Genomic DNA, 143,587 nt, shown 5'->3' with positions numbered 1-143,587 from the left:
TATGTAGTTCACATTATATTTCTATTGGACTGCACTGTTCTAGAGGCCATGTTTTCCCATGTGCCTCATTGGTTTAATTTTCCTTTGCTCCTTACCTCTTAACAGGGCAATGCAAGGTTTTGAAGACATCACATGATTCAAGACAGGCCCTGAGCAGGGAAAGTGAGTACTTCAGTTTACCTGCTCAGAGGCACAGCCATGAGTCGATAGCATAAAACCAGCATGCAATTCATTTCAGCCCCTTTCCAGCCAGTTTAGAAGTGATTCTTTTCACAATGCCTTTTTTTTTTTTTTTTTTTTTTAGACAGAGTCTCCCTCTGTCACCCAGGCTGGAGTGCAGTGGCGCCATCTTGGCTCACTGCAGCCTCCACCTCCCGGATTCAAGTAATTCTCCTGCCTCAGCCTCCCCAGTAGCTGGGATTATGGGTGTCCACCACCACATCCAGCTAGTTTTTGTATTTTTAGTAGAGACAGGTTTTCACCATGTTGCCTAGGCTGGTCTCGAACTCCTGAAGTCAGGTAATCCACCCGCCCCAGCCTCCCAAAGTGCTGGGATTACAGGCGTGAGCCACCATGCCTGGCCTCTTTTTTTAAATTTAGGAGAATTTGCATTATTTCAAATTTTGCACACAAAATGAATGCTTAATTAATATGGTTTATATCACTCTATTTATAGTTTACAAAATTCAGACTTATGTAAAATGTGTCCTTGGTGTGGAGGGAGAGCTGTGCCTTGCTTTGCTCTGCATCTCAACGTTCTATCCAGTGGACAACATAGACTGTCATCTTTTCTTTGCTGCAGCAAAAACAATTTTGCATAATGATTAAAGGTTTGCACCACACATGTAAATACAGTCCAGTGGTTGAGAAATGCTGAATTAGTCAGGAGAGGGGACAAGGCAGAGATCATTTTTCTGCCCTAACCTCACACTTAACAGCACCAGTGCTCTAAGCATGTATTAGGCTGTTCTTTCATTGCTGTAAAGGAATACCTGAGACTGGGTAATTTCTAGAGAAAAGAGGTTTATTTTTTTATTTTTTATTTTTTTTTTTGAGACAGAGTCTCGCTTTGTCACCCAGGCTGGAGTACAGTGGCGCAATCTCAGCTCACTGCAACCTCCAAAAAGAGGTTTCAGTGGCTCATGGTTCTGCAGGCTGTATATGAAGCATAGTGCCGCTGTCTGCTTCTGGTGAGGGCCTCAGGAAGCTTCCAATCACGGCAGAAGACAAGGGAGAGCAAGCATGTCACATAGTGACAGTGGGAGAAAGAGAGCAAGGTGGGGGAGGCCCCGGATTTTATTAATAAACAACCAGATCTCCTGTCTACTAACTGAGTGAGAACTCACTTATTACTAGGGGGATGGAGCTAAACCATTTATGAGGGATCTGCCTCCATGATCCAATCACCTCCCACCAGGCCTCACCTCCAACATTGGGAATCACATTTCATTGTGAGATTCAGAGAGGACAAACATCCAACTCATATTAAAGAGTGAACTGCACTTTGGGAGGCCAAGGCGGGTGGATTGCTTGAGGTCAAGAGTTCAAGACCTGCCTGGCCAATATGGTGAAACCCCATCTCTACTAAAAATACAAAAAGTAAGTCAGATGTGGTGGTGGGCACCTGTAATCCCAGCTACTCAGGAGGCTGATGCAGGAGAATCACTTGAACCTGGGAGGTGGAGGTTGCAATGAGCCAAGATTGCGCCACTGTACTTCAGCCTGGGCGACAGAGTGAGACTCCATCTTAAAAAAAATAAAATAAAATAAAATAAGAGTGAACCTAGTACCCCTATTATTCAAAGACCTTTAGATCTGGACTGAACCTCAGAAGTTGTCATGCCCAGCTTCTACCTTGTGTAGGGGTCTCCTTTGCATAATTCTTTTTTTTTTTTTTTTTTGAGACAGAGTCTTGCTCTGTTGCCCAGGCTGAAGTGCAATGGCACAATCTCAGCTCACTGCAAGCTCTGCCTCTCAGGTTCAAGCGATTTTCCTGCCTCAGCCTCCAGAGTAGCTGGGATTACAGGCGCCCACCACCATGCCCGGCTAATTTTTGTATTTTTAGTAGAGACGGGGTTTCACCATGTTGGCCAGGCTGGTCTCAAACTCCTGACCTCAGGTGATCCTCCCACCTTGGCCTCCCAAAGTGCTGGGATTACAGGCGTAAGCCACCGTACCCGGCCTCCTTTGCATAATTCTGGTTAGCAGCCATCTGACCTCTGCTAGGACTCTCTTATGACAGAAACCACTCCCTTGAGAAACCCAGGTGTTTTTTTTTTTCTTCAATAATGCTGACTGTATAAAGTTCATGCTCATATTGAACAAAGTGGTTAGATGTTCCTTCTGCCATGACCTAAATAAGATCCAGAATTCAAAACAACCTCCCTCCTCCAAAAAGGATGAGTTTGAATGCAGGCTCAGCTATTTAGTTTTTTTTCTAAGCCTCAAAACATCAGTTGCTTCACCTGAAAAAAAAAAAATGTAGGGGAAGGGTGTGAAAACACCGAGCTTACTGAGTTGTTGTAAAGAGATGAGAGAGAAGAAAAGGCTCTGAAACTGTTAAGTGCTGCCTGCACGCTGGTCTATTAGTCTCCATTCGAAGTGCCTATTTCTTTAAAACAGGCAGGGGCTGCATTCCAAGTGCCCAGCAAGCTCTTGCTTTCACAAAGATGCATTGGCAATTACTGAGAGTCCTGTTCTCTTCTAGGCATTTACAAATTGATTTGTTCCCATGTCATCAGGTATAGAAGGTAAGCAGCTGAGTAATAATGTATGGGTGAGGACAGGGAGTCCAGAATGGGCTTTATTTCTGGAGGAAGAGGTGTGGAGTGAGGAGGAGGTAGCCAGACCCCCTTGGGAGAGCAGAGGCTGTGTGCATGGTGTTCAAAGTATTCAAATAATTACAGCAAGATCTTGGTGCATGTGACAGAAAGAACACTGGATTTGGGGTAAAAGAGACATGGCTATAAATTTCAGCTCTGTCACTTAATAGTGACACTGGAGAGGTCACATCATCCCTTGGATTCTCACTCTTACATCTATAAAATGGGAATGATAATATGTACCTTGCATAAATAAAGTAGTGCTTGAGTGTTCAGCATGTGGAGGCAGACTGCTATTTATTAGATATATGACCTTGGAGAACTTGTTTTGTTTGTCTGTTTTTGAAACTTTTTTTTTCAGGGTCTCACTCTGTCACCCAGGCTGAAGGGTAGTGGCACAATCCTAGCTCACTACAGCCTCAAACTCCTGGGCTCAAGCGATCTTCCTACCTCAGCCTCCAAATAGCTATAGATATGCACCACTACGCTGAGCTAATTTCTTTAAAAAAATTCTGTAGACACCAGGACTCATTATGTTGCCCAGGCTGGTCTTGAACCCCTGGGGTCAAGCAATCCTTATTTGTTTAGAGATGGCGTCTCACTCTGTCGCCCAGTCTGGAGCGCAATGGTGCAATCTCATCTCTGCCTCCTGGGTTCCAGCGATTCTCCTGCCTCAGCCTCCCAGGTAGCTGGGATTACAGGCACATGTCACCATGCCCAGCTAATTTTTGTATTTTTAGTAGAGGCAGGGTTTCACCATGTTGGCCAGGCTGGTCTCGAACTCCTGACCTCAGGTGATCCACCTGCCTCGGCCTCCCAAAGTGTTAGGATTACAGATGTGAGCCACTGCGCCCAGCATCTGGGGCCTTTTTTATAAGGACACTGATCCTATTTGTGAGGGTAGAGCCCTCATGATCTAGTCACATCCCAAAGGCCTCACCTCTTCATATCACTCATTGGTGAATCAGTTTTCAACATAGGAATTTTGTGGGGAGACTCAACATTCAGACCATAGCAATATGGTCAGCGTCTTATTTCATATTGTGCGCTAAAACACAATACCTGAGACTGGGTAATTTATTAAGAACAGAGCTTTACTTTCTCACAGTTCTGGAAGCTGAGGAGTCCAAGATCAAGATGCCAGCAGGTTCTCTTGTCAGGTGAGGGCTATCTCCTCTGGAGGGGTGGAACGCTGTGTCCTCATGTGGCAGAAAGCAGAAGGGCAAGTGAGCTGAACACTACAGGAAGCCTGTTTGATAAGAGTCATAATCCCACCCACAAGGGAGGAGCTCATGGCCTAATCACCTCTCAATGGCCCCACCTCCTAATACTACCACGTTGGCCATTAGGTTTTCACACATGAGTTTTGGAGAGGACACATTCAAACCATAGCAATCAGTATTTTTAATTTTAGACATCGTAGTAGGGGCGTAGTGTAGTGGCAGCTCATTTTAGTTTTAATTTGCATTTCCTTAAAGGCTGATGAGGTTGAGTAGATTTTCATGTTCACATTTGCTATCTGTATTTCTTCTTTAGTGAAGCAGTTGTTCAAATCCTTCATTCATTTTAAACATTTGAGTTTTAATTTTCTTTTTGAGAGTTCTTTATATATTCTGACTATAGGTCCTTTATCAGATAGGTGATCCACAAATATTTTCTCCCAGTCTGTGGCGTATCTTTTTATGCTTTAAGAATGTCTTTCAACAAGCAGAAATTCTAACTTTTCATGAATAGCAATTTATCATTTTTTAAAAGAATCGTGCATTTGGTGTTACAGTTAAGAAATCTTTTCCTAGCCCAAGGTAAGTGCATTAATTTCTTAGGGTTCTCTGTAACAAAGAACCATAAATCAGATGGCTTAAAACAATAGAAATTAATTCTCTCATGGTTCTGGAGGCTCTAAGGCAGAAACTGCTCCATAACTCTCCCGTAGCTGCTGGTGGTTATCTGCAGTCCTTGGCATTTCTTGGCTTATACACCCGTTACTCCAATCTCTGCCTCTATATTCACATGGCAGAGAATGTCCTCCCTGTATGTCTTGTGTCTCGTCTTATAAGGCCATCAGCTGTATTGGATTAAGCACCCACTATACTCCAGTATGATTTCATCTTAATTTAACTAATTACATCTGCAATGGCCCTGTATCAAATAAAGTCACATTCTGAAGTTCTGAGAAGAACATGATTTTGGGGAGTACACTACTCAATCCAATACAATAAGAAACAAAAATTTTATCCTATGTTTTCTTCCAGAAATTATATAGTTTTCGGTTTTATATTTAGGTCTACAGTTCACTTTGAGTTAATTTTGGTATACTGTATGAGGTATGGATTGAAGTTCATCACTTTTCATATATATATATATATATATATATTTGTTCCAGGAACATTTGCTGAAAAGATGACCCTTTCTCTACCAAATTGCCTCTGCACTTTTGTCAAAAATCAATTAACCGTATATAGGTGCCAGTTTCTGGGCTTTCTGTTTCATTGATTTGTCTGTCTTTATATCAGTGTCACTCTGTTTTGATTACTATAGCTTTGTAAATGTTGAAGTCAGGTAGTGTAAGTTCTCTAACTTTGTTCTTCATTTAAAAAGTTGTTTTACTATTCTAGGTACTTTGTATTTCCATATGAATGTTAGAGTAAGCCTGTCAATTTGTAAATAAAAAAATATGAGATTTTTGACTGGGGTTGAATTGAACCTGCAGATCAATTTTGGGGAAAATTGGCATGTTAATATGGAGTCTTCTGATCCATGAACATAGTACAGCTTTCTTTTTTATCAGTCTGTAGTTTCTCTTGGCAATGCTTACATTGTATGAATCTTACACATTTTTTTTGTCAGATTTGTCTTTATTTCATATTTTATGATATTGTAACAGTAATTTTAAAAATTCAATTTCTTGAGCTGGGTGCAGTGGTTCACACGTACAATCTCAGCACTTTGAGAGGCCAAGGTGGACAAGTCACTTGAGTCTAGGAGATCAAGACCAGCCTGGGTAACATGGAGAAACCCTGTCTCTACAAAAAAAAAAAAAATCAGTTTCTCACAGTTGTTTGCTAATATGTAGAAATACCATTGACTTTTGTATATTGATCTTGTATTCTGTAACCTTGATAAACTCGTTAGTTCTATAGCTTTTTGGTAGAAAAAAACTTTTTTAGTTAAAAATCTATGGAATTTTATACTTAAACAATCATGATGTTTGTCAATAAAGCCAGTTTTAATTCTTCCTTTCCAATCTGACCCCCTATTATTTTTAGCCTTATTGCACTGGCTAGAACAATGTTGGGTAGAAGTGAAGAGACTTACTTGTCTTATTTGTAGTAGTATCAGAAAAAAATGTTTCCTTCCTTCCTTCCTTCCTTCCTTCCTTCCTTCCTTCCTTCCTTCCTTCCCTCCTCCCTCCCTCCTTTCTCTCCTTCCTTCCTTCCTTCATTCCTTTCTTGCTTCCTTCCTTTCTTGCTTTCTTGCCTTCTTTTGACTCACTCTGTTGCCCATACTGAAGTGCAGTGGCTCAGTCATGACTTACTGGAGCCTAGAACTCTTGGGCTCAAGCAATTCACCCCTCTGAGTGGCTGGGATTGCAGTTGTGCACCATCACACCCAGTCCTGTATTTTCATCATTGAGTACAATATTTGCTGAAGGTATTTTTTTAATCTAGATGGAATTTTATTAGACACACAGAGGTCTAAATTGGTTTACAATAAAGAAAAATCTCAGACTAATGCATATTTGTACAGGGAGCATATAACATAGTCACTTTGTGCCGAATTTGGTTAAAATTCTAAAACTTTAAAAACTAACATAAAATACACATGAGATTGCATCTGGGAAAAGTGAATCAAATTAGTTTTCAGCTTTCTGTGCTTGCAGGGGCAGGAAACTGAATAAACAAAATCCATAGATCACACAAACAGAAAGAAATTTAGTTTAAAACAAGTTCATGCTCTTCTAAAGCCTTCTGTCTGAGAAACCTGTAAATGTTACTGATTTCAGTTTTAACTTGCTGAAGGTTTTTTAATAGATGCCCTTTTCTCCTGGTTGAGAACTGATATGATTTGGCTGTGTCCCTACCCAAATCTCATCTTGAATTGTAATCTCCATAACTCCTATGTGTCATGGGAGGGACCCAGTGGGAGGTAATTGAATCACGGAGGCAGTTTCCCCCATGCTGTTCTCCTGACAGTGAGTGGGTTCTCATGAGATCTGATGGTTTTATTAGCGTCTTGCATTTCCCCTGCTGGCACTCGTTCTCTGTCCTGCCACCCTGTGAAGAGGTGCCTTCGGCCATAATTGTAAGTTTCCTGAGGCCTCCCCAGCCATGCGAAACTGTGAGTCAATTTAACCTCTTTTCTTTATAAATTACCCAGTCTCAGGTATTTCTTCACAGCAGCGTGGTAAGAGACTCATACAAGGATATTCTCACTTATTCCTAATTTCCTGAGATTTTTTTTTTTTTTAATCAGAAATGGATGTTAGGCTGAAATGGATGCTAGGTGGCAGCTCACGCCTGTAATCCTAGGACCTTGGGAGGCTTAGGTGAGAGGAACGCTTAAACCCAGGAGTTTGAGACCAGGCTGGCCAACATAATGAGATCCCCTCTCTAAAAAAAAAAAAAAAAAAAAAAAAAAAGAAAAGGATGAAAGGATGTTAGATTTTGTCAAATACTTTTTTCTGTATACATTGAGATGGTCATATGGTTTTCTTTTTTAGTTTATTAATTTGGTGAATGATACTGATTGATTTTTAAATGTTAAACTAATCTTGCATTCCTGTGAGATTAATCATGATCTATTTACTATTTTTACCACTTAGTCATGATCTATTTGCCATTTTTTTTTGTGAATGGATTCAATTTACTAAAATTTTATTTAAAATGTTTGCATCTATGTTTCTGAGGCATATTGGTCTATAGCTTTATTTTCTTGTAATGTTTTTTGAGACATTTCTTCTTTTCTAATATAGGTATTAATGCTACAGATTCCTCCTAAGTAATACTTTATAGCCATTTTAATGGGTATGAAGTGGTATCTTATTGTGATTTTAGAATTTCATGTATATTTTGCCACTTAAAATTATTCCACAGTTCTCTAATGCTCTGTTCATGTTGAAAAGATTTTTTGTTTTGTTTTGTTTGAGACAGAGTCTCACTCTGTTGCCCAGGCTGGAGTGCAGTGGCACGATCTCCGCTCACTGCAACCTCCACCTTGCAGGTTCAAGCAATTCTCCTGCCTCAGCCTCCCGAGTAGCTGGGATGACAGGTGCCCACCACTACGCCCAGGTAGTTTTTTGTATTTTTAGTAGATACGGGATTTCACCATGTTGGCCAGGCTGGTCTCGAACTCCTGACCTTGTGATTTGCTCACCTCGGCCTCCCAAAGTGCTGGGATTACAGGTGTGAGCCACTGTGCCAGGCCAAAAGGATTTTTTTTAACTGTGTTTAGTTTTGGATAGTTTCTATTGCTATTTCATTAAGTTCATTAATCTTCTCTGCTGCCTAATCTGCCATGAGTCTCATTTGATGTTCTTTTATCTCTGATATTATAGTTTTCATCTTTAGAACTTTTGTTTTTTTAAAGAAATCTTTTGTGTATCTACTTAACATGTTCATTTTTTTCTCTATCTTCTAGAACATATGGAATACAGTTATAATGACCACGTTAAAATCCTTAGCCACTAATTCTATCACCTATGTCATTTCTGGGTCAGGTTTGATTAGTTTTTCTCATTATTTTCCTGCTTTTTCATGTGTGGTCATTTTTTTAAATTGAATGTTAGACATTTTAAATTTTCCCTTGCTGTGTGCTGAACATTGTTGTATTCCTTCAATAATAAATAAATAAATAAATAAATAGAGACCATTTTAATTTCATGTATGCTATGGCCTGAATGTTTACCCCCCAAAATTCATGTGCTGAAATACTCACTCCCAAGGTGGTAGTATTTGGAGGCGAGAATTTTGGGAGTTGATTCAGTTATGGGACAGAGTCCCCATGAGTGGGATTGGCACCCTTATAAAAGTGACCCCAGAGAGCTAGCTAGCCCCATGTGAAGACACCATGTGAAGACAGCAAGAAAGTGCCATCTGTGAACTAGAAAGCAGGTCCTCACCAGACTCTGAATCTGCTGATGCCCTGATCTTGGACTTCCCTGCCTCCAGAGCTGTGAGAAATAAATTTCTGTTGTTTATAAGCTACCTAGAGTATGGCATTTTGTTATAGCAGCCCAAATGAACTAAGACAGTGTACTTATCAACAAAAATGACAGAATGTATATCTTTTTTCTTAACTTTTTACACATTTAGCTCATCCACTTAAACATTTTATCTGGCCAGGTCACAGTTTATATTTCTCAGGTATATTTTTGAGCTGTTTTGGGGGGATGTTTGATCATTTCAGGGCTTCCTTTTAAGTTTTGTTAGGCATGAGCAGCATTAGGCTAGTGTTAATTTTTCCCACTAATAATACCCTTACTGGTATTACAGGACCTATAGTGTTCCTCTAAACTAATAAATTAGGAGTGTTTTCCACTCTGGCTGTTGGGAAAGGCACTATTCCTAGTTCTGTGTGAACTCCGAGCAATGTTCCCTCTAATTCTTTCAGGTGGTTCTCTCTCTGGCCTCGGGTGGTTTCCCCACGCACGGATCAGTAATCTGAATAATTGTGAGTGACCTTCTGCAGAGTTCCAGAGTTCTCTGTTAAGCTCTCTTGTTTATGGTGCTCTGCCCTATAAACTCTGGCTTCCTTGACTTCCTGGGACACCCAGTTCTATATCCTCAACTCAAGAGGTATACTGGGCTCTTCCTGCATTCCCGCCCTCCCCCCGCCCCCCCCCAACCCCCCAACGTCGCCGTCGGCAGTGAGAACTGAAAACTTTCCCCAGGAATTATGCTGGGATGATCATGAGACTTGCCTCATTTGTTTCCCATCTCTCAAGGATCACTGTCCTTTGTTGACTCATGTCCAGTGTCTTGGGAACTGTTGTTTAGCTTTTCAGTTGTTTTGGGAGAGAAAGTAAATACAATCCCTATTGTTTCAGTTTAGCCAGAAGTAGAAAGTTATTTAAATCCTCTATGATTCAATTTCCTCACCTACAAAATGAGAATAATAATAGTACCTAGTACCTTATAGAGTTGTTGCAAGGATTAAATAAGTTAATATTTGTAAAGCCCTTAGCATAGCATCTAGGATATGGTAATTGCTCAATAAATAGAAGCTATCATTGTTATTGACATTATTGTTCTTGTTATTATTATTATTGTCAGCAAATAACTTTGGATCTATAGATGAGTTTCTGGGACTCCAGAATTTTCAGTCCCCTGCACAGTGCCTAACACTTCATTGGTGTTAAATATTTGTACCTTAACCCCTCTACAGCCAACCCCTTCAGCAGATAATCACTTGCCTTTTTACTTTGGAGAGGGCTAAGAATGACCTTTGAGATCTTTAACAGCCATAATTTCTATGCCTCAAAGATCTAATTGATATGCTCATTGAGCGAATTAGCATTTGCAGCAAACATATTTCACTCCAGATTTATTATGCTCCCTAAATTAATATAACAAGGGTATCCTGAAGAGCAAACCAGAATTTAATTCATATGAATCTGGAGGCTGGTCTGCGGGTCTGCTGAAGAAATTTAGGGCAGAAAAGAAAGCTTATTCCAATTTTTTTTTCCGCAGGCTAACCATCTGCGCAAATAGGACAGAGAACTCAGCTCTCGAAAGAAAGAAAGAAACCTATCTGAAATATGTCATCAAAAAGAAGGAAATGGTGGCCCTAGTCCCTCAATCCACTTAATTTCCTACTCTTTCCTTCAGACAACTTCCCTCAGGATGGATGCAGTTGGTATCAGATGTTCAGCACTCTTTGTGGTCCAGACATCTGCCTGGGTTCTCCTAGAGGCCTGGGGAAAGCCAGTGGTTTGAGGCTTACAGAGTCGCCTGAACAAGTAGGATGTGCTCCATGGCAGCCTCCTACAAAGTCTATGCTTCAGTTTCCTTATCTCTCCCTTCCCCCGACTTCCATAAACAGAAAGAGGGTCTGCTTCCTACTGGTCCATCTCTGCCCGGATAGTGCAAGGACTTAGTCTCAGAGGCTTATTAATGTCCCTAACACTGTCATTAGAAGCAGGAGTCTACTTGTATTTATTCAACTGCTGTATCTTGTTTAAGAGAAGTAGTTTTATTATCATAAAGAACTTCTTTTTTTCTTCGAGACAGGATCTTACTCTGTCACTCAGGCTGGAGTGCAGTGGCGAGATCTTGGCTCACTGCAACCTCTGCCTCCTAGGCTCAAGCAATCCTTCTGCCTCAGCCTCCTGAGTAGCTGGGACCACAGGTGCCTGCCACCACACCCAGCTAATTTTTTTGATTTTTAGTAGAGATGAGGTCTTGATATGTTGCCTAGGCTGGTCTTGAACTCCTGAGCTTAAGCAATCCTCCCGCCTTGGCCTCCTGAAGTGCTGGGATTACAGGAATGAGCCACCATGCCCAGCATTTTCTTTTTAATTTATTTTTTGTGTGTGGAGACAAGGCCTCACTATGTTACTCAGGCTATTCTTGAGTCTTTAGCCCCAAGCAATTTTTCCACTTTGACCTCCCAAAGTGCTGGGATTACAGATGAAGAACAAAAATTCTTACAATCAAATCAGCAGCAGCCACTTGGACACCGGTTTCTTATAATGGTACTTGCAGTACATCAACAATTGACATTTGCTCTTTTGTCATCTCTGAAATCAAGATCAGCACCAACAGAATTTTCACAAATATCTATACACTGAAAAGAACTAAGTCTAGCCCTAAAGGGTATATTAAGGTTGATCAAATATGAAAGGATTCATGACAGTCAGGGAGCATGTCTATGCTTAAACCTAGGGCCATAATTTGGGGCCTGAATTAATTCTTTTATTCAACTGTAATTTAAAAAAATTTTTTTTTTGAGACAGAGTCTCACTCGGTCACCCAGGCTGGAGTGTAGTAGCGCGATCACGGGTCACTGCAGCCTCAACCTCCTGCGCTCAGGTTATTCTCCCCCCTCAGCCTCCTGAGTAGCTGGGACTACAGTTGCGTGCCACTACCACACCCAGCTAACCTGTACATTTTTTTGTAGAGATGGGGTCTCACCATGTCGCCCAGGCTGGTCTCGAACTTCTGGAGCCAAGCAATCTGTCTGCCTCGGCCTCCCAAAGTGTTGGAATTACAGGAATGAGCCATGGCTCCCAGCCTATTCAACAGTTATTAAGAAAAGGTCTAAAATAATCTAATCTCAGAGGGCTGCAGTTAAATAGGGGATATAAAACAAGGAGTAAATAATTGAAACTCAGGGCAGAAAATGCTAGAAGCTAGGAAGTGGTATCACATAGTGGTTGAGATTTAGAACTTTGGAGTCACTCCTGGGTTTGCCTACTGGTTTTGACCTTGACTAGCTGTGTTTCCCAAGTCTTGGCTTCCTCATTTGTAAAATGGAGCTATGAGATCAGTTGTGTGAATTAAATGAGATTTGATGTGCAAATACTCAATACATTACCCCGAGTCAGCACTCAGTCAGTCTTAGCTATTGTTATTGTTTTTTTTAGTCCAGAGGAGAAGATCTTAGATGGTTTTCCAGGGAGAGGGTGGTAGTGAGCAACTTGGTGGCTCCCTGGACCAGGGAAATGGTGGGCTTTGGAAACTGGAGCATTCTACTTCTACTTCTACACCTACTTGAAAGGTGAAAGCTTTCAAGGAAAATTTGAAATGGTTCTACTTTCATCTATCTGGTGACCTGAGCAGCTGTGGTGTGGGGCACACAGAGCTCTGTGGTCCATTGCTTGTCTTACCTTACTTTTTTTTTTTTTTTTTTTTTTGAGACAGAGTTTTGCTCTTGTTGCCCAGGCTGGAGTGCAATGGTGCAATCTCGGCTCACCGCAACCTCCACCTCCCAGGTTCAAGTGATTCTCCTGCTTCAGCCTCCTGAGTAGCTGGGATTACAGGCATGTGCTACCATGCCTGGCTAATTTTGTACTTTTAGTAGAGACGGGCTTTCTCCATTTTGGTCAGGCTGGTCTTGAACTCCCGACCTCAGGTGATCCACCTGCCTCAGACTCCCAAAATGTTGGGATTTACAGGCGTGAGCCACTGCACCCAGCCACCTTACACTTCTCGACTGTCACATTCACCCCTGTAGTTTGAGCTCTGACATGAGATGCTAATATTTCATATTTCTAGATGACACAGCAATTCCAGCTGCTTCTCTCTCTCTAGCTAGAAGCTCACTTATGAGTGGCATCATATTCCCAGGGACTGAAGCCAGAATCTCACAGACATCTTTAAGTTCCCCCCTTCCTCCTTTTCTTCACTGTGCATCTTTCCCCATTATGCTCTCTCCCTCATTCTGTTCTCGTACAATCCATCAAATCTTGTCAGTTTGACCTGTTAAGTATGTCCTGAATCCTTCAGCACAGCCACTACCCTGTGCAGGTCATCGCCTCCAGGTCATCGTCCGCAGGTCATCATCATCTTTCCCTGATGGGTTGCAGCAGCCCCCCACTGCTCCCTCTGCTTCTGCCTTGCTCCTTGTCAAACCTCTATCAGCAGTGGAGATGATTGAAATCCACCCATGGCCTGCCATTCATAGCTCCCTATACCACCTCCTTTCTGTTCGCCTTATATCCAATCTCTCCTTTTTATTTTCTAATAGATTTCCAATTTTACTTGGGGCAGTGAGATGTAAGCAGAAATCTACTGTCTGGGGCTTCTTGGGAGGCTATGGTTTTCCTGATAAAAAGGGATGGACTGAACCATAACACAGCCCCTTTTTTGCGTCCTTCTTTCTTTCCGTCTGACACACAAATTGACACTTGGAGAAGTCATCTTGACACCAGGAAGTTGAAAGTCATGCCTTAAGCTTGGTGGAACAGTAAGCTAGAAGGACTCTGTTTTTTTGAGGACTTCCTCGAGCAGCCAACAGTAACTCAGAACTGTCTAGCACCACACTTCCTGTTAATGCTGGGAAAAGAAATCTCTATTTCATTATAGGAGCAGCCTCAGCCTCCTGCAAACCTCGAGGAGTATCTGAATCACCTCGGTACACTTAATGCAAATTCAGAGTTGTGACCCCACCCCAACAGATCCTCTCCTAAGTGGGTTTGCAGTGGGGTCCTGTGACTGGTATTGTTTAAAAGCCCATTGTAGGGCCCCTTATAGATGTTCCACGGAGGACAATTAGAGAAACACACAAATTCTGGATTTACAAATACTTTTATTTTTTTTTATTTATTTTTCTTTTTTTGAGACAAGGCCTCACTCTGTTATTTAGGCTGGAGTGCAGTGGCGCAATCACAGTTCACTGTAACCTTGAACTCCTAGGCTGAAGCAATTCTCCTGCCTCAGCCTCCTCAGTAGCTGGGACTACACGTGTGTACCACCACCACCAGCGGATTTTTTTTTTTTAATTTTAAGACTGATTCTCACTCTGTTGCTCAGGCTGGAGTACAGTGGTGTAATCTTGGCTCAATGCACTTCCGCCTCCTGGGTTCAAGCAATTCTCATGCCTCAGCCTCCCAAGTATCTGGGATTACAAGCATTTGCCACCATGCCTGGCCAATTTTTGTATTTTTAATAGAGACGGGTTTTCCCCATATTGGCCAGACTGGTCTTGAATTCCTGGCCTCAGGTGATCCATCTGCCTCAGCCACCCAAAGTACTGGGATTATAGATGTGAGCCACTGCACACAGCCACCCCCAACTCCCCAGCTAATTTTTATACTTTTTGTAGAGATGAGGTCTTTCTGTGTTGCCCAGGCTGGTCTCTAACTCCTGGCCTCAAGTAATCCTCCCACCTCAGCATCCCAAAACACTGGGACTACAGGCATGAGCCACTGTGCCCAGCCTACAAGGAATTTTATAATTGACCTCTGCAACTTCTTCAACCTCAACTGTGATCATTCCCACTGCCTATATTTGCCCACAACTGTTTGGTGACTTTACTCATGCTGATTCCACGTCCAGAGAGTCCTTTTCACTTTTCTGTACCTGGGTCCTTCCCGGTCTACAGGATGCAGCTCAGGCATCCACCTCATCTGGAACGACTTCTATGAACCCCCAGGCGGTACTTCTTGTCAATCATTGAAAAGCTGTTGGAAAGTTCTGGATAAAAGGGAAAGCTCTAGGAGATGGGGAAGGGAGGGGGAATATGTATGTGTAGTCAGATTTGCGTGCCCACCTGCTCCTGATACTTCAGCTTGAATGGGGATGGGAAGGTGGAGAAGAAGCCTTTGGGAGAATTTTAAGTTTTATTGATTTTTGTTTCAGTCATTCTTTTATAATAACTCCTAGCTTGGAATCTGCAGCCAGAGTTGAATGTCAGCTCCAGAGATTTATTATTTTTAGTTGGCTGTTTTTTCCTTTTCATTTTTCATTTACATTTCAAGAGTTAGAGTCAACACCAGACATAACGGAAGCAATCAGACAGGCCCCAGTAGAAACCAGGAACATCTCATTAAATCCATATATTTGCAGGTCTAGCTCTTAAGGGAGGAAAAAACATCGACTAGTTTGATATTTATGGAACTCATTCATTCATTTGGTCATGCATTCACTCATTTATTTACTCTCACTCTGCACTGATAAGATTCTCTTGGTTGTAAGTAAAAGAAATACAACTCAAGCTATCTTAAGTCAGAGAAAGGAAAAATTGACTTATGTACCTGGAAAGTCCAAGAGTTCAACTGGCTTCCCAAACTGGGGGCTTAAATTATGTCTCTGACTGTTTCTAGTACCCCTCCTCCTGTTCCTCATCTTCTTTCTCCTCTTCCACCTTTCCCTCCTCCCCTTTCTCTCGTTTTCTTTTTTCCTTCTCCCACTTCTTGTCTTCCCATCCTCATTTAGGCTTTCTCCTTGTGACAGGTAAAAGAGCCTCCAGTAGCCTTAAACAAGTCTCTTAGAAGTTTAGCACCCAAGCAAGAGAGGTTGTCTACTGCTGGCACCAGCCAAAGAGTCCCAGGGAGAACTCTGGTCTGGCTTGAATGTCCTGGACTAAAACTAATTTCTGTGGCCAGAGGTTTTGGATAGTTTAATTAGCTAGGCCTAGGACACATGGCCAGGGTGGAGAGTGTGAGAGGTCAAGTTCAGCCCCACATAGTCACAGGAAATGTGTGCTCTTTAGAAAAGAAGGATTCTATTCCCAGAAGAGGGGGAAAGGATACCAAAGAAACATAACTGATAGATTCCACTGTTCTACTCATTCATCTGCTCATCCATTCATCTTCCCACAGATTCATTTATCTATCTATCCATTCATCTATTTATCCATCCATCCATCTTTGTATCCATCCACTCATAACATTCAACCTCTCACAGATCCATTCATCCATCTACCAGTCATCTATTCATCCATCCACCCATTTATCCATCCAGAGCTCTGCCTAACCATTTGTCCATCTAACAAGCATCTCCTTGGAGCTTATATGCTTAGAACTGTACAGATATTCATGTAAGGTCATCTATCAAACTGCTAAAGAATCAGGACTCAGCACAAGGCTTCACCCAAAGTTAGTGCTCAATAAGTGAATGAATGAATAGATGATTCTGAGCTTTTTAAACATGTTACATTTTTAATATGATAGAAACAGGGTTTTGGTATTTTGCCCAGGCTGGTCTTCAACTCCTGATCTCAAGTGATCCTCCTGCCTCAGACTCTCAAAGTGTTGAGATTACAGGTATGAGCCAGGCCTGACTCTGAGTGTTAAGCTTGGGTTCCTAGGACAATGATGATTCCCCCAACAGAAAATGAGAGTGAACAAGGAAAGTCCTCTGGGGTGAGAGGGGCCATGCTGGGCAGTGTTGAGTGTTTTGTGTTGTCCCCATGACCGGTGTTAGCGCCATATCTCTCTTGGTAGCAGGAAAGCCAGGCAAGATAAGAATTATCTGCTGCTCTTACTGCCAGTCTCAGAGGCTTGGGACAGAGATGATTATTCTGAGTCATCAAATGCATAAATATTTTGGAATGTAATGAGAGTCAGTAGAGAGATGTGATGGGATTTAAGCAGTGACACCATATACTGGGCTGCTTTGGGGAGCTCTGGTTAATGGACAGGATGGAGGGGCTGGGAGAGCAAGAGCCTGTCAGCCAGGTCACTAGTAAGCCAATGACTTTCTTCTTCATTTCCCTACTGTCTCTTAGGGGATGTTTCCAGGGAAAGAAGGGCATTCTCCTCTGCTCTCTTTTTGGCTATTAGGTCTACCAGCATTTGGATCATGTCGGTGGACGTTCTATGTATCCACTAGTGATGGGAAACTTCCTGGTGAAGGAGAGATGAACTTTGCTATGAGGACATCCACCACCATGCTCGTCATCCAGCATCTGCATGCAAGCTGGGTGGGGTGGGAGCTCAAAGTTGGTCAAAGACAAGACTTTAATCCTCTCAACTTTTAGTTCATTCCTTCATTTGTTCAATTCATTCAATTGTTCATTCACTTATATACTTCTTCCTTCATTCACTCATTCTTTCAAAAAACACTGGTGAGACATATTATCGATGCTCACCCAGATCCCTTCCTACTGATCGTGTGCCCCAAGTCCCCCTCGTTAGGTTCACTTTCCCTTCCAAAAGCCAGCACCTGTGGCTCTTTTTAGGAGGTCTGTTTTTAGGAATTTACATTCTCCTGATTCTCAAGGTGCCCTTAACCAGTGACCAGGGAGTACAGGAGTCAGAAAGCCCCAGGCCTCTAGCCCTTAACCAGGAAAAGTCTAAGGCATAACTTACACTCCAGGGTTCCCCCAGGATCAGGCTGAAGCTGCCCTGTGAGGGATTTTGTCTGAAATCACATCCATGACCAGAGGGCTGGGACTAGGCAGGGAGAGGCAAGTAAGGCAACCAGGGCACAAAATTGAAGGAGACGCTTAACACTCAGGTTCAGGCACAAACCTCCTTACATTTCACACTGTAGGCCCCTCACTTGACTCCCCCCGCCACCTCCAGCTCTGGCCCTGCTGGCTAGTCTCTCCTTTCTTTCCTGTCTGCTTCCCCTATTCCTTTGTGGGTTTCCCTGGGAACCCTTCTATAATAAACCACGTGCTGGTCAATCTTCATCTCAGGGTTCATTTATGGGAAACCTGACCAAACATGACGGAGTAACTGCTGTGTCCTGGAAACTGTTCTGCATGCACAAAACAGAATAAGTCACGGTCTCTGCTCTCCAAGAGCTCACAGTCTGGTGGGACCACATGGTTTGAACCCTCTGTCTGCGAATAACTGTGTCACCCTGGGTGTAGCCCTGAGGAAGGGAGTTCACACTAATGCTCAAATGACTGGCCTCAACTGCCTTGCTACTGTAAGTTGCCTAAGGCTGCTGTGTTGAGGAGAATCCACAGCATATGAAAAATGAAAACACTGTTTCAAAATAATTGGTTTTGTACAGTCAGTTGCTGCAGACATCCATGGATTTGCGTGCTATAAAGGCAAAGAGATTTGTTCTGACTTATTTTACAGCATTTGGATTTGTGGTTAGTGCAATCCCAGCTGCAGGCGAAACATTTGGCTCTTGTCACTGCCATGCCTCACATAGAATTACAGTGAGAGGTCAGGGTACTCAGGGGCATCCCTATGGTGGAACCATGGTGCCAACATTGGGGTTTGGGTCTTGGAGAAAGTCCCAGTGACAACATGATTTCACCCTTGTAGCAGGTTGAATAGGGACCTAGGACTTACATGCATTCAACCTTGTAGCAGGTTGAATAGGGACCCCCAGAATCTGTGTTCACCTAGAACCTCAGAAGATGGACTTATATGGAAATAGAGTCTTTGCAGATATAATTAGTTTAAGACCTAGAGATGAAATCATCCTGGATTTAGGGTGGTTCATAAATCCAGTCACTGGTGTCCTCATAAGAAGAGGACAGGACACACACAGAGACATAGAGAAGATGACCATGTAAACAATGATCCAGAGATGAGAGGGATGCAACTACAAGCCAAGAGAAGCCAAAGATTGCCAGGAGCCACCAGCTAGGAAGATGCAAGGAACGATTCTTCCCTAGAGTCTTCAGAGGAAGCATTGTCTTGCTGACACCTTGATTTTGGACTTCCGGCCTTCAGAAGTGTGAGAGAATAAATCTCTGTTGTGTTAAGTGGCCGAGTTTGTGGTAATTTGTTGCGGCAGTCCTAGGAAATTAACACAACCCTGAGCCTCTTCAAAGGAATAAAGGAATGGCGTTCAAGTGAAGTTACAAACCAGGGACCAGGCAAGTTAGAGCCATGGACTTGGAAGTTGAGAAATTGCAAAAAAGTGGCAAATGACTAGCAACTCCCAATGTGGTCCCTCCCAGCTTTTCACTAAATCCTTACAACTAGGCAGAAAAAAAGAGAAAAAGAAAATTCTCGTTAATGTAGGAAACTAAGATGGGCTCTCAAGTTAACTCCAGAACCTAAGAGAGACTGAGTGTAATTCAAGGCTGCTGATACAGGTGGTTGGAAAACAAACAAACAAACAAACAAACAAACCCTACCCAGGCTTATGTGCAAGGCATACTCTCCTTTTGGTTCAGGTTCAAGAGAGAAGAACTTTTCAAACTTGAATGCACACAAATCACCTGTGGACTTTGTTCAAATGCAGGTTCTGATTCAGCAGATCTGGGGTGGGGTTGAGAATCTGCATTTCTCAAGAGATTCCAGGTAAGGCGGCTGCTATTGGACCATACCTTGAGCAACAAAACTTTAAAGTACTTTTGACCAGGCACTGGCCAAAGGAGGAAGCCCCAACTACAGCTGACCAGATAGATGTTCACCAGGTGAAAGCCTGTTTGAATCTGGGGGCCGAATTGAAATCGTGGTAGACTGTTCTGTATTTACCGTTCATAATATTGGAGGCCCCTTTATGGAGGAGGATAATAATACTCTCCTGCCTAATGACAACAGGGCTTAGCTTTCTAACTTATTCTGGCCAAGGGGATGTGGGTGGTGTCACTTCTGATGGACACTTGCCGAATAGTGCCTGGTTCATCACACTCCCCTTCCCTCTGCCATATGGCTAGCTCTGTCCACTCTTCTATATTCTACTCTGCCATGCTGAGGCTCTTTTGTCTAATGTTCCTTTTGGTTTTGCCATCAGTGAGCATGGGGAGAGGCTGCAAGCAAAGGAGAGGGGAGAAGGGTCTTGTTCATTCCTGTTTGCCTGCCGGTCCTGTCAGTGTCTCCATAGCAACAGCCCTTCCTCCTGGCACTAGTAGTTGGTTCCAGTTTCCAGCCCTCCCAAAGCCAGCCTTATTGCACCTCCTGTGAGACCAGTTGAGCAGCTCCCCCTCTTCAGAGATCTGGGTACCAGCTCTGTGTGGCCAGCCCTGCCTCTAAGTTGCTAGCTCTGATAACCCCAACTTATTCCCTTAATTCCCCCAAATCTAGGGGTGGTCTTTGCTTAGGATTGGTCTTTCCTTCCTGCAGTTAACTCTTAGTGTTCCCTCACTGTTCTCTGTTGACTTTTCATTCCTCTAGTGCTCATGAAAACAATTTCCTATATTAAATCATCTCTGTTAAAGTCACAGCATAGTTTCTGTTTTCCTGATGCTAACGTCCCAGATGGGAGCTCCAATAGGAGCTTGGGTCTTGGAGTAATGGTGCAGGGCAGGGTCTTAGCCAACCTGCAATGAACGTGTGGTGTGAGTGAGAAATAAATATTTGTGCTGTGACCCACCAAGATTTCTGGGGTCATTTTTTAAATGTGGCATAATCTAGCCTATTTTGATTAATACAGAAGTCACAAATGTCACGTTCCCCAGCTGGGGCCATAAGGAGAGGATCCTCTCCCCATGCCAGTAGGCAGAGAGCGGCACCCAAGGCAAGCCATACTCTGACAATTTAAAAATACTCCAAAGTCTGGACACATTTTGCTGTGTTTGAGATTGAGTAAAAGAGGAAAAGAGCCTAGGGTTTAGTTGTGAATATTTTTATTTTGTAAAGAGTTCTTATAAGTAAATAAAGACAAAGATTGTTGTAGAAAAATGAACAAAGGTATATATGGAAAAATGCTTAATCTTTTCAGGAATCAAAAAACATTTTTTTAAAGAGCCAAGGTCTCGCTATGTTACCAGGCTGGCCTCAAAGTCCTGGGCTCGAATGATCCTCCCACCTCAGCCTCCTGAGTAGCTGGGACAGAAAACAGTAAAGTCATGCATTACTGATATTATGGGTTGAATTGCGTCTTCCTCCGCCAAAAAAAGAGAAAAAGGTATGTCGAAATCCTAACCCCCAATATCTTATTAGAATGTAACTTTATTTGGACATATGGAAATAAGGTCATTGCAGATGCAGTTAGTGAAGATGAGGCCATACTGGAGTAGAACTGGCCCCTAATCCAATAAAATGAGCGTCGTGTTTTTTGGTTTTTGTTTGGTTTTGTTTTTTTTGTTTTTGAGATGGAGTTTCACTCTTGTTGCCCAGGGCAGTGGCTTGATCTTGGCTCACTGCAACCTCCGCCTCCCGGGTTCAAGCGATTCTCCTGCCTCGGCCTCCCAAGTAGCTGGGATTACAGGCATGCACCACTACACCCAGCTAATTTTTGTATTTTTAGTAGAGACAGGGTTTCACCATGTTCACCAGGCTGGTCTCGAGCTCCTGACCTTGGGTGATCTGCCCGTATCTGCCTCCCAAAGTGCTGGGATTACAGGCGTGAGCCACCGCGCCTGGCCAATGGGTGTCTAATAAGAAGCTGGCCATGTGAAGACAGAGACACTCAGGGAGAAAGCCGAATATCAATGAAGGCAGAGATTGGAGCAATGCAGCCGCAAGCCAAGGCACACGAAAGATTGCCAGCAAGCCGCCAGAAGCTAGAAAGACACCTGAAGCCAGAAAGACACCAAGAATGATTTCCCCGCAGGTTTCAGAGGCAGGATGGCCCTGCTGATACCTTGAGTTTAGAATTCTAGCTTCCGGAACTGTGAATAAATTTTCTGTTCTTTTCAGCAAACAGTTTGTGGTACTTTGTTACAGTAGCCCTAGGAAACACATACAACCAATTTTTTTGCTTTTTGAATTGGAAAAGAATAAAAAGAATCAGTTCCCCAGGGCTTAGCAGAATGTTCACGAGGAGTGGGTAATAGACACTCTTACATACTCCTGATGGGAGACACTACCTATGAAGTCTTTTTGATAGGTGTTGGCAAAAGTATCAGTAATAGCCTCTAGAAAAGAATATACTTTTGGCCAGCTGTTATGTCTCTATGAATTTATCTGAAGGGTTAAGAAGACAAAAGATTGTTTATTATAGCTGTGTTGACAATAAGAGAAAGTTAAAATATTGAAGTGTCTGATAACAGAGGATTGTTTAAAAAAATCATGGTACATTCTATATAGTCATTAAGAATGATGTAGATTTATTTGCATTGCCATAGAAAAAGATTGACCACATATTGCTGGTATGGCAGAGAAATTCAAATTATATATAATATCTATATAATGATGATTCCATTTTTGTAGGGAAAGATGTATATATTTACGTACTACATATGTAAAAAAAAGTCCCCAGGGTTTGATAGAGTACTTAGCAATTGGTAGACACCCAATAAACCTTTAATGAATGTGTATAGGAAAAATGAATTTTTCTTTATACTCACAGTTAACACTTCCGTGGCGCCAGATATGTGAGTTTTTTCCCAAACATCTGGGGCCCACACAGACGGATTCTCCAACACCAGCTGGGTGTCCTACGATACAATTAAATTCTGACACTATCTACCTGGAGTCAGCACAGATCCCACAAGTTAAGGGTGCAGTCCTACAAGACTGCCACCCACTTCAGACACCAATCACAAGTCCATGTCATCACCTGTACTTCTGACCAACCAGCTGTAAATCGGAGGTTCCTACAACCTCCTTCTTGGTTTTGATCTTTGCCAGAGCAGCTCACAGAACTCAGAGAAACATGTACTTATGCTTACCAGTTTATTATACTGGATGGTACAAAGGATACAGACAAATAGTGGAGGAAGAGGTACGCAAGTCAAGGTATGTGGGTAAGGGGTGCAGAGCTTCCACGTCTTCTGTGGGCTTGCCACCCTTCCAGAACCTTTACGTGTTCAGCAACCTAGAAGCTTTCTGGACCCCATAATTCAGGGATTTTTTTGGAGGTTTTATCAAATGGTAGGTTATTAATTCAGTCTCCACCTCCTCTTCCCTTCCTGGGGGATACGTGTAGGCAGTGTGAGGCTGAAAGTTCTGAGCTTCTAATCACGGCTTCATCTCTCTGGTGACCACCTCCATTCAGGAACCCACCAAGAGCTGCCTCATTAGAACAAAATATGCTTCTATCATCCAGGAAATTCCAAGAGATTAGCAGCTCTGTTTCAGGAATTGGGGTCAAAGGCCAAAAAAAATATTTCTTATTATAAATCACAATATCACACTGAATAAATAAATAGATAATTACATAAATAAAAGCTATATAACGAAAATGTTTGCATTTATTTTCTATAGTGGGGGGAATTAGGGGTGATCTTTTTCCAAAAAATGTGTTTTTATTCTTTGTGCATCTATTTACATCTATTTTCAAATTTTTATACAATATGCGCACATTACTTCTATAAGAAAAAAAAAGAAACTTGGAATTCTGTCAAATTCTGCCATCAACTTATTTTCTAACCTAGGACACCACAACCACCCTATCTCGCCTCAGAGTCCCCAGCAAGAAATGGAGAGTTGGTTGGATGACCCCCAGGAACCCCCCTCCCCTGGCCCGGTGGAGGAGAGGGCAGAGCTAAGGAAGGCTCTACAGTAGAAGGAACAGGAATGAAATGGACCTAGGAACAGAAAGATTCCCCACGAGCCAGTGAAAGTGTACAGGCGAGGGAGCTGCGGTGCATCAATCTTGTCAGGCCCTCAGAGTCCAAAGGGTGGAATAGACAGAGCTGCCCCAAAACTGTGAGTTTTCTGGGTCTGAAGCCACATCACATCTGAATGCTGGTTGGTAGAAAGCTGACAAAGAAATGAAACCATCAGTAATAACAAAGAAGAAACTAAAAGTAACACAAGCAGATGTGAGATCGAAAGGCCTCAAAAGGTTGACTCTTGAAGGCTATAAACTCTAAGGCTTATTGCAGCCTTTTTGGAAAACAGTCTAGCAGTTCTTCAAGTGGTTAACCATAGAGGTATCTACGGTTAACAATGATTAAACAGCTCAGCAGTTCTACTCCTAGGTATATAACTAAGAGGAATGAAAACATTTGTCTGCACAAGAACTTATACATAAATATTCATAGCAGCATTACTCATAGTAGCCAAGAGCTGGAAACAACCTAAATGTCCATCAACTGATGAATAAACAAAATGTGGCAAAGACATATGATGGAATATTATTCAGCCATGAAAAAGAATCAAGTTCTGATACATACTACTAATGCATGAACCTTGAAGACATTATGCTAAGTGAAAGAGGCCAGTCACAGCCAGGTGTAGTGGCTCATACCTGTAATCCCAGCACTTTGGGAGGCCAAGACAGGAGGATTGCTTGAGCCCAGGAATTTGAGACCAGTCTGGGCAACATAGCAAGACCTTGGCTCTACTAAGAGTAAAAAAATTAGTTGAATGTGGCAGTGCAAACATGTAGCCCCAGCCACTCAAGAGGCTGAGGTGGGAGGACTGCCTGAGCCCAGAAGGTAGAGACTATAGTGAGCCATAATGGTGCCACTGTGCTCCAGCCTGGGTGACAGAGTAAGACCCTGCCTCAAAAAAAAAAAAAAAAGGAAAAGACCGAGCTCAGTGACTCACACCTGTAATCCCAGCACTTTGGGACCACTTGAGGTCAGGAGTTCTAGACCAGCCTGGCCAACATGGTGAAAAGCCATCTCTAATAAAAAATTCAAAAATTAGCAGATGTGGTGGCAGGCGCCTGTAATCCTAGCTACATGGGAGGCTGAGGCAGGAGAATGGCTTGAATCTGAGATGCAGAGTTTACAGTGAGCTGAGATTATGCCACTGCACTCCAGCCTGGGCTACAAAGCAAGACTCCATCTCAAAACAAACAAAAAACAACAGAAACAAAAACAAAAACGAAAAACAAAACAAGACAAAAAGAACAAGCCAGTCACAAAAGGCCACATATTGAATGACTCCATTTGTATGAAATGTCCAGAATAAGCAAATCTCTAGACACAGTAAGTAAGTGGCATTTTAGGGCTGGGGGTTGATTATGGGGGATGATGGCTAGAGGGTATGGGACTTCTTTTGGGGGTGATGAAAATGTTCTAGAATTGATTGCACAACTGGGAATATATAAAAAACCATAGAACTATACACGTTAAGTGAGTAAATTGTATGGTACATGAACAATACTCCAATAAAGCTGTTACAAGGAAAAGAAAAGCAATCGAAGGCTGCGTTTTTCTAATCCATGTTATTAGTTCATCCTACAGAAAGTGTGATTCCAGCTCCCAATTATTCGAGGCATTTCCTATCTCCCAGGCAAAGGTGTTAATTTTGACATGGAATTGGATGACAAGGGATGTGTGGGCCATTTGCTCCTGTAGCCCCAGCCAATTGCCAGCAAACTGACAGGAAAGTGAATAATTCACCTACCAGATCATTCAGCTACCAGCTGAGCCTCCAACTGACCACAGACCCATGAAAGAGCCCAGCTGACTCACAGAAGTGTGAGCTAAACCGGTGGTGGTTAGACAGTGCATTTTGGGATGGTTTGTTACATAGCAGAAACCAACGGACACATGTCTGGTACAAATGTGTAAGAATTTCCTCCAGGAAATATACCAAGATACAGAGCTGCCAGGCCTAGAGTTGGCATTTTTTCAAGCCTACTAGATGCTGCCAAGCAGCTCTCCACAGTGGTCGTGCCAATTTATACTCCCACCATCCCTGTAAGCACATTCCTTTTGCACCACAACCTTGCCAATACTTGGTAATGTCAGTTATTTTGATTTTGCCAATCTGGTATGTGCAAAATGGTATCTCAATGTTGTTTTAACTTGCAACTCTCTGATCATAAGTGAGGCTGAATATCATTTCTGAGGTTTACTAGTTGAATGAGGATTCTGAAAAAAAAAATGACCTTGGTCAGATCTGTGTTTCTGTGTTTCTCCCTGTTCTTGAACTTGCACACTCCCAGACGCAAATTAGTCTTCACTTCTGGAGTCCCCTTCCCAACTCTTTTACCTGCCTTCTCCTTAAGACTCAGTGCAGGCATTCACTCCTCCAGAAAGCTTTCCTAACTTCCAACCTCCACACTGGGTCAGGTGCTCCCTCTGTGCCCCATCTGCCTTCCTCTGTTGGAGAACCCATCTCATTGTATTGCAGTTGTCTAACTCTCCCTCTAGAGCAGGGATATTCAATAAAAGTTTGTTGTATGAATGGATGAAACCCAAGCTTTGCCTTTTAAAAGCTTAGCCTCCCAGCCTCAGTTTCCTCATCTGTTGAATGGGGATGATACAGAAATCTTGGAGAATTGACATGAGTCTTAAATGAAGAAAGGAACATAATGTATCTGATAAAGTAAGCTCTCAATAAGTTGAAGCAAGTATGATTTAGAATAAGGCGGTCTTAATGTTTTTGGTCATGGACCACAGAATTTAGAAAAATGAAACATTGATATGCACACATGCACAGATACGGTGCACAATTTCTGAGACGTTACAGGTGCTCTGAAGCCATGAGCCCCATGGCTATAGATTAAGAACCTGTAATCTAGAGATATTTATAAATGTCAATTATTTTTACTTTTATGCCCACCATTAGCACCTAATAAATGTTCAGTAAGACAGTGCTGATGAATGAGTTAATTTTGTAAATGGACCAGCAACCACCCCCGCCCCATGAAATTCCTCAGCCAATGAGGATCTTAGCCCATGGTCAGGCTTTCTTTGTCCATCACCTATAAGGAAAGAGGACTCCCAGACAGTGGAGTGATCTTGGCTTTTTCCGACAAGCAAAAACAATGGCACAAAGCCTTTGCCACATGACCAGCAAAAGCTTCCACAGTCTCCCTGGGCCGGCCACCCTTCCTAACCTCCTCACAGTCCAGTAAAAAAATCCTCATTTTCTCCAACTCCAAAATCAGAACAATGTGATTCTGAAAGGCAGCTGCAATCTCCTTCTTGCTACAGTGCCTTTTAATTAGACAACAAAAAGCCCTGGAGATCATACTGCTCCCTTGTAATGGTGTGTTCCAGAAAATTACTGCCATTGGATTAAATTAAAGAAGGGTTATTCAAGTGACTTGTTAGGCACATTCCAACAGTGTTAGGATAGCACCAGGGCTGTTGTTGTTGGTTGTTTTTTTTTGTTTTGTTTTGTTTTGTCATTTATGGAGCAAGGAACAAATGTACATCCTTATAGAAGGTTTTCGCTGACACAAACTAGTTCTCACAGAATTGTTAGGATAGGAGAGCCTGAGAAGTCGTGCCTGGAATTGGGACATAAAGATTTTCACCAACTGGAGCTGGAGGAGGAAGCATCTAACATTAGTTGGGAATATATATACTATCATGCGCTGAATTATGTCCTCCCTTACCTCATATTCATATGTGGAAGTCCTAACCCCGAGGACCTCAGAATGTAACTATATTTGGAGATAAATCCTTTAAAGAGGTAGTTATGATGTTTTAGGGTGAGCCTTAATCCAATATGACTTATAAGAAGAGAAAATTTGGACAAAGACATGGGCACATAAACAGGCAAAAGACCGTGTGAAGACACAGGGAGAGGGCTGCCTACAAACCAAGGAGAGAGGGCTCAGAAGAAACCAACCCTGTTGACACCTTGATCTTGGACTTCAAGCCTCTAGATCTGTGAGAAAATAAATGTCTGTTGTTTAAGTCACCCAGTCTGTGGTATTTTGCTACAGCAGCCTAATATGGTTTGGATCTGTGTCGCCACCCAAATCTCACGTTCAATTGGAATCCCCAGTGTTAGAGGTGGGGCCTGGTGGGAGGTGATTGGATCATCCAGGTGGATCCTTCATGGATGGTTTAGTACTATCCCTTTGGTGCTGTTATGGTGATAGAGTTCTCATGAGATCTGGGTGTTAAAAAGTGTGTAGCACTGGCCAGGTGCGGTGGCTCATGCCTGTAATCCCAGCACTTTCGGAGGCCAAGGCAGGCAGATTGCCTGAGCTCAGAAGTTCACGACCAGCCTGGACAACACAGTGAAACCCCGTCTCTACTAAAGTACAAAAAAATTAGCCAGGCATGGCAGCGTGCACCTGTAGTCCCAGCTACTCAGGAGGCTGAGGCAGAAGAATTGCTTGAACCCAGGAGAAGGAGGTTGCAGTGAGCTTTAATGCTGCGACCACCCCCGCGAGGGGGAGAGAGGGGCGATCCCACACCAAAAAAAAAAAAAAAAAAAAGTGTGTAGCACCTTCCCCCTCTCTCTCCCTCCTGCTCCAGCCATGTAAGATGTGCCTGCTGCCCCTTTGCCTTCCACCATGATTGTAAATTTCCTGAGGCCTCCTCAGAAGCAGAAGCCAGTATGCTTCTTGTGCAGCCTGCAAAACCATGAGCCAATTAAATCTCTTTTCTTTATAAATCACCCAGTCTCAGGTATTTCTTTATAGCAGTGCAAGAACGGACTAATACACAGCCCTAGCAAACTAACACACACACTGTATGCCAAATGAGTGCTTGGCATATATAACTGCATTTCCTCTTCACTGCATCCTCTGTTACCTTCATTGAATGACTGAGGAAACAGAACCAGAGGGGTCAGTCATTCAAGGTCTTTCAAGCCAGCAAGTGGCAGAACCAGGATTTGAACCTCCCCGGCAGTGTGATTCTGATGCCTGCCACATCTGCCAAACTGCATCAGACTGCAGTGAGGAGAAAAGGCAGTCATTGGCCTATATGGATTTTGACAGCCTCTTCCCACATAAACAGTCTGTGGTTTGGTATGCTGTGGTGGCTCAGACGTATTTTTAGCAAGCTCTGATGTCTATCATACTCTTGAAGAAGTGCTACTGTCACTGTGGATCTTTATGGAGTACAAGTGCATCTATAAATCTTTCAGAGCTGTTAGAGAAGGTGCCTGATACTCCTCCAGGAAAAATCAGAACCTGCACCTGCCGATTGATGGTTCTCCATTGCTCTTAAAATAAGGTCAAAATTGCTTAGCCCAGCATTCCATGTCCGTCATAATCCACTTCCTCTCCAGCCAAATCTCTGGCCATGTACTTGCTACATCCAGTTATGCCGGACTTCCTTCGTTTCCTGAACATACTGCATTCTTTCTTGCTTCCATGTCATCATTCACGCTGGTCCTCTGCCTAGAGTGTCCTTCCCACTTTGCCCACCCGGTGACCCTTTACTCACTCAGGTGTCATCCTTCAAGTGTTCCCTTTTTCGGAAAATCTTTTTGACCTCACCTGGAAGAATCTGTTGCTTCTTCCTCTGGTCACTTGTTATACTTTGACATTTTCTGTGTGATAGACACACCCTGAGGGGACCCTCCCGCCAAGTGAGTCACACCCATGTGTATTCTCCTCCCCTTCAGTGTAGGCAGACAGGTTTCTAACCCATAGAATATGGTAAAGGTGATGGGATGGCCCTCCCTTGCTTAGGTTACTTTATGTGTCTTTGCCACATAAAGTAGACTGACTAGAGTTCAGCTCTTTCAGCCCACACGCAGTGCCTGGCACATAGTAGACACTTGATAAACTGTTTGTTGAATGAAAAAGATGAATAGATGTTTAAGGTTCCACCTGGCTTTGAAAAAAAGACTATACTTTTAGGATGTTGAAACATCATTTACTGTGACCTTCATAGAAAGTCAATGGAACAACGGGATGTTGTTCCTATGATTGCAGTATGTTGTATAAGGCATTATCTTAGCAGACTAGAGAGAGAGACCCCCCTTGTGGCTTTCAAGGTGTCAACTAATGTGGGTGGACCACGTGGCGAAACGTGAGTGACTTCTTGAAATAGAGGCTTCCAGCCAATGGCCAGGAAAAAGGTGGGCCCTCAGTCATATTGTCACAGAGATGGACTCTGACATCGATTGCATGCGTGGAAGTGGATCCTTCCCATGTGAAGATTTCAAATGAGAACAGAGCCCTGCCAACACCTTGATTGCAGCCCTGCGAGATCCTGAGCAGAGGAAACAGCTAACCCATGCCCTGACTCCTAACTCATGGAAACCATGATGTAATAAATGCATATTTTTTTTTTTTTTTTTTTTTTTTTGAGACGGAGTCTCGCTCTGTCGCCCAGGCTGGAGTGCAGTGGCGCAATCTCGGCTCACTGCAAGCTCCGCCTCCCGGGTTCACGCCATTCTCCTGCCTCAGCCTCTCCGAGTAGCTGGGACTACAGGCGCCCGCCACCACGCCCGGCTAATTTTTTTTGTATTTTTAGTAGAGACGGGGTTTCACCGTGGTCTCGATCTCCTGACCTCGTGATCCGCCCGCCTCGGCCTCCCAAAGTGCTGGGATTACAAGCGTGAGCCACCGCGCCCGGCCATAAACGCATATTTTTTAGGCAATCAAGTGAGTAACAATTTGTTACACGGCAACAGGTTACTAATACACTATATTACAGCACACAGCCAGTATTATTCTTTATACGTTACTACCAATTAGATGAGAGCCATGAGTAGAGTTCAGCTCTTTCAGCCCACACACAGTGCCTGGCACACGGTAGGCACTTGATAAACTGTTTGTTGAATGAAAAAGATGAATAGATCTTTAAGGTTCCACCTGGCTTTGAAAAAAAGACTATAATTTTAGGATGTTGAAACGTCATTTACTGTGACCTTCATAGAAGGTCAATGAGAATATCATATTTCCAAAGAATGAAGAAGAATGCAGACAGAAAGCGTTCTTCTGTAACAGTTACAGATTCTTTGACACAATTTGCCGAGTAGTTTGGCACGCCGGGCCCTGTAAATGTAATAAAAATGTGTCGAGTGTCTTTGAAGATGGTCAAAGTCAAAAGCAAAAATCACAAAACTGGCTGAAAGGCAGCTAGGACCATTAGCTGCTATTTGAAACCCAGAGACAAAAAGACATTAAGAGCCACAAACCAGTCAAAGGAAGAGTCATCAGTCAGCTGTGGAGCCAGGGACAATTCTCAATTTGTCTCAGCCCAGAACTCCCAGAAAACGTTTCATACCCCCCACCCCCTGTCATCCTCTTCTTCCTTTCCCCTACCTCCTCCTCCGCTATAGAAACAAAAACATAATCCTTAGAGCAAGAGAGGCCTGCAGACAACCACCTCCAATCCCCTCATTGTACAAACGAGAAGACTGAGGCTGGAGAGAATGAACTTGAACAACACTATACAGAGGGTCTGAGAACAGCATTACATTTTCACAATGCCCTGAAGACTAAAGTTAAAAACAAAACAAAGAAAAAAGCCTCCTTAAGGATCAGTGAGAAAATGAGGCAATTCCATGGAAAGTGAGACATCTCACTATTAAAAAAAAGTTTGATGGGAGCTATATAGATAAGCAAAGCAAAGGATCGATTTTCTCAAAGTATCATACTTCTTATAACCAGCCCAGAGCTGCCCCTTGTTCTATGTTTCCACTGTTTCCAAGGTTCCATTACGCAGTTCCTAGCCACTGTGCAATGTGCTTTATGTGTGTTCTCTTCATTAACCTTCCAGCCATCCCCTTTAAGCTCTTTTTTTTGTGGGGAGATGGAGTAGTCTCACTCTGTCACCAGGCTGGAATGCAGTGGCGTGATCTCAGCTCACTGCAACCTCCAACTTCCTGGTTCAAGTGACTCTCCTGCCTCAGCCTCCTGAGTAGCTGGGATTACAGGCACCTGCCACTATACTCGGCTAATTTTTGTATTTTTAGTAGAGATGGGGTTTCTCCATGTTGGTCAGGCCGGTCTCGAACTCCCAATCTCAGGTGATCCACCCGCCTTGGCTTCCTGAAGTGCTGGGGTTACAGGCGTGAGCCACCACACCCGGCCAAGCTCTTTTTTTTTTTAATACATGAAAAAACTGAGGCTCAGGGAGATCAAGTGATTCCTCCAAGGTTAATAAGCAGGGATTATTTAACCAAGTCCATCTGCGGTACTGACCATGGTGCTCTGATGCTGAAATGGGTTGGAGGCTGAGTCTCAGATAAGAGGATGCCAGCTGGGAAGCCTTGCCTGGGACCCTTACCTCACACCTCACAGGGCTTGCATCCAGTCACCCATCATCACATTTGATGCACACAATGAGACAGCTCCTGACCGTCAGCTCCAGGAGGGCAGGGACCATGGAGGTCTTGCTCCTGCTGAATCCCCAGAATGTAGTCTGGCAGAGCAGAGGGACCTAAGTACCATCTGAATGAATGAACGGAATGAATGCATGAATGGATGCCCCAGTGAACCATGCTGATGTGTACATGGCAAGGATGATTTTGCTAGGGGCTTCTCTAATCAGAACACAGCTGGTGTTGGAGTGAGTGTCCTAGTGTAACCAATACCTAATCCCCTGATTTAAGATGCTCTTAACAGACTTCGTAGCAATTGGATTACAGCACAGCATGCCTGATAAGGTCGCTTCCACTGCTCTGCCTCTTTCCAACCCACAAATCAGCTCCCTGCAATTTATTTTTGCTATCATAATAGTCTGCTATTTTCCCCAAAGCTGTATAAGAGAAATTGGCATCAATTCCACCTGTCTTACTATAAGATGCAGTGAGAGCAGACTTTGGAGAAACGACTCATAGCTTGGACACTTAGTTTCCTCATCTATGCAGTGGTGGTAATAATAGTATTCTTTTCACAGGATTCTGGGGATTAAGAGAAACAATGCCTGTAAAGTGCTTAGCCCTCTGCAGTCACTCAACACATTTTCCTGGAGGAAAAAGCCTGGGACAGGCGCCACTGGCTACTGGCAGGGCTATGGGCAAGGCAGCAACCTTCTCTGGCCCCTGAGCATCCCATATGTAATACAAGAGTGGGAGAGGGAGGAGTCTAAGGAACCATTCAGCAAATACTTACTGAAGATCTACTGTGGGCTCATCGTTGGGCTGAACAGTGGACACAGAGAGATAAAGGAGCTGTGGCCTCGCCCTTGAGGTGCTCTTGTGTGGTAAGAGCTTTGAGAAGTGTGTCAAGCACTGTAGGAGCACCTGGTATGTGCAAGGCATATTGAAAAACACTTTCCATATAAGAGCACAATCAATATTTGCAATAACACTGATGACAGCACAACTGTCCTTGTTTTAGAGGTAAGGGAACTCAGGTACAAAAAAGCCCTCTGTGATTTGCCCAAGGTCACAAAGGTTGTGAATAACAGAGATGGGATTTGAACCTGGAGATCAACTCTGTGCTCTAACTCCCTTTCTTGCACAAACATAATACAATTCTCCATAATGATGAGACAGACTCTGGAGATTACACTTAGGCCAAGATAAATACCGGTATCTCTCCTCTTTTCCTGATATTTTTGTGCTTTCTCTTTTTCTTGCCTTTCTTTTATCTCCCTGCACTTCCATCAATATTGTCTGCATTATCTACTACTCATAGAGGCGACTGCTTCTCTTTTCATTGCTGATATCATTCCCACTGACATTGCAAGGAAGAGGAAGGTTGTGGTCCTGGAGCAGAAGTGATAACTCCAGTTGTTAACATCCTTTCTCTAGGGATCCCAGAGCTGGAAAAGATTCCTTATGACACACGGCATTAGAGAACCTTGAGCCTCTTCTTCCTCCTGCAATCAGGCTAAGAACCCTGGGGCATCCCCAGATCCTCTCCATCTCTCCCAGTGACATCTTCTTGACTAAACCCCTGTTCATTCCTTCCACCACAAAATGTCAGCTTATGAAACAGGAATCGTTCGTATGCAGCTTGTTTTTAACCTTTGATATTCCCAGCCAAATTTTCCAGAGAAAGAGTGACCCTCATACCATTCCCATCCATGGGAAAATGTGGTCCTCATATCAGCCCCAGCAGAGATACTGAGACAGTTCAGCATTTCTGAGCCAAACACTGGGGGGATTGCACAGCACAGGGTTCAAAGTAGGAGCTCTGCAGCCAGACTGTTTGGGTTCAAATCCCAACTCTTCCATTCACTACTTCTGTAAATTTGGGTATAGTTACTTCCCTATGTCTCAATGTCCAGTCTGTTTCACCAGGAGCATGATGACGATGGTGGTGATGATGATGGTATCTCCCTTACAGAGTAGTGGGAGGACACAATGAGTTAAAATACAAGTGTCTAAAAACAGTTTGACACTCAATAAACATTAACTTTATTTTTCTGTATGTCCCATGGCAAAGGCATCTCAAATTCATCTCCATTGCTTTTAAAGGTACATTCCAGCAGATAAAAGGAAAGGAGAGACACTTCCAATGACTATGAAATATTTATTAGCAAAAGGCTTTTTAAGATTGACATAACAAAGAGCGAAAATAACTCTATGTTACTCTATGAGTTGCAACATGTTTTCATTTGCTGCACAGACCATGAACCATCCAGGTTGCAGTTGTCTTCTGGGGAGGCAGGATGTTGGGGAGGCAGGACGTTTGGGAGCCTTACTTTACAAATGAAAGGTGAAGCCACTTGCTGTGGGGTCACACAACTAGTTAAAGGGAAGCTCTGAGACTGGAATAATGGTTTTCTGCCTGGTATCCAGAGTGCAGCTCAACTTCTCAGTTAAAACCAACACATAGGAACTAAACCATAGGCCTGCTGTGGTGACTTACATCTGTAATTCCAGCACTCTGGGAGGCCGAGGTGGATGGATTGCTTAACCCCAGGAGTTCGAGACAGCCTGGGCAACATGGTGAAATCCCATCTTTGTGAAAAATACAAAAAATTAGCCAGGCATGGCAGTGCCAGCTAACCAGGATGCTGAGGTGGGAGGATACTGTGCCTGGTAGTGGAGGCTGCAGTGAGCCATGATCATGCCACTGCACTGCAGCCTGGGTGACAGAATGAGACCATCTAGAAAAAAAGAAAAAGAAAAATGCCCAACACAATTTATTCTTCTTCCTTCTGTCTTTTCAACTGCTCCAGTGTGTTCAAGTTTCCAGGAACATTCCTAAGGGAAGGGCATTCACTGGCCAGAGCTGGGGAGCATTAATGAACAATTAAAAGTGGCTTTGGTGAAGAAAGCAAACAGAAGCCTGCTGCATGCATGGGAGAATAATATTTTCCCTCTGAAGAGGGCAGTATGCAACCAAGGCCAAGTTGTGTACTCAGGTTTTTCTCCCAGGTCTGTCGGTGCAGCCCTCAGAAGCCGAAGCATTTCCAAGAGCTTATTTCTGAATGACAAACATCTTCATACATGAAATAGGATTCTGGAGGTTTGAGCACAGTTACACACTGCCTCTTGCCTGAGGGGACACAGTGCAAACTGATACTAAAGTGGTTATGTAAGATGGATGGAAGAAACTCCAACGATTTCTTTTTCTATCATCTGCCCTCCCAAACCATCCTCTATGAAATTAAACAATAGCACAGCATTTCAGATGGTCTCTGATGTTTGCAGAAGAAAGTGTTTCTTTTTCTACTAAGACTGCATGCAGCCTGGTTTCTGCTGCCTAAAGCAAACACCTTCTCGAAAACATCCTTTGCACAGAAATAAAACGTTGGGACTGGGGATCTTAGCTCCTGGGATGCATTTATCAAGCCAATCACAGAAATTATAATTAAAACACAAACTAAGTGAGAGCTGAGAATGAAATACATTAGCAGGAAACCTGAACTGCATACAATTAAGCCCTGCTTGGTGGCATTTTGAGGTATGTCATTAATACATTTTTGGGGTGGAGAAGATTGATTTTTTTTCCTTAAACATCTTGGTCTAGTTGCATGAAAGGCTTCAACATCAGTTACAAAGGAGGAATAAGGATACATACTATTAACTGCTAAGATTAGAGCTGTAAGACAGATGTCCAAAGGTAGCCTAATTGGCTATTTTTTAAAAAATCTTCCTCAGACACACTGTTAAATATTTTAATTGAGCATTAATTTAACCTATGTCTATTTTAGGGAAGTAAAGAATTGAAGATCTTTAGGGAAAATACAGCTTCCATTCCTAGCCTCAATGCATTAAGTCAACAGTGTTGAAAACCTTTCCACTCTTCCCCATTGTCTAGAGGAGAAAGTCGGTTCTCCTCACAGGTTCTTCATTCAGGTGTTGCCTCTTCAGTAAAGTCCTTACCATATTCTCCTCTCCTAAACCTGGGCTCCCTCAGCCATTACAACAGGTATCACACTGGTTTTTAACTCTATTTATTTATTTGATCTTTCTCCCCTGGGTCTCCAGCACCTAGCACATGACCCAGCACAGAGCAGATGCTTCAAAAACGTTGAATGAAGAGCGACCAAATAAACAAATAAATAAACGAATGATCTATCCTTCTGGGTCCACCACAAACCAAATCCTCCAGGTAATCCTCCATCTTGCCCTACCCTGGATAGAATTCAGCTGGCTCTGCAATGGAAATTCTGAAGACTTTTAGGAAAAATACATAGAAGAATAGCTTAGGAGAGGCAGCTCAGGTTGGAAGGGATGTGTGTGAGGTAGGTGTGTGTGTGTAGAACTATGAAGCTCCCCATTAGAATAAAAGCACAGTATTTTACTTAAATCTTATTTGGGGGATTGGGTGGGTGATGACAGACTCCAGGGCACACCTGGGTGTATCTTCTCATTTTGCCTAGGGATGGGAGAGCATAGATTTTTCTCCAGGCCACTTCAAATATATATATTTTTAATTTCTATTTTGAGATTGTAGATCCAAATGCAGTTGTGAGAAATAATACATAGACATCCCATGTACCCTTCACCCAGTTTCCCCCGATGTTGACATGATGGCAACCAGGACATTGACATTGATACAATCCACCCACCTTACTCAGATTTCACCAGTTTTATATGAGCTCATTTGTATGCGTGTGTGCGAGCGTGGGGTGTACACTTTATATAATATTTCTGAAAGTGGCTTTTCCCTCGCAATGGAGACTGGGAAGGGGTCCAGCCTGATCCATCCTTGCCACGGAGTTGACTCCGGCAGACAGCAGTCTATGCTTGTATTCGTCTCTCGCACACAGTAGGTGGCCAACTCCACATAAACCCTTGAACTTGTCATGTCAGGGCGCGTGCAGGAGGGGAGCGCCACATTGTAAGGAAGAAAACCGAGACTGAAGTGCCCAGTATTTTGGAAGCAAAAATCAAACAAACAAAAAACTTGACGATTTCCCCCCGAATTGTGAATTAGCTAGCCAGCTAATTACTCCAAAGCGATCCTGGTGCCGGCACTCGCTGCGACCGCCGAAAAGCGCTGTTTCTGAGCCCCGCTCCCGGCTCTGCCGGCGGGGTAGGGGACGCGGGGGCTCCTCCCACCCCTACCGCCGCGTTCACCCCTTTCTTCCCTGGGGCTGGACTGTTTCACCCCGTCTCCAGGCAACGGCCAGGCGCACCGGGCGGGACGTCATTTCCTGAGGAGCCCGGGGGGAGGGGGGGGCAGGAGGAGGGGCGAGGGGGCGGGGCCCGGGCCGGGCTGGCAACGCGACGGCGTCGGAACTCGCTGGAAGACTCGGCCCGGGTGGCTCAACAGTTCGCAAAGTCCGGGCTCGCGGCCGGGCGGCGCAGGGGCGCGGAGGCTCCCCGGGCGGCTGCATCCTGGGGCTGCCCCGGACATGCCCCGCACCCCTTGTCGGACGCCCGCGCGGCTTCACCGCCTGCGACTCCCCGGACTGCTCTGGGACTAGAGCGCCCTCCGCCCCAACTTCTGACTTTGGGGTCCCCCAGCCCTAGAGGAACGGGCAGCCCGGCTGGGGGAGCCCCGGGCATGGTGTGACGGGGCAGTCAGGTCAGCTTTGCGGCGCCCCCGAACTCCAGCCGCCCGTCGTCTCCGTGCCCTCCAGAATGTAGCTGCTGACCCCGCGCCCCCCGGACTCCAGCAGCAGTCTCCGCCACCTCCGGGCTCCAGCAGCCAACTCTTGTGTCTCTCAGGAACCCGCCGACGTCTCCGCGTCCCCCGGATTCCAGGTTCGCGACCCCCGCCGTCTTCGCGCCTCCGGGACTCTAGCAGCGGTCTCCGCGACCCCCTAGGATCCAGCCACTGTACCCGTGCTCCCCAAACCCAGGCTCCAGCCGTCGTCTTCGCGCTCCCGGGGATCCAGCTGTCGCGCCAGTACCCGCGAGGACAGCGGCACCCCCCACACCCCGCGCGCCCAGAGCCCGGCCGGGCCTCGGCGTGGAGATGAGCGCGCCGCTGGACGGCCTGTCGGTGAGCTCGTCCTCCACTGGCTCTCTGGGCTCGGCAGCCGGAGCGGGCGGCGGCGGGGGCGCGGGGCTGCGGCTACTGTCTGCCAACGTGCGCCAGCTGCACCAGGCGCTGACCGCGCTGCTGAGCGAGGCGGAGCGGGAGCAGTTCACCCACTGCCTGAACGCTTACCACGCGCGCCGCAACGTCTTCGACCTGGTGCGCACCCTGCGCGTGCTGCTGGACAGTCCGGTCAAGCGGCGCCTGCTGCCCATGCTTCGTCTGGTCATCCCGCGCTCCGACCAGCTGCTCTTCGACCAGTACACGGCCGAGGGCCTCTACCTGCCCGCCACCACCCCCTACAGGCAGCCCGCCTGGGGCGGCCCCGACGGCGCGGGGCCAGGGGAGGTGCGCCTGGTGAGTTTGCGGCGTGCCAAGGCCCACGAGGGCTTGGGCTTCAGCATCCGTGGGGGCTCGGAGCACGGCGTGGGCATCTACGTGTCTCTGGTGGAACCAGGCTCTCTAGCTGAGAAGGAAGGACTGCGGGTCGGGGACCAGATTCTGCGGGTCAACGACAAATCCCTGGCCCGGGTTACCCACGCGGAGGCCGTCAAGGTAAGGCGGTGTTTTGGAGAGGAGTCTGGGGCAGAGTATGGACAGAGTGGCACAGCTTTTTCAGTAATTCCATGCTGTGTGTCCTTTGGTGAATCACTTGGCCTTTCTGGGCTTTTTTTTTTTTTTTTTTTAATACTTTAAAACAGGAATATATAGCTTACAGAGCAAATAGCTCTCAGGCACTGGGAAAGTAGTTCTGCACAAACAGACATGGCCCTTGCCTTCGTGAGGCTTAAAGGCTAGTGCAGGCGATAATAACAAATACTTGAGCAAATGTATGGTTACAATGTGTGAAAAGGGCTGTGGATTCTTATGAGCATTAAAAGAGATAAAATCTCTGCTTGGCATCATTAGGTGGCCTTTGCTACTGCCATTCTATGGGTTTTTTTTTCCCCCTGAAACAAAGTTTTGTTAGCTCTTAAGTGGCCTGAGGAGGCCGTTTGTGTGATCCACAGTGCACTGGCTTGACGCCGCTGTTTTTGAACCAGGCTGTGTATCCTGAAGCAAGTCACTTGCCCTCTCAAGACCTCTTGTTCTCCACTTGGAAAATGGGGCCACGAGACCAAATAAGTGGTCACTAACCTTTTTGGAAATGAGACTCCTGCCTGAATGTCAAAAATAAATTCCCCAGCCCCTGAGAGTGTTTGTCCTTTCTGCCATCTGTTAATTGAGAAATATAACCTCATGACAACAGGCTTCCAAGGATTTAATCATGCTTTTTAAAGGAGTGTGTGTGCTCACTGATCTCACAGCCCAGGGCTACTGAAAACCAGCTGGAGTATGATGCATAGTGTTGGGTCCAGGGTGGATTCAAGGATCCTTTGCAGGCATTTTCCCCCCTTCCCCCCTCCCCCGACCTCCTTTGCGTACAAGAAGTGAAGAGTTTGGGGGAAAAGGGACAACGACACATGCTCTGCTTCTGCAGAGAAATGCTTCTCAGGGGGTTGGACTGTTCTGTAAACCCCCACTCCCCGCCAACGCAGGTGTTTTGAACTCTATCTGAGGGCCTGCTGGCTACTGGGAAACTCCTAGGCAGCAGAGGCCCACGGCTACTTCCTCCTGAGTGCCGTTCAGTGATCTGTGTCCAGGTGAATCTTGAGCCGTCTCCCTGGCTGTGCACCTGATGTTGGCTTCCCAGCCCATCAACCCCTTTGGAGGAAGCCCTTGAGGCTTTCGGAAACTTCTTTGCAGCTTCTGGAAAAAGGCCGATCGGTTTATACTGTACCAGGGTGCAGTGGGCAAAGCTCGTTGTGAGTTTCCATGCTCGTTGTGAGTTTCCATGCAACAATTCCTCTTCACCCTCTATCAATCTTTTCCCTTTGTTTAGTATTCCATATATTTATAAAGAAGTAGTCCATTAGCTTTGGCCTTAAAAGGTCTGGAGTTCCCAGATGATAAATTTATGCGCTAAAGATACTTGATGCAAATGATCATTTATAAATGTGGATTCAATTTTAGTGGCAATTTAAAAAGACTTGGGTAACTTAACGGTCACAAGGTGATAAGGTGAGACGCTTTGGAAAGGCTGTCAGTTACCTTGGGCATTCAAAACGCAGACTGTCACTTCAGTTTGTACCCCAGACTCAGCTGTGCCATAAAGGTCAAGCTGCTTGGCTGTGAGTTTCAGTTTACCAGCAGTGCCCCCTGCCTGCCACCCCCGCCTTCCCCCACCACCATTTCATTGAGCCCGCTCCAGATCTTCTCTCTGAATCTCCCTCAATAACACCGTGGTGCTGTTAAACTGTGACTCAGAGCAGCACCAGCCTTTAGCTTGTTTATTTACTCTTGCTGCTTCCAGAGTAAAACCTAAACTCTCCATGTCATAGTTTTTGAAGCCTGAGAATAAACCCTTGCCGGCAAGGGAGAGGTTGATAGGAGCAGAGCTGTCCTTGAAGTGTGGGAGCCTGTGGCGCAGGAGCCTGTGTGAGCTGAGCGGCTCTGTCTCTTGACTGTCATTTTCCCAACAGAGGTGGCTACATTGGCAAAATGAGCTCTTGCCCCAGGGTCATCCCTCTTCTAGCCATGGCGGGACACATAACCTGCCTGGCATGGACCCCTTTGGACCCTTCAGAAGCAACAGGCAAAATGATGGCTGTTTTGTGTTACATTAACCCTAGGAGGAAAAGAGGACAGACTTTTCTTTGGTGGGTGGAATTTAAAACGGAGGAGGCGGAACTTAGTCCCTGAGGTCATGGCACTCCTCGTGTAGTTTCAGGAACAGTTTAAAAGAACACCTGGAGAACTGTTGACACATTTCCACAAAATTAAGAGCGAAAAGCTCCTTAACTGAAAGCCAAAAGAGGCCCCAGCTTTTCTACTAGGCACAGACTGCCCTTAACCAGGATTTCTCCACGGGGAGCCGTTCTTTGTAAATTGCAGTGCTGCCAGCACTGCATGTTGGGGATTTTATGGTAAAAGTACATTACTGTTAACTGGACTTCAGACTTCATTCAAATTTCACCAGTTTTTCTGCCTATGTCCTTATTTTATTCTAGGATACCACATTGCATTTAGTAGAAGATGTGTTTTCAGTCTTAACAATATTTCTTTTCCTGCGATGGAAGGTGGGGTGAGGGGGAGGAGATCCTTTGAGCTTCCCAAACAGAGAGATTCAGTGTGTGTGTGTGTGTGTGTGTGTGTGTGTAATAAAAATTAAATTTTAGGAATCAAGTTACCTAAGAATTTATGAATAAAGGAATGTTGCAGCTTTTTAAAGAGTGGGTCGAGCAAAGTTTTTTCTGCTTCTCTTTCTGATAAATCAAGCATCCATTGTTACCTGAAGCAGTTCAGTGAGGATTTGATCCTATATCCATTGGGGCTTCCACCCCTCTCTTGAAACCCATTTGCAAAATCAGCAGTGACAGGTCCAGATAAGGCAAGCCATAGACTATTTGCAATTATGTTGAAATGTTTGATTTTTGAAAAAATATCTTGAACAGGAGCCAAACTAATAATAATAAAAAAGTAGACCTTTCAAAGGTTTTTAGCCAAATGTGCTTGATAAATTGGCCAGAGAGTCCACAGACCAGGGATGCTGACTTAGGCCCTGCTGCATACTTCCTGTGTGACCTTGGGCAAGTCACTGACCCTCTCTGTGTTCCAGGGTGGATGGGCCAGGAGCTGTCCAAGATCCCTTCCAGCTTGGACAGTCTGTGATTTGCTTGGTATGTGCTACGCAGAAGGCATTTAGAATGTCTAATCTGATGTTTTCTTGTTCTTTTGAAATTGCTTTCATTTAAGGCAGAATAAGGAAAGTTGGCTAAGGATTGGGAGATGAGGATCTTGGCACTCTTGTGTAGCATCCTACTATATCAGGAAATTGATGGGTTATACACTGTACTGACGAGAGCTTGACTGCTGTCTCTTGACCCGCGAACACCACCCCTGGTGCTGTTCTGGAGCAAATGAGGGAACAATAGGATTCTGGCACAAACAGCACTGCCCTGGGAGCATTCAAAACCAAATTCACTTGCTCACTTGCCTTCTGAATCTCCTGGTTACATGGGTAGCAGAACACAGGGTATCCAGGTACTGCTGTTATGTGCATATATGTGTGTGTTTCATCTCAATAAAAATTAAACGGCTTCCTTATGGCCTCAACACCCCCATGGGTGGATTCAAGGAGCATATTAGAATTGAAATATTCCAGAAATTAAAAACTGTTGCCGGTAATTTCATTTAATTAGAGTGATCGCACCCTCCCTCCCTTTGCATAATAACCTGGAAATAATCTGTCCATATTGATATAAGACATTATATTTGGTCCAGCACATTCTAAATGACACAATTGTCCTTTTCCCATTGTGCATGGTTAGCTGAAGCCATTGCAAATTATTACCACTTCCAACTTTATGTCTGAAATGTAGCTTCTGCCCTGGTCTCGTTCCTGTGTCCAGTTTGGAAACCGTGGCACCGTGGCGTGCACAGACTTTCCTCTGGCCCTGTTTTCACTCTTGGGTCCTGTGAGTCCTGCCAGCAATGACATGTAGAAAAGCTCACTTATTATTAAGCCCATTATTGAGTAGACTTGTGGCTGCTGCATATCCATTTCTTTAATTTAGTCTTGTATATTTAGTTGGCTCAAGCTGACACTCAAGGTTTTAGAAAATTTAGTGCCTAGGTAGGACAAAATCCTCTTTCATCTGGTTATTTACTCTTTAAATCAAAGAAGCATTTTGTAGGATGTAAGAGAATGCCCTTAAAAAAAATCGGTATTTTTATAGAAAATTCTTGCCTCCTGACTTGAAGCTGGACATGAAAGAGATATAGAACCACACCAGCACTAGTGTCTTGTTTTCCTGTCATTCTCCTCTGCTGACAAACCCAGCGTTGTTTATTACTTGCCATCAATTCATCAGTTGGATGGAGCTGCAAAGATAAGTGTGATTCTTTAACCCCCCGACCAGTTGGATTGTGCATGTGTTGCTGCTTTCCAACTCTGCCTGCCGTCAGCCGCACCCGCAGTACACAGCCTGCCTGTACCTGTCAGTGCCTGCAGCCCCTCACTCATGTGCCTGTCTGCTCAAGCTTGAAGCACACGTACAGTCTCCTCAGAGTCATAATCCCCCCTCCATCCTGCAAAGGGCTTTGCACCGAAGCAGGCGTCCATAGGGGATTAGTCTCCAACTGGCGATTTCTTGCAAGGTTCTTTTATGACCTGGAAGGGAAGCCTTTGGTTGACCCTTCTCAGGGACCCCAGACTAATCCTCAGCCAGGACCAGAGAATCTGATTGGAAAGAATGACATTAAACGGCTGGAGGTATCTGGCCGCTGAAATACAAATCTTTCAAAACTGACTTCTTTTTTAAACTCCTGAGGAAGAATCTGATATTAACTCTGAACTCACACAGACTTCTAATCATGCCCCAGGGTAGGGGTGATTTTTAAGATTTTGTGCTGCTGACATTGGTCTTTTACTTTTAAAGCCTGGCAAGTGGAAAGGGTGCGGAGAATAGGAATCACTCTTTCTCCATTCTTTTTCTGTGCGTTCCTAGTGTCAGCTGCAGGAAGCAGCATCATGGGGCCAGTGCACTTGTGGTTATTTATTTTTTCAATAGACTATTTATTAAAGCAGTTTTAGGTTCACAGCAAAATTGAGCAGAAGGTACAGAGATTTCCCATAAGTGTACACGTGCTAGCCGCCCCCATTATCAACAATTGATGAACCTAGATTGACACATCATTGTCACCTAGAGTATGTAATTTACATTGCACTTGCGCTTTACTTTATTGGAAGCCTGTTGGGAACAGGGGAGACTGACATTAACGAGTACCTACTATGTACTGGGTGCTTTGTCCCTCCTGTTCCCTTTCACCTTCCCCAGGGGAGGCAGGCAAGCGAGGAGGGTCATGCTCAAGGAGATGGAACTGGGGAGCTCAAGGTCCCCATTGGGATTAGGAAGCAAGTGGCCTCCCTGCCCAGACCCTAGCCCAAGGGTTTTGTAGTCAGCCTCCTGGAAGACAATGCCAGCCAGTCCCCTTACTAGAAAGTGTAGCAGATGTCACATTTTGTACTTGACATTTGAAGACCTTTTAAGAACCACCCAGAGACTTCACTTTACTAAGTGGGGGCGGGGGGCGGTCTGAGACCTACATATCAAGGGAGAGTGGTGTATTTCAGCCTGTTCCATCGTCGAGGAGAGACATGCATCCATACATTCTCTGAGCAGTGCTTACCACACACAGGACTGTGGTTGATACTTGGAGATCAGAGATGAATAGGACATGACTTCTGTCCTTGGGGGATAGAGACCCATCCGTGGCCACAGGTCACCCAGCATTTACAGTGCTGTGACATTCTCATGCTTCTGCATCCCTGCCACCCTCTCTGACGTAGTACCCCTACCTGCCCACTCCTCTATCCTTCTACCTGGCTTTAGTGTCCTGCAGCCCATTTGTCACTACTAAAAGGACATTTCTTTATGTCTGTTTATGGTCTGCCTCCCTCATTACAAGTTTGCTCCAGGATAACCAAGATTTGATCTGCCTTGCTCATTCACCCATCCCCAGCTCCTGGCACACCGTAGGTGCTTTAATAAATAAATGAATATTTGCTGAATGAATGGAATGATCTTGCTCCTAATCCAGCGCTAGTGAGTTCAGAATTCCTCAGCTCCTGAGTGTGAGATCTGAAGGAAGTCTGTGTATGGTAGTGTTGTGGGTGCTAGACAAAAGCACTGAAAAAAGCCACAGGCTCTAGTGTGTGCTTTACCACCAAGCTGGCTGTGTGGCCGTGGGCAGTTCACGTGACATCTCTGAACCTCAGTCTTTGGAGCTGTGAAATGGGCATACCTACCTCCCACCTGCCTCCTTCCCAGGTGGCTGTGGGGATCAAATGACTACTAGGTGTGACAACATTTGGAACCCTCTGCTATTTGAGTGTAAAGCCTTTAAGAAAACTGTGGTCTGTGCCTGGATACTCAATGGCTTTTCTCATTCCCTGAAGCCCAGAGCCACTCTACAAGACCCTTTCAGCTAGTTCATTTGTCACTTTGCTCTTAATTTTCAAACCACATCCCCAGAAGTGGGTTATTTCAGCAGCCTGATTGTGTCTTTGATTCCAAAATAGAATCATTTTCATTCTGAAGCAATCAATGAACCAATTTTGGGTGAGATATATCTTCTGGCTTTTGGGCTTCTTTCTTTTTTTTCATTCTTTTTTTTTTTTTTTTTTTTGAAAAAAAAAAAAAAACTGTTCAGGTTTCTAGAAACCCAGCATTTTGGGTGAAGGCCAAGTTTCCAGTAACCACACATATGCTTAAAAGCTGCTTTATTCTCTGAGCATGCATAAATGGATTTGTTTTTTCTTCCTTTTCAGTCCCAGCACCTTTGCTTCCTTCCCCATTTGAGAATTTGTGTTCCTTTTGCTAAATTGGCTGTGCTTTGCTTCAGTTAGCAGCCAGTTTCATCATGATTTTTTTTCTCTCCACCTGAGTTTCCTAATATCAGCATCCTCTCAATTCTGAATGCAAAGCAAATATATCAGCCTTCCATAAACAAGTCCCAAGATGTCCTCTTTCCTGGATTCTAAAGCTGTAGGCTGCAGGGAAGAATAGAGTAAAATAATATAAAAAAGAGTATTCCCAAATACCTGGGCGTTAGAGCCTTAGAAATGGTAATTTACAACGTTAGCTTGCTTAAGAATTAACAAACTCCCCAGCCAGGCCTTAACCATGCTAAGGTTTGGGAAACACTGTCTTCCTTTAGGATTCCTCCATCCCCAGCACTGTTTATCCCCATAAAGACTTGACCAGAGAGGTGAACCTTTCCTGTCCCCATCCTTAACTATCTTGCAGCAAGATTCCACTTGTGCAAGGTCACCTGATGTACTGGAAAATCCGAGGAAGGGAGGTATGTACCCAAGAGGTTAGAGATGGGTTTTGGAGATGGACCTGGGTTCATCTGACAGTGTAACTTGGCTGTGACCTTGGGCAGGTCCCTTTGCCTTTCTGTCACTCAGATATCCTACCCCCAAACCTGGCCCATAGTCCTCACAAACATGTCATTGTTGCTGTTGAACATCAAAAGTCTGGAAAATATGGCATTGGAGGTCCCGCTGCAAGCATTGTAATGAAAAATGGTATGGACTGCCTTCGCTTGTCTTTGAAAGTCTTCTGTTATGCCTGCTTAGTTTTTTTGTTTGTTTGTTTGGTTGGTTGGTTGGATTTTTTTAGGTGGCATTGGAAGAAAATACTGGACTCAGGGCCCATGTGATCCACTGTAGCTGTTTGAATTGCAGAGTCATTTACTAAATGTAGTCAATATCCCCACATAGACAGAATTTCTTTAAAAACGTAATCGCTCCTATCTGGCTTTTGGCATCGGCATTTTTGCTTTATAGCGGTAATAAAGCCCGGTGGTTGAATAGAATTATGTATCCCCCCACCATCCCTTCTGATTATCTGTGAGGCCTTATAACAATGTGGGTGGCATACCAGAGAGTTGCATGACCCAGAGTGTGACAGCGTTGTCCCCTGGATCAGCTGCATCCATAACTTTGTTTCCCAGCAACCTTCCCTGATGGCCTCCCCAGGGACCCTGATGAGGAGGGAGAGGAGGTGGCTGTTTTTAGAGCCCATTAAAGCAATTAATGCAGGTGAAATCAGTGATTTGATAACGTGGGCTTCTGCACTTAAAAAAAACCCTGTAATTTGAACTACATCTGAAAAGGCGTACAAACTCTCATTAAGAGGTTTCTGATTAAGAAAAGAAACGTGGTCTAGCTTTCAGAAATTAACCTCCCATGTGGATAGGAAAACTTCGAAAGTCAGGGGGATTCTCTTTCTGCCACGTCCATCCTCCTGTCCCTAGACGGAGGAGTGGCATCCTTTGTAGTGTTTGGACCCAGTGTACCCTTTTCCTTTTCTTCATCTCTTTCCTTCTGCCTCCCTCCTCTTTCTCTTTAGAGAATCATACATTTCTCCCAAATTCTCCCCGACTCTCTTGACCCCCTCTCCTCCTGCAAGTCCTTCCAATCCTGAGATTTTTAAGTCTGCTTCTCAGGTCCACTTACATACACAGTTCTCCCTCAAATTCCTCTTTCCCCAAGTGTCTGCATCTCCACCCATCTTCTAGCCTTGTTGTCTCTGCACAGGATCTGTGCCTCCTTTTAGTGTATTTATCTATTTTTTAATTGCCTTCTCATGGTGCTTTCTCTCACCCTTAAATCATGGATATTTCCCCTGCTCTTGTTCCCCACTTTCTCCCACTTGAGTATTGCACCAGCCCCAGGGAGGCTGGATTCTCCAGGCTTTACTTCTCTCTAGCACTTCTCAGACCACACCTCCCTCTTCCCCATCACTACCATCGCCACCAGCACTGCCGAACCGTAGCAGCTTCCTGGCCAGCCTGTCTCCTGTCTTGCTCGTCTGTCCACCGGTCTGATGTCCATTCTGGTGACAGGGTTCACTGTCTAAATACGTATCTCATCAAGCTGTGCGCTGCCTACAACCCTGCTCTTGAGCTGGGAGCCTGCAGGGCAGACGCCAAGCTCCTCAACCTGGTGTTTGGGCTGCCCATGCTCTGATCTTTACCTGCAGTCCTGTTCCCCAAGTTGTGTCCACTCTTGGCCAAGCAAGCAACATACCCTCCTCTGAAGCAAGACTTTGATTCTCTCCACCTGTTGACACCACTGATCCTGTTAGGTGCAACCTCAGTACATCCTCTCCAGAGGACCTGCCTGCTCACCTCTGCCACTGTCCCCATCCTCAGGAGCCTTCTCTTTCCTCCTGAACCCCCCCAGTGTCATGGCCTTTCTCACTTCTGTCATGACACAGATAATGCATTTCTTGGTGTTTTCTTTTCTTTGTTGCTCATTGTATGATAATAACCTTTGATAGAGGGCTTAGAATGAGCCAGACACTGTTTTCAGTGTATGTGTATAAACTCACTTAAGCCTCATAATCACCCTGTGAAGTTCGAGGTAGGTATCATTTTCATCACTTTGTTTTCCAAAACCGCCAAGAGTTTGTCACTTGCCAGTCATCCCAAAGGTGGAAAGTGACAGAGCCAGGATTTACACCTAGGTTTTGTTGACTTGAGGGATTGTGTCTGCCCCAACAGCAGAGAGAAGGGATGCCCCATAGTGCTCGAGCCTGAGCTCCGAAGCCCTGGGTTTCCAAGCCTGGCTCTGCCACTTTCTAGCTGTGGGGCCTTGAACCAGCTTCCTAACCTCTCTGATTCTCAGATTCCTCTTCAATGAAATTGTGATGGGAATAATAGTAAAGTAGCAGACAAGTTACTTACCTTCTCTCTTCAGGTTTTCTCATCTCTGAAATGGGGATACTGATGGTTTTGCAGACAATATATTAAAGCACTGGGTGCATCTATTGGTCTGAACATTTGATGGTCATTTACCGTGTTCAAACTCCTGTGCTGAGATCTGTTTTCGTACCAGATGCTGCTCTTCCTGGCAATATAGAAGGTACAAAACAGATAACACACACAAGATGTTTACAGTACTTAGCGCACTAAAAAATATCACCACCACTGGGAATCTTCTGTGACATCACAAGCTCTGTGTGGGTTTCATGTAAATCCCCCACTGACACTTCACCATACCCCCCCGGGAGAGGACTCTGAGAATTGGAAGAGGAGGTGACCCATCATGGGCACACAGTCAGGGGTCGTGGGACTAGGATTTGAACCCAGGTATTCTGGCCTCCAAAGTGCATGCTTATTGCCAGGGCTCTCGGCTGGCTGCTAACAGAGAAGCACGGCATATAGCCCAGCATGGTGCTGGCAAGAGCAGGAGTTCAGTGTGCGTTTCCTCCTGAGTTTTTTCCTTGTGGAAATGGCTTTGTAGCTATTTGATGAGAAAACCTAGGCTGCAGCCACCCTGTTCTCTCCTGGGCACACCGTATGCATTTTATTGAGTAGATTTCAGGGACAGAGGTGGCATTGGGCACTTTTTCCTTTTTGTTTTTTTTGTTTTTCCTCTCTCTTATCTCTCTCACCATGCCTTGACCTTTGTCAGGTTTTTATTTTGTATGTCATCTGTGGAAATTCCCTGATAGATAACTGTGACTTCAGTTCAACCCCCATTAGAATAAACTGGTGACTTGTGAAATTATCTCATTGAATGGTGGAGTCTCTGAATTCGTCTACACTGCCTGATCAGCACACTTCAAGGATGAGAGGAGGGTCTCTCTCCTGGGCCTCATGTAAAAGGCTGGGGGTCATTAACTCTGCTGTCACAGAGTGGACAAGTTCAAGGGGCATTTTGTTTGGTCATAGGAAACATGTGGAATAGAGGAATTTGTCTAGGCTGTTAAATAAAATGTGTTTCTTCTCCCCATCCCCTCACCCCCACTTTTTTTTTTTTTTTAAGAGATAGGGTCTTATTCTGTTGGCCAGGCTGGAGTGCAGTGGTGTGATAATAGCTCTGCAGCTTTGAACTCCTGGGCTCAAGTGATCTGCTTGCCTCAGCCTCCCAAGTAGCTGGGACTACAGGTGTGCACTACCACACCTGGCTAATTGTGTTTATTTTTGGTAGAGATGAGTTCTCACTATGTCGCCCAGGCTGGTCTCAAACTCCTGGGCTCAAGTGATTCTCCTACCTCAGCCTCTCAAAACACTGGGATTACAGGCGTGAGTCACTGTGCCTGGCCTCTTTATTTTAATTACCTAACATATATGGACTTAATTGTTTTTCTTTTTTGAGACACAGCCTTGCTCTGTCGCCCAGGTTGGAGTGCTCTGGTGCGATACTGGCTCACTGCAGCCTCAACTTTCCAAGCTCAAGCAATTCTCCTGCCTCAGCCTCCCGAGTAGCTGGGACTACAGGCTTGTGCCACCATGCCTAGCGTGGTGTGTATATATATTTGTCTGTGTGTGTATTTTTTTTCTTTGTAGAGGTGGGGTTTCACCATGTTGCGCAGGCTGGTCTTGAGCTCCTGGGCTCAAGCAATCCACCCACTTCCGCCTCCCAAAGTGCTGGGACTACAGATATGAGCCACCACGCTGAGCCTGGATTTAATTTTTAAAATTTGAAAACTTCAGAAAAACACCAAAAGACCCTCCCCAAATCAGTAATAATTGTACCCACTCATCTACCAGAAATAATCACTATTGACGATTAGAGTACCCTGTGTGCATCTGTGTATGCATTTATATTGGGAATTCTTCTCAAAGCTGCCATTCTGAGCATCGTTATCTAACCTACTCGTTACACCAAGCGATGTGTGATGACTGTGTTCCCACCTTGATAAATGTTTCTACACTGTGATTTTTAATGATTGCATAATATATCGTAGTGAAGAGGTACATGATTTATTTAACTAATTTCTTCTTGTTAGTTTGTTTTTTAATATTATCCATATTGCTGCTTTAAACATCCCTGCACATTCATCTTTAAGCACATTTCTGATAATTCCTTGGGCTGTCTTTCTAGAGGTGGCATTGGCTCTGGGGAGAGGCGCAATTTTAAAGCTTCTGATTAACTGTTGCCAGACTGCCCCTGGGATGGAATTTGTTTTGTATATTCCCTCCCACCAGCGTTTAACAGCAATTGATGCTCTTCATTTTTCTCCAGCCATGCCAACACTGGGTATTATATTTCTTTTCCATTTTTGCCAGTCTGATAGACAAAAAGGTATCCTGTTTTAATTTACATAACTTAAATAGTGAAGTTAAGCCCCCCTTTTTTTCAAATTACAAAGCTACTTTTAATACTTTGGGGTGAGCACCACAGGAATAAAAAACACCGGGAAGGGGTAACCTTGTCACCCTGGGAGTGACCCAGGAGGAGAGAGGCCACCTGATGGGGGAAGGAAGCACAAAAGGGACCCGCTGCAGACTTCGGGCAAAGGGAAGCCATCAGGGCTGGGACTTGTGGGCCCTGCAGGAGGAGACGTGGGCATGGTGGGACTGGCTCCAGGCACTCAGGCGAAGGGCAGGAGGGTTGGACAGGAAGCACAAAGCTACTTGGGTTCCTGCTGCTTCTCGTTTGCCTTTTTCTGCTTCTGCTGCATGATCTCCGAGTTCCTCTGCTTGCGAGTGGCGGCAGAAAGCCCGTCATCTTCATGCTGTCCCTTAACCGAGGCACGCTGTGGTTTTTCATACTCTTCCGGTGGGGAGCTCTCGCTGGTTACCACAGGTCATGGTGATGGCAGCGGCTCCGACCTGCCTCCATTGCATCCCCTCATTCTGTCCCACGTTGCAGTGAAGTTAAACTCTTTTACGTGTTTATTGTTTGTGTGTGTGTTCATGTATTTACACGTATATATTTTGTGCATAACTGACTGATATCCTATGCCCATTTATCACAAGAGTTTTGCATTTCAGTGTCATCAAATCTTATCATTATTTTTCAGACATTGGCTGAGTAGGTTTTTAGGAAATGGTTGATTAATCCACTTTGAATTCAGATTTTTCATCTGAGCTTGAATTAAATTGGAAGCCCATCACCTTTTCAACTGAGAATTGTCAGAAAGTGATGAGGCACAGGGATATCAAGAGTCTAGGAGGAGACTAAATCCCATCAACGTATCTATTCATGGACTGAGAAAATGATATGGATATAAACAGATATTCCTGATGGATCTCTGTGCTTCGGAAATCGATCCCAGACAACAAAATGCTCCACTGCAAACCCATTGGGGCTCATCTTGAGTGAATATATTTATGACTCTGAGAATCTTGTTCTTCCTTAAAGAAAAAAAAAGAATAAACAGACAAAACTTAAAAGAACATTTATAAAGCAATTTACTTAAATTATAACAGACTAAAAGCCAGGCTTTGAGGATAATTGAAGAATTGCATTAAAAAGGAATCAATATCTTTCTGGAATCTGTTCTGTCCTTATGAGTTGTTTTGCAAAGGGGTGGACAGCCTATCTGTCACTTTGTTGCAAATTTCTTGTAGCATTATTCCCAAGGTCAGGATTTTATCCCTCTCTTTGAAGGTTTATATTTTTTTCTTTTCACACAGCCTTAACTCACCCAGACATTTAGAAGCAATGACAGTGGAGAGCAGGGACTTTAAAATGTCAGGTCTTTCTTCCAGCCTCTGAGATCCCGGCGTTCCCAGCATGGGAGCAAAGGTTTCCTTCTGCATCCTCACATTGAACCCTCGGAGAAGGTCAGACTCTTAAAGAAAAGAGGGTGGAAGGAATGAACAGTTGGTTTTTATATCTTTTTTTAAAAAACTTTTTCTTTAAATATTCTTCTTTCCTTAAATACTCTCCTATCCAGCCGTTGGTTTTTAAAAACCTACTTCGTGAGGCCCAAATTAAAGCCATATTTAAATAGAATTAAAGAAAACCAGAAAAGGGGAGAAGACACCCACGTTCCTATCCTTCTAACTGGACATCATATATTTCTCTGCCATCTCCCCTGGCCTTTATCCTTGTGTATTCACATTTCCTCAGTTGTCGAATCACCTGCTTCCTTGCATTTCTTTTTGACGTATGTTGTCGTTTTGTTTAATGCTCCTTTTGTTGAGCTGCATTTCAGGGATGGGGTCTTGGATGGGTTCACACCAATGCTCTGTGGTCCACTCGATTTACCCTGGGATGCAGCAGCTCAAGGAAGCGAGGTGGCCGCACAGAGCCGGAGCAGATGGGCCATGTCGTAGCATGGCTATGTCGCAGGTCCTGGCTCCCTGATGAGCACACAGATGTTGAGGATGCTACTGTGAAGCCACAGTTCTTTGAGAAACAGAATTCTTACCACACCATTGCCCAGTTATGTCATCATTCCAAAATAATATAAGAATAACAATTTTTGGACTTTCATTTAAGAGAATGTTTACAAATGACATGTGTTCTTAGACCAAACTCGGTAGCTGCAGAGCCTTTCAATAGAGCGGAGGGAGAGAGGTAGGAGGAGAAAGCAGAATGATTGCCCAAGCATCTGTAAAAAGGATCTCCATCTCCAGCTGCATAGAAAAGTTATCTAATTCTAGAAATGTGCTTAGATTTTAGTGTTTATTCACTCAGCAGTGGTTTTGTTGAGCATCTACCATGTGAATGGTGTAATTTAACACTCTCTTTAAACTTTACATATCTCAATTGCTTATTTGCTAATACATTTATAATGAAGATTCTTACTTAAGTCAAAAGTAATTGAGTGAGTTAACCTGAAAAGCACTTCATTAAAAAGGTAGAGGAATCAGAAGTGATCTTGGAAAGTGTGTGTGTGTGCGCGTGTGTGTGTGCACATGCATGTGCGTGTGTGTGTGTGTGTGGTGCCTTTGATAGGAACAGTATTTATATTGAAATTGAATTTTGAGCCCCCTAGCAACCAAGGCAAAAGGAGAAATTAATGGATTATTTCCATTCTACTAGAGAAATCATTGGTCACTTCAGGAGAGGTAAATTTCCTTATTGGTGTTCAGTTCCAAGAAGAAAGCATCCTTTCATTTCTTCACTGTCTCTTTATGTGGAATCTCTTACCATCTCCTATGCTTTCTATTTATTGATACATCTCTGATCAAGCCAGAACAATTTCTTGCCTTCCTGGTCAACTGAGAAGGGTGTAGATAATAAAATAATCATTTGCATAAGTAAGTATGTTGAGATATGTACTTTCAGGGACAGAGCATCACGTACAAAGGCCTGAAGTGGAAAAGAGCTTGGAGTACTTGATCCTATAAGAAAGCTCAGGTGGCAGGGCTGGAGATGAGGCTGGCCAGGCATCAGGACCAGGCACACAGGCCCAAGATGCACTGTGGGGAGTTTTATAGCAGAAGCAATGGGGTGAGTTTGGGGCAGGGAAGGGCCAGGGTCCACTTACGTTTTATAAGGATCCTCTGGTTGCTCTGCAGTGACTGGGCTGAGAGAGGAGGCTGGGAAGCTGTTGCAGTTAGTGGTCCCTGTAAGAGGTAATTAACACAGATGAAAATGGTACAGATGGAAGGAACTTGGAAGACAGAGTGCTAATTAGGGTTTTACTTTCTCATGACATTAGAATATGCTACTGGGGCAGAGTCCGCATCACCAATTTCTGTCCTCCCTCAAAGCAGGGCTAAATGGGAAGGGACTTTCCAGTCCATGTGGCTGGACACAGCACCTGCTCAGGGTTCAAGAGCCTAAGGGACTTTCGTTTGTTTACATCCTGTGAGGCCCACGTCCTTTTTAAAAACCCTCCCGTCTGTCTTGGGCCAAGGTGTAGGATTGGCCTGGTGTTTAAGGGGGTGTGAACCTCCTTAAACTGCTGGTGAGAGGGCAATGGAGAGAAGTGGGGAGAGGGGTATAAAAGCCCTGCCTTTTATTTTCTGTGACCGTGCATAGACACTTCACCACCTAGAATCGCTTTCCTCATCTGTGCAGTGGGAAGAATAAAACGTGACATCATCGCTGTAATTTTGCTGTTACTAATGCTACCCACTATTTGCCGAGCACCTCCTGTGCGCCCTGCCCAGTGCAAGATGCTTTGTGCACATTTTCTCATTGGCCCTCATTCAGTTTACATGACAGCTCCATGAGCATAGGCGTTATGGCCCCTTTTAATAGGTGGGGACACTGAGGCCAGAGAGGTTAAGTAACTTGTCTGAAGTCTCATAGCTAGGAAGGGGTTGAACACTGTTTAAGAATGGCTTTCTAGCAACTGTACCTTCCACTGGAAAACCCTTTGAGGGAGTTTGCACCCTAAGACACCAACAGGTTACCCTTTTCATTTTGGTGCTTTGCAATGCTTTAGGGCCCAAGATTTAGCCCCCAGATGATTGGAAGATAGAGCCAAGATTTGCCTAAACTGAGAGCTTTTTGGAACCTGTGGAAGAAAGCACGAAGGATGCTGGGCGCGGTGGCTCACGCCTGTAATCCCAGCACTTTGGGAGGCCGAGGCGGGTGGATCACGAGGTCAGGAGATCGAGACTATTCTGGCTAACACTGTGAAACCCCATCTCTACTAAAAATACAAAAAATTAGCTGGGTGTGGTGGCGGGTGCCTGTAGTCCCAGCTACTCGGGAGGCTGAGGCAGGAGAATGGCGTGAACCCGGGAGGCGGAGCTTGCAGTGAGCCGAGATCACGCCACTGCACTCCAGCCTGGGCGACAGAGCAAGACTCTATCTCCAAAAAAAAAAAAAAAAAAAGCACGAAGCAGGGTGGATCTCTGCACCAGAGTGAGCCCTGCCTTGGGAGAAGGACATTGCGAGGCCTCCACCCAGCCCCATCAACATTGTCAGGGGAATTCAGGTCCTCTGTAGGCCCAGATGGCGTAGTGCTTCCTCCTGCAGGTAGATACAGGAACTACAAAAGGGATAAGGCATGCCCCAGGGGACACCCTGGCAACGAAATGTGATTGTCCATGAATAAAGACTCACTGCCTGTGGCTTCAGGAATTCCATTTTTCTCTAGTTTAGGGAATTAGATGAATGTGTGCTCCAAGATGGCACATACAAGGATGTTCATCGCAGGTGATGGTGCTAGCAAAAAATGAGAAACAGCCTAAATGTCCATTGATAGGAGAATGAGCATTCGGTAGTGCTGTGTCCCTTCCAGGGAATGGGATGGAGTATGGGAAGAGATGAGCTTTATGTCATTGAACTGGTAAGAAAAGATCTTCAAAGTACATTTTTAGTGGAAAAAAAGAGGGAGCAGAAAATGTTCAGTTGTGAGTTGATTTATGTAATCAGATGATAAGCTTGTATATGTATATATACGTGTTTATAAAGTACAAGAGCAAGTCAGGAAGGACAGACATCAACACATATCAGTCGTTACCATGGGTGGTGGGTTGAGACTTCCACTCTGGATTCTGGGTACTGAGTTCTCTACAGTACCCAGAATTTCTTGTTGTTAGACAAAAAAAAAAAAATTTTTTTTTTTATATCTCTTACCTAGGTTCCAGGTGCTAAACACTTTATATATATATTGACTAATTTAATAATCAGAACTACCCTGTGAGATAATAACTCTGTTATCTCTTTCTCTCTCTCTCTTTTTTTTTTTTTTTTTTGGTATCTCTTACCTAGGTTCCAGGTTCTAAACAGTATACACACACACACACACACTAATTTAATCATCAGAACTACCCTGTGAGATAATACCTATGTTATTTCTGTCTCTCTCTCTCTCTCTCTCTCTCTTTTTTTTTTTTTTGCCTGGGAAGTTGGGGCACAGATTGGTTAAGTAACTTGCCCAAGGTTACTGTTGGCAGGTGACAGAGCTAGGATGGAATTCCTACAGCGTAACTCCAGGGCTGTGGCTCTTAACCACACTTTTTTCACTTGTCTCTCCAAATTCCATGTGTATCTAATGTGTCTGTGCTCACATTAAAGTGGAGAAGTGTGGTCTGCCTGACTACTGATCTGAAAGAGCACTGCTCTTTCTGTGTCCTAATTTGAACAGATTCCTGAGGCTATCTGGCATATAGAAAACTCATTAAATATCTTGTTCAATGAATGAATGAATGGATGGTTGGCTAAATGAATGAAAAGGAGCAGGGAGAGGTTCTAAAGGAAACAGAACATTTAATGTGCCTCAAGGAATTGTCTTGTCTTAAAGACAATATCACGAATGTGACTCAGAGCCTGTGGTATAGAGGGCAGCACAATCACAGAAGTGTGCTGGATGCTCTTGGAGGACAGAGTCAGCCACAATCTGGGAAGCTTTTCTGGAGGTCGTGGGAAAGGAGCTGAGTGTTGAAGGCAGCGCAGATATACGAGGAAATGTGGATTAAAGAAGGATGTTTCTTAAAAAGAGGAAAGTTGGGGGACACGTGTTTGTGTCCATATAGATTCAAGGTTTAGAGAATTTCTGGGACCTGTGTTTGGGAGAAGGAGCTGGCAGCCTCAGGAAGGGAATTAGCATGCATTTAGTACCTACCATGTGCTAGGTACTGTATACGCAGTTTACAGTTTCTTAAATCTTTACAACAGTTGCTTTTAATTTTATTATTATTTTGAGACAGAATCTTGCGGTGTTGCCCCGGCTGGAGTGCAGTGGCTTGATCATAGCTCACTGTAGTCTCGATCAAGCAAACCTCCCAACTCAGCCTCCTGAGTAGCTAGGACTGCAGGTGCACACCACTATGCCTGGAGAATTTTAAATTAAAAAAAAATTTTTTTGTGGGGTGTCACCATGTTGTCCAGGCTACTCTTGAACTCCTGGCCTCAAGTAATCCTCCCGCCTCTGTCCCCCAAAGTGCTGGGATTGCAGGCCTGAGCTGCTGTGCCCAGGCAACAATTGGTATTTATATACTTATTTATTTAGAGACGGAGTCTCGCTCTGTAGCTCAGGCTGGAGTGCAGTGGTGCAATCTTGGCTCACAGTAACCTCCGCCTCCTGGGGTCAAGCAATTCTTCTGCCTCAGCCTCCTGAGTAGCTGAGATTACAGCCACCTGCCACCATGCCTGGCTAATTTTTTGTATTTTTAGTAGAGACGGGGTTTCACCATGTTGGCCAGGCTGGCCTCGAACTGGTGACTTCAGGTGATCCACCCGCCTCGGCCTCCCAAAGTGCTGGGATTACAGGCATGAGCCACTGCGCCTGACCAGCAATTGCTTTTTAAATATAGAAACAGGCACAGAGAGTTTAGGTAATTTGTTCAGTGTCACACAGCAAGTCATCTGCAGAGCCAGCACCATTGTCCAGTGTGTCTGAACACACAAAGCCCCAGCTAGGCAAGGTGCGGCTGGGAAGAGCAGGCATGCATCATTTTTTCCTCCCTTCTGGGTCACTAACTTGGGTCTTAGACCAGCTCTCCTTCCTGTTGTTGAGTCTCTGTTTCCGAAAAGAGAAAACCTTGCCCTTTGAGGTCTGTACCCTGAAATAAGCTGGGTGACTCATCATTACGTGTCCTTGCTTGAGACTTTTCTGGAATGCCTCTGTTGCACATGCTCCTCAGCACAGTGATCTGATAGTCTTGTGACCTTGAGGTCCACCCCATGCTTGCCTTTGGTGTATGGTTTTGAACACAGAAGCATATGTGTGTCTGCCGTGTTAACATATCCCATTAGTCCCCCTACACTGTGATGTGACCCTCTCCAGTCTATTTCTCACTGCTCTGCTAAGCAGAGAATCATGTCAGCCTGGTCTATGATTCTGGGGTTTCAGAACAGGGTTTCAGGTTTTGGCTCCAAAGAGCTGAGTGAGGCAAATTTGCCTCCTGAGAGCATTAATCGAAGTAGCAAGTTATTAAATTTGAAGACATACACATATAATTTACATTTCCATAATCATAACATGCTGCCGGAATAGTCATCTGGTGATGGATAGTATCTTAGTCGTGCCATCTGCTGGGTCAGATCGAGATTTCTCTATGATTTGAGTTGGTGGAATGCCCCAGGGTCAAGTTTCACCAGTAAACATGTGGTAACGAGCATGGGAACACAGCACTCTAATGACCATCCCTGCATGTGGTGGGCTTTCCCCGGATTTCACAATTTTCCTTTTCAGCAGTAGCTCATTGAATTCCTCAGGGATAGGTATTGTGCTAATAGGGCTCCTCTAAGTAAAGAGAAAGGAGAATGGTGATCTTCATTTTGCGGGAGAGAAAACAGAAGAACAGAGAGGTTTGGTAACTTGTGTGAGGTGGCACAGCTAATATGCCATTGATTCAGGAAGGCTGGTGGATCCTGTGGAGCTGTCATGGCTAGAGAGGGGTGTGGTTGATGGAGAGTCACCAACGTGCAGATGGATGTGTTGGATGTGACTTACCACCTGCAGGCAGCTTCCTACGAAGAGCAAGGACACAGCCATGGCCTCGGAGGGGCAGCCCTCTGGCCTTCAAGTCCTGTCAAAATCTCCTGCTGCTGCTGATAGTGCTGAGTTGGGGTGTGCATCCTGCCATAACTGAGATGCTCCAATTGTCCTTCTGGTGTTTTCTTAAACGCTGTGGAGCCTCAGAGCCCCCAGGCTCTGGATCTGGTTCAGTGACCTGGTAGCAACACCAGCCAGCATAGCTCAAGTGCTCACTGCTGGGATGGGAGAAACTGAGGACAGTTTTCCAGGCCCAGAAGTCAGGTGCCCGTAGGTGCAACCCTCAGCCTGCCTGGAGTTATCCCTGGGTGTCCCATAGCTCCTGATCTCTCTACTTTAATGACCTGTGACCACCATGAGAGCAAATACAGTCTTTCCTTCTAAATACAGCCCTGAATCAGAAAGACATAGAAGTTTAACTTGGGACAGGATCTTAGCAAACAGGTCCAACCTGCTCATTGCCAGAGGGCAAAACCAAGGCCTAGCAAGGGGAGAAGTAACCCTAGGACATGCACCAAGCTAGTGGCACAACAGGGACCTGCTGGGTCTCTGTCTCACAGGCTCAAGCTCTGCTGCCTAAGGCTACTCACTCTGTAGGCTGCTGTGGTGAGAGAAGTAAAATGAGTGGTCTGGTGCACCTAACGGTGGGTGAGGATCTTGTGATCCCCCAGGTGGCCTGAGCCTCAGGGATCAAGGTAGCAGTGGTGGGTGACTTTGAAAGGCTGTCAGGGTGGCTACAGGGGAGAAAGCATTACCAGCTTTGTTTAGGAAATAACTCTCCTGTTTAATGATGCCCTTTATAATAAGCAAGCAATGTTTTGTAGAAATGGAGACAAGAAGGCAGTAGGAGCAGAGACCGTCCTCTTCCCCTTCCCTGCATGACCCACACACATTTTAGTGGCGTTAAACAGCAGTGGATGGAGCTATTGCTGCAGGATTCTGATGGCCACTGCACCAAGACCATATCCCAAAAGCCTGCATAGATGTTGAAAGTCTGTCTCAGGAATCTTTTTTATCATCAGTTTTGCCAGAAATATAAAAAAGCAGTAGAGGATGATGATATTCTTGCTCACCAAGACCCAGAAAAAGCCCATATTTATCCCTAAAGAATAGTCATTATCAGAGGTAGACGAATGGTCTACGCTTGAGTGGCTGTCTGAGTTTCTAATCTCAGAGTCCTGTGATGGGGAAACTGAGGTACAGAGGGGAAGGAGACCCAGGCCTGGCCTCCTGCTTCCTGGGCTGTGCCTCTTGTACTCCTGAACCCTATGTGTCCCTTCCTATCTTGGGGCTTCAGGGTCCCCTTCTGTAAAATACCAGGGGTGGGCAGCCTGTGGGAGACTCAGTGACTTGGCCCAGGCCCTCTCCGGCGCTGGCTCTCTGTGGTGTTCTCATCAAGGGCATTAACCTCTCCGTTCTCAAGGTTGCTGCTGGCCTATTTATAGAACTGACCAAGAGGATTCTACTGTTGCCGGCGATAAAGAATACAAATGATGCTCTGCGCATTGTTCTTTATTCTTTCCTTCACTTTTTTTTTTCTTTTAAACTCCTTGGTCAACGTTTTGCTACCGCATGGTTTTCGATCTCCATGCAGACATGCTGGGGGAGAGGGGAGTGGGCTCTGCCATTTGCTGAGCTCCTACTGTGTGGCCAAGAAGGCTCTGAACCATATGCACATTGTCTCATTTAACCCACGCTGCCCTGGGAGGTGAGCATTGTCCTTCTCCCCAGTTCACACATGCTGCTTTACAAGGGGAAGCAGCTGGCCCAAGGACCCTCCACTGGCAAGCCGTGGAAGTGCGACTGGAATCCCATTTTCTCTGTCTCCACAATCCACGTGTGATTTGTCCACTTGCACTCCTCTGTTCCTGACCTGAGCATAACCTTCTAGACTAGATGTGGGTGCAGGAGAATGCCTGTGGATGTTAACGGTTTCTTTTGGGGGCAATATTTACTTTCTTAATCAGGCAGTCTTTTTTGAGGACCTACTGTGTGCCGGATGATACTTTATCTCTCACCAGGCTGCAGGCATCATTGAGGACCTACTGTGCACCAGATGATGCCTTGTCTCTCACCAGGCATGTGTCATGAAGACCTTCTATGGACCTGGCTATGCTTTGCTCTTCACTGCACACAAGTTTCACGAATACCTACTGTGTGCAGGACAATGCTATGTCCCTCACCAGGCTCAAGTGTCATAAGGACCTACTGTGTGCCACACGATGCGTTGTCTCTCACCAGGCATGTGTCATGAAAACCTATTGTGTACCAGGCAATGCCTTGTTTCTCACGAGGCTCAAGTGTCATGAGGACCTACTGTGTGCCAGGCAATGCCTTGTTCCTCACCAGGCATAAGTGTCATGAGGACCTGATGTGTGCTGGGTGATGCCTCCTTGTTTCTCACCAGGCTTCAGCCTGTCATGAGGATAGACCCACTTTGTTTCCTCTAGGCTTGGCACACAGTAGGCATTTGGTCATCCCTTGTTGAATGAATGCTGTGGTGTAGTGTTGCAGTCTGTCTAGGAAGGAGCAGAGAAGGAGGCAGACCAGGTGGAACAGCACTGGAGCAGGGATCTGTGCCCTCATGGAAGAGGGAGCAGGGGACAGACACGAGAGGAAGAGGAAAGAGAGGTCAGGAAGACAGGGGCCATGGAGGACGTGGTGGCCTCAGAGGCTTCTGCTGACGCCTCCTGTGCCCTGAACCACTTTCTACTTTGCTCTGGGAGAAGCCCACTTGGTCTCAGGCTTTCTCCATCCCGCCTCTTCACCTTAACAGGGATTTGATTTTCCCGACTGTTCTGCCAGGTGAGCCCTGGGGAATGCTAAAAGAATACTTTAAATCTTACCCTGCTCATCTCTACAAAAATCCTTTTTAAAAGCAGAATTTTGGAGAGACGCCATCCTCGTTATCCCTCCACTGGGGACTGGCATTTAGCTGTAGAATTGAGGGCCTGGGTGCCTCCTGGCTCACCCTTCCTCTGCTGAGAGAGTCTCAAATGTCAGAGACTTGCCTCTTCCCGCAGGCCTTGCCTAGCCAGGGCTCCCTTCTGTCTTTGAAAGCTCAGCCCAGGGTCTGGTTTGTCTGTTGAGAGTGTTGGGGAGTTGGTAGAGCTGTATGTGCAAATTGGGGCAAGCTTGGGCGATGCAGAGAGCTAAGTGTCTACCTCCCTTCTTGGGCATATTATTTTTTTTCTCCGATATTGAAAGCAATGTGACCTCATTGTGGAACATTTGGAAAATATTGAGAAACAGGAAGAGCAAAATAATAATCACCCATAATCCTACCACCCAGAGAGAAGCACTGCTAGCATCTTGGCACATTACTTCTCAGTTTTGTTTCATTTTGTTTTTCCGACATGACTTTTCTCTTAACATGACTGACTTCATACTATAAGACATGATTTATAGCATTTTAACCCCACTTAACATTAAAATATATCACATTTCCATGGCATTACAACCTTTGTAAATAGGATTTCAATGGCAGCATAAAATTTCAGTGTGTGTGAATTCTGTCATTTATTCAAACAGCCAGATGGTGCTGCCATAACAAACTACCATAGACTGGGTGGCTTTAGCAATAGACATTTAATTTCTCACAGTTCTGGAGTCCAGAAGTCTGAGATCAGGGCCATTGTTCTCAGGTTCTGGTGAGGACCCACTTTCAGACTTGAAAACTTCCATCTTCTCATTGTGTCCTCACATGGAAGAGAGACCAGAACTCACTCTCTCTTCCTACAAAGCTACTGATCCCATCATGAGGTTCCCACCCTCATGGCCTCATCTCCAAAGTACCATCACATTGAGGATAGGGCTTCGGCGTATGGATCTGGAGGGAAACACATTCAGTCCCTAACACAGGCTGTGTTTATTGTTAATCCTAGTGCTTAGTGTCTCCTTGGGTCAATGTCTTCATCTCAGCTGCAGGTGCCTTGTGGTGAAGCAATATGGCAGACCTCAGCTTCCACCCCAGGTTGTAGAGTTTGGGCTTGCCTCTCCTCACGGTGGTTCCATCTGAAGACTGGGAAATGTACAATAAAGGTGGTGTTCCACACTCAATTAGTTGCTATAAAAAAGGAACTTCTTTTTTTTTAATTAATTATTATTTTTTTTTTGAGATGGAGTCTCATTCTGTTGCCCAGGCTGGAGTGCATTGGCGCGATCTCGGCTCACTGCAACCTCCACCTCCAGGGTTCAAGAGATTCTCTTGCCTCAGCCTCCCGAGTAGCTGGGATTACAGGTATCCACCACCACGCCCAGTTAATTTTTATATTTTTAGTAGAGACGGGATTTTGCCATCTTGGCCAGGGTGGTTTTGAACTCCTGGTCTCAGGTGATCTGCCTGCCTCGGCCTCCCAAAGTGTTGGGATTACAGGCGTGAGCCACTGCGCCCGGCTGAGAAAGGAACTTCTTACTCATTGTGTGGGCAGGCAGTTTCCCTTCATTTCTTCATCTGACAAGTGAGATCCTCCTTCCCCTCTGCAATCCCCCTCCCCCATTGGATTTCATTAGGATTTCATGAGATAATGCATATCAGATGCAGCGTAGAGTGGCCGACACTTACAAGCCCTTTATAAATGTTAAGCGATTGCTATTACCATTGTTTTTATCTGTTGACTCTGTGCTTGGTATTTTTTCAGGGTCTCCAAGATGACACCTGGGTTCAGTGATTTCTCTAGAAATCCTGACACAGGATTCAGCATATGGTTGTACTTGTGGCTAGGGTTTATTACATCCAAAGGATACAGAGCAAAATGATCATGGGGAAAAGGTGCGTTGGGCAGAGTCCAGAGGAGACCAGGCACAGGCTTCCACAGGTCCCCTCCCTGTGAGTTCCACAGAACACACTAATTCCTCCAGTATCAAATGGTGACAAAGGTGTGGAATGTTGTCTATCAGGAGAGCTCACTAGAGAGCACCCACAGTTTTTATTAGGGGCTGGTGACATAGACCCTGTCTACTTGTACCCATCTTCCAGACTCCCAGGACGAAAGCAGGCTGAGCATAAAGCACACTGTTTACAGACAGTCTAAGCACATGAGCCACATTTCTTAGTTAGGCAATGGTGGGACACTCCCCAAATCCAAGTTCCGAGATGCCAGCCAAAGGCCGGCCTTGTAAACGAGCCTTCCTGAGGATAACAGTGTCAGGCCTGCGACGCGGACTCCTCTGCAGAGGTATCCTAAGAGATCATATTTCTTGTATTTTAACCACTTCAGGATAGGGGTGGGACAGATGTTCTTGTTTTCATAGGACAAAATTGAGGGCTAGAGAAGGAAAGAGACTTAGGGGCTGGCCCCTCCTTCTGCGTGGGGCTCCTGAGAAAAACCGAGGTCTGGGCCGGGGGAGGGTGTTCCTCCACACTCCCAGCACTTCCCTTCCTCTAACCTGTGTATCCCTCTCTCCCTAGGCTCTGAAGGGCTCCAAGAAGCTGGTGCTGTCTGTGTACTCAGCAGGGCGTATCCCCGGGGGCTACGTCACCAACCACATCTACACCTGGGTGGACCCGCAGGGCCGCAGCATCTCCCCGCCCTCGGGCCTGCCCCAGCCCCACGGCGGTGCCCTGAGGCAGCAGGAAGGTGACCGGAGGAGCACCCTGCACCTCCTGCAAGGAGGAGATGAAAAAAAGGTGAGTGGGGTGGGGAAAGGAGGCCAGCCTCTCAGACGCCGTAGTCTCCCTCCAAACCCAGAACAGCAAAGCTGCTTGGAGGCAGCAAGAAGAGGCTGGTTCTGTCCAGGCTCTATCTTCCCTCAGAGTCCATAATGAAGGGTGTTGGTTTTTTTTTTTTTTTTGCATTTCTTTTTGACCTGTGTAGTGTATGTTATGATACAGGCTAAGCTGCCACAATAAAAGAGCTCAAATACTGTGATTTATTTATTGATTGGTTTATTTATTTGGAGACAGAGTCTCACTCTGTCGCCCAGGCTGGAAGGCAGTCACGCAATCTTGGCTCACTGCAACCTCTGCCTCCAGGGTTCAAGCAATTCTTGTGCCTCAGCCTCCTGAGTAGCTGGGATTACAGGCGTGCACCACCATGCCCGGCTGAATACTGTGATTTAAATGAGAGTTTTTTTCTCCGTCATGTAACAGAATAGAGGGACAGTCTCATCTGGGGGACAGTTCTGCTCCAGCACTTATCCTGGGACCCAGATTCCCTCCATCTTCCATCTCCCAGGGTGTTGCCCCTTCTCGTGGTTGAAGCTGGGCCACATCAGGTCCCCTTTCTACCTCCCAGGAAAGGGGAAGAGAGGCATCTCTTTAATTTCAAGATCACCAAACTTCCCACTGGCCTAGACCCAGGTTCATGGCCACACATAGCTGCCAGGACTGTGGCCAGGATTGCTGCTCCACAGGGAATCTTGTGCAGTATGGATCTTGGGCATAAGTTACAGAAACCAGCCCTGGCCATTTTACAGAGCAGGGATGTACTGGAAGGATAGGGGCAGTCCCAGAATTGAAGCCGAGAATCTCAGGGTGCAGCCTGCAGGAGGGGGATATCCACCATTCTGTTCTCAGTGTCCTTCCCCTGAAGATTCCCAGTGAGGGAGCACATCATGGTCTGGCAGGGATGTCTGGGGACTTTGATTGACAAGACCACCAAGACTGTAGCCAGTGGGAGAGGGATGGTTGCCCAAAGCACTGTGGGGTGTTCTAACTTGCAGAAGGGGGCAGGGACACCAATAGACATCCCCTATGGAGCCCTCCTGACCCCAGACCTAGACTGTTTCTTGAAACACAGGAAGGCTGAAATGGTCCCTGATGTCTTACCCTTCTCTCTGGGTGCTGTTTGCATTGCACCCCTTGTTTACTCCTGGAACCAATAACGTAGCTCCTGCAGGCAGCTCCCTGGTGTGTAGGACCTTGACACTGACTGCCAGGAGGCCACATGGCTTGGGGCTCCGGGCCAAGCACCATGCCTCTGGAGACTCTTTCTCAGCTCTCCTTTTCCTGTCGATAAGACTGTAACATTTATTTAATGTGGTTTGTGTTCTTTGCTCAAACATCAATATGCAGGACACAGCAGAGATCACAGCAGCTTCTATTGGAGGCGAGCGGCAGCAGGTAGCTTGTTGGTATGCACCACGGCAGCCCAGGCCACGTTAAGGTTGCCAGGGCTGGGTGGGCTCATACCCCCTCCCCACCAGGGAACTTGTTCTCTGACAATCTTGAGAAAATGCTGCCAGTGGTTATTGAGTCATGATCAAGGGCAGCTGTCTAGTGTTGGGCACAGAACTTGTTTTATCTTTTTCTCAGTCCCTTTTCTGTGCAGGGCATGGGGGGTGACTTGAGCTTATCATTGATGGAGAGCCCTTGTGTGCCCAGCCCTGTGCTCACAGTGTCTTCCTGAGTCCTCCTCGCAGCCACACTGGGGGGTAGGTGTCGTCATCCCCATTTTACAGATGAGGAACCTGAGGCTCAGCGCTGTGGCAACCACGACCCAGCCAGCAAGTCTCCCAGTGTTTGCTGAGCACCTGGGTGCCTGATGATGTTATGGGAGTGGACGAGAGCACTGGGGCCCTGTTCTTGGGAAGCATCCAGAGTTTGGAGATGGTGGGAAGAGTGAGACAATAATCCCAAAATGAGCACCAGTGAGCAAAATAATTAAGACAGTGCAAACTGATGGGAGGGAGTGAAATCAGGAGCCGGGTAGAAAGTGCCAGGGAAGGACGGGCTGTTTTGGATGAGGTGATCAGAGAGGACTTCTCTGAGGAGATGGCTTCCGAGCTGAGACCTAGAGAGGGAGAAGGAGCTGCCATGTGCCATTCGGGGACTGAAAATCCCAAGCAGCGAGGACAGCATGTGCAAAGGCCCTGAAGTAAGACTGAGGCCAGCATCTGCAAGGGTTGAGCAGATGGGAGGGTGGGGGCTAGGTAAGGTGCCTCTGGGAGTCTCAGAGTAACTCATATAAGAATGTGGGGCTGGGCACAGTGGCTCACACCTGTAATCCCAGCTCTTTGGGAGGCTGAGGCAGGAGGATTGCTTGAGCCCAGGAGTTTGAGATCAGCCTGGGCAACATAATGAGACCCTGTCACTACAAGTATTTAAAAAAAAAATTAGCCGGGTATGATGGCATGTGTCTGGTCCCAGCTACTTGGGAGGCTGAGACAGGAGGATCACCTGAGCCCAGGAGGTTCAGGCTTCAGTGAGCTGTGATTGTACTCTAGCCTGAGCAACAGAGTGAGCTCCTGTCTCAAGAATAAAATAATACAGAGGTGGAGGCCTCATGAATCATACGCCAGGGAGGACCCAGATACCGAAGGAGGCAGGACACACCCTGAACCATCCCAGAGAGAGGCCGTCCCAGATTCCACAGCCCCAGACTGGCGCATCTACACTCCTCCCTATTCCTCCCCTTCCTGATCCAGCGTGGAAACCCCATTTCCCTGTTGGGAAGGGGCATGGGCTGATGTCTCTGGATCCCTGGCTGCTGGATCCTGGGTAAGGGGCCTGGTGGGGTCTGATTCTCTTCTCTCCAGCAGCCTGGTCTCATCTTCTGATAGGCCAAAAAGCCACAGCCAGACTCTTGGACTTTTAACCATAACCTCCACAGAGGAGGTACACCTCTCAGGAAGTGGGTTCTCAGGGCAATAGTGGCATAAAAATCACACATGTAGCCAAGTTACCCCTGAAAATCCTTGTGTCATTCCCTGGAGCTGGTTATAGTTTTATAGCCCTTTTCAGGAGTGTCCTTCTCTGCCGTAATATGAGACCTGTCCCGTGAGGCTGAAGACAAAGTACAGAGAGAAGAACAGATGTAGTGCTCAGGGAGTCAGACGTGGCTGCTCTTAAATCACTGTCAAATCCTCAGAAGTGAACGGGACAGGGTGCAGAGTGCTCACTGTATGGCTTCCCATTTTGTTCTAACCCACTGCCTTTATAGCTCTTATAAACTAGAATCGATTTGTCATGAGGGGGCTAAGCGGGATAGCGTCAGTGTGGCAGGGATGTTAAGACCTTGGGTCCCAGGCTGCCTGGGCTCAAACCTTGGTTCTGCCTCTTGCTTTTAATTTTTTTGGATATATACCCCAAAGTGGACTTGCTGGGGCATACGGTAGTTGTATTTTTAATTTTTGGAGGAACCACCATACTGTTTGCCCTAGTGTCTGCACCATGTTACATTCCCACCAACAGTGCACAAGGGTTCCTCTTCCTGCCTATCCTGGCCAGCACCTGTTATTCTGTTGTTTTGAGAGTAGCTGTCCTCGTGTGTGTGAGGTAGTATGAGTTTTTTCCTGATCTATCTTCACTTTGGGCCTTTATGTGATGCCTTGGCAACGTGATGACAGTGCTGAAGGTCACAGCAGGGACGTGGCGGTGTTCAGGGGCAAGGTCAATTCTGCATCTTTTTAAGCTGTTGATCCTAACCATTCCCCTATTTCACCTCCCCAGTGTGAGGAGGCAAGTTTGTGGCACAGGAATTGTTCTGGCACATTCTATGAGGTATAAATGTGATACATGTCCTCTGAAAGGGACAGGGAGAGTGCTGTAGTGTGCAGAGAAGGGAGGTCTTGCCCACCAGAGAAATTGGGGAAGGCTTCCTGGAGGAGGCAGCATTTTAGGTTTGGACATGTGGCAGTGGAAGGGAAGGGTGATCCACACAGAGGGAACAGCATGACAATATCCAGAGGTTAGAGAGAGCAAGACAGGTCCTAAGCGATTCTTTTGGCTGTGAAACAAAGTTGGAGAAGTAGAATGGAGTTAGCTCCTGCAGGCTGAGATGCTGGGCTGGGAATGTATGTGGGTGGGGGACACTTTTTTTCTGTAGACAACAGAGACTTGCTGGGCATTCTCTTAGCTGGTGAGGGAAGAAGGGCAAAATCAGTTTCAGGTATGCAAAGACCTTTAGCAAGACCATGAAAAAGAAGGTGTGCAAAGCTCGTTTTCAAGAGGGGTGAGAGTGGCTAAGTAAAAGCACAAAGAACTTTTGGAGCCAGTAATGGTGTTTCTTGTTTTAGTCAAGGTGAACTTCAACTGTGGAAAATGAACCTTGGGGGAAGGTTCCAGTACTCTGCTAGCATTCCCTCCTGTGTGCATATTCAGGATGAGATTGTTCCTGAGTTGAGTGGGGTGAACTCATTTCTTTGAAATGGCTCGAAATGGAGGATGGTTTGAATCAGCTTACAGGGCTAGGGGTGGCAGAAGAGAAGGAAGGAAGACCCAGGGGAGGAGGCTGCATCGGGATGGGAGAGCGAGTGTGTTGCCATGGGGTCTTTGGGGTGGAGGGAATAAGCATGATGTTTCCAGACCCTCCTCTGAGGCAGGTGCCTTCCCTTCTCCTCCGTGCCTCCTACAGCCTTGAGGATCCACTCTGAGCTGCAGGACTGATCACCTGTTCTTGGGTTCTGACTGTGAAGGTGTCATGGCTCAGCCTGGGGCCCTTGCAGAGCATCCAACAGAAACTCACAGATGGGCTTTCAGAGGGCGGCCTGCGTCTCCTGCTTCTATTGCTTCCACATACCACACTTACACTTCTATCACCCATATTTATTGGAGATAGGGTTGTTGATGTGGTGATGAACCAGTATCCAGAGTGATGGAAGCACAGCTTGCCAGGGGCTTATCTCTTCACTGCAGTTTTCAGATTTCACTGTGGTTTTGTAGAATCATTTGACTGGCAGGCCAGTCCTATAAAATACTTACAGATAGTGTCATTATTCCGATTTTCCAGATATGAAAATGGAGGCCTGGAGAGCCTGCATGAATTGTCTCAGGTCATACAGCTAGAGAGTGGCTGGGACAGGTCAGGCTCACATCTCAGGCTTATGCCTGGTCTCTTCAGTGTCCCCTGGCTCTGGCTCTTTGGGTCCGGCCCTCGCACAGCCACAGTGGTGGCTCCATCCAGGAGAGACAGCAGAGCCTACCTGCACACAGCACCAGTCATCTTGGTCAGTATCTGGAACCTGCTCAGGGGAATGATGCGGGCAGGAACAGCTATTTGTAGAACTCAGATGCCCCTCTCACCCCTCCCCGGTCATTTGCCCATGAGCTTTATTGAGACCCTCTTAAGTCTTATTCCACTGCAGTGTCCCTGTCCCATGGCCCCCTACTCTGCAGTGAGCAGTTAGACCCTGCTGCAGCAGAAGCAGCTGCTCTGTCAAGCTCATGTGTCTCCAGCAGCCACAGAAACAAGATGGGACCTGCCCTTCGGCTCAGGCTGCTACAAGCCTGGAACATAAGGAGCAGGGGCTTTGGGCTCAGCAGCACTGGGTTTGAAGCTTGTTTTTGAAACTTCCTGACTGTGTGACCTTGGGCAAGCCACTTAACCTTGGATGAGTCACTTAAGCTTCCCCATCCATGATTGGAGGATGGTCACGCCAGCCATGTGCGGCTGTTTCAAGGATTAATAATCAAGGCTCTTAAGCACAGAGCACAGTGCCTGGACATAGTAATGAATTCCAGCAACAACCATCAGTTACTAAATGCCGACTAGGTACTGGTATTTTCCCCCAAAATATGTACCAAGTACCTATAATGGGCCTGCTGTGCGTACTGGGGATACAGCAGTGAACAGACGAACAGACAACACCTTGGCCACTGTCAAGAGCTGACGCTTTAGTGTGTTGTGGGGGGACCGTGAGGGCAAGAAAAGAAACAATATACAGTCTATTGTAAAATGAGGGAGAACCAAGCAAGGAAAGGGCATGGGAGGGTGGCATATGCGTGGGGCAGCATTAGAGAAGGGGCAGGGAAGGCTTCACTAAGAAGGTGACAAAAGAAAGGATCTGAAGCTGATGAGGAAGTGATTGTACACAGATCCATCCTGTCTGGGCAGAGTACTCCAGGCGGCTAGAAGCCTCAGGCAGGTGAGCAGGGCGTCTTGAGGAGCAGCAGTGAGACCTGTGGGATTACAGAGGAGTGAGGCAGCAGGCACGGGCAACTCTGAGGACATGGCCGAGTCTGGGGACTTTCCTCTGAGTGAGATGGGTGCCATGGCAGAGCTTTGAGCAGAGGAGAGACCTGGTGCATGTGAGGTTCCGGCCAGACTGTCCAGGCTACTGGATGGAGGGTAGATGGCAGGAGCAAGGGTGGAAGTTGGGAGCCCACGCATCCTCGTCCTCACAACAGCCCTGGACGGAGCTATCAGTTAGGGGTGCTTTTGGCTGTGGATCACAGAAAGCCTGTATTATAGGAGCACACACATTCAGGTGTTCACTGTTCTCTTCAGAGGTGTAGGGCTGGGCAGCCCCAGCTCTGGTTTGCTAGGGAGTGAGTCTCTCCTTCCTGTTGTTGGCTCTTGCCTTGGGCTCATTGCTTCACAGCTGCAAGATGGCAGCCACTGCTCCTGCCATCACAGCCTCTCACAACCGTGCCCAAAGCAGAGTGGGTGGAGGGAGCAGGAGGCCCTTCTCTTCCTGTGTTCCTGTCTTTTCAGAGTGGAGAATCTTACCCAGAATCCCCTAGCAGACATCTCCCACCATGCCTCTTGGCCAAAACTGGCCCAGAATTACCTACATCCATTCCAGTTCCCGGTATAGGGGAGTGGATAACCTAGGCTGGTGTCATCTCCTGGAGCTGCTCTGGCTGCCTCTTGGACATAGTTGAGGCTCTGTGGCAAGGCAGGAAGGGAGATGGCTGCTGGCTTGGCCACAGGCAGTGCTGGCCCCAAGCAGGTTGCACAATTCTCATTTTATAAACTGGGCAACTGAAGATCCGAGAAGCAACAGGGCTTTTCCCAAGGGTGCCCAAGAGTGAGGGGCAGAACCAAGACTTGAACTCAGGCCAGTGAGAGGCAGTGTGGTGCATTGGTTAAATGCCCAGGCACTGCAGGCAGGCCAAGCGGCTGGGTATGTGAATCTTAGCCCCATCATTTCACCCCTCAGTGAGAGTTGAGCCTCAGTTTCCTCATCTGGAAAGTGGGGATAACAACAAAACCATAAAGGAGGAGTGAGGATTCAATGAGGTAATGCATGTAAAGTGCTGAGCACGGTGCCTGGGACATAGGAAACAGTACATTTGGTGACCAATTTCGTGAGTTATTGTTCTCTTAATATTATTAGCAGTAGTGGTGTTATTTTCACTGGGCCAGGCTGCTTCTCACAGTGTCGTTTGCTTTCCCATAGATGAATTCCGATTCATGCCAAATGCTGGTTGAATTTTCAGCAAGTAATTGAGGCAGATTACCCTGTGCTTGATAGAACTGTTATTACAGTTCTGTGATAAAGACTCATTTTATTCTGATGTAAAGAATTTATGGAGAGGTGGCGGGAAGGTGGGGAGGTTTGTTTTCATCCTTAGTATTCAGAGTGGGCTGCTGCAGACACGGGCTGCCATCTGCGTGTTCCTGGGCTTGGCTGCAAAGACGCCCAAGCTCCTCTCAGCTCTCTCCCTACCGGGATCTTCATGTCCTGGAGCTGGAAGGGACCCGGGGTGGGGTGGGGTGGAGTGAGGCGGGGGACTGACTGCAGGTCACCCAAGGAGCTGGGCTAGATCCTGGGTGTGTGGACCCCGGGCCGGGCCTGGCTTGTTCCAAGGCCTTAAGGTGCAGCATGGAGGAGGGGGCTCTGCTAGGCATGGCAGGAGTGGGGATCAAGGCAGGAGTTGCCTACTGTGTCCTCAGCCAGCTTCTCTGTTCTGTCCCTGATGTGAACCTCACCTTTGTCCTACATCACCACCATCATAAGACACACCACTTCTCATGGGGGATCTCTAGAAAGTCGCCCCTCTCCTGCTTCCCATTTCCAGGAGTCTTCCTGCAGTCCACTTTGGAGCCTGTCACTGTCCTGCTCATAGCCTAGCCTCTTAGCCTGGCTCGTGGCACCCTCACCAGCGAGGTGAATCTCAGCCATTTCCCCCACTCTCCTGCCACACTCTGGCCATGCGGGAGCCGTGTGGTGACTTTACGGGGCTGCGCGCCATGCTGTGTGTGGGCTTAGCACATGCTGTTGCTCCTGGAATGGCATCTTCCCTCTTCTCTCCCTGGCTGCCTCCCCACCCCGCCCCAGCCTTTAAGTCTCATTGGTCATATTTCTGGGGAGCTCTGCCTTTGGCTGGGTTCCTGGGAATAGACTCTGAGACCAAGATTTGCCTGAAAAAGGTTTGTAAGAGTATCCTCAAGTCTGAAGATGTCCACCTCCTCCTCTCTGGAACCTGTGAGTGGAACCCTTATATAGCAAAAGGGATGTTGCAGATGTGATTATGTGATGGTCTTGACATGGGGGATTGTCTGGGTGGGCCCTGTGTCATCACAGGGGTCCTCGTAAGATGGAATCAGGAGGTCAGAGAAAGGGAGACGTGATGCTAAAAGCAGAGAGCAACTGATTGGAAGATGCCATGCTGCCAGCCTTGAAGATGGAGGATGGGGCCATGAACCAAGGAATGCAGGTGGCCCCTACAAGCTGGAAGAGGCAAGGAAGCGGGTTCTCCTCCGGAGCCTCTAGGAGGAGTGTGGTCCTTTTGGCACACTTTATACTTCCAACCTCCCAAACCGTCAGATAACAAATCTGTGTTGCTCTTAGGCTCTGACTGTGGTGATTTGTTACAGCGGCAGCAGTGCCCTGGGGTCAACACTGGCAAAGGAGTGAGGGACACAGGGCGGGGCTGCAAGTGCCGTCTCAGCACAGATCTCGGCAGGTCCCACAGGGAGCTCTGGAGCTGGGATGGCCCTGCAGAGGTGTCCAGAATTGAGGCAGGGGCTGGCTTTTACCCACCCCCATCAGCCACTAGCCACAGAGCTGCCTCCAGGGAGGGGTGTGACCCTGTCACTGGGTCTTGTGGCCAGGTGTTTCTCGTCTCTTTGGGCTAGGTTTCAGCTATTCTGGTCCCCTGCTTTCTTTCCCTTGGCCTAGGGCAGTTCTTGAGGAGAGACTCGCTGCCCTGAGGAGGAGCGCCTTGGTCCTGCAGGGGGTGCAGTGTCCCGTCCTGGGTGGCCTTGTTTTTTCCTCTCAGCATTCTCTTACCATCCGGTGACTCTTGAGCTTCTGGAGGGACCCAGCACAAGGCCTAGCACAGACTCCAGGCTCAAAAGCGTTTAGATGGGACTCCAGCCTGGCTCACGTCCATCCACATGGCCATCCCGGCCTGCATAGCAGCCCACGGTCATCATCTCCCGTGAGGAAGGCCACACATGCTTTCCAGGTCGCACCTGTTGGCTTGGCTGAGATGCCACTGTGAGGATAACGACAGCCACTGTTTTCTAGTGCTTCCCTGTGCCAGCCACAACCCTACGCACTCTACACAAATGGACCCATTCATCCCTCATAGCAGCCCAAGGAAGTGAGCATGACTGGTTTCCCCATTTTCTAGATGAGGAAACTGAGGCACAGAGAGGTGAAGCAACTTAGCCGGGGACACTCACCTAGCAAGTTGGCAGTCTGGCTCCGGAGCCTGAACATGCATTAACCACCATGTGGTTTCCTCCCAAATATGCAGAGCTGCCTGTGACAAGGGACCAGGGTGGGCCTTGAACCCAGGTCCCCTCAGATCTGCCCAAGCCTTGGAGCTGGCACAGCACTGGGGCAGGATGGGTCAGATCATGGGGGCTGGGTTACTGTTCCCAAGTCTGACCTCAAGTGTCCGCAGAGCCTGCTGTTTCCAGAACATCTGTCTAACCAGTGGCTGCATGTGGGTCTCCTGCTTGCTCCCTGCAGAGCCCTGTGGGCCTCACCAGGGTCCTCCTTACTAATGTGGTCATTCTGTCTGAGGAGCAAACTGGGGCTGGTTCTGGACTAAGGCAGCTGGGCCCATCCCACAGAGCAGTGCCCTCCTGGCACTGTCCCACATGGGATAGACCACCCTGACATACCGCAGAGTCTGCCATCTTGGAACCAAACCCTGGAGAGTCACTGTCCATTGGACTCTTTCCTGACATCATTCGGCAACCAATAGGAGCAAAGCCACCGCTTTTTGTTCCCAAGCGGTGGTCCCAGATAGGGTCCCAGAGAGAAGCAGCAAATTAAAGAGTTCGGAGTTCCAGAGATGGGCAGAACCCAGGTCTGACTTGGCCACGAGTTGGCTGCAACTGTGTGACATTGTCAGGTTTCCCAACAAGACTTGTGATGTGCGCAACAGAACCAACAGTAGCTAATACTTATTGAGCATCTGCTAGGAGCCAGAGAGTGGCCACATGCTCTCACTTGTCTCTTAATTTGGTCCTCTTCATGGTAACCTTATAAGACAGGCAGATATTATTGTCATCCTCATTTTCAGGTGAGGAGGCTGAGGCACAGAGAGGTTAAGTAACTTGCTGAAGGTCACACAGCTGTGCCCTCCCCTGGGAAGCTGGGACTTGAGTCTCTCTTCTTCACCATCTCTGCCCAAGCAAGGTCGTTGAAGAATTCAACGAGATAACACACTTAAAGGACACAGAACACTTGATAACTCTTGGACGAATAACTTCTGAAATAGAAATCTGGTTGGATAGCTTTCCCTAATGAAATGTGTCTTTCCTGGGGCCTGAAGGTTCCCCCACCGCTCCCTGTCCCGTGGGCAGTCACACTGTGCTCTCTTTGGGGTCCCTCTTTGGATCCCTTACCTGTCACTGGGTCTTGTGGCCAGGTGTTTCTCGTCTCTTTGGGCTAGGTTTCAGCTATTCTGGTCCCCTGCTTTCTTTTCCATGAATCCCTCTTTCGTACCCGAGACACACTTAACCTGCACGTCCCTGCAGCTTCCCTCATGGATTAGGAACCGTTCTAGAATCTGCCCGCAGCCACCCCTTGCCTGTCCTCGCGAGCCCCACCCTGTCCCCCAGCACCTGCTGTGGCCACTGCGACTCACCTCCTTCTGGGCGGGGCTTGCTCTCCTGAGCACTGACTTGAGCCCTCCCATATTCTGGAATGTTCCATTTTCCATCCCCCGCCGGCTGACTCTCGCTCACCCTCCCACCTCATCAGAGGTGCCACTTTCTCCAGGAAGCACCCCCCACACCAGTCAGGACCATTGCCCCTTCTCTGCACCCACGTGGCCCTCAAGCCACTTTGTCACATGCTGCTCACACTGTACCGTGAAGTCCTGTTGACTGTCTGTACCACTAGACTGGGGGCCCCTCAGGAGCAGGACTGTGTCTGTCTCATCTCCAAGCCCCAGCACTGGGACTGCATTTAGTGGGTGCACCCTATGTATGTAGAGCCAGGGACCATCATGGTCCCTCAGGATGGATGGCAGAGCAGAAGACCCCTGGGGAGACAGCAGACGTCAGGAGAAATAGACCCCCCAGGTGATAGGAGACCCCTGGGGAGGCAGGAGACCCCAGGAGAAATAGGAGACTCCCGAAGTGACAGGAGACCCTTAGGTGACAGGAGACCCCTGAGGTGATAAGAGATCCCTGGGGTGACAGGAGACCCCTGGGGTGACAGGAGGCCCCTGAGGTGACAGGAGACCCCTGAGGTGACAGGAGAACCCTGGGGTGACAGACCCCTAGGGAGGCAGGAGACCCCTGAGGTGACAGGAGACCCCTGGGGTGATAAGAGATCCCTGGGGTGACAGGAGACCCCTGGGGAGGCAGGAGACCCCTGAGGTGACAGGAGACCCCTGGGGTGACAGGAGACCCCTGAGGTGACAGGAGACCCCTGAGATGACAGGAGACCCCTGGGGAGGCAGGAGACCCCTGAGGTGACAGACCCCTGGGGTGACAGGAGACCCTGAGATTATATGAGACCCGTGGGGAGGCAGACCCCTGAGGTGACGGGAGACCCCTGAGGAAGCAGGGTGGTGGCTACCCTGACCTGGCCTGAGCCTTGATCCTAAGGAGGGCAGATGCAGCCTAATTGAGACCCCGGGGCGTGAACGGTCACCCCCTGACTGAAGCCTCAGGTGAACGTGGCCACTGTGGCGTGAAGAACATGAGCGAAGTGTCTGAGTAGTCCCAGGTGTTGGCCCTGAGGGGATCCCGGAGGCCATCTCCCTCAGCACCTTCCCCCCACTACACTTGCAACTGTGACCAAGAGGGGGTAAGGGGCTTCCTCAAGGTCACCCATCAAGTCAGAGGCAGAGCTGGGGCGGGAACTGGAATGTTCTAGGGTATCTTCCAGGCCTTGGCCTGGGCCTCCTTGCCAGCCGGATAAGATGTGCTCTTCAAAGTACGAGAGGGGGCTCTGCAGCCTGCTGTCCCCTGAAGGTATGGCTCCCCCAGTCCCTCTAATGTTATCCTCTCCCTCTGACAGGTGAACCTGGTGCTGGGGGACGGCCGGTCCCTGGGCCTCACGATCCGTGGGGGAGCTGAGTACGGCCTTGGCATTTACATCACTGGCGTGGACCCGGGCTCTGAAGCAGAAGGCAGCGGGCTCAAGGTGAGGGAGGGCCTGAGGGAGGGAAAACTCTGTGCATGGAGCTCTTTGCTGCTGATTTTAAATAGACCTCCAGCAGAGCAATCAGCACCTCACCTTGAGGACTGGTCCCAGCTGGGGAGCCCTCCCTGGCTGCTGTACCTCTAAATTCACAGCTCACAGCAGCAGTGGGGTGGCCGCCTATGTAGTGTGGGCAGCAGGCCAGCCCGAACTTGTCGTGCTGCTGTTTTGCAAATACTGCTAATGGCCTGTGGTGGCCCTGACTTCAGGGTTTGTTACGATGCGTGGAGAGGGAAGAGGAGAGAAAGTGATAAGCTGGGTTGGGGGTGCCCTGGGCAGCTTCAGGCCTGGCATTCAATCCAGACAACCAGCAGTTATCGAAATGATATTATTGGCTCCCATTTTAAAGAGGGCTAACTGTGTGCCCAGCGTCTGTGATCCACTTTTCACATGTCATCTAGTTGACTCCTCACGTGACCCTGAGGGGTAGGGTATCACTACCCACATTTTCCAGTTGGGGAAACTGAGACATAGAGAGGTTAAACTGACTTGTCCCAGGCCACACAACTGGTGGGTTGCGGAGCAGACTTTGAACTTAGGCAGTCTGAATTTCAAAGCCCTCACTTAGCACCCTGCAGGGTAGCCCGGGAACTTGCTCAGAGAGACAAGACTGCTCATGGGGACGCTGGACCCAGGACACCAATCACCAAATTAAAGAGCACCATGTGTTTGGGCTAAATCCTGATGCCAGGGATGCCATAGCAGCGGTGATGTGGAGTGGTCACCATGGCACAGGTGGCCTTTGAGCCAGGCCATGGGGAGTGTGAGAGAGAGGGATGGGTAAAGGGGAAGGATGGGAGTGGCTGGCCAAAGGACCATGCGTGTCTGACTGTTGGTGACTGACTAGATGGATGCCTAGTCTGTGTGCAAAGCCAGGGGAATGAAGCACATGATGAGGTTGTATCTTTGTAACAAAGGGCCTTCCTTGCATGCCCTCATATCAGGAGATTTCATTTTCCCTGCAGACAAGAAGAAAAGGTCACATGTGGCCACCAAGCCATGTCATGGCAGACAGGCTGGAGTACAGAGACGATACGTCTGTCAGGTTCTCTTAGGAAACAGGCATTGTGGGAAGAGCTCTGGGTTTGCAGTAGGGAAGACTGGGTTCAAGTCCCAGTTTTGCTGCTTTTGCTTTCATAGCTGTGTGATCTTGGAGAGTCCCTCCACCTGTCTGGGCTTCCCTTTCCTGCTGGCATCTTGATCTTTGATTTCCCAGCCTCTAAAACTGTGAGACATAAATTTCTGTTGTTTATAAGCTACCTAGTCTATGGTACTTTGTTATAGCAGCCCAAAGGGACAGACAGACATCATCATCATCATCATCATCATCATCATCATCATTATGGACATAATCATTAACATCTACTATGTCTCCCCTTTCCCAGTTACTCTTCCAAGTGTTTTACATCATTAACTTGTTTAACCTTGCTTGCCTTTACTATATAATAATAATAGGTAACATTCCTTTCTCAGGGTTATTGCAAAGATCAAATGGGGAATTATCATTATTATAGTAAACATTGCCACAGATTGTGTTCCTCCAAAATTCATGCATTGAAATCCTTACCCACAAGCTGATAGTATTAGGAGGTGGGGCCTTTGGGAGGTGATTAGGTCATGAGGGTGGAGCCCCACGAATGAGATTAGTGTCCTTATAAAAGAGGCTCCAAGAACTACTTAGCCCCTTCCACCATGTGAGGACACAGTAAGAAGGCACAGTCTATGAACCAGGAAGTGGGCCCTCACCAGACACTGAACCTGCTGGCGTCTCGGTCTTGGACTTCCAACCTCCAAAACTGTGAGACGTAAATTTCTGTTGCTTATAAGGCACCCAGTCTATGGTACTTCGTTATAGCAGCCCAGATTGACTCAGACAAACATCATTATCATCATTATTATAGACATGGTAATTTACATGGATCATGTGTCTTCTTTCCCAGATGCTCTTCCAAGTGCTTTATGTCGTTAACTTGTTTGATCTCATGATACTCCTGTGAAAGTAGGTTCTATTGTGAGCACCATTTTATGTTTTTATTTTTAATTTTTGTGGGTGCATAGTAGGTGTGTACATTTGTGGGATACATGAGAAGTTTAGATACAGGCATGCAGTGTGTAATAATCACATCGTGGAGAATGGGATGTCCATCCCCTCAAGCATTTACCCTTTGGTGAGCACCATTTTACAGGCTCAGTAGGTGAGACTCGGAGAGTTGCACAGCCAATGAGAGGGAAAGCCAGGATTCCCATCCAGGAATGAGGAGTCGGATTCTAGAACTGTGCCCATAACCAGGCCAGCCAGATGGATAGGAGATGTTCCACAGTGTCGGTCGGGTCTAGTTGATTCTGAAACGTGTTGGATGTAGGTGCTTGCTTTGCTTTTAGAAGGTAGGAGTGATGCTTTGTTGGGACTCCAGGGGGAAATAATCTGATAATATTCTGTATGGAATTTTTATTTAATAAATTTATGTTGGAATAATTTTAGACTTAGTGAAAAGTTGCCAAGAGTTCCTGTTTATCCTTCACCCAGCTTCCTCTAACGTTGACATCATGTATAACCGTGGTATATTTGTCAAGACCGAGAAACTAACATCAGTACAATTTTGTTAAACAAACTACAGGCCTTATTCACAGTTTCTCCACTCATGTCTTTTTTCTGTTCCAGGATCCAGTGTAATCCAGCATACCACATTGCATTTAGTCTGTATGAAGTTTAAATGCCATTTATTTTCCCCAAAAACGTAAAGATTAGAGACAGTTTCTAAATGCAGAGTAAAGATTTTGAATAAGTGGAGGAGACTGGGGAGAAGGAAAATGGGGGCAGAGGAAAAGAGATGAAGCAGGATGAGTAATTTCCCAGAACACCTGCTGCGTGGGGGTTCAGACCCAGCTACAGGCAGGACACAGACTTGGCTCTGAGCTTCCTGGCAGCCAACACAGAGAGTGAAGCAAGTCAGTGATGTCTGTAAGAGGAAAACAGACCAGCTGTGTATGAAAAGCCTAGTTATTCTCCTTCTGAGGCCTCATAACAGTTTTCCTCTGGTCCCTCCTTGAGAGGATGTTGTGTGGTGCCATAGTGTCCTTGGTGACATAAATGCATGGACAGCTTACATAACGTTGTTGGTGATAAGTACCCTCTGATTAAATCCACGTTAAGAGAAAGGGAGAGAGGGAACATTCCAGAGAGACAACACGTTAGGTCTTGGCCTGAGAGCACTGAGCATCTCGCCCTGTCTCTCTGATTACTGATGAGTAGTGTCTTTTATTATCCTGTTACCCTTTTATTGAGCAGTTACTATGTCACATACTGTGCTAAATACTTCTTATTCATTATTACACAATTTTTGCAATGATATATTTTTAAAAAGAATGTTCTTCTCGCCGATTTATAGATAATAGATTTAGGAGCAATGTTAAGCAACTTGTCCAAGGCCACCCAGCTAAGTGCTAGAGCTGAGATTTTAACTCACCCCAGCAAACTCCAAGTCCATGTTCTTAACTACTATGGTATAATGCCTCTCAGTCCTCGATTTACAGCTCAAGAAACCAAGACTTATAGACTTAAACTGAGTTGCCCAAGATCAAATTCTTTCTGTTATCAGAGCTGTTATTTAAACCAAGGCCTGACAGAGCCTGGGGTTGCCTTGAGCAGGGAAGGACAGGAGCCCTGGGGCCTCCACTGACCAGCTGTGTGAAAGTGGGCATGTCCTTCCCCTCCCTGGGCCTCAGTCTCCCTGCTTGGACACTTGGGCTAGTTGATCTCCGAGGACTTCTCCTAGATCTGTACATTTTCCTGGCCTGAAAAGTTGCAGAGAGTTCTCTTTACATAGAGCAAAATTTTGAATGAGTGGAGGAAATTGGGAAGAAGGAAAATGGGGGACAGGAAAAGAGATGAAGCCTGGATGAGTGATATTCCAGAACACCCTGCTCTGTGGGGCTGCAGACCCGGCTACAGGCAGGACACGGACTTGGCTCTGAGCTTCCTGGCAGCCAGCACAAAGAGGGTGCCCAGACACCAGGAATGTACTCCACTCTGTTTCACCTATAGTTTTCGTATTTACAAAGAGATGCCAAAACCGGTAACCAGCTGATAGATCCCTCTTTTGTGTGAAAGGATGTGGACATTCCATGTAAGCACGTATCTGTGACTCTCCCTTGCTTTTCCTCTTTCCATTTAGGCTGTGAGTATATATACTCATGACTCCTATAAGCTAACACTGTACTTTGCAGCTTCTGAGCTGAGCAAGACGGACACAGTCTCTGACCTCCTCAGCTTATATTCTAGTAAGAAAAACAAAAATTACACAACTGTGTATTTGGTTACAATTGTAATAATACCAAGATGGCAAAGCACATGGAACCAATTGAGTGTATGCCGGGGAGACCAACCCTGGTCTTGGATATCTGGGAAGACTTCCTGGAGGAGGAAGCATTTCGGTTGAAATTTAAAAGAGAATAAAACTAATTATGTGAAAGAGGAAGTGAGAATTCCAGGCAGAAAGAACAGCAAATGCCAAGTCCCTGAAGTGGAAAGAAGTGTTCCAGCGTGCAGAGGAAGGCCCATGTGGCTGAACGTGGAAAGCCAGGTGGGGAGAAGATGCCTTGGCAATGCTGCTGAGGAAACAGCCGGATCGCACAGGAGATGTAATTCACCCAAGACTGTGCAGCTGTGAAAAGACGATGATCAAGATCTGCAGTTATTAATGTGGAAGGATGTCCATGGGCTGTTATTAAGTGGGAAACGCAGGCTGCAAAACCACATAGCTAACAGGATTTCATCTGTATTCTATATGAATGCAAAAATATGCATAGAGAAACATCTATGCTGGACACACACCACAGTGTCAACAGTGGTTATCTTAGGTGGTAAGACGAGGGATGATTTTCACTTTGTTTATGTCCTTAGGCGGCGTCTGAATGGAGCAAGTATTCCTTTTATAATCTTAAAAACAGCAACAATAAAGCGATTTCCATTCGGAAACAAGGCAGAGAAAAAATATTCCGTAGAAGTTTCCACTCACTTTAGTTTGCCTCTCAGTTGCAGGCAGTCAAAGGCTTTATTTGCTCATAAAATGCCCGCCTTCAGTAAAGTCCTTTCTATCTTCAATCCCCTCCGCAGTAAAGCATTTTATATTCCTGCCATTTATTGTACTTTCCCCTCCAAGGCCCCTTGGATATGCTAACACCAGCCTACACTCACTTGGGCATCCAGGACTGATTAATTCTGTTTATTGCCAATGCACTTTCAGTGGAATTAGGCATATTGAAATGGAATAAAGGGGCTTGGCTATGTGGGCAGTGGAGCCAAGAAGAGGTTTTATTTGTAAATAGGGCTCCTTGCTGCTGTGCAGAGCTTCCCTGGAGAGAAAATGTGCCTTTTGCTTTGCTTCCAGCTGCTCAGCCCACTTAGCTCCTGAAGGGCCCGGTTTGAGTCTGAGGCGGGGGGGTCAGGACGGCACTGCCCTAAGTGGAGAAGCACTTGGGGGGTCAGGCAGGTTCCCAGCATTTGCCCTGGGGAGGCCCCATGGAACTTGGCACCTTCCTACCCCCGCAGTGGGGGCTAACACCCCTTGGAGAGTTTGTCTTCGGATCTCTCTTATTCCTTTGCATCTGCCCCCCAGCTTCAAACCCCACCAAAGAATGGACCACAAAACCTCCTTTGTTCCTTTAAGGACAACTGAGATTGACTAGCATTTGAAATTAATCATAATGATAGCAGTTGCCATCTATTAACCAGTTATTGTGAATCAGGCACTGTACTCAACATGTTAGATACACTTTTATTTCATCCTACTGGTAGCCCTGTGGCGGACATTAATAACATCATTTAATACATGAACAACTGAGGCTCAGAGAGGTGCAGTCGCTTCCCAGGGATTACACAGGGATCTAGTACCTGGCCTTTTAAGGCCCTCCAAAGGTCATACGCTTTGCTCTGCCACCTTCCTAGTACCCTAACTTGATCAAATATCAAAAGGCTGCAGAGAGAGGAAATAAAGGACATTGAGTCTTCTTAGAAATCACCAAGCTTCCCAAGCCCAGTGTGGTTCCTGGATCTTGCCTGGCCCACGGACTCCACACCTGAGTTTCCCCAGGGGTGGGGGCACATTTCGTTTCTGCTCCTGGGGGCCACCTGCCATCCTGGCTGAGGCTCCTTGGAACAGGATCTCTGTTCCCATGAATGTCCCAATCTTGGGGTCACTGCTATGCTTGTGGCTACGGTAGCCTCCCAGCCCCACCTCCAACACTGGGGATCACATTTCAACATGAGATTCGGAGGGGACAAACATCCAAACTACATCAGTTACTATATAATATTTGTTTAATAGGGATCCTTTAAATGTATTTCGTTCTGTGATTATGGCTGATTTTATGGCAGTCCTAATGAAGGCCCATCGAGTGTCTGGTGCAGAAACAATGTTTCAGTGACTGTGGGGATGACCTGCTGCTCTACAGGTCTATCACAGGTGCTGGGCTTTGCCGGGAGCCTGACCATATTGACTTCATTGGTGAAGCCAACCGAGCTGGGGCTGCTCCCTCCACGTACTGGCTTCTGCCAGGGTCTGTTCTCCCCACCTGCCTTCTCTGGACTGAGTCTCTGGACAGCACCCCTGTGCTAAGTATGCACCAAGCAGCAGGTGATCTATATGTGTCATCTGTCTCTATCCAGCTCTAGGAGGTAGGAACTCTTTTTTTAGATGAAATCTCGCTCTATTGCCCAGGCTGGAGTGTAGTGGCATGATCTCAGCTCACTGCAACCTCCACCCCCCAGGTTCAAGCAATTCTCCTGCCTCAGCCTCCTGAGTAGCTGGGATTACAGGTGCCTGCTACCACGCCTGGCTAATTTTTTTTTTTTTTTTTTTTTTGTATTTTTAGTAGAAACAGGATTTCACCATGTTGGCCAGGCTGGTCTCAAACTCCTGACCTCAAGTGATCCGCCCACCTTGGCCTCCTAAAGTGCTGGGGTTACAGGTGTGAGCCACCATGCCTGGCTGAAACTCTTAACCCATCTATAAATTGGGAGCACTTGTTTAATGAATGTCTCTTCTCCCAGATCATGGCTACATGAGGTAAAGAATGAATGTTCTTTACACATCATATCCCCTGCCCAAGACAGCACCTGGCACATAGTAGGTATCCGGGAAATTGTTCTTGTCTTGAAGAAGTGGAGAAGGCAGGCCCTGAGCCAGGTGTCTTTGACTCCAAAGCTCCTATCTTGAGCACTGTCTCCTTTGCATCCTGGCCTGAACACAGCACAGAGCAGGCATTTTTGTTTGAGAAGTGTGAGTGGTTTTCCCACTCACCTAGGTTGTGAATTGAGCAATCAGACCCTGTCTCTCAGAGATGCTTGCCTTTGGGCTAAAGGAGGCTGGGTAGCAGCCTGGCCCACAGTGAGGTTTGCTCGTCACAGGTGCTCTCTGGACATTAGGTGCCATCTTCAGCTCCTCCCTGATGGAGGGCAGATGGCGGGAATCAGTCTACACTCACAGATCTCAGCTGCTAACCCGCCATTTCACACATGGGGATGCTGAGGGCCAGAAGGAAGGAAAGGACTGGCTGAGAGAAGGGCCCAGAGCTCTGGGCCCCCAGCATAGAGCCCCGTTGCCATCAGGCGGTTTGGCTTTGTCTGCTGATTCCATCCTGATGCTTCTGCTGGGAGGCAAGAGCAAGCCTGACAGACTCTCCACACCTGCTTCCTGTTTCTTCATGGAGGAAGGGGTGTGGTTACTGTGTTTGTTTTGCATTGCTATAAAGGAATACCTGAGGCTGGTTAATTTATAAAGAAAAGAGGTTTATCTTGGCTCACGGTTCTGCAGGCTGTACAAAGAGCGTGGTGCTGGCATCTGCTTCTGGTGAGGCCTCAGGAAGCTTTTTCTCATGGCAGGTGGTGAAACGGGAGCAGGTGTGTCACAAGGTGAGAGAGGGAGTAAGAGAGGTCCCAGGCTCTTTTAAACAACCAGCTCTCACATGAACTAATAGAGCAAGAACTCACTCATTACCTCTGGGAGGGCACCAAGCCCTTCATGAAGGGCCCACCCCCGTGACCCAAACACCTCCCAGTAGGTCCCACCTCCAACACTGGGGATCACATTTCAACATGAGATTCGGAGAGGACAAACATCCAAACTACATCAGTTACTAGATCATATTTGTTTAATAAGGATCCTTTAAATGTATTTCATTCTGTAATTATGGCTGATTTTATGGCAGTCCTAATGAAGGTGACAAAAATAATGTCTTAATATTTATATAATTCCTGACAGTTAAAAAAACTCACGTAATAAGGGCACCTTACAAGCAACTCTCTGCCTTTAAATTCCACAACTTGGATGAATGGACCAATTTCTTGAAAGGCACAAACTACTAACACTCAAGAAAGAAAAATAGATAACCTATACATATCCTATATACTGCATGTCCAAAAAATGGAGTTTATAGTTAAAATCATCAAAAAAAAAAAACAACAAAAACTCAAGCCCAGACACTTTCATGAATGACTTCCCAACTCATTTTGTGAAGCCGGCATTATATAATACTAAGACTAGATACGTTATAAGAAAAGAAAACCCAGACCACTATCCTTCATGAACACAAATGGAAATATCCTCCATAAAACATTGGCAAATCAAATCCAGCAATCTCTATAAGGGATAATTCATCACAACCAAGATGTTTTATACAAGGAATGCAAGGCTGTTTCAGCATTTGAAAATCAATGTAATTAACAGATTAAAAGAGAAAAGCCATATGATCAGAAAAGTACTTTTAAAAATTCAACATTTATTCATGATACTCTCTAAACAAACTAGGGATCAAATCTGATGAAGAGTATTCACAGGAAACCCACAGCTAACATATTTCATGGTGAAAAGTGAATGCTTTCCTTTAAGATAGAAATAAGGCAAAATTTTTCTCTCAACTGTTCTACTCAGTATCGTACTAGATGTTGCAGTCAGTGCGGTAAGTCAAGAAAAAGAAATAAAAGGCATAAGATCCAAAAAGAAGAAATAAAACTCTGACCATCTGCACAGAAAATTTCAAAGACTCTGCAATAAACCTCCTAGAACTAATAAATGAGTTTAGCAAAGTCAAAAGATACAAAAGTCAACATATAAAAATCAATTCTATTTCTAGCAATGAACAACTGGAATCCAAAGTTAATAAAAACAATACCATTTATAATAATGCTGAAAATACTTAGGTATACGTAGCTAACAAAATATGTGTAGTTTCTGCATGCTGATAATTACAGAACAACAAAAAAAACCTAAATAAATGGAGAGATCTGTGTTCATTGATTGGAAGACTGAATAGTATGAAGATGTTAAGTCTTCTAATTTGATCTAGATTCAACACAATTCCAATTCCAATCTCAGGAAGCCATATTTTTTTTAAGGTATTTACGAGCTGATTCTAAATTTTTTTATGGAAATACAGAGAAACCAGAGGAGCCAAAATAATTCTGAAATAAGAACAAATTGGAGGACTCTGTACCTGACTTCCAGACTTACGGTAAAGCTACAGTAAACAAGATAGGGCAGTTAATGAAGGGCTGGGTATGTAGATCAGTGGAACAGAATAGAGTCCAGAAATAAACCCACACAAATATACCCAAGTGATTTTTGGCAAAAGTGCAAAGGCAATTCACTGGAGAAAGGGTAGTCCTTTCAGCAGATGGTGCTAGAACAATTGGCTGTCTATATGCAAACAAATGAACCTCAATCTCACACTTTATATGAAAACTCAAAATAAATCATAGACTAAAATGTAAAATGCAAAACTATAATACTGTTAGAGGAATATATAATACAAAATCTATGTGACCTTGGGTTAGACAAAACATGGCCAATAAAAGAAAAGATTGACAAAATAGACTTTATTAAAATGAAAAATTCTTGCTCTGCAAAAGATACTTTTGTTTGTTTGTTGTTTGTTTGTTGTTTGTTTGTTTTGAGACAGGGTCTCACTCCCGTTGCCCAGGCTGGAGTGCAGATCTCGGCTCACTGCAGCCTCTACTTCCAAAGCTCAGGTGATCCACTTCAGCCTCCCAAGTAGCCGGGACTATAGGCATGCACCACCATGCCTGAAAAGATAAAATGATACTTTTAAGAGAATACAAAGACAAGCCACAGAATGAAAATATTTTCCAGCCAGGCATAGTGGCTCATGCCTGTAATCCCAGCACTTTGGGAGGCAGATTGCTTGAGCCCAGGAGTTCAAGACCAGCCTGGGCAACATGACAAAACTCTTTCTGTACAAAAAATACAAAAAAAATTAGCCACATATGGTGGTGTGTGCCTGTAGTCCCAGCTACTAGGAAGGCTGAGGTGAAAGGATCACTTGGGCCCGGGAGGTCAAGGCTCCAGTGAGCTATGATCATGCCACTGCATTCCAGCTGGGGCAACAGAGCAAGACCCTGCCTCAAAAAAAAAAAAGAAAAAGAAAATATTTTCCAATCACGTTTCTAACAGAGAACTTGAAAAGATGCTCCTCAACTTATGATGGTGTTATATCTCAATAAACCAATAGTAAGTTGAAAATATTGTAAATCAAAAATGCATTTAATACACCTAATCTACCAGACGTCACAGCTGAGCCTAGCCTGCCTTAAATCAGAACACTTACATTAGTCTACAGTTGGGCAAAATCATCTAACACAAAGCCTGTTTCATAATGAAGTACTGAATATCTCATATAATTTATTGAATACTATATTAAAAGTGAAAGAATGGTTGTATGGGTACTTGAAGTATGGTTTTTATTGAATGCATGAAGTTGAAAAATCGTTAAGTTGACCCATCATAAGTCAGAGACTGTCTGTATTGAGAATGTGTAAAAAAAAACTCTAAAAAAAAACCATCTCCAAATGGGCAAAAGATCCAGGAAGTTTTTGTGTTGGAATTGCAGTGGTGGATGCATAACTCTGTATTTGTCAAATTCATAGAACTGTACATCACAGAGTGACTTTATATAAATTTGTAAAACTCAACCAGGATGTGTATGGGAGGGGGCACATGTGGGGCATGGGGAGGAAGATAGAATGCAGACTGAGATGAATGAAGACAGTAGAACTGTTACAGATGATTTCCATAACCACGCTGCAAGGGGATAGAGAAGAAAGGAACCAACTTAAGTAGCTGGGAAACATTGGTTCAACCAATCTTATAAGACAGAAACCAAGAAGAGTCCTATATAAAGACTGTACTTCAGTTGGGAATTTTTCTCCCTCTTCAAAAGTATATGGGTTAGGGGCCAGGTGTGGTGGCTCACGTCTATAATCCCAGCACTTTGGGAGGCTGAGGTGGGCGAATTACTTGAGGTTGGGAGTTTAAGACCAGCCTGGTCCACATGAGGAGACCCAGTCTCTACTAAAAATAGAAAAAAATCAGCTAGGTGTGGTGACGCACATCTGTAGTGTCAGCTCCTTGGAGGCCGAGGCAGGAGAATCGCTTGAACCCGGGAGGTGGAGGTTGCAGTGAGCCGAGATCACGTCACTGCACTCCAGCCTGGGTGACAGAGAAAGACTGTCTCAAAAAAAAAAAAAAAAGTATATGGATTAGGAATTCTGAAATGACTTTGTTTCTCCTAGGGTGGAGAAAGTATGTAACTATGTTTTAGGTGATTTCTTACTCTGGGAAAAAGTTACAAGTAAGCAAAGGGGAACAATAGAATAAACCCTTTGATACTGGAATTAGAATCAGCCTTATCAGTGTGGACTCATTTACCAAAAGAAAAAAATACTGTGTATGTATATACACAGAGATGAATAGATACAGATACAGATATGTGTGCATGCATGAGTCATTATACATATTTATCGTTCCTCACTTTGTCCATTGAGAAGGAACTGTAGGCTAGGACACCCCAGTAAAAATGGGTACACCTAGCACCTGGATCTTGGTTTCTAAATACTGTTCTTCAAATAAAAGGAACCAGGGCTCTTTGTAGGAGTGGTGGATTCCAGGTCTAGGGCAGTGAAAACAAACAAGATGAACCTGGGATTTCTTGTGCCAGAAAGTAAAAACATGCTATAAAGTAAACAAACAAATAAATAAGCATATCAAATGTGCACAGAAGCCAACCTAAAAGCACTCCCTATAGGCAAAGGAGAGTAAAATAAGCATCCATGAGGCCATAATAATGTCATTACATAATTAACTGAATAAATAGATAAATGAGGGAGAAGGGACAATTCTTCCTTAAGGAAGAATGGGAATTTTCCTTTCCCATTAATAAACATAGAAGGAACATGGGAATAGAAAATCACCCTTAGAACATTACGTTTTGGTAATCATTTCTGTGGGCAAGAATCACAAGTAGATGCTAAAAAGTAGGCATCAGTTGGCCAGGCGTGGGGGGCTCACGCCTGTAATCCCAACGGTTTGGGAGGCCGAGGTGGGTGGATCAGTTGAGGTCAGGAGTTTGAAACCAGCCTGGCCAGCATGGTGAAACCCCATCTCTACTAAAAATACAAAAATTAGCCAAGCATGGTGGTGGGCCCCTGTAATCCCAGCTACTCGGGAGGCTGAGGCAGGAGGATCGCTTGAACCCAGGAGGCAGAGGTTGCAGTGAGCCGAGATGGTGCCACTGCACTCCAGCCTGGGCAACATTGCCAGACTCCGTCAAAAAAAAAAAAAAAAAAAAAAAAAAAAAAAAAACTGGGCATGAGTTTAAGCAGAAAAAGGATTTTCTGTGTGTGGCTTCAAAATATCTCTATCACTGTACTTCATAATTATAAAGGGAAAATAGTAAGTTTACAGTGGCGGATTCTGGCAGTCACCCTTAGCAGAGCGTAATACATATTTTAAAAAATCTTTACTATGTTTTCCAATTGCAAAAATAATACTTGCTAGTTGTAGAAAAGAGAAACAATTTACCGGGATGTGACAGCTGTCAGCAGGTGGCATGTCCTTCCAGATAGCTTTTGGTCTGACCTACTGTACACAGTGGCTTGGGATCCTTCTTGTTTTTGTTCTGTTCCTCTTATGATTCAACCGTCGAGCTCTTAGATAGTTGCTTCCCTTCTTCTTCAAAACCTGACATCTCTAATTTATAAGATTTTGACTAAGTTGTTGCTATTTTAGAGTATTGAGATGGGCCTTCTCAAAAGTAGAAGCACAAAAATGTAGCACATGTGTATTTTTGCGAGCTTGGTATTATCATTTTTTCCTATTGTGATTCAAAATCTATAATGTTCTCCCTTCTGCTGTCAGAGAAAAAAATGCAGCAAGGAGAAACTACAGAATGTCTCCTGAGCATGCTTGTGTTTTCATTTTCCTTGAGCAGCGGGGTTTGGAGAGAGCTGTTTGATGGCGGCAGAGGGGGTGGCCCTGTCCCTCCCTGGGTGCCCCAGGGCCCAGTGAGTCTTTCCTGTTGTTGGAGCACTGCAGGCACTTTGGTGGGCACCAGGTGCTGGCAACTCATGGACAGAGCGAGCACCAGCACCTAGATTTGTGTCTGCATCACGTTCTGCATGGAAATTACATTGAATGGGGAGGGTGGGAGTGGGAGACAGAAGGCAGCAAAGAATCCTGGTGCCCCAGGTGTTGTGCTGGTAAGAGAAATGGTGGCAGCCAATATCCACTGAGTGATTGTTCTAGGCTGGGCACCCTGCTAGGCACTTTTTATGTTCCACCATAATGAATCCCTGAACAGTCTCCGTGATAGGTGCCATACCATCCTTCACTGAAAGATGAGTAAACTGAAGCTCAGAGAGGGCATCACTTGCCCAAGGTCACACAACAAGGAGGTGGTGGAGCCGGGATGGGGATCTGGCTCCAGAACCTCCCTTGTTAGCCCTGTAACCCTGAATTTGCATGATGGAAACTCAGGCTGACGCCCCTTGGCAGCCGGGCAACCAGCTCTCCCCACTTCTGCTCAGTTCTCTGCCGTCAGCATGTTGGTGACACCTGCCTGATGTTTCTGCACACTCTGCTTTTTAGATTTGGAACCTGGAGGATTCTTCTGGCCATTCAGGATGTGTTTAAGTAAAAGCATGGTGAAAATGGCAGAAGATACAGCAGCATGAGGGTAGTGGTGATAACAGGAAACAGTAATGACACATTTTTTAATTTTAATTTTTATTCTTTACCTTTCCTGTGTTGCTGAGGAAATAGTAATAACAGAAATAAGTCATTAGGGCAAGCAGTCTTTTAGTTATTTCTAACATGCAGGAATAACAACAGCAATTGCGAGCATTTTGGGAGTCCGCCCTCTGTCCCACCATGGTGCTTAGTGAGTACTGTGCCTACACTGAGTCATTTAATGCTCCCAGCATCCCTGCAAGGAGGCTCTGGTATTTTCCCTATTTTACAGATGGGCAGCTGAAGCCCAGAGAGGTTAAGTAACTTGCCCAAGGTCACACAGTTAATAGGGAGAAGAGCTGGGATTCAAACCCAGGTAGGTCTAGCACTTAGGCAGAGAAGTCCCATTCTCATCTCTTCCCTCTCCTCACACCTTCTCTTGTGAACCCCAGAGGCTCTTACAGAACTTAGATAGGTCATCTCTTTGTGAAGTGGTTCTCAGGCAGACGGGGGGAGGAACACCGGGCAGGGCCTTCCCCTGTAGGCAGCTTGAATTTACTGCTTTGTGAAAATTAGGGAGGAGTGAATGGTCTTTACTTGGGGTTTTCCTGTGTGTGTGGTGTGTGTGGTGTGTGTGTTCATGCGCACACACCCCCACAGTGATATTTCTGATGTCTCCATAATAACAATGCCACAAAAGCAACTATTTATTGACGATTGGCTGCGGGCCCAGCCCTGTCCAGGCGATTCCTTGAAATCATCTTGCTCTGTCCTCTTGGCAGCCCCAGGAGGATCTCCTGAGTTTCATCATGCCTATTTCACTGATAAAGAACCTGAGACTCAATGAGATTAAGCAGCTTGCCCCAAAACATATTTTTAGTTGGCAGAGAAGCTGTGATTCAGAGGCAGGGCTCCCCAAGGCCACGTGCCTCACCTCTGTGCTGATGCGAACAGGGACAGCTGAGCACAAAGTCATAGTGCCTTGGACTGGCAAAGGACTTTCTATTTTACCTTGGGAGGGCTTTGTCCACGTTTCTCTGACCCCAAATCCAGTGCTTTTTCCATTCCCAAGGGCAGCAAGTCATCGATCTCTTGCATGCCAAAGCCATTTCATTAGTGCGCCTGTACACATGTTTGTACCTGTGTGGTTGCAGCCGGGCTCTGCAAGAAGGGATAGTTAGCTAATGCTAAGAGGCACTTAGCGCTGTGTCTGCCATGGGGCAGAAAAGGGGGACCCATGGCCCAGATGATTCAGTGTCTGTCATTCCCACATGAGAGCATGGGCCTAGCTCAACTTTTAAAATTATTTAATTCAGAATGTATGACTAAAGCTGTATCTCAGCAAAAAGGATTTTTTTGGGAGGAAAACTAGTAATAATGACAATAGCAGCTACTTCTGACACCTACTGTGTGCCGGGGCCGTGATGACATTCCCCGGTGGTGTTGCATGGTTATGTAAAACCTGTCCTGTCACTTTATCACCCTGAGACTCGGTTTCCTCATTTGCAAAGCTGGGGTAATAATACCTCTTGGAACATGGTGAAGATGTAGCCAGAGAATCTCTAGCAAGCACTTGATACAGATAAAAGTTTTTTTTTTTAATTAGCTTTAAAAATTATTTCTGATTTGCAGTATAACCCTGTAAGGTAACCACATGAGTCTTGCTTGAGGCTCAGAAGGTGGAAGTGATTTGCCCAAGGCCACTTGCCAGGAAGGGGCCGGCCAAGGTTGCAGGCTTGGCTCTGTCCTCTAACACCAGGTCAGGGCAGTATCACAGTGGGGCCTGCCTCCCAGGCTAGGCGACAGTCTTGCATTGTCCCTCTGGGATGGAATAAACTCGAGGCTGATCCTGCCTGTCCCTCTCTGGCACTCCAGCCCTGGCCCCACACAGCCCCTGCTTTCAAGGACTCGTGGCAGAGCAGCAGTCTCTCCAGTGCCTGGTTGCTTTGGGGCCTCGAAAATCCCCAGGCTTTTTCAGCAGAAGGTGGGATGACAATTTCCTTGTCCTTGCTGAGGTCTAGCTCAGATAACTGGGCTTTGCCTCCCCACCAGCACCTTTTGCTGAAGTGGGTTTTTTCCAATGAGCCGTACCCTTGGGACTGCCTATCCCTGAGGTGCAGTGGCCACCTCTCACTCCTGGGTGGGGGCCCACAAGTCCTAAGCCTCAGAGTTGGCTCTTGCTTCCTTCGTAGGCACTACAGAGGAGCAGTGCTTCCCAGGCTCCTGTAGATTCCAGTTTCTGATAATACTACTAATAATAGTACCACCTATATCCTAGGTACTATATTGTCAAGACAACATGAGCTAATGCATATGAAGCCCCTAGCCCACTGCCTGGCACATGATAAGCAACCAAAACAAAATGGTAGCTGTAATTGTCTAAGCGATTTGCTTGTAGCAAGACTGATCCGCAGTTACATCTGAGAGGCTCAGATAGCTGATGAATTGACATTGATGATGAACATCTTTTCCAAGGAGCCGGAAGGTGATTTATTTCCCAAGAACCTGCCACAGGCTATGATTGCTGTAGCCTCTGCCCCCCACCTGCCTCCGGCTGTGCCACCTTCTCAGTCCTTCCTTACGATACTCTCTTAGTTGGATTTTTGAAATGGCCTCTCTGAATGAGTGTTTAATCAATTGCAGAAATTCGAGATACTTAGCCCTCCGGCCTGGTCTTTACAGCGGCCCTTGGTAGGGTGGTAATTGCGCCAAGACAGGCTGCTGTCAAAAAGACTTAATTTCTCTGGGCAGGCCTATTAGAGCAGAGCTCACTTGCAGCTTGGCCACAGGAAAAGGTGAGATCATTTGTTCGTGTGCTCAGGGTCCCTGTGAACCATTCTGTCCACCAGAGAGAGGCTACTAGCTGGGGATGGCTGTGGGCTTTCCTTCTCATCTTATTCCCAAGTGGCTGAACAAAGGTCCTGGAGTAGGGTAGGGGCTTGAAGAGCTGACTGGCCCGGGGAATGTCATTGGTTGCCCTTCTGGCTTTACATGTGGTCATGCCAAATTAAATGCCTGCTCGTGGGTACATATGGTTTACTGAATCTGAGGTCAGCACAGTCCCCTCTTTCATAAGGGAAATGATTACCAGTGAGCATTTCTTCAGCCTCTGCTGTGGGATAGAAACATGTGAAGGGCTTTGGGAGAGGTAGATCACTATATGGGGCAGTGCTCTGGGCACTTGACCATGCATACAGATTCCTAAGGGACCTTTTCCAGTGCCAGTTATGATTCAGCAAATGTGGTTCTTGTGGCCGCATAACCACCACAGGACTTAGGGATGTACAGTAACCGTCAGTTATGCTCCCAGGTACTGTGGGTGAGGAAGTGACATGACAAGGCACAGCAGGGGTGGCGTGTCTCTGTTCCATGATATCTGCAGCCACAGCTGGAACACTCAACATCTGGGTGCTGGAATCATCTGGAAGCCTGTTTCCTCCTGTGCCTGGAAGTTGATGTTGGCTGTGGGCTGGAGGCCCTAGTGCTTCCTGCATGGGCCTCTCCCTGTCATCTTTCAACAGTGCTAGTTTGGGCTGCCTCTAAGAATGGTGGCTTAGGGGGGCTTTCCAGGGGATAGGTGCTGGGAGAGAGGTGGGTGGAGGCTGTATTCTTTTGATGGCCCAGTTTCAGAAGGCACAGAGTATCCCTCAGCTGGGCTCTCTTGTTTAAAGCTGTCACAAGTCCAGGCAGGTTCAAGGGGGAGAGGGGACTAGGCCCTTCTTCCTATGTGAGTGTCCTAGGGCTGCTACACCAAATGACCACAGACTGGGTGGCTTAAAACAACAGAAATGTATTCAGTTATGGGGGCCAGAAGTCCAAAATCAAGGTGACAGCAGGATCACACTCATCCCTCCAACCGCTCTTCCAGTTTTTGCTGATTCCTAGTGGTCTTCGGCTCGTGGCAGTGTCACTCCAGTCTCTGCCCCTGTCTTCGTGTGTTCTTCCCTGCATGTTTCTTTGTGGCTCAAATCTCCCTGTCCGTTCTCTTATATGGACAGAAGTCATTGAATTTAGAATCCTCCCTAAATCCAAGATGATCTCTTTCTGAGATCCTTAACTTAATGACACCTGCAGAGACCCCATTTCCAAATTAGGTCACATTCACAGGTACTGGGGGTTAGAACTGGGACATATTTTTGGGGGAACACAATTTGACCTACGCTTTATGATGGGGTGACAGGGCCCTAGGGGGCACATGAAACTCGAAATATTGCTGTGGCCATTTTTGGAAAAGTACACTCTGCCTCAGTAGATTTGGGATGGATCCTGAGAGTTTGCGTTTCTCACGGGCTCCTAGGTTTTGCTGATAGTACTCATCTTTGTCATTTTAGCAGCTATAACAGAGTGCCTGAGATTGGGCAGTTTGAAATGCATATAAATTTATTAGCTCACAGTTCTGAAGGGTGGGGGAGAGAGAGACAGAGAGAAAGTGTGTGAGAGAGAAAGTGAGTGACAGAGGGAAAAAGTTGGAAAGGTGGAGTTCTTGTGGCCTAATCACCTTTTAAGGGTCTCATCTCTTAATACTGCATGAGTTTTAGTGGAGGACACACATTCAAACCACAGCACAGTTGGTCGATGGACAACACATGGGGTTCTGCTTTCAAATTGCTGACAGTCTAGTGAGGAAGAGGGAGGAGGAAATAGCAAACTGTAATAAAGTCAGACCCATAAGAAGTACCATGCTTTTAATAGGAGTACTACCTGATAATTGGATAACAATTAACATCTACGATGTACAGGCAGTATTCTGGGCACTTTGTATATATCAGTCCTTTTACCCTCACAGCAACCCTGTGGTAAGGGTGCTCATCCCTTGTTTACCGATGTGAGGCTCAGAGAGGTTAAATGATTTACCCAAGGTGACACAGCCAGGGTGTGGTGGAGCCAGGCAGGCTGCTTCCGAGTCCCTGTGGCCACTGTACGGCCCTTCCTGTGCTGGGACCTCAGGTGGGAGCAGTCAGTCCAGGTGAGTGGGGCTGGTTGTGGCTGCAGAGAGGAAATGGATCTCGAGCTGGACTTCTCTTGGTTAGCAGATTCTTGCTGAGCTTCTCTATGTGCCTGACATGCAAACATGAGCCAGAAGACACATGATTTTTGCCCTTGTGAAGACTGCGGTCTGGTTGGGGCATTGAGTGTGGAAGATTATGCCAGGCAGAGAAATGAAGGAAGAGCTCTTCCAGGAAGAATTGGCAGGAGCACAGACACAGAAGCATGGGGGTCAGGGACGGGCAGGCAGGCTGAGAGGGACTGAGGAGCTGACAGAGAGGAGAGATGAGGAGGGAGGGGGAAGGGGTAGGGAAGGAGACATGCTCCAACAGCTTTTCCAAGAGCTCCCGGCTGGCTAGACGCACCTAGGGATGCATGTGGCACTAGGAGTGAGTGAGGGTATTCATTCCAAAGTCAGGGAGCTGTGAGTTAAGGCAGATGGGAGGAGGCAAGAGCTTTCAGAGTTTGGGATGTCCAGGGAACTGAGTGGTGCTGTGCACTAGAGATTTTGGCCCAAAAACCTCAAAGGGTTTGAGCCAAACCCTTTGTTTTGAGTTTTATTTTTCCAGCTACTAAAGTAATAAGTTCAATACATAATACACACACAAACACATGCAGAAAGTAGAAGGACCCAGACATCCTGCCTTCTAAAGCCAGCCTTTATTACCATCGTTTGTTCTTTGAGATACAATTCATATGCTATAAAATTCACCCTTTTAAAGTGTGCAAATCAGTGGTTTTTAGGATATTCACAGGGTTGTGCAACTATCACTGCTATATAATTTCAGAACATTTTTATCTCCCCTGAAAAACTCTCTGTACCCACAAAGTCATCACTCCCCATTGCTCCCTCTCTTCACTCCCTGAAAACTGCTACTAATCTGCTTTCTGTCTCTCTAGATATGCCTATTTTGGGCATTTCATATCAATGAATCATAGAATATGTGGCCTTTGTGTCTGCCTTCTTTTACTTAGCATAATGTTGTAGCATCTACCAGGAAATTCCTTCTTACGACAATAGCATTCTGTTGTATGGTGATATCGCATTTTGTTTATCCATTCGTTAGTTGACGGACGTTTGAGTTGTTTCCATCTGTTGGCATCTTGATGTAGTTTCTGTCATTCTCTTCTCTGTATTCTTTGACATGCTTTCTATCATACAGCTTGCTTTGCATTTCACATTCTTATCTGCATTTTTCCATGTAAATAAAAACTTATGAGTACAACTTGTAATAGTTGCATAATCATATTCCATCTTGGGGCTAAATTATAATTTATCTAACCATTCCCTTGAAGTCAGGCATTTAGCTGTTTCTAATTGAAATCAGGTTTTAAAAGGAGCAACAAATGAGAGAAACCTCAGAGGACCTTTCCAGAGGCGATTAAACCGCCTCCAAGCCTATCTATGCCAGCAGGCTTCAGAGCCCAGTGTGGGGCAGAAATGATTTATCCCAAATTACTAAGAGGCATGGAATGGACCGGGTGAGATAAAGAAGATTCTTCTCCAGCGTGGCATGGCATATCTGCCGAGGGCCTAGACCCACTCTCCCCCAGACCCCCAAACATCGAGGGAGGTGTTAGAGAAGGCGGGAGAGGTGATGGTGGCCTGTGCTATGGCTTGTCTCCCCACAATTTTTTCATTTAGTTGTGGAATTTTTTTCTTTTTACACTTGACAGTCTGGTCTTTGTATACAATTTGAAGAGGTATGGAAAATGAATAAAGAACTTGATATTGAAATTGCCTGGAATTGAACACTTGGAGGCAACTCCTATGAACAGTCTGGCATATTTCTTCCCAGTCCCTTGAACACAGTTGAAGACCACATTAGATAGGCAATGTTAAGATAACATTGGAGCCCAGGTGGGGTGGCTCACGCCTGTAATCCCAGAACTTTGGGTGGCCAAGGCGGGCAGATCCCCTGAGGTCAGGAGTTTGAGACTAGTCTGGGCAACATGGTGAAACTCCATCTCTACTAAAAATACAAAAATTAGCTGAGCATGGTGGTGCACGCCTGTAATCCCAGCTACTTGGAAGGCTGAGGCACAAGAATCGCTTGAACCCAAGAAGTGGAGGTTGCAGTGAGCCGAGATCACACCACTGCACTCCAGCCTGGGTGACAGAGTGAGACTCTGTCCAATAATAATAATAATAATAACACTGGAAAACCTGAATTCAAAAGTAAAGTATGTTCACTGTACAAAACAGAGAAAACCCTACACTTAGGGAAAACTAGTGCCATGATTTTGTTGTATAACCTTTCAGTGTGTTATGCCTACATGGAATATAATATGGATAAAATATTTCAGCAAAACTGGGATCAGACTGTTTTCTTTCCCCCACCTTCCATAACATTTTAGCATTTACCCTGCCAGCAGAGGTGTGCATATGTATATGTATGTGTGTATATATATATAGCATTCGGATCCTTCATGTGAGAAAGACCTTTGCAAAATATTAAGTGAAAAAAAGAAGTTACAGAGTATGGTTATGTAATTCCATTTTTGCTTTTTTAAAAAGAGGAATATATTTATTTGTACATACTTGTATATATGAAGAGAATCCCTGAGAAAATACCCAAGAAACTGATCCTGGGGCTTTAGATTTCAGGAATGGAGATGTGTTTTTAAGAGAAGGGGTTTTCGGAGGGAAGATTTTTACAGTTTGTATATACCCCCCTTTTTACTATTTGATTACTTGTACTATGTCATTATATTGGTTTTGTAATTTTTTTTACAAAAATTTTTTTTACAAAAAATTTAAGTTTAATTGGAAAAAATAATTATATGTGATTAAATATTATACATCATTTTTAATGGCAGTATAATAATTACTGTATGGATATACCATGCGGTATTTGACTAACATTAATTCATAGACTTTTTGGAGGGGGTTCAAATTCTTTTTGTAAATTTAAATTCTGTATAACCATGGTTATTTGGTTGGGGTTAATTCCTAGCAGTAAAATTGCAAAAGTTTTTGTGCCATTTTGTCAAATGCTTCTTAGCAAGTTTCAACCAAGTTATGTTCCAGCTGGTGAAGTGCCAGATGCCCCACTAACCCTTCCTCATCTAGATGGGGTAGGGGAGTTGATATGGATTGGCTGTGTCCCCACCCATATATCGTCTTGAATTGTACTCCCATAATTCCCATGTGCTGTGGGAGGGACCCAGTGGGAGATAATTCAATCAGGGGGGTGGTTTCCCCCCATACTGTTCTCGTGGTAGTGAGTAAGTCTCATGAGTGCTCATGATTTTATAAGGGGTTTCCCCTTTTGCTTGGCTCTCATTTCTCTCTTGCCTGCTGCCATGTAAGACGTGCCTTTCACCTTCCTCCATTATTTGAGGCCTACCCAGCCATGTGGAACTGTGAGTCCATTAAACCTGTCTTTCTTTTTAAATTACCCAGTCTTGGGTATGTCCTTATCAGCAGTGTGAAAATGGACTAGTACAGGGACCTTCTGGTGTTCTGTTCTGTTTGGCTATTCATGAATGCCCACCATGTTTTTGTTACCACAAATTTGGTAGGCACAATAATGGACCCTCCAAAATGTCTACATCTGAATCCTCAGAACCTGTGACTATGGTAGGTTATATGGCAGAGGGACTAAAAGCTCCTATTCAGCTGGCCTTGAGGTAGGGAGATGATCCTGGATTATCCTGGTGGGTCCCGTGTCATCACAAGGGTTGTTGAAGTAGAGGTGGGAATCAGAAGGAGGGAACCAGAGAGGTGGCTATATAAGAAGGCCTTGTTGGTGCGAGGTTGCTGGCTTTGAAGATGGAGGAAGGGGCTACCAAAGTAGGAATTTAGGAGGCCTCTGGTAGCTTGGAAAGGGCAAGGAACTGGATTGTCCCCTAGACTCTCCAAAAAGGAACTCTGTCCTGCTGACATCTTGATTTTAGCCCAGTGAGATCTATATTAGACTTCTGACCCCAGAACTGTAAGATAATAAATTCGTGTTGTTTTAAACCACTGAGTTTGTGGTGATTGGTCCAGCAGTGTAGGATATTCATATGATGTGTGAAATATCGCCAACACCTATTATAGCTCTTCCCCTTGGGAGGCACTTGGCTCCTGTCTAATATTCTTCCATTGTCCGGTGCTGGCCACAACAGTACTGCTTTCTTCTTGGTAGGAGTTGGAGGATTCCCATGTATTTGGAAGAGCAGGTCAATTTGCTTCTTTATGGCTATGAAGCACAGAAATGGAAACACACTCTAGATTCTGATGTCTGATACTCCCCACAAAGGACTGGACCTAGAAGTTTTTTTGTTTTTTGTTTTTGTTTTTTGCTTTGTTTTGTTTTGTTTAAATCATTTTATTTTGAAATAATTTCAAGAATACTGCAAAGAACTCCCATATACCCTTGTATTTGTGCGTTTTGCGTTGCTCTAAAGGAATATCTGAGCCTGGGTAATTTATAAAGAAGAGAGTTTTGTCTGGCTCACCGTTCTGCAGGCTGTGCCAGCATCTGCTTTAGGTGAGGACCTCAGGAAGCTTCCACTCATGGCAGAAGGCAAAGGTGAGCAGGCTTGTCACATGGTGAGAGAGGGAGCAAGAGAGAGAGAGCAGGGAGGTCCCAGACTCTTTTTGACAACTAGATCTCCTGGTAACTCATTACCGTGGGGAGGGCACCAAGCTGTTCTTGAGGGATCCACCCCCATGACCCAGAACGCCTCCCACTAGGCCCACCTGCAACATTGGGGATCACATGAGGTTTGTAGGGGACAAATATCCAAACCATATCAGCCCTTCACCCAGATTCACTGGTTTTTCATATTTCGCCACATTTGCTTTATGTATTTTTCTCTTCTCCCCTCTAAAGCATTGGAGTTGTCTATCTCATGCCCCTTTATTCCTAAATACTTCAGTATTTTTTTTTCTCTAAGAACAAGGACATTCACTTAACATGATCACAGAACAATGATCACAATCAGGAAATTTAGCATCAGTACAATGCTATTATCCAATCTGCATAGCCCCAGCGTTTGCCATTTGTCTCAATAATGTTGTCTTTTAGCAGTTCTTTCTGCTCTCAGTCCAGGAGCCAACCCAGGATCACGTGTTGCATTTTGTTTTTATGATTGTTTAGTTTCATTTAATTTGGAACAGTTCCTCAGCCTTTCTTTATCTTCCTATGACATTGATATTTTTGAAACATTCTGGCTCATTATTTTGTAGAATGTTTCTCTATTTGGGAGGTCTGATGGTTGCTATGATTGGATTAGGTTATGCATTTCGGCAGGATCATGCTAGCTTTGATGTCAGATCCTTGGTGGGTCCCGTGATGTCAGTTTGTCCCGTTATTAGTGAGGGTAACCCTGATCACTTGGGTAAGTAATGTCTGCCAGGTTTCTATACTGTTTTTCCTTTTATAATAACTTATTTGCAGGTGATATTTTGAGACCGTAAATATTCTGTTCTGTGTCAAAATTTACCTACTAGTTTTGCCTGATTCAGTTGTTTTGCAAAATTTTTAAAAACTCACTTGCAGGCAGAGGCGGGTGGATCACGAGGTCAGGAGATCGAGATCATCCTGGTTGACACAGTGAAACCCCGTCTCTATTCCACTACTCAGGAGGCTGGTCAGGAGAATGGATGAACCTGGAGGCGGACTTGCAGTGAGCGCGATTGCCCATTAATCAGCCTGGGGACAGAGCAAAAAAAAAACTCACTTGCTGTTTTACTGTAGAGAGGAGCTTTATCCTGTGATTTATTTATTTAGTACAAATATGGATTCATGCCTTCTTACTTTGTTATTTATGATTGGCATTATTTACTTTGATACTCAAAGAGTGTCCCAGATTTGGATACGGCAGAGCCTTCAGCCTGGCTTCTGTGTCTATTTGACATGCATCTGTCATTCTTAGAGAATTTCCTTACTTTCTGGCTCAAGAAGATGGTTCAGGCTCATCTTGTACTTTTCCTGCCCAGCCTTGGAACCAGCCATTCTCCACTAGGCCATGATTTTTCTCAGTGGGGAATGGCATTTAGATATCAAGATCTGGGGGCTAGATGGGCTTATTGCTACTGAGGTGTCATTACTAACAGGCCTTTTAGTGGACAAAGCTGGGAAATATACATGCCTGCATTTGTATGCACAGTCACCCCTTAAACAATACAGGGCTTAGAGGTGCCAACCTTCTCACACAGTTGGAATTCACATATACCTTTTGATTCTCCAAAAACTGAACTATTGATAGCCTACTATTGACCTGAAGCCTTACCAATAGCCAATTAACACATATATTGTATGTTATATATCTATATACCATATTCTTAGAATAAAGCTAGAAAAAGAAAATGTTATGAAGACAATCATAAGGAAGAGAAAATACATTTATAGTGCCTTACTGAATTTATTGATTCCGTAAGTTTACCTCATCTGTTTACAAGATGAATCGTCTGTCTGAAATGGTGCCCGAGTGTAGCTGCAGACCTCAATCTGTGGCACATATTAAGCAATGCAACTTTTTCTTAAAATGGCATGACTTTCTCTGCTTCTTGGGAGCACTTCCAGCATCACTAGTGGCACTTCATAGGGGTCCTATGGTGTTATTCAAGCTTTATGGTAGTGCACAAAATATGTTGAAAAATATACGAGAGCCACGAGGGACCACTTTTTACTATGATATGCAATTTACTGTAGAGACAGACCACTCATGCAGAGATGATGAGCGGCACACAGCGTTTTAAGCTGATACTTTCAAAACTTGAGCACACTGAACTAGCAACAGAAGGTGACTATGAAATTATTGCAGTACTACTATGTGTACTTCTGTAAATTTTATGCAGTTGTGATTTAATACTGCATTTTTATGTTCGTTTATATTTCTCTTGACTGTGAATGGTGCCATGTATTATCCGCAAGGGTTTGTGTATGTAAGTTTTGATAAATCTTAATTTTTTAGGTCAGGCGGGGTGGTTTACGCCTGTAATCTCAGCACTTTTTGGGACGCCAAAGTGGGCGGATCACCTGAGGTCAGGAGTTTGAGACCAGCCTAGCTAACGTGGTGAAACCCCATCTCCACTAAAAATACAAAAAAATTAGCTGGGTGTGGTGGCGCACACCTGTAGTCCCAGCTACTCTAGAGGCTAAGGCAGAAGAATCACTTGAAACCAGGAGGCAGAGGTTGCAGCAAGCCAAGATGCATCACTGCACTGAGCCTGGGCAACACTGTGAGACTCCATCTCAAAAAAAAATTTCTTTTTAACTTTTAAAAATAATAGATTTGTGGCTGGGTGCAGTGGCTCACGCCTGTAATCCCAGCACTTTGGGAGGCCAAGGTGGGTGGATCACTTGAGGTCAGGAATTCAAGACCAGCCTGGCCGACATGGTAAAACCCTGTCTCTACTAAAAATACAAAAATTAGCTAGGCATGGTGGTGCATGCCTGTAATCCTAGCTAGTTGAGAGGCTGAGGCAGTAGAATCGCTTGACCCCGGGAAACGGAGGTTGCAATGAGCTGAGATCACACCACTGCACTGGAGCCTGGGCGACAGAGAGACTCTGTCTCAATAAATAAATAAATATAATAGATTTGTGTATATTTTACGATAGTAAATTATAAAGTAGACTACATATATTTTATGCGTTCATGACATGCCTTTTTCTTAATTTTCTCGATATTTCTAGGCTACATGGCTCATCTGTTTTTCCAAATTATCACAAATCTTCAAAAAAATTCTAGTATATTTAAGAATCTGCATGTAAGTGTACCTACACAGTTTAAACCCATATTGTTCAAGGGTCAACTGTATACATATAATACACACTCATATTCATACATGTGTGTACACACATATATCTGTATGTATGTGTGTACATAAAGATATACATGAAATATAGATATTTCATTATTTGTCTAAAACATGAGTTCACTCATACTGATACCTCCTCTTCTAGGCCAACATCACATGGTTCTTCCTAGCTTCTCCCATTTCTTCAACAGTGAGAAATCAAGATCCTACCTTAAATGTTTACCCATTTGCCCAATTTTACAAGACACAAAAGTAGTTTCAGAATTGCCATGTGAAGTGGAGCTTCTGATTTGTTTATTTTGTCCTTAAACTGAGGGTTTATAGTCAAAGCAGTCTGTTACTTGGGTTAGTTATTTTGTTTCCCACTTCAGCTGAATTATGTTATTCATATGAACAAGGTTCATTTGTTTTTGCTGGCATTGAATAGGGTTTCCCTGTCTTTATTGATTTAATTTTACTTTCTGAGTACTAAAACATCAAAACTATACAAAAAGGTACACTCAGAGTACGGCTCCCCACGTCCCTTCTACCCATTCTCACCTGCTCCTTAAAGGCAACCAAATAAGTTTTTGGTTTATTCCTCTTGTTTCTTTTTGCAAAAATAAGCAGATTTGTATCTATATGCTTTCTTCTATAAAAGATAGCATGCTATAGATACTCTTTTGCACTTAATTTTCTTCACAGTATTCTGGAAATCCTGTTTTTATCAGTGCCCAGAGGTCTTTGTCATTCTTTTCGACGGCCGTGTGTACTCTGCTGTGTGGCTGTACCATATGTTATCCAACCGTTCTCCTCTGTATGGACATTTAGGTTATTTTCAGTGTTTTATGGTCACAAACAGTGCTTCAGTGAGTAACTGTGTGCATATGTATTTTATTAATTTGGGAAGTATATCTTCAGGGTAAATTTTTGAAAGTGGGATTCCATTAGCCAGGCGCGGTGGCTCATGCCTTGTAATCCCAGCACTTTGGGAGGCCAAGGCGGGCGGATCATGAGGTCAGGAGATAGAGACCATCTTGGCTAACACGGTGAAACCCCATCTCTACTAAAAAATACAAAAAATTAGCCGGACGTGGTGGCGGGCGCCTGTAGTCCCAGCTACTCGGGAGGCTGAGGCAGGAGAATGACATGAACTGGGGAGACGGAGCTTGCAGTGAGCCGAGATCGCGCCACTGCACTCCAACCTGGGCGACAAAGCGATACTCTGTCTCAAAAAAAAAAAAAAAAAGAAAGAAAGAAAGAGAGAGAGAGAAAGAAAGAAAGGAAAGAAAGGAAGGAAGGAAGGAAGGAAGGAAGGATTGATTCCATTAAGTGTTGGATCATCCTGAATTCCCACCAGCTACGTAAAAGTGTGCCTCTTTCTCCATAGCTGACAGTAGTCACTGTAAAGTTTTACATTTTTTCTCAATCTGATAGGTGAGAAATGGTATCCTGATGTAGCTTTATTTTGCAATTTTTTTCTTTTTTGAGACAGGATCTCGATCTGTCACCCAGGCTGAAGTGCAGTGGCACGATCTCGGCTCACTGCAACCTTTGCCTCCCAGGCTAAAGTGATCCCCCCATTTCAGCCTCCCAAATAACTGGGACTAAAGGCATGCACCATCACGCACCATCACATACATCAAAAATAATTTTTTGTATTTTTTGTAGAGATGGGGTTTCACCATATTCCCCAGGCTGGGTGATTTTCTTATTATGGGTGAAGCTGAACATCTTTTCATATATTTAATGGCCATTTATAATGTCTTTCTTGTAACTTGTTCATGTCTTTTATTATCCTTTTGCTCTCAGGATTTTGGATCTTTTTTCCCCTAAAACTTAAGAATTCCTTAAATATTAGAGCTAACTGGCCCTTTGTCTGTAGTATATATTGCAAGTGTTCTCTCCATGTGTCTTAGTCAGCTTAGGCTGACTGAAATACCAAAGACAAGGTGGCTTAAACAATAGGACTTTATTTTCTCACATTTCTGTAGGCTGGGAAGCCCAGGGTCAACGTGTTGGCCAGTTCAGTTCCTGGTAGGGTCTATCTTCATGGCTTGCCTTCTTACCGTGTCCTCACATGGCCAAGAGAGGACTCAGGTGTCTCTTCATCTTCTTATAAGGGCACCAACCCTTTTGGATTAGGACCCCACCATTGGATTAGAAGGTAACTGTATTTACCTCCTCACAGGCCCTATCTTCAAATACAGTCAGACTCAGGGTTAGGATAGGAATTTCGGGGGGACACAAACATTCAGCCCATAACATGCTGGTTGTCATTTTCTTTTGACTTTGCTTATAGAGTTTTTTTCAATACAAAAGTTTTATACATTTTAAATCTAATTTAATTATTAATCCTTTCTTTTGTTGAATTTGAGTCAGGTTACATGTTTCCTTATGCCCAGGGTATAGATGAACTTATCTATTTTTTCTCTTAATGCCTATAAATACATTTTTCCTTTTGACCTCTGATCTGTTTGGCATTTAGTCTTATAGAGGGCATGATTTATTTTATCTTTTTCTAAATAGCTACTCATTTATCCTACTACTGCATAGTCTGTCTTTGTCACAGTGATTTGTAGTGCCACCTTTATCATACACTAAAATTTTGTGTGTCCTTGGGCCTATTTCTAGTCTGTTTCACCGTCTGTCTGTCTACTCATGACTCAGTGCCACACTGGTGTAATTATGGAGGATTTAGAGCAGGCTTTAGTGCCTGGTAGCTTCTCTAGTAGCTTTTCTGTATCAGGGTTTTTCATAGCCGTTCTTGCATTTTATACTTTTAGATTTTAAAACAATTGTTTTTATTTTTAAATAACAAAAAGTTTTTTATTTTTTATTATATTTAAATAATAAAATTATTTTATGTTTTAAAATTAATAGATTTATTTATTTTATTTAGTTAGTTTTTTGAGATGGAGTCTCGCTCTGTCACCCAGGCTGGAGTGCAGTGGCGCAATCTCAGCTCACTACAGCCTCTGCCTCCCAGGTTCAAGCCATTCTCCTGCCTCAGCCTCCCAAGTAGCTGGGATTACAGGCGCCTGCCACCACGCCCGGCTAATTTTTGTATTTTGGTAGAGACGGGGTTTCACCATGTTGGCCAGGCTGGTCTTGAACTCCTGATCTCAGGTGATCCACCCACCTCGGCCCCCCAAGGTGCTGGGATTACAGGTGTGAGCCACTGCGCCTGGCCAATAGATTTATTTTTTTAGAGCAGCTTTAGGTTTACAGAAAAATTGAGTGGGAACTACAGAGTTCCCATTATACCTCCTCTGCCCCAACCTTTCCCCAACACATTTTCACCTATTATTAACATTTCGTGTTAGTGTACAAGAGGTACATTTGTTAGAGTTGATGAGCAAATATTGATGATATTTTTATTAGTCCATACTTTATATAAGGGTTCACAGTTCAGTGGATTTTGAGCAATATATAATGTCATGTATCAAACATAGTGTAATACAGAAGAGTGTCACCCCTCTAAAAATCTTTTGTGCTCTACTTCTCATCCTTCCCTGAGCCTCAGGCAACCACTGATCTTTACAGTGTCTCTATCAGTTTGCCTGTTTCAGAATATCACATAGTTGGAACCATGCAGTGTGTAGCCTTTTCAGACTGGCTTCCTCCCCTTAGCAGTATGCATCTAAGGCTCTTCCCTGTGCATTTTTATTTTTCCCCATGAATTTTTACTGACTTTTCTAACAAAAGCTTGTTGATGTTTTTGTTGGGATAATGTTAAATACATAAGTGAGCTGAGAGAGAGCCGATGTCTGGGTAATGCTGAACCCTTTCCAAGAAAAGGGGATATTTTATTTGTTGAGTCATTTCGAGTGTTTTAGAAGTGTGTGAAGTTTTCTTCATATAGGTGTTGTACATTTCTTGTTAAGTTTATTCCTTGGTAGGTTTTCCTCTTCTGTTGCTATTATAAATGAGGTTTCCCCTTCCTTCCATCCTATCTTCCAACTGGTCACTGTTTGTGTCTATGAAGGCTGTGGACTTGAGCTTGAGAACTTGATTCTTGCAGGTCTGCAGAGCAGCTTGAAGCAGGTGGTAGACTGGGTTCTGGGCCAGCTTTGCCCCAACTGCCCAGGAAGCCTTGGACCTGTGACACCCCTCCTCTACCTCTCACCCTAGTTTTCTTTCTTCCAGAATGAGGGGCTGGATTAAATGTACACCATTTCCCAGAGTGTGATTCCAGCAAAAGCAAACCTGATTTGTGTTTTTACCTCTTTGTCTTCCCTTTGATTGTAAAAATCTAATGCTCCTTCCCTGCTGCAGCCTGTAGAGCTGGGCTGCATGTACCCAGCCTCCCTACATGCCCTGGCCTTGTCAAATGCAACCTTTACATAAATGGAAAATGTCTCCAGCCTGTCTGCAGGAACCAGAATGGGGAGGGGACTAGCTTGTTTGTATGCCTGCGCATCCATTTATTTAATTGTTTATTCATTCATTCGTGGATTCCATCAGGCATCTGTCAGGTGCTTCCCATGTGCCATTCAAGGGGGGTGCAGCGCACTGACTTTGAACTCTCTGCCTGTAGTCTAGTACGATCTCAAACTGTGGGGAGTGAGTGCTGCAGGGTGCCCTGGGCGAGGGGGATTAGTGATATCTGCCTTGGAGTTGGAGAAGTCTTCTTGGAGGAGGTGTCATTTGAGCCAAGACCTGAACGTTCAGTAGGTGTTATCCAGGTGAGGAATGAAGGGAAATACGTTTTGGGCAGAGGAACAATGTGTGCCAAGGTCTGGAGTGGGGAAAGGGCTCCATCTGTTGAGTGAACTGAGAGATGGCAACCATGGTTGGATTGGAAAAAAAGCAGTAGGGGAGGAAGGTGTGAGATGGGTTCGGAAGCTAAGGCTCCTCTCAGGCTAGGCAGAGGAGCTTGGAAGCTACTAGGGGATTTTAAAGGAGGGTGTGACAGGATCAGGTTTGCAGTTTAAATGAATCTGTCTTCTACATAAAGAAAGTGTTGGGCAGGGTGGTAAAAGTGGAAGCAGGGAGGCCACTTAGGAGGCTGTGGTAATGGTCCAGGTGAGAGACGAGGACGGCTGGGATCCGAGTGGAGTTAGTGAAGATGGAGGGTCCTTTTGGAAGGGAAAGTAAAATCCATTGGGCTTGATGATGGATCCAGTGGGTTTGGAATTTTAGGATTGAGCAGTGAGATGAGGAGCCCTGGAGAAGGACCAGGCTTGGAGGAAAGAATCGGAGAAGGTCAGGGGTTTGATCTGAAGCTGTGTTTAGGCTTGTTCAGGATGGTGGCCATTAGTCACATGTGGCTAGAGAAATGGAACTTGTGTGACTGGGGGAGTGAATTTTTAATTTTATTATAATTTAAATGTAAATAATAGTTGTTGGACAACCTAGTTATAGAACATTTCCATTATTGCAGGTCTGGATCTCAGAATAGCAATTGGTTTGGCTTCAAATCCCACTCTGCTACTTGCTTGCTGGGTGTCCTTGGGCAAATAACTTCACCTCTCTGAGTCTCACCGCTGTCATCTATGAAACACAGACCCTTCCATGTCTCAGACAGTGCCTATTAAGTTTAGAGCTAAACTGTACAAGGTAGCTGGCCTAAGCGAGGCACTTGGGGGCTGGTAGTTGTTATTCTTTCTGTATTTGACCTCTGTAATTTCTCTGTTTACTTTGGAAGCCAGATTTTCCTGTGGGAAGAACTCAGGTTTGACCTTGACTCAGAGTACGACCTTGGGCAAGTTCTTTCCCCTTTCTGGCCTCAGTTTTGATTGATGGCTGGGTTAGAGCAGGCCTTCATTGAGGCTGCCTGTGTGGTGAATAGAGTAAGCAGGTACTAACAGCGGATCTGCCAGTGTCAGAAGAGGGAACCGGAAGGAAGCATGGACCGTATTGGGAGTCAGTGTGCATTAGCCTTGCCGGGTCCATCCACAGCGTTTCTGGTTAGGTTCTGCCTTGTGAGAGCTCTAAACCAGAGAGGGTTGGGTGAAGAGCTCACCCAGACCCAGCCCATACCCTGAGCTTGCTCCAGGAACCATCTTGGCAATTACCTGCCTCTTTTTATTTTCTTTTTCAAAATATGGACAAGGTTTACTGACTTCTGAACTGTTGGGAAAAACTAATGTCTCATTAAAACTGTATTGCTCACTTGTAATGAAAAAAAAAAAAAAACAGCCCATTAAAGTTTTATACCTGACATGGAAAACTATTAAAGATTCATAATTGCAATAAAACTCTTTAATAGAATTTGAATTTTTCTTGTGATAATGCTGCAGCCAACAGGGTCCTCCCTTGAAGCCTCAAGATCCATTTTAATACAGGCTTGGGAGGGTGCTGAAGGCAACTCTGAAATCAGCTTCTTTCGGGCCCTTCCCAGCGTGGCTGGTACAGGTGCACGCGCGGTCTGAGAGGATGGATTCCCCCCTCCCAGCTCAGCCTCGGGATCAGGTTGTTGGCAGGCTTCTCTCCTAACAACTTCTGGCGAGGGAGCTCGAAGCTACTGCCATTCCACCACAGGTTCTTCCTGCCGGTTCCCTTCATCGGGCACGAATACAGCACCTACTGAGTGCATGGCCTAAAGCCCAGGGCTGGGAGGGGTAAGAAGTAGAGGAAGGGCAGACTGGCTTTTCTTAAAGGAGAGGGTGGTATTGGTTCATGCAGGGGCCTTGCTGGCTGATAGAATGAAGGCCAGATCCCAGCTCTTAATGACTCTACTTCCCGTCCTCGGCTTCCTCATCTGTAAAATGGGGTTAACAATATGAGTTTCATGGGTGTGGTCAACGTGTGTGGGTCAGTGGAAGCCAGAGGCAGGGCCCTGGGGAAGGTAGGTGGAAAGGTAGGGGGTGGCGCTGAGAGACACCCTGCAGGTAGAATTGCTAGATTCGGTTGGTGAGTGATCAACAGGTGAATTCAGGAATAAGCATGGCTTTCAAAAATGCATTTATTGCATTTATGGCCCCATGGAGACCCATGCGGTTACTGTATGTTAGCTACTTGTTTATGTGCTTTATACCTGTTCATTCAGTCAATATTTATTGAGCACCTACTATGTGCCAGACCCTGTTTTAAGTGTTGATGATACACTGGGGAATGTATTAACTCATTTATCAACCAGGTACTGATATTGTCTCCATTTTCCAGAGGAGGTAACAGGCACAGAGAAGTGAAGTCAATTACCCAAGGTCACACAGCAAGTAAGTGGCAGAGTGTAGAATTAGTCAGAGACTCCTGGGTCTGTGCTCAGAAACACACACCAGATGGCCACTGGTGTACTCTGCACAACACACTAGCTGTTAGTGGTCTTGTTCCCATTTTGGGAAGGAAGGCTTAGAACAATGAAATTATTTTCCTCAGGTCTCTTAGAGAGTAAGAGGGCTCTGTTAACCCAGCGAGGTCCACTGAGTGTTTCTGCTGTTCCGCGGGCCCCCTCTCCTCCTGGGGCTCCTGCGCCTGCCCCAGACCTAAGGGAAGTGAATTCTCTGCTTACTGGTGGTTGGCCAATTTCAGGGAAATCGGTATCCTGTCCTTATTGAAGCCCCGCCGTGCTCTTCTCAGAGTGTCTGAACATGAGCCAGTCACTCAGTGCGCTGTGGATGATGGAGGAGTCTTTCCTCTGCCTTAAAATGAAGGGCATTCCATGGTCCACCCTCCATTCCTCCATCAGTGGTGACAAATAGGATGCCCATGGTGACAAATAAAATAAAGCTGCCTTTATTCGTTTATCCTTCCGTGTCCTCCCCATCAGTGCCCTGCAAGCAAGCTGAGCAATATTAGACAGTCGATCACACTTGGCACCTGTCTCTCCTATCTCCAGCACGTCCTGTCTCAGTGAGCTCTGGTGGAGGGATGTGAGTGTTTCCACGGTTAGCCATGGGTCTGGGCTTTGCCGTTGCCTTGCTTTGTGGCCCTAGACACGTCCCTGTCCTTTCTGGGCCTCGGATTCTGCATCTATAAGAGACGCCTTGGAAGGCCCCGATGGATACAGCATCTTTGCCTCTGTTTTCTGCTTTATTTTCCTGTGCTGTCTAACTCTGAGTTGGCTTCAGTGGGTAGGAAAAAGCCACATTGCAATGAACAAACAAACAGAGTTCATAGTTTTCTTTGGGAAAGAGTGAGAGGAAGATCTTTAAACATGCTGCCTCCAAATTCACATCACACCAACTGACGGGAAAGGGGAAACAAACAGAAGTGAGACCAAGAGAGGAGGAAGGCCAGGTCCCCCCATCCATTCACCATTTCCTAAGCATCTCCCGCATGCCAGTGCTGTGCTGGGATGAAGGTGGCATAGGGTGGTAGGAAGAAGATGAGAAGATTGGGCTCAAAGGCTGGTTCATTTGTTTATTTCCAGTACAACTAGTGACCTTGAGCAAGTCACTCGACATCTCTGAACCTGTCTCCTGTATTTGGAGGAGAAGCGCGTGAGAAGCCATAGAAAGCCTGATGTGTCTCAGGCTCTGTGCAGGGTGGTTCCATTTGATTCTCACAGCTACCTGGGAACTAGTGGTAGTATCATGCCCATCTTACAGATGACAAAACCGAGACTCAGGTTGTACTTGAGAGCTGTGCAGGGCCACTCAGCTACTATGTCACGGTTGCCTGGCTTTAAAACTAGAGGCTGCAATGTAGGGATGGGACTCCACACTCCACTGGCCACACGGGGTGGCACTAGGACACTAGCAACAGGGAAGACACCACACTTGGTTGAAAGTGGTTTGTGGACTCTACATCACAGTGAGTGTGTAGACAGCTCTTCTCACAGGGCTCCTAGACCTGGGGAAGCTTTGCAACAAGTAGAGGAAAAGGGAGTGAGCTGGACACAGAAAAACGGGAGCCACTCCAGACCAACTCAGATGCTGTGGAGGGCCCTGTGGAGACCCTGAAGCCAGTCCTACCTAGCACTTTGGTTTGAACACAGGCTCTGGAGGAAGAAGAGACAGGAGAGGATTGAAAAGAGATTGGGAAGATGGGCTTACACGTCCCCAGTAAGTCAGGGTTTCCCAAGTGTGACTCCCATTTCACAGCCGTTCCCCAGGCAGATTGCACAGGAATCCACGCCACCTCTTCCAATCTGGTAGGGATATATTTACTTAACAGGCATGAGGACAATGTGACTAGCACAGCCAACCTGGGTTTTCACGCATATTAACGCCTAGGTTGAGGCTGAAGTAAGCGGGATGCTGGGTAATTCCCGTGACTCCGGTTGCATAACTGCCAGGTGCCAGGCTCAGGGTGAGGGAAGTGACCTAAGTTTGGAAGCCACAACACTAAATCAGCCCCCACAAGAGCCACTGGTCCCAGAGGTGACTGATACCTCCACCCCAGGGTGGCTAGATTTTCAGTAATAAAAATACAGGATGCTCATTTAAATTCGAGTGCAGATAAACAATGAATACGTTTTTTAGTATGTATATGCCCTATGCAATATTTGGGACATACATATATTTTTAAAGTATTTGTTTATCCGAAATTCAAGTTTCACTGGGCGTCCTATATTTTATCTGGCAACCTTCCCCCAGCCTCATAGAAGGTCACGTCGATGCTCATAGAATTGAGTTGTTCCCTCCCCTCACTGCCCTCCTGGCCTGGACCCATAGGAAGAGGCTTGCATACAGAAGGATGCCCTTCCATAGCTGGTCTTGGATGCCAGTTCCTTTAACTAAACTGCAGGGATGAAGTAAAGTGTGTTAAAGGGAAGATTAAAATTATGCCCTTAGTGCAACGAAAGCGAAAGCTATTGAGGGGCATACTTAAGGAAACAAAGCACTTCCGCGGTGAAGAGTGCAGCCAGCTCCAGCTCAGAGCAGCAGGTGGAAGCGGAGAAGATTTCTGCCCAGCAGAGATGAGAGATGGAGCTGCCACATGGTTAGGTGGTTTAGCAAGTTGGGTGCCAGTGAGCCCAGCAGGAATGAGTTTCTCCTCCACTCTCAGTAAGGCCTGAGTACCTGGGAGAGCTGCACAGCTCTGCCTCTTAGCATCAGAGAAAGCCAGCTGGGAGAGAGAGGGGAGGAGGGAGCTGCAGAGGCGAGATAGGGATGGGCAGTATCCACACCTGCTTGCATAAGCACTGATTGAGTGCTTGCTAGGTACCAAGCCCTGAGCCAGATGTTGGGTTTTGTCTCAAGCTCTTTACAGGAAGACCAGCTGGGGCTGCCGAAGTTCTCAGGGGCCCTAGCTTCTCAACCAGGGAGCTCAGAGACATAGAAAGGGAGAAAGAGAATTGCAGATATTGCTGGGGGCATGGTGAAAGCATGTGGCATTGAGATGCTGCTGACTATAGATATTTGGAGAAGGACAATCCTGGGCTAGGACTCCCTTTTTACTCCCAACGAAAGTGAGGCACAAAAGCTATTGTGGGTTTTGTGGGGCGATGTGGCACGGAAGTGATAGAGTTAGGATTTGAACCCAGATCTGATTGTCTTTGAAACCATTAGCCATAGTGCTTTGCTTCCTCCTAGATTATGAGGGGTCATGGGAGGTGTTTAAGCAGGGAGAGATGTCATCAAAGCAAAAAGTTGATGAAATTAATCTGACACTGGCGGGGCGCGGTGGCTCACGCCTGTAATCCCAGCACTTTGGGAGGCCAAGCTGGGTGGATCGCCTGAGCTCAGGAGTTTAAGACCAGTCTGGGCAACATGGCAAAACCCCACCTCTACTAAAATACAAAAAGTTAGCTGGGCGTGGTGGTGTGCACCTGTAGTCCCAGCTACTCAGAAGCTGAGGCATGAGAATTGCTTGAACCCAGGAGGTGGAGGTTGCAGTGAGCTGAGATTGCGCCACTGCACTCTAGCCTGGGCAACAGAGGGAGACTCAGTCTCCAAGAAAAAAAAAGAAATTAATCTGGTACTATGTCTGTGGCCAGTTTAGATGTAAATGCACAGTGAGGAGGATGCTAGCTCACTAACGTGAGAGGGAACAGGTAGGAACCCAGGTCAGGGGGCTGATGGGGGTGGAGGACAGGATTTGCTGAAGGATCTGCTCAGTGGGGTAAAGGCAGAGTTGATGATGGGATGAAGTTTTCAGATCTGGCTGCTGCAGGCAGGGTCAGGGAAAGGATGGCAGCACAGTAGCTTTGGACACGCTGGATTTGAAGCGGTATCACGTGGTCCCCAAACAGAGCTCCCGGCAGCAGCCCAGTAGTAGAAAGCAGAGGGGCCTTGGTGCTGGCCTGAGCTGGATGTGCAAATCAGCACTCCTTTTCACTAGCACTGTGACAACAAACTATGTGCTTAACCTTTCTGGGCCTCAGTTTCCTCTCTAGTGAAATGGAGAGCCATGATATCTACTGTATAGGATGTTGGTGATATTAAGGAGAAAACATATAAAGGGACAAAGAAGGCTGGTGTAACGTCCATCTCTGAACTGCAGCAGAGATGGTCCTGGAGTTGGAATGGATGGAAATGCGTGTCTTTTTATTAATCTGATTTTTTTTTTTTTGAGACGGAGTCTCGCTCTGTTGCCCAGGCTGGAGTGCAGTGGCGCAATCTTGGCTCACTGCAAGCTCCGCCTCCCGGGTTCACGCCATTCTCCTGCCTCAGCGTCTCCGAGTAGCTGGGACTACAGGTGCCCGCCACCACGCCCGGCTAATTTTTTGTATTTTTTAGTAGAGACGGGGTTTCACCGTGGTCTCGATCTCCTGACCTCGTGATCCGCCCGCCTCGGCCTCCCAAAGTGCTGGGATTACAAGCGTGAGCCACCGCGCCCGGCCTGATTTTTTTTTTTAAACAGAGTCTTGCTCTGTCACCCAGCCAGGCTGGAGTGCAGTGGCACAATGTTGGCTCACTGTAATCTCTGCCTCCGGGGTTCAAGCGATCCTCCCGCCTTAGCCTCCCGAGTAGCTGGGACTACAGACGCACCACCTGGCCGGGCTAATTTTTATGCTTTTAGTAGAGATGGCGTTTTGCCATGTTGGCCAGGCTGGTCTTGAACTCCTGACCTCAAGTAATCTGCCCACCTCAGGCTCCCAAAGTGCTGGGGTTACAGGCATGAGCCATGATGCCCGGCCTCATCTGATGATTTTTTTAATTGAATTCCTACTGTGTGCTGGGCCCTGGGGATACAGTGTGGAGAGGTTGATGGGGAAACTCAGTCATCACACAAAGCTGAGCTCCCCCTTGATGGTGAGCTAAATGGAACAGGAGCAGGTTATCCTGTTCAGCGCAGCATCCCAGCACACAGTAGGCATTGCAGTAAATGGTGGTGAATGTTTGAAATGCAGCACAGACCCCACTCTGTTAGGGTCATGGAGGCGGAGGCAGCAAGCCTCCCCTGAGCGTGTCAAAGCTGGTGCAGAGGGGAGAGGTAAAGTCTGTCTTTGTAACCACTTTCTCTAACTCTCACCTCTCCCAACTGGGGTGAGGCATTCAAGAAAAGCCGGGGAACTGGGGAGCAGGGTTTTGGTTCTCATCCCATCTTCTTTTCTCCCAAGCTCCCGTTTGTCTTACCTTTTCCAAATCTTTGAAAAATGCTGGGTAAACCTACAGGAGTTGATATGTGCTCTCAGCAGGCTGGGAAACTGAGGAAAAGGAAAAACAGCCAAGAATAACCAGCATTATGAGGCTGCCCTTCAAGGCCTCAGTGGCACATGACCGTGGGCAGCCCTTTCCCGTCCTTAGACCTCAGTTGACCCATTTGTGAAAGGAACCCTGTGTTTAAAGGTGCGGTCCCATCATACCCTGTAGCATCTTCCCTTTCAACCCCTTCTATTTTTGTCACATATTTGTTTTTATTGGAAGGCTAGTTTTATTTTTTGCCTCTATTTTTACATTCCTTCATTAAAAGTATTTTTTTAAAAAGAGAGGATCTTGCTCAGTTGTCCAGGCTGGAGTATGGTGGTGCAATCACAGTTCACAGCAGCCTCGAACTCCTGGGCTCAAGCGATCCTCCTGCCTCAGACTCCCAAGTAGCTAAGGACTACAGGCACACACGACTGTGCCCGGCTGTTATTATTTTTAGAAATGGAGTCTCACTATTGCCCAGGCTGGTCTGCAGCTACTGGGCTTAAGTAGTCCTCCCACCTCATTCTTCCAAAGCTCTGGGATTATAGGCATGAGCCACTGTACCTGCTAGAAATATTTTTTTAATTACAAAATAAAGCTGCCTCCTTGCAAGAATCTAAGCCATATGTACTGCTTTAACGGAAAGCTAATTTTCTCATTTATTGCTGTTTCTTTTAGTAGATTAAAGTGTTGTTTACATTTTAAGGTAATATAAGAATGCATGGTTGAGGTAAAAACCTCAACAAAGTAAAAGTATAGGAGGAAAATTACCGATGTCCAGCTCATCCTACCCCAGCTTCACGCCCACCTTGGCCCTGAGATGACTGTTGTTTCTAGATAAGGGGACCCTTGGGAATGTCATCGTAGACCCACCCCTCAAAGCCATTGCTGAGTCCTGGGGACGTGCCCCCTTTTGATGACAAGAGCATGGACTCTGGGTCAGGATCAGAAGGCCGGCACTGCTGTTGACCTGCTGTGTGACCCTCAGGCATCCTCACATCCTCTCTGATCCTGGATGACCTCCTTGGCAGGCTGGCCCAGAGGAGAACTGGGATCTGGGCTGTGAAGTCCCTAGTGTGAATCCTGCAAACAGCCCGGGTGACTGTGTTGTGTGGTGCTCTTGGCAGGTTGGGGACCAGATTCTAGAAGTGAATGGGCGGAGCTTTCTCAACATCCTACACGACGAGGCGGTCAGGCTGCTTAAGTCGTCTCGGCACCTCATCTTGACAGTGAAGGACGTCGGGAGGCTGCCCCATGCCCGCACCACTGTGGACGAGACCAAGTGGATCGCCAGTTCCCGGATTGGGGAGACCATGGCGAACTCGGCAGGGTCTGGCCACTCTGCTCGCTCCAATCTCCAGACCCCAGGGCCATTTCTGAAAGCCAGTGATAGCTGCCTCCCATCCCTCCACCGCCCTGGCTCTCCTCTCAGCCTGCAGTCCCCACACCAGGGCCCTCCATTGGCAGGACATGACCTGGGCACATCCCTCTCCTCTCTTGGCCTCAGTTTCCCCATGGAAAGCTGAAATACACCATCCAACTGTCTCATTCTTTATTTGTCCCCAAATTACTTAACTCATTCTATAGACCTTAGTTGCTTCATCTAAAAAGTAGGGACCATAACGCTGCCCTCATCCCAGATCTGTGCAGATGAAAGAGAGGGAGGGAAAGGGAAGGAGAGAGATTCTTGGGTTTATTTGGCCAGAGGCCATCAGGTTGGATCCCATGAAGAAATCTGGGTGAGAGGGTCTTAAAGTCATAAACTGAGATCCAGTTGCCAGGTGGCTGCATAGTTGCCAACAATGTAATGTGCCACCTTTTGATCTTCATCAGAAATCTCAGCCTGGTGGCCCCCTGGCCAAATACACCACAGAGCATATCTCTCTCTCTCTCTCTCTGTGTGTGTGTGTGTGTGTGTGTGTGTGTGTGTGTGTGTGTCTGTCTGTCTGTCTGTCTGTCTGTCTGTCTGTCTCCCTCCCCCTTCCCTTCCTTTCACCTGCATAGTATTAAACATTTTTAAAGTTACTTGCCAACATCTAGAAAGATACCAGATTTTCTATTAAAAAACTGTATTTCTGGATGCTTCTTAAAAATTAGGAAGTCTGGCAGCCTGAGCCCACATGGGCTGGAGCTGAGTCGCACCTGCAAGTTGCATCTGGGATCTCCAGTTCACTGGCCCCTAAGCTCCTGAGGGTTGGCCTGACCCTGAGGTTGCCTGTCAATCACCATTTCTTCCCTCCACTCCTTGCGTTACCTGCCTGGTTGTGCGGGGTTGGCAACGACTCAGGAGCCCACCTCAGGTGGTTTTGGAGGTGCCATCCATACTGCTGATTGGGAGGCTGGATGCTGCCAGTCTGTCAGGAGTTTCATTTACCCCTGAGTAGCCCCCAGACTGAACTGGCAGCGAATGGAGGCCACGATGCATGGTTCTCTCAAAGCTTTGTTCTTCCTGCCCCAAGTCACCCTGTCCCTTGCCCACGCCCATTTGATCTGCTCGGATGCACAACTGGAGACGTGTGTCTTTCCCCACAGGTTTCTTGGCGATCTCACAACAGGAGGAATAAACAAGGTAGGGCATCCTCTAAGGGGTATTCTCTGCTTCCTCACAGCTCCCTGAGTGAGGAGGTCTGGCCAGCCAGAGGGTGCCGAGTGACTTACACTACCTCATTCCAACTGGGCAGCCCCTTATCTGCCCACCCCCCATCCCACTTATCTATGACTGACTGCTAGGTTCTGGGCACCATCCCTGGCACCAGGTTTGATGGCTGTGAACAGAGCAGACCAGGCCCCTGCCCTCATGCAGGTTATACTCAGTGAAGGAGATGTAAAGACAAAACAAATTCTAATTAAGAAAGATAGTACTATCAAGGCAAAGTGCTGGGGGTTATGAGCGAGGGTAACAGATGAGACGCCACACTTAGACGGGTTGGAAGGGCAGAGGGGGAGTGGCATGGCCACTCAGCTCTAGAAAAGCTCAGAATTCCTGAGCTTCTATCTTTCTGTCTTGCAGCCAGGATTTTACAAGGGCCCAGCTGGCTCCCAGGTGACCCTGAGCAGCCTGGGGAACCAGACGCGCGTGCTGCTGGAGGAGCAGGCTCGGCACCTGCTGAATGAGCAGGAGCGCGCCACCATGGCCTACTACCTGGATGAGTACCGTGGCGGCAGCATCTCCGTGGAGGCGCTCGTCATGGCCCTGTTCGAGCTGCTCAACACCCACGCCAAGGTGACCCGCACCCTGCCTCCCAACTGGCTTCAGCGTTTCCAGGGCTCTGCATCCTGCCCTGCCCCTGCTCCTTTGCTGAGAACCTACAAGGGGTCAGGCCTGAACTGAACCCTGGGCAGAGACCTGGGACTGAGGCAGCCTCCCACCCCCGGGAAGCTTACAGACTCCTGGGGGAAACAGACATTTAAAGTGCCCTGTGTTTGGGGCCCTATCGCAGTGGCTTCCAACGCTGGGTGCACAGAATTACTTGGATTGCTCTTAAAAGCAGTGCTCGGGCCCCATCCCAGGCTGGTTAACGCCTCATATCTGGGGATGGGAGCCAGCCGTCAGTCATCTTCACAAGCCCTCCAGGTGACTGTGCTGTACCACCAGCTTTGAGAACTCTGCTCCAAGCTGTTTGAGGTCCGGGAACTGTACAAAGGGAGAGGTGGTGAAATCCACTGGGAAGGGTTATGTTTCGGAAGACTTAACAGAGGAAATAGGATTTGGAGACGAGTATTGGAAAGGGTATTCTGAGTGGAAGGGACGGACAGCCAGAGGCTTCGTGGCATGAAATCTTACAGTGTGTCCAGGGAGTCACAGCCACGTGTGCTTGCCGAGGAGTTGACAGGGAAGCAGGAGTCAGATGACGCTGGGCCCGGTGTCCAGGGGACGGTGTTTGGCCTTTCTCTTGAGAGCACTGGGGAGCCAGACAGTTAAGGAGGGAGGCAGGGTCAAGTTTGCATGCCAGTCCTTTAGGGGTAGCAGGGCCCCTGTTCCATCTTCTGGTAGCGCTTCCTGCTGAGTGCCCCTTTTGTCCCCGCCTCCAGTTCTCACTCCTCTCTGAGGTGAGAGGCACCATTTCCCCGCAAGACCTAGAACGCTTCGACCACCTGGTGCTGAGGCGTGAGATTGAGTCCATGAAGGCACGGCAGCCCCCAGGCCCCGGGGCTGGGGACACCTACTCTATGGTCTCCTACAGTGACACGGGTTCATCCACAGGCAGCCACGGCACCTCCACCACCATCAGCTCGGCCAGGGTGAGCTTCCCCTGCCTTGTCCCTGGCTTAGTAGCCAGGACAGAGTTAAGATGCTGGCTTTGGAGTGAGACCAGCCTGAGTTCGAATCCCAGCACCACCACTTACCAGCTGTGTACCTTGCCTCTCTGAGCCTCAGTTTCTTCCTCTGTAAAAACCTAATAGTTGTTGAATGTCTACTGCATGCCAGGCATGGGCTCTTGGGGACAACAGGTGAACAAGAGAGATGTGGCCCTGCCTCCTGGGGCTTGCAGTCTGGGAAGCTGGGGGAGAAAGGTCAAAAAAAAGTAGGTAATTAGGCAAATAGAAAAAGATCATGAGAATCCTTGGGAATGCCTCTGGCATGGTGCCCACTCCCGCTGGGCACTCAGTAGATGATAATGGGCGTGGTAACTTGGACTGTGATTTTTATTTTCCCCAAGAGGCCACTCTTTTGTCTTTGGAGCCTAAGCCCAGCTTGACTTTCTTTTTTTTTTTTTTTTTTTTCGAGATGGTGTCTTGCTCTGTCACACAGACTGGAGTGCAGGGGCATGATCTTGGCTCACTGCAACCTCCACCTCCCCAATTCAAGCAATTCTCCTGCTTCAGCCTCCTAAGTAGCTGGGATTACAGGTGCCTACCACCACGACCAGCTAATTTTTGTATTTTTTGGTAGAGACGGGGTTTTGCCATGTTGGCCACGCTGGTCTCGAATTCCTGACATCAGGAGATCTGCCCACTCAGCCTCCCAAAGTGCTGGGATTACAGGTGTGAACCACCATGCCTGGCCCCAGTATGACTCTCTTGCAGACTCACCAGCCCCCCAGCAAAGCATCTGGCCATCTCAGGGTATGGTTCTGCCCCCTGGATGCTTGGAGACAAATGAATCCCAGGAGGCCTTTGCAAGGACGGGGCAGGAGGATATGCCTTGTTACCTGTCTTGGGAAACAACTGGTTGTTAAGGTCCATGCAGTGGAAGAGTCCGGGCTGGAGGTCAGGAGAGCTGGCTTGGCCCCATACTCTCCTCTATGCCCTTGTTTCTCACCTTTAGGTCATTCATCACCACTCTTCTATGGAAAGGGAGTGGGGAGAGTAATGTTTCTTAAGCAAGCGGGTGCTCCCAGATGCTGAACTGAGAGCTCTTTCTGGAGGAATCTCAGACTGGAGGCAGATACACTGTTAGCTGTCTTGTTAAATGGGAGAGCAGGAGCTCAGAGGTGTGCAGTGATGGCCATGGTTGCAGACACAGGTGGTTAATGAGTGAGGATGAGCTTGCAGCCACCAGGAAATGGCCCGGGAGCATGCACCCCTCTCTTTTGCAAACTCCAACTCCTAGTGTGTCTTTTCTTTAGCCCTGGGGTTCTAGGTTTCTAGGGGTGATTCGTTTATACTCTTCTACCTCTATCCCTCCCATCCTGAATTGCCATCATTTCCAAGGGTGCTCATCCCCTTCCTGGGATGTCCCCACAAGTCTTCCTGCATTCCTCTAGGGCTGGACATGGCTGCAGCAGAGGCAGTTTCATGTTCTGGGACAAGCAGATCACTTCTGGGGCAAGGAAGAGGCTGTCCTTCACCCCACGCTCTGAGCACATACTTTGATATGGCATTTAAGTGAGGATCTGGTTTAAGGGTGCAGGTCCTTGGCCTGATGACTGTTTCTATCCAAGATGGGCTCCACTGAGATTGGCCTTGATAATGTTCAGGCCTCAGCAGCCATGAGCCACTGCTCTAAAACCTGGGAAACTGCAGACTGTGCTTCTGCAATGGTCCCTTTAGAATCAGAGATGAAATATCCAGTGAATGGGGTGGGATGTGTTTTGGTCTGGGAGGCAGGAAGTCTAGGTTTGAGCCCCAGCCTTTCTGGTCTTCAGTTTAAGGATAAAATGGCCTGGGGTCCTTGCTGGCTCTGACTTCAGCAGCCCGAAGCCCTGAGGGCAAATCAGGCTGGAGTGCCAGGAGTCAGGTGACTATCTTGCCTGGCAAGGGCTCTGGGCAGGGGTCAGGAGCCCCCAGCTTGGCACTGGCCCACAGCAACCTTGTCCCAGCTCAGGGGGCTCTCCCCTACCTGAGAAGCACCATCTGGGGCCAGTCTGGGTCCCAGCTGTGGAAGTTGGCCCTGCTTTGCCAGAGGGGCTCTCACTGCAAATTGGGGCACCCTGGGGAAGGCAGGCCTCAGAAAGGCCATAGGATGGTTTTATACAGGGAGTTTTTTGGGACAGATGAAAAGAATGGTCCTGAAGGTTTTCCCCAAGTTTCTGAGATGGGAAGGACTCAGAATTTGTGACTGTGAAAGTCCATGGCCCACCAGGTGGCACATGCATGTCAGGATTAGGACTTACCTAGACCAGGGTGAGCTCCTGGAAGTGATTCTAAGAGAAAATTGTGCAAGCAGGAAAGGCAGCATGGAAGGGGCACTTAAGCTCGCGGTGCCTTGGTTTCCTCTTTTGCAGAGGGGCAGTGATACTACTTCCCCCAGCTTGTTGGGAGGATTAAATGAGAGGATGCCTGTGGGCCCAGGGTGAGTAACCTGCTAGTACCAGCATCCCAGAAATGCTGGCCACACCCCGAGGGCAGGTGAAGCCTCGGTTCTTTTGGACCCAGCCCCACCTGGCTGGAGAAAACTATCTGGAGATTGCACCGAGGGCCTTGGGGACTCGTGGAGGGTCTGGAAAGTGCTAGGCTGAGGGACTGCCACCACCCCTCTGACCTTCATCCCACCCAGGTACCCTCCACATGCACAGTCCAGAGTTCCCTTCCACAGATTCAGCTTCTCTGACATCACAGGACTTGGGCCTCCCTGAAGTCCGGGCCTTCTCCAAGTGAGGCTTCCAAACAGGGCCTTTCTTGAAGCTCTGCCTTTCATTAGCAGGTGTGACCTCGGACAATTCACTTCCCTTCTCTGAGCTTGTTTCTCTATCTGGGAATAGGGATCCCAGCCTTGCCCCAAAGTAAATGACTGTCTCCTGAAGGCAACATAGCAGGGACAAATGTCTTTTCTTTAGAGCAGTGGGGACTCCCGTTTCCTTCAAGGAGGCAGGCAGAATGAAGGGATGCTGGTCATGGTAGTGGGGTCTTTCCCTCCCCTCTCTCCATTATTCCTGCCCAAAGCATTCAAGGTAAATAGAAAGGGGGTTTGGAGAATGTGTGGATTTTGCATGTGCGTGTGCGTTTGTGCGCTTGGGGAAGGGGTTGTTGCTGCACCCACCCATTCCCTAATATTTATTTGATGTATCTGTTCTTTTTGCCTTTTGCTCATCCTTCCTCCCCAGGAGCGGCTGCTGTGGCTTATAGACCTGATGGAGGTACCGTCCTTCCTGCCGGTGGGGACTGTGGGAGTCCCTTAACCAGGGGCTGGGGTAGGGGGCTGTGGCCTTTTCTGCCACCCCCGTATGTCTGCACCCAGTCGTGGTGGGGACCAGGGGTTCTTATTGGTGCTGACTGTCTTTCCAGGTCATGAGGTTTCCTGAGCTCTGCAGTGAGAATCCCCTCCATTCAAATCCCAGCTCTGCCACTTTCTTGCTGTGAGACCTCGGGAAGTAGTTTCACCTCTCTGAGCTCAGTTTTAGGATCTGTAAAATGAGGATGGTAATTTCTGTGCCGTGATGTTGAAAGACCCCTTGGCCTTTGCATATGCCACGTGCTTTCTGTCTGGAATGTTCTTCTCCCCACTTCGTATGACCTGACTGTCTCCTATGTGTGCTTCAGCCCTCAGCTCAGAAGCTGCCTCTTCCAAGAAGACTTCCCTGATCCTACCAAGGGGAGTAACTTTCAGGCCATGGCTCCTCTTGCCCCCAGGCTTCCTTTGGTCACAGCTCTTGCCTCATTATGTCCTATTATAAAAGCCTGTACAGGTCTCCCAGTTACCCACTGTGACTGCTGACTCCTTGAGGGCAGCGATCGCATGTGCAGTTACCGTTGAGTCTCTATCCCTAGTGCTCAGCACAGACCCTAGCCCATAATTTGGGCCTTTATTAATAACAATAGTGGCTGAGATTTGTTGAGTGTTCTCTATGGCACTGTGGTAGTGCTTTCCATTCGTATCTTCTTTGACCCTCCCAGGAGCTAGGAGTTGTGAGTACTGCTGTGAGCCCCATTTTACAAAGAAGAAAACCAAAGCTCAGAGAGGAGAAGGAACCTGCCCAAGGTTGCACGGCTAGTGAGTGATGGAGCCAGGATTCAAACCCAGGCCTGCTCGACTCCGAGCTCTGTTGTTATCCCTGCTATCTGGCCGTGATTCTTCCCTGAAGGATCTCACCAGCTCCCTGTTAAGCATCATCTCGTCATCTATCTGCCTCTCTCCTCCCTTCCTCCTTCTTGTCCTTCCTTTCTGTTAACAAATATTGAGCACTTGCTGTGTGCTATGTACAGTTTGAGGTGCTGGGGATACAGTGGTGAACACCAAAGAAATCCTTTCCACGATGGAGTTAACAGAGCAGGAATGCCAGGCAATACACAGGATATAGATAACTGAAATACACAGTAAGCTAAATGATGACAAGTGCTAGGGAGAAAAATAAAGCAGGCAAGGGGGACCGGACCGGAGAGGGGTGGGGTGGTTAGGGAGTGACCCTTGAGTCAAGACCTGCAGGCGGTGAGGGAGAGAGCCATGCCCACATCTGGGAGAAGAGCATTTCCAACAGAAGCAGCTGCATGTGCAAAGGCCCTGAGGTAAGAGCGTGCTTGGAGTGTCAGAGAATTCCAGGCAGTCAATAAGGCCAGAGCAGAGGGAGTACAGGGGCAGACGTGTTGAGGACTTTGACTCTGAGTGAGATGGGAGCCCTTGGCAGGTAAAAGCAGGGAACTGATGTGGTCTGACTTCGATTTAACAGGATCCCCCTGACTATTGAGAATAGATAAGGGTGGGTTTGTACCAAGGTGAACTGGTTCATTCCCAGGCCAAGAAGGGCATGGGAAAGTCATGCAGCCTGAGTTGCTAAAGATGTGATGATGGGTTCTGCAGGCACCAGCTCCTCCTGTGGCCAGGTCAGCCCCTGCCCTGTTGTCTCCTGGGAACCCCTCTTCTCCCCACCCCCACACACAGCAGGCCTCAGATTAGAGGCACTGCCTTTTGCTCACTCTTCCTCCTCAGGAGCGGCTGCTGTGGTTTATAGACCTGATAGAGGTACCACCCTTCCTGCCGGTGGGGACTGTAGGAGTCCCTTAGCCATGCACACCCATGTTGGCTGCATGTGTGGCCAAAGGACAGAAACCTCCTCCACCTGGAAGCCCTCCTGCAGAGTATGCAGGGCACTGGGACCCATCCTAGGAGTCTAGACCCCCACACTTGTACTCCACTCTGTCTCTCCCAGGCAGTGTGCCCTCAAGAAAGCCCCTCACTCACTCTTGGCCTCAGTCTCCCCATCTGTACAATCATAGCAGACCCCCATGGCTCCTCCAATTATGAGAGTCTTCTCTGTGTCAGGAAGTGCTGGAAAATATTTGGGGGAGGCACAGCAGGGAGTGGCAGCTCTGTGTTCCCACCTCTTCTGTGTATATTTGAACAAGGACTGCAGCATTCCTCCAGAGAGAGAAAAAGCTTGAAATAATCACCTTTATTCACCACTAAGTGCCACTGTGTGGTCTACAACACCACATATTAGTAAGCTTTTGCTGCAATAATGCTGAGTAATAACCCCAAAATGTGGGCAACAATCCAAACATAACATGGCCAAAATCCCTTCCTGCATGGAGCTCACACACTTCTCATATCTCCGCTAAATCACTTGTCACATTGCTTTAACCTCTTCGTGGGTTTCCCTTCCCCAGTAAACAGGGAGTGCTGGTGCAAAATGGAGGCCCAGGAAGTGTGGAACAGAAACTGGAAGGAAAGTACACACTCTCCGGCCACCTGCAGGATTATCTTCTGCTATGTGGCCTTCTAAACATTCGCCTCCCACATCGTAGGAAAATGTTCTTTGTTCTAGTGTTCAGATGGGCAAGATGACATCAGGTGGCTGGCTATCGATGACTGAGATGCCCCAGACACTGGCCCCAAGTGGAGCCAGTTTCCATTTAGCCTGAATTCCTCGGATCATGCTGTGCAGTTATTGATCCCAGGTTAAATGTGGCTCATTCTGCAGCCATTTCCCTTCGAAGCAGACACAGTCGGTCAAAGGAAATCAGATCCAGCTTTCCCCCATTCGCAGACCGTGTTCATTTTCCATTTGTCTAATAGCCAGCCCTGAGCATTTTTTGCTGCCTTCACACAATATCATTTCCCCCCATAAAGATTTTGGCGGGGAAAGCAGAGTGAAAGAAGAAAGGCCTGCCTGTTATTTCTTGAATTCTTCATCTAGTGCCAGCATGCCTGTGGCAGAGGGGCTTAATTGCACAGATTCTGGGATCCTACCAGCCGGGTTCTGCTCTCCAGAGTGGTAGCTTTGTCACCTTGGGCAGATGACTTGTGTCTTCTGGGCCTCCGTTTCTGCATCTGTACAGTGGGCTGATAAGACCAGCTGTCTGTGCGTTGTTCTGAAGATTCAGTGAGATCAGGAGTGGATATGCAGGTGTGGAGTGTGGAGGAGCCTATTCTATTTCTACTCCAAAGGTTGGAAAAGGGCCCTGTATGAATCCGTTCTCACACTACTGTAAGAAACTACCCGAGACTGGGAAATTTATGAAGAAAAGAGGTTTAATTGACTCACAGTTCTGTAGGCTGTACAGGAAGCATGGCTAGGGAGGCCTCGAGAAACTTAAAATTATGGTGGAAGGTGAAGGGGAAGCAGGCACATCTTACATGGCTGGAGGTGGAGGAAGAGAAGGGGGAAGTCCTACACACTTTTAAGCAACCAGATCACATGAGAACTTACTCACTATCACAAGAACAGCAAAAGGGAAATCTGCCCCCATGATCCAATCACCTCCCACCAGGTTCCTCCCCCAACACTGGGGATTACAATTCAACATGGGATTTGGGTGAGGATACAGAGCCAAACCATTTCAGGCACTGCAGAGCATTGTAGAGAAAAGGGGATTGGAGAGGTCAAGGCCAGCCTTGTACTCAAGGAGCAAATGCCCTTGAGGTCGGGAGGCAGCAGCTGGGATTTGCCCTGGACTTGACCTCAGGCTTTTTCCACCTGGATTTGAGAGAGTTTGTGCTCCAGCCCTGTCATATGCCTGGAAGGAGGCTCCCGGCACCTGCCCAAGGATGCTGGGGACAGGATCCCTGCCCCTGAAGGCCTTACTGTCTTTCTTCCCCCCTCTTGTCCCCAAAAAAGAAGGCAAATAGGGGGCAGTGGGTGTGGCTGTCAGTGCTTCTCTGCATTGGCCTCTTATGGCCTCTGTGCCTCCCTCCTTGTCTGCAGCACAGTGAGCTGGGAGAAGCTCACGCCTGTCTCAGGCCCCTCCAGCTGCAGGGACCCCTCACTGTCAAGCCAGATTTTTTTCAGAAACAAGTAGAAAACTGTCAAAGGGCCTTATTTCTCCTCCTGCATCCTGACTTTGGTCCAACCTGGATGGTTTAGAGAATCCTCCTCCATCCATGAGCGGGGTAAGAGAGGATCTCCATTTATTCCTTCACTCACACGTTCAGCCACTCCTTCTTCTATGCAGCAGCCTTTGTGGAGCATCTCCTGCCTGTCAGGTGCTGAGCCTGCCCTCTTGAAGCTGATCAAGTCCAGTGGAGGAGACTACCTCAACTCAAATCATCTCCATAACTCACACTCTGATAAAGCGGGCTGAAGGGTGGTGTGAGAACATACATGGGCCCTGACCAGTCCGGGGTACTTGGGGAGAGAGGTTGAAGCTAAGATCTGAAGTTGTTGGCTACAGCCAGGCAATAGATGAGGTGAGACAGCTGAGGAGATGGCCAGGCATGTCTGAGGGCCCTGAGCAGGTTGGCACATGGCCACTCAGAAGGATGGAAGGAGACGAGTAGGGCCGGAGTGTCAGGAGTGAGGGGTAGAGGGACGAGAGTCAGGAGCGGGAGGCATTTGTGTTTAACCCTAAAACCATGGGATACTGTGGAGAATCTTGAGTGAGGATGTGATGTGATCCTGTTTGCGTTTTTTGTTTTTTTTTTTAAGAGATAGGGTCTCTGTTGGGGTAGCTCACTACAGCCTTGAACTCCTGGGCTTAAGTGGTCCTCCCACCTCAGCCTCCTGAGTAGCTGGGGCCACAGGCACACATGCTGCCAGGCACAGCTAATTTTTACATTTTTTTTGTAGAGATGGGGGTCTCACTATGTTGCCCAAGCTGGTCTCAAACTTCTGACCTCAAGGGGTCCTCCCGCCTTGGCCTCTCAAAGTGCTAGGATTACAGGCGTGAGCCACTGCACCCAGCCCTCTGTTCACATTTTTTAAGCTGCCTCCTCTGTGTGGAGAGAGCCCAGAGGTGCAAGATGGATGCAGGTGACCAGGAGAGGCTGTTGCTCCTGTCCAGATGACCTCCTATCCCCCACCCCAGGAAGCTGCTGAGTGCCCAGAGAGGGCACAGCAAGGATGGTAGGTGTCTTCTCCTTGAGTAGAAGAGCCCACTCCATCCCAGGGAGGCCTCAGCATGTGCCCCCTGCACCTTCCAGAAACATCAGTTTGCCTAGAGGCATTAAAGCCTCTCGGGCCGGCCACAGCTTTACCTGGAGCCTGAATAGGACCATTCCTTGCAGCCAGTGCTTTGCTGTCTCTGTAGCCGTTTATGGAACACCTGCCTTCCCCTGTGACAACTTGGGGTTGCTGGAAGCTCTTTCCACCAAACAGAGCCAAGCCCATGGAGGTCAGAGCCTGTTTGAACATGGGCTGGCCCCTGCTGCCCTCTGAGTGAGGACTTGCCAAGCTATCAAAGGGGAACTTGGACAAAACACTGACTTAGGACTGGGGGTCTTCCTCATTTCTGTGCCATAGACCCCTCTGGCAGGCTGGTGAAGTCCTGGGACCCCTTCTTAGAATAAAGCTTTAAATGTTTGAAATAAAACACAATACATGGGATGACAAATTGTATCAGGAAATACCTGATATAATTTTCAGAATATGAAAACACCATGTAAAACATGCTACTTTAGGACAGCAGTAACAGGGTTGAGCAGTGAGTCAGTAACTGCTGTAGCTGTGAAGCCAAGAAGTGCATAAATGGAATTTTGTGACATCTGCAGCAGCTGGAATGTGACGTGAAAGATCAGTGCTCTCTGTGGGTGACCATGACCAGTTCCTCTGAGGCTTTGTTGCTTCTGTTAGCAATGAAAGAAAACGTGGCCTTTCCGTTAGAGGTTAATGGAAATGAAGATGTAACAGTTCCCCCAGCCAAGTTCTCGGGTGCCTGCATTCCCTCCCAGGAGCCCTGGTTTCCAGCCTTATCCTGAGGGCTCTGCTTGCCTTAACCTTCTAGAGATTCTGGGTCACTCTCTCTTTCCACTGACGTCCTTTTCTTCAGACCACAGGGAGGGAGGCGTGGAGCAGGTTTCAGCTTAGCAGGAGGAAACGTGGTCTGTTCATCAGGGCACAGGCCTCGTTACAAGGAGGCAGTGACTCCTGCCCCATCTCAGGAGGGCTTCATGCAGAAGCTTCCCAGAGAGCTCCCTAATGTGATTTGGTGGTGAAATATGATAGCCAGAATAGACAGGCTGGTAGACAAGCACAGTGCTGGCCCAGTGTTGAGGTTGTTCTCGTGATCTCAGCCATACCAGCCAGTGCGGGGCCCAGTTAGCTGCTTTCAGGATTATTCTCTCCCATTCTGCACCTCTGACCTTTCCCTTTGGCCCACAGACTTACACCCCTACCCTGTGCTTGGAGAGATTGCGGGTCCAGTGATCCCCCGTCACCACCTGCATGACTGACATTTCCAGGGTCTTGTCCCACAAATCTCTGGCTCCTGGCCCCTGCCCCTTCACTCTGGGGAGCCCCGCTGCCCCCCCCCCCCCGGAATGCCAGGACTTCCTGGCTTTCCCCAGCTCACATCCCTGTCCCTCCGTCTCGCTACCCCCGTAGCCTTTCCTGGGGTCACAAGCTCCTCTTCCCAGCTTGCCCTGCTCTTTTCCTTGCTTCTTCAGTTTCTCCACATTGCTCTCCGCCTCTGCCTTTTCTGCTGAATCTTCTGTTTTCTCTCTTTTCTGTTATTCTCCCTCTGATCTCTTTCTCCCTCTGCCTTTATTTCCCTTCCTGTCAGCAGCCCCTTCAGGCAAAATCTAGGCCCCCACTGGCGAATATCCAGAGGCCTTTGTGACTCAGTGCCTCAGTTTCCCCACATACGGAATGAAGGAAGAACCACTCAGCCTTAGGCCTCTGGTGCATTTTGGGGTGGGGGTTGGGGGACCCTGTTGGCTTGACAGAAGTACAGAAACCCGACGAACAAAGAGCTGGAAATAGCACCTTTATGTAAGAGCCCTCCCGTTGTAATGAGGGGAAGGAGGCCTAGAAACCCGGAATTGGGCTGAGGGGAGGAGAAGGGCTAGGAGGGAGAAGCTGCGTTTTGCTGAGGTGGCCCCGGGGTGCCCAGGTGGCCTCAGGCTTTGACGTCATGCAGGGGAGCCTTACCTGCCCCTGAGTCCACCCCGCAAAGGTTGCCCCTCTTCATTTCATCCCCTTACAGTTCCCCAAGACCACACTTCTGTGATATCTGGGCCCTGATTGGGCCAGCTCAGGAAATAAGGGGTTCTTTTCTCTGAAAAAAAGGGAATTTGCTGAACTGCCACAGGTTTGAGGAAGGAGGTGGAAGAACAATGGCAGCAGGTCATCTTGGCTCTTATGGGAAGCAGGTTTTTGTCGGGGATATGGAGTCGGGCCTTGAATAGAGTTCAGCTTTCTGCCCTGTCCTTGCTGTGTGACCTTGGACAGGTGACCTTCCCTCTCTGATCTTCAGTCACCTCAGCTGTAGAGTGGGTGGAGGGTCCCATCTGAAAGGATTAATGGAGCCGCCAGGTCTAGGCCCTCACTGAGGCTCTGGCCTCAGTGGGTACAGGGGGAGGGGGCCCAGGTGGCTGTGATTGTGTGTGGGTGGTGGCGAAAGTGAACAGGCCCAGCTCCTGCATGAGCTCTGACCTTGAGCCTCCTCTGGAAGCTCAAGCAGAAACGCAAGCAGAAATGCCGTTCCGCAGGCGTTTCTGCTGACGCATCCCCTGGGGTTCTTAGCCGGCTGTCTGCAGCTATTTCAGCTGCATAAGGAACATGGCTCGGGGACTCGGGACTCCTGAGCGTCTGGATTCAGCAGATGGAGTCTGGCAGGGCTGGGCTCCGAGGGCTGGGCTCCGACCCGTCTGCCATTTGCTCCACTTCAAGCCTCCCCGACAGGGCTGGATATTCATCCCTCGTCTACCCCTCACCCTCCCAACCCTCCACCTCCACCTGCCATGTCCCCAGGATGCAGTTAGTAGCAGGGAATGAGGCTGAGGCCAGGGCCAGCTATGGCTGCCTTCTCTCTCATTTCCAAGAGGGTTGCTCATGGGGACCTCAGGTTCCTATGACGTCAAGGCCCTGTCCATTTCTGGGGTTGGGATAGTGCAGCATGGGCATTGGGGTGACCCAGACCCGGGTTAGAAACCTGACCTTCTGTAGAACGGTCAGATAACCTTGGACGAGTCTCTTCCCTCTCTGAACTTCAGGCGTAATCGATGTGACAAGGGACAGTCCTAGTGCCTGCCTCACAGGGTCATTGGGAGGATCAAATGAGATAATATAAGTAAAACACCCAGCACGGGGCTTGGCACACAGTAGGTCCTTTGTCGTTCTCTAATACCCTTTCCAGGAAAAAGTCACACCCTCCCTGAGCTTCCCTGGAAAGTCATGGTTGCCTGATAAGAGCTTCCTGCACAGCTGAATGTGCAAAGCCCCGGATGCGCCAGAGCAGGGCAGGATCCCATGGCATTGGTCCCACCATGTACTGTCATCTGAGCCCAACCCCAGCTTCCCCCAGGATCAGCTGCAGGTCGAATTCCTGGGGCAGGGGGCAGTGGCTCCACCTGAATGTGGCAGAGGCTCCCCTTGTCTTTGCTGTAGATACCTCTGAGGCTCTGACCCCTCTCTGTGCCTCCTGCTGACACCAGGGCCATGAATGTTGAGCCTGAGGAAGTGATTGCATGTCAATCACTGCCTCACTGTTCACCTTAACGTGCCTGGCTGGACTACTTCCAGGGAGCATTGGACTCATTATGGTCTTGGAGGAGGGAGGTGGTGTGAGAGGGCTGCCATTCTTTTCCATCCTAATTGTCATATGGGCCAGGACACGTCTCGCGGTTCATTCTCTTGCTAGGGCAGATTGCAAGGCCTCCCAATCTCCCGATGCATGTAACAGTCACCTTCCTCATACATTGTGCCAGGCCCTATTCTGAGTGCTTTGTAAGTGTTAACATGTCCACTGCATAAGGCAGGTATTGCTGTTAACCTATTTTACAGAGGAAGGATTTACCCATCATCACTCAGCTGCAAGCGGCAGAACTGGGTGTGAGCTCAAAGAAGCCTCAGAGTTGGCAGCCAGAACCAGTGTCACTAATCAGTGAGTGAGAGAGCAGCCCAATCACCCTCCCCGTTTTGAAAGAATCCCCCCAACCACCACATACCGCCCTTGCATCACAGGGGCTGTCAGCAGCAGCTTCCTATGAGGCCGTGTGCAGTTAACAGGTCAGGACCAAGGTTTGTGTGTAAGCCTCAACTTTGTGGGGAAATGGGGGCCGTTGCCCCTGCCTGACTCTGCCCTTGAAGCATCATGGGACCAGATGAGTAGCTCTGGGTTTGCAGGGCTCTGACCCAGCAGGCCCGAGCTGGCATCTTGTGGGTCGAGATAGGGATATGTGTGGCATGACTGGCCTCTCTCTGGTATGGCATCAGGGGTGCCTTCTGTCCCCACCTGCTGCCTTGGCACTCATTCAGACATTCATTACTGCTCACTGCAGTGACCTGCAGCACCACCCCTCTTAACTCCCTGCCTGCTCTGGCCTCCTCCAATGATGGCTAGAGTGATTGATTCATTCATTCATCCTGCCATTCATTCACGGATTCATCAGTTTGCTTTGTAAATATTTATCCAGCAGCCACTGTTCTGAACACTGAGGAGAGAGTGAGGACCGAGTAGTTGCACGTCCTGCCTTCTCAGAGTTTATATCCTATTGGGAGAGACAGACAGTATGCAAAGAGTATAAAGTCAGATGGTGATAGGTGTTACACAGGAAACCAAAGCAGGAACAGGGGATAGACAGGGATGGGGATGGGGCAGTGCTGTTTTAGACAAGGCTTCTCCGGGAGGGCCTCACTGAGGTCTGAACTAAACAAAGTGAAGGGAAGAACCACAGTGTGGTGCAGAGCGAGAGCAGCAGGTGCAAAGGCCCTGGGGCAGTAATGAGCTCGTGATGTTGGAGTAGCAGGAAAGGGCCCGGTCATGTAGGCACAAGGAGTGGGGTTTGGAACTTCCTCCAACTGAGATGAAGAGGCCCTTGGGGGTCCTGAGCTGCAGAGAGACCTGACATATGTTTCCGGCATGACTCCCTAGCTGCTGGGTGGAGATGGTGATCAATGAGAAGGAGAAAAATAAGGTGGAGTGGGATGAGGGGAAGGTTATGATTTTAGCTGTGGTGGTGAGGGTACACCTTGTCGAGGAGGTGACAGGTGGGTTAGGTCTTGGAGGTGAGCGACAGCATCCCTTGTGGGTGGATAGCTAAGCAGAAGAGTTGCAGACAGAGACAACAGCCAGTGTGAAGACTGACACATCCGTGGTGTTCCAGCCTGGTTGGAGAGGATGTGAGCAAATGGGATCTTTGTAGAAGGCAAACTTGACCACATCTCCATGGCAACCCACTGCCCTCAGGCTTAAATGCAAGAGCTCCATGCTTGATTTCTGTGGAGCTGCTTGGGAGTTCTCAAACATCCTATCTCCATTCCTGCTTTACACCCTTTCCTCTGTCTGAAACACCTATCGTTCCCTTCTTTGCTCTGCTCACTCATAAGACCTAGCTTTGAGTTGTGCCCCGTCCTCCAGGAAGCCTTCCTTGATAACCCCTCCCCTGATTGCATTATATGCCTGTGTTTGCCCGTTGGGTGCTCTCTCTGCAGTCTCCCTGTTGCTTGTTTGCTTGTCGACTGACCCCGTTGTCTCTGAGCTACCAATGGCAGGGTTGGTGTCCCACCTCCTCTGTGTCCCCAGCCCCTTATCAGCCTGGAGCTTCAGAGACTGCTCAGTACTGATGAGCACTGCACTTGGGACCTCAGCCAAGTGTTGATGTAGCCAGCAGGGTCCTCCAGAGAAAGGGAAGCAATCAGATATACTATATTTATTGTGTGGGATTGGCCCACGCAATGATGGAGGTTGAGAAGTCCCTTGATCTGCCATCTGCAAGTTGGAGGCCTGGGAAAGCTGGTGGTTTTGTTTTAGTCCAAGTCCAAAGGCCCAATAACCATGAGCTCCGGTTTCTGAGGGAGGAGGAGATGGATGTCTCAGTTCTAGAAGAGCGTGCAAATTTGCCCTTCCTCCGCCTTTCTATTCTGTTCAGGCCCTTAGTGGATTGGATGAGGCCCACCCACATTGGGGAGGGTGAGTTTTGCCCAGTCCACCCATTCAGATGCTGATCTCTCCTGGAAACACCCTCACAGACACACCCAGAAATAATGTTTTACCAGCTATCTCGGCATCCCTCAGCCCAGTCAAGTTGACACGCGAAGCTAATCATCACAGTGGCGGAAGCTCTTTTACATTCTGGGCTCTGGGGCCGAGAGAACTGGCTCCCTTAGCCCTCAAGAGAGCCCAGCTCAGAGAGGAGCTCCGATGGGCCCCCCATAGATGGCCCACAAATGGCCTTTTGGCAGCCCAGTGTCACTTAAGGGGGCATTGGGTTTCTTCTTGTGAACTGGGAAGGGAAGAAAGAAATAGACGTTTTTTGCAAAATAAGGTCCATTTAAACCTTAAACCACCACCTTGGGATTAAAACCGTTAGAATTTTCAAAAGGGAGAGACTCTCCCCATCCACTTCTCTCTTGCCATTTTCACACCTTCCTGGGATGCATCAGCAAGTGGTGGAGAGAGGCCTTGGCTTTTGGAGGCATGACTGTGGAGCCCAGCACTCGTGGCCAAACCCAGGAATTCCCAGCCCAGGCTAGAGACGCCCCAGCATCTCTGGCAGTTCAGGGGATGCCTGAAAGTGATCAGAAAGTCCCAAAGAAAACTTAACTTCAAAGTGACCAGCAGGCAAATTGACCTTCATTTTAATGGGTAAAGTGAATTTTGATGAAGTGAGGTATGTCAGGGCTCACATGAACCACATGGAGGTGTCCTAAGACTTCCTCAATTTTGGTGTGCTGGAGAACAAACCAGTTTTCCCTTCTTAGCTTCTGTTTGCTCACTTTGCTTTCTCGTCCATTTCTAGAACACTCTGGACCTGGAGGAAACTGGCGAGGCTGTCCAGGGCAATGTCAACGCCCTCCCAGATGTGTCCGTGGTAAGGCCCTGGCTGGCCCTTTGGTTCTGCTCTCCCTGGTGTGCTCAGGTCCTGGAGGCTCTCTCCTCTCCATGACAGCCACAGAGAAAGGGCACAGGGTGGCAAAGGAGACAGAGGCCTCTGCCATGAGCTCTCACACCCAGCTACAGGTCTGTGCATGAGCTCACCACTCTAGTATCTCTAGCAGGCACCAGGATCGCTTGCCTCTGGTGACTTCAGGGGGGGCCATCAGGCTGGCTGGCCACAGTATGACTTTGACCAAGTTTCTTAGCCTCTCCGTGCCTCAGTTTCCCCGTCGGTAAAGTGGGGATGATGATCATAGCATACCTACCCCATAAGTTCGTGGCATGGAGTAAATTAATGAAGTAAAGCCTTTAGGACGGTGCCTGGAAGGCTGTTAGAGCTGTGCAGGTGTCTGGTGTTGACCTAGGCAGAGGGGAATGGTCGTCACAGTGCCCGTAGCTGCCCCTCACTGTGCACCTGCTGTGGTGCGGGCACTGTGCTAACAGTATTCACATGGCTTTTGACATCACCACGCCACCTCTGCTGGGTAGGTGTGCTTTTCCCCATTGCCCAGAGGTGCACTCAGAGAGGTGTTGTGCCTTGCCCGGGGCCACACAGCACCCCAGCCCATGTATCCATCTCCTCCCGTCCATTCTCTCTCCAGTCCTTTCACACCTCTTGCCTCTAGTACTCAAGATCACCCCCTAAAAAGAAAAGCCAAATAAATGCATTTTTTATATTTCCATCCTCTTCATCCTGTCTCTAATGAAGTCTTGTTCCCTGTGACAAGCTCTGGCTGATGCCAAGAACTTCAGTTTCCAAAGGTAATGATGCTGTCCCCAGAGACACCCGCCAAGATCCCAATGCTTATCAGCTGCTGAGATGCAGGGGAGAAGTTTTCCACTCAGGTGTTGCATTATTCAGAGCAGCGTGGCCAAGAGCAGTTAGAGTGGGGACAGAATTCCAGCCGGGCCTGGCACCACTCAGCTGCTCGGCCTCCCCTCTTCCAGGCGTGATGGGTTCTGACTCCTTCTCCGCCTGTTGGGTCTCTTGGCAGGATGATGTCAGATCCACCTCCGAGGGGCTGTCAAGCTTCAAGCCACTGCCTCCCCCACCACCTCTGGCCCAAGGCAACGACCGCCCACCAGGCCAGCCAAGGAAGCTGGGGAGAGAAGACCTCCAGCCGCCTTCCTCCACGCCTTCCTGCGCGGGCACTGTCTTCTCGGCTCCACAGAACCGCAGCCCACCGGCGGGCACTGCACCCACCCCAGGGACCTCCTCTGCACAGGACTCACCCTCTTCCCCCATCTATGCCTCCATCTCCCCTGCCAACCCCAGCTCCAAGAGGCCGCTGGACGCCCATCTGGCCCTGGTCAACCAACACCCCATCGGCCCCTTCCCACGGGTCCAGTCACCCCCGCACCTGAAAAGCCCCTCTGCAGAGGCCACAGTGGGTGGGGGCTGCCTTCCGCCCCCATCGCCCTCTGGCCACCCAGACCAGACAGGCACAAACCAGCACTTTGTCATGGTGGAGGTCCACCGCCCCGACAGCGAGCCAGACGTCAATGAAGTGAGGGCGCTGCCCCAGACTCGCAGTGAGTACAGCAAGGCCAGGCTCTGTGGTCCTTGGGGGTCCCTGTCCTCTCCGGGTCAGTCTACCTGATGACACAGTGAAGGGTGAGACCAGCTACTTGTTGAGGGGGCTCAGGGCCAGAGTAGCGAGGGGAGTTGGAGACCCCAGTTTGAATCCCGGCTCTGCCACTGACTAGCTGTGTGACTGTGGACAAGCTGCCGTCTACACCTTGCTTTCCCCATCATAAAATGGAGATAACAGTGACAGTCCTGCCAGGTTGCTGTGAGTGTTGGGGCGCCTTCTCCAGCTCCCCCTACCCTGGCCACCCTGTGTTCACCAGGAGGACTGAACTCGTGGAGGGCAGGGGTGGCTTCTCTTCCTGTCCCCGACGGCCTGGCCTGGAGTATATGCTGGGGGGAAAGGTGGAAACTGAAGTGGCAGTCTCTGGACCCCTGGCAGGTCTAGGGTCAGGGTGCAGGAAGAATCTTGGGGAGGCCAGCTGACGCTGTGCCCCGGTTTGCTAGAGGACATGGGCTGGGGGATAGAGGGAAGGGCAGAGCCTGCTTCCCCGCCCTGAAAGCTGTGGAGCTCATGCCTGTGAGTGAGTTGGGAGCATTTTGTTGGATTCTGCTGCCATCTTGTGGCTGCAGTGATACATAGGCTCCATAGGACGTTCCCTGAGCGCCTGCACAGACCAAGATGCAAAATGCAGGGCCCTGGAGCTCGCAGCCTAGTGAGGGGAGGCAGCTGAGGGAGAGCAGGCAGACGTGGTGAGAAGACCCAGGGCTGTCACAGATGGATCACTGCTGTCTCTGGATCTGTCACTGAGCTGGACACGCAGGGATAATAAGAGCTAACAGCCGTACTAACAATAAGCACTTTGTGCCAGTGTTCAAAGGGCCTTGCCTATAGTATTAACTCATTTAATCCTCCCAGTAGCCCTGTGAGGTTGGTACTATTACTATCCCCATTTTACGAATGAACAAACTGAGACGTGGAAAGTAGTAATTTCTGGCTGGGTGCAGTGGCTCATGCCTGTAATCTGAGCACTTTGGGAGGTGGAGACGGGCAGGTCGTTTGAGGTCAGGATTTCGACCTCAGGAGCCTGGGCAACTTGGTGAAAGCCCGATTTCTACTAAAGACACAATAATTAGCCAGGTGTGGTGGCGGGCACCTGTAGTCCCAGCTACTCAGAAGGCTGAGGTGGGAGGACCGCTTGAACCCGGGAGGCAGAGGTTGCAGTGAGCCAAGATTGCACCACTGGACTCCAGCCTAGGTGACAGAGTGAGAATCTGTCTCAAAAAAAAAAAAAAGAGAGACAGAGAGAGAAAAAAAGTAGTAATTTCTAGCTTACCAAGAGAAAAAGAGAAATTCCACCACACCTGGCCTGAACCCCTGCACGGCCGCTACCTGAGCCGAGTGGTGGGCACATGCCCTCCAGCCACCAGTCAACCCATGCTGCTTCACTATGTGTATAACAGCCGGGCCCCTGAGTTTGAAACCCTAGGTTAAGAACCCACACCCTGGAGCCAGGCAGTCTAGCACAAGTCTATTCCCTGGACTGCTCCATTCTATACATCAGATCTATGAGTTTTTGCAATCACCCCAGTGGTTAGGCACCATCGTTTCTGTATTAGAAGGAGAACATAGGAAGCTTAGAGAGGCTCTGTTACTTGCCCAGGCTTGCACAGCTGGTGAGTGGGAATTCAAACCTGACCTGCCAGACTCCAGAGTGTGTGTTCTTAACTTGGGGTCTCAAACTCAGGGGCCAGGCTGTTACACACATAGTGAAGTTGACTGGTGGCTGGAGGGCATGTGCCCTCCACTTGGCTCAGGCAGGGGCCGTGCAGGGGTTCAGGCCAGGTGTGGTGGAATTTCTCTTTTATTCTTGGGAAGCTAGAAATTACTTATATGAAATCTTCTAATTTGAATATGTTGGTTCATCATTAAAAATTGATAGCATTATGTGAGTTTTAAAACAAAGAAAACACCCACATCTGTGGGCTGGGTTTGCCTCCTGACTTCTGTTTTATCATCATGCCAGTGGCTGAGAACTGGGAGATCTAGGCAGATGTCCTGGAAGTCACAGCCTTCAGGCCAGGTCTGGTTGAAAGGACAGGTCTTGAGTAGGTGGAAAGGGTGGCAGGGAGTGGACCTGCCCTCCAGCCCCACGATCTCTTCATTCCTTCCCCCATCTTTGCCTGGGGAATTCCCCCAGCCTTCCAGCCTCCATCTCCGTCACTGCCTCCAGGCAGCCCTCCCTGACCCCAGCTATATAAGCTGCTTCTCTCTTCCTTTTCCCCTCTCCAGCAGCCTCTACACTCTCCCAGCTCTCGGACAGCGGGCAGACTCTAAGCGAGGACAGTGGTGTGGATGCTGGCGAGGCAGAGGCCAGTGCCCCAGGCCGAGGCAGGCAGTCGGTGTCCACCAAGAGCAGGAGTAGCAAGGAGCTGCCTCGAAACGAGAGGCCCACAGACGGGGCCAACAAACCGGTGAGCCAGGAGGAGGAGGATGCAGAGGGCTGAGAGGAACACGGGCCCCAGGTACAGAATGGGAGGTCCCGGGACCAGGGCTCCGCTTGGCAAGTGACCACAAGGGGAGGTAGTGAGCTCCCCATCACTGGAGGGATTTGGACGTCCCAGAGGAGCACTGGGTTAGGAAGCTGGAGGCCCAGTTTCAGCTCTGCCTTTGCACTGACATTAGGGGCTGAGGCTGAGGTTGGTCTTGGGACTCTTTAAGCTCCTCTCAGTTTTGACATGGCCAGGTGGCTGAGATAGTCTTCGGAGTCAGGCCTGGATTCAAGTCCTGATGCCGCCACCAGACAGCCTTAGGCAAGCTCCTTAACCTTCCGAGCCTCGGGGATTTTGGTGAGGATTAAAGAGCCAAGAACACAAGTGCTTTGCTTAGCGCGTGGCACACCTGAGGCTCCCAACACAGGGCTGGAGCCTGAGCTCTGCTGACCCAGAGAGGTGTCACGGCCCGGCCCAGCCCCCTGGCCAGGCCTGCCAACTGCGAAGGCCTCAGTGGTGTCCTTCCTAACACCCACAGCCTGGACTCCTGGAGCCCACGTCCACTCTGGTCCGTGTGAAGAAAAGTGCGGCCACCCTGGGCATCGCCATCGAGGGTGGCGCCAACACCCGCCAGCCCCTGCCTAGGATTGTCACTATTCAGGTATGTCCCCAGGGGCCCCACTTGCCATCTCTCCCTATCCCCGAAAGGCCCTTTCTCAGCATCTCCAGGGTTTTGCGACTCCCATGGGTAACACGGCACTCAGGGGCAGACCTAGGCTTATGTCACCTTTGCTCTTCTGGGCCTCAGCTTTCCTAATCCGAGAAGTGGACACCCAGATTGTAGCTGCCTGCTTGGCATTGTTAGGACTGACCCAGTGGGTGGTCAAAGCCAGGCCCATCTAACCCTCGGGCATCCCATGCCGTGTGTCTCCTCCCTGCAGAGAGGCGGCTCAGCTCACAACTGTGGGCAGCTCAAGGTGGGCCACGTGATCCTGGAAGTGAATGGGCTGACGCTTCGGGGCAAGGAGCACCGGGAGGCCGCCCGCATTATCGCGGAGGCCTTCAAGACCAAGGACCGTGACTACATCGACTTTCTGGTCACTGAGTTCAATGTGATGCTCTAGAGGCCAAGGCCTGAGGGCCTCCCACCACTGCCCAGCCCCTGGTCCCAGTCCCTTCCCACCGTTGGCTTCATCAAGCTCCTTGCGGGGTTGGGGCTGCATGGCCAGGGTAGCAGGAAGACATCCCCCCTCCATCCCAGCCCACTGGACCAGAACTGGGAGAGGAAGAGAGCAGGGCAAGGCAGACAGAAGGTCAGGTCAGGAACTCGTGCTGTACTGGGTACACAGTAGGTGCCCAAGACAAGTGGGTTGCAAGACAGGAAGAAAGGAAAAGGAAGAGCAGAGTGCTGGTTTCTCCGGGTTGGGTTGGGGGCACTGCTGTCCCCCCTCCAGCTAGGACCCAGCCCATCCCCAGATGCCTGAGCCTTTGTCCAAAGTGAGGTCACTTGACAATTCGTGGACACGGCCCCCAGTCAGGGGGCATCTTGCAGGACGTTTAGTGCCACAAATAAGCATCAAGCACCTCCCCATTCACACCCCCATTCCTCCTGGCTCCTTATCCCCCATGGTGTTTATTATTTATTTTCCTCCCCATGCCCCTGGGGACCCCAAGGCCCCAGCTTCCCTCTGCACCCCCAGCCTATCCCAGAGGCCTTGCAGGTGACCAGCAGTGTCATTGTATTTATATACAGAGCTTATGACTTTAATTTTTCAATAAAGAAATCTGAACAAGGTTAGAGGCCAGTGTGCTGTGTGGTCTACCTGTATGGCTGGGGTTTCCATGTAGGGAGGGGTGGACAGGACAGGTGGGGGCAGTCAGAGCACCACAGACCACCACCCTGCCTGCCCCCATAGCTCCATTTGGGATACACGGTGGGGCGTGCAGGGGTGCTTGAGCCACACTCACATCTTGGAGCCTCTTAATTGAAGGCTTGAGGGCAAAACTTGAGTATTTACAGATAATATTTTTAGATTAAAACCCACAAGTATATTATGAGGCAGAATGTACAATGTGCATGAATGTTTTAAATCTCAGATGCGCCCATTCCTTTCCAGAAGCTGCCTCAGAGATAAGGATTTGTACGCAAGCAAACATCAAGAAGTGCCCTCAGGGGAGACCAGTAAGGAAGTGGGGAAGCAGGACAGCAAAGGGGAGGAAGCCAAGCGAGGGTGAGATTTCAGGCAAAGTCTGCAGAGGGCAGCTTCAGCCTGATCCCAGGAGGATCCCAGGGGGTACACTGCCTAGAGTTGTCTCCACTCAAGGCCAGAGGGCCGGACTTTCATGCCTGTCAGTCTTTAGACAAAGCCTACAGGGTGAGGCCATAAATTCCCAATCACTTCCTGCTCTCTACCTATGTGGGTCAAGCTGTTCCAGTAGCCTAGGGCAGCGGGTGTCAGAGGAAACCATATGGGATGGGCTCGGAGGAGAAGGTTGCAAACATGGTCTACTGTATGGCCTCAGTCCCGGCCCCGATGCTCATTCTTTCTATCCTCAATATTTGTCTGGAAGATGGAAGAGTTTGAGAAATCCTGCTTTGTCCAGTCCTATGTCCAGAGTTCTGCTAGAGGTGGGTTAGGGACAATTGGTTCCGTGCTCTTGTCCCAGATCCTGTTCTTGGCTGTCCTTGTTCTCTTTCCAGCCTGGGCAGACCACCTGAGACCTGAGCCATGGATTCCCCTGAGGCAGTTGGTGTTTCAGAAGGCATCCCTGCCATCCCCCCACAGGGTGCTGTGGACCCTCTGCAGGGAATGATCCCCCACCTAGCGGCAGGAGGGCTTTGTTAGGCCTCAGATCTCCTGGCATTCAACTCCAAAGCTTGTGTGGTCATGGGCAAGTGATTTTACCTCTCTGAGCCTCAAGTTCCCCATCTGTAAAATGGGTTTGGTAGGCTAAATAATGGCCCCCAAAGATACCCAGATTCAAATCCCTGGAACTTTGGAATGTTACTTTATATGGCAAATGGGACTTTGCAGACATGATTAAGTTAAAGTCTTGACATGGGGTGGGCCCAGTATAATCACCGGGCTCTTATAAATGGGAAGCAGATAAAGATGTAACACAAGAGGACAAGGTGTGATGATGGAAATAGGTTGCTGCAGTGATGTGCTTTGACGATGAAGGAAGGGACCACGAGCTGAGGAATGTAGACAGCCACTAGAAGCAGAGAAAGGCAAGGCAGTGGGTTCTCCCCTCAAGACCCTCCAGAAGAAAGCTGCTCTACTGTCACCTGGAGCTGAGCCCAGAGAGACTCATTGCAGACATCTGCCCTCTGTAAGAGAAGGTATTTGTGCCGTTTTAATTTGTTACAGTAGCCATAGGAAACTAACACAATGGGGCTGCCACCCCCCAGCAGCTGCTAGTCACAGCCCCATGTCTATACTTGGAAGGAGTAGGACAAGAATGAGTTTCTAGACTTGTTGCTTCTGGAATTCCTGGGCCTGACTCTGAGGCTGCAGCCCATTGAGTGTGTGGGTTCCCCTCCCAGTAGAACTTTTAACCTAAAAACATTCCTTTGCAAGTGATCTTAGAAAGGTCCAGTTAGTTGTCCGAAGTCACACAGCTAAGGAGGACAAGTTTGGACCCACAGCTGCCTGAACCCTGAGTCTGCTCTTTCCTGCACCTATCCTGGTGTCTTTTGAAGGGCCCAGTGTGGTGGGCTAAGGCAGCTTCAAGAA

General features: G+C 47.1%; 1 protein-coding gene and 1 pseudogene across 7 annotated transcripts; one reads left to right on the top strand and one right to left on the bottom strand.

The window, feature by feature from the left end:
* The first annotated feature begins 37,237 nt into the window (after window positions 1-37,237).
* WHRN (whirlin) lies at window positions 37,238-141,648 on the top strand. Of its 7 annotated transcripts, none has more exons than XM_032164957.2 (12): window positions 37,238-38,566; window positions 64,121-64,339; window positions 76,810-76,935; window positions 117,328-117,530; window positions 118,733-118,769; window positions 119,211-119,423; window positions 120,233-120,442; window positions 135,693-135,764; window positions 136,825-137,362; window positions 139,654-139,832; window positions 140,389-140,511; window positions 140,792-141,648. In XM_032164957.2, exons 1-12 carry the CDS (start codon window positions 37,949-37,951, stop codon window positions 140,972-140,974), a joined length of 2,721 nt encoding a protein of 906 aa, XP_032020848.1. In that variant the 5' UTR covers window positions 37,238-37,948; the 3' UTR covers window positions 140,975-141,648. The 7 variants fall into 7 exon arrangements, with proteins under 7 accessions (XP_032020848.1, XP_032020847.1, XP_058301067.1 ...); XM_032164956.2 differs by having other exon boundaries at window positions 139,651-139,832; XM_058445084.1 differs by having other exon boundaries at window positions 37,238-38,368; window positions 139,651-139,832; window positions 140,792-141,639.
* Window positions 50,986-51,166, bottom strand: LOC116475581 (small EDRK-rich factor 2-like; annotated as a pseudogene).
* Window positions 141,649-143,587: the final 1,939 nt, after the last annotated feature.

This window comes from Hylobates moloch, unplaced genomic scaffold (assembly GCF_009828535.3).
Source record: "Hylobates moloch isolate HMO894 unplaced genomic scaffold, HMol_V3 SCAFFOLD_10, whole genome shotgun sequence".
Classification (NCBI taxonomy): domain Eukaryota; kingdom Metazoa; phylum Chordata; class Mammalia; order Primates; family Hylobatidae; genus Hylobates; species Hylobates moloch.
The sequence above is the reverse complement of the archived record's forward strand: the minus strand, read 5'-3'. Positions and strand labels throughout refer to the sequence as shown.

Coding starts and splice junctions, on each gene's coding strand:
- WHRN (XM_032164956.2), top strand. CDS start 37,949: ATGAGCGCGCCGCTGGACGGCCTGTCGGTGAGCTCGTCCTCCACTGGC. Junction 117,531..118,732: donor ACCATGGCGAACTCGGCAGG/GTCTGGCCACTC, acceptor CTTTCCCCACAG/GTTTCTTGGCGATCTCACAA. Junction 137,363..139,650: donor GGCGCTGCCCCAGACTCGCA/GTGAGTACAGCA, acceptor TCCCCTCTCCAG/CAGCCTCTACACTCTCCCAG.